The sequence below is a fragment of the Lingula anatina genome, chromosome 1 (assembly GCF_051362555.1).
Source record: "Lingula anatina isolate TDL-2025a chromosome 1, LinAna3.0, whole genome shotgun sequence".
NCBI lineage: Eukaryota > Metazoa > Brachiopoda > Lingulata > Lingulida > Lingulidae > Lingula > Lingula anatina.
Window position 1 is genome coordinate 983,847 of NC_141767.1, and position 121,896 is coordinate 1,105,742.

At 37.2% G+C, this 121,896-nt stretch overlaps 10 protein-coding genes and 1 long non-coding RNA gene across 18 annotated transcripts; 3 read left to right on the top strand and 8 right to left on the bottom strand.

Moving 5' to 3' along the window:
• Nucleotides 1-16,621: 16,621 nt before the first annotated feature.
• Nucleotides 16,622-21,882, top strand: LOC106157971 (cytosolic sulfotransferase 3-like). The gene is made up of 5 exons (XM_087000825.1): nt 16,622-17,018; nt 18,109-18,423; nt 19,147-19,244; nt 20,363-20,507; nt 21,111-21,882. The coding sequence occupies exons 1-5, from the start codon at nt 16,850-16,852 to the stop codon at nt 21,221-21,223; spliced, it is 840 nt and encodes a 279-aa protein (XP_086856951.1). The 5' UTR covers nt 16,622-16,849; the 3' UTR covers nt 21,224-21,882.
• A 1,432-nt stretch (nt 21,883-23,314) lies between these two features.
• On the bottom strand, nt 23,315-27,097 carry LOC106152937 (uncharacterized). The gene is made up of 2 exons (XM_013526683.2): nt 25,345-27,097; nt 23,315-24,633 (listed from the first exon to the last, which is right to left on the bottom strand). The coding sequence occupies exons 1-2, from the start codon at nt 25,412-25,414 to the stop codon at nt 23,846-23,848; spliced, it is 858 nt and encodes a 285-aa protein (XP_013382137.2). The 5' UTR covers nt 25,415-27,097; the 3' UTR covers nt 23,315-23,845.
• Nucleotides 27,098-29,995: 2,898 nt separating this feature from the next.
• LOC106152946 (uncharacterized) lies at nt 29,996-43,296 on the bottom strand. The gene is made up of 16 exons (XM_087004805.1): nt 41,237-43,296; nt 40,499-40,636; nt 39,871-40,041; nt 38,810-38,947; nt 38,250-38,401; nt 37,777-37,916; nt 36,900-37,093; nt 36,536-36,641; nt 36,027-36,269; nt 35,661-35,754; nt 35,170-35,304; nt 34,904-34,947; nt 34,551-34,653; nt 32,327-34,295; nt 31,383-31,568; nt 29,996-30,846 (listed from the first exon to the last, which is right to left on the bottom strand). Exons 1-16 carry the CDS (start codon nt 43,197-43,199, stop codon nt 30,716-30,718), a joined length of 5,907 nt encoding a protein of 1,968 aa, XP_086860931.1. The 5' UTR covers nt 43,200-43,296; the 3' UTR covers nt 29,996-30,715.
• A 600-nt stretch (nt 43,297-43,896) lies between these two features.
• On the bottom strand, nt 43,897-46,730 carry LOC106168159 (uncharacterized). The gene is made up of 6 exons (XM_087004857.1): nt 46,370-46,730; nt 46,109-46,235; nt 45,665-45,770; nt 45,024-45,172; nt 44,388-44,541; nt 43,897-44,028 (listed from the first exon to the last, which is right to left on the bottom strand). Exons 1-6 carry the CDS (start codon nt 46,403-46,405, stop codon nt 43,920-43,922), a joined length of 681 nt encoding a protein of 226 aa, XP_086860983.1. The 5' UTR covers nt 46,406-46,730; the 3' UTR covers nt 43,897-43,919.
• Nucleotides 46,731-46,904: 174 nt separating this feature from the next.
• Nucleotides 46,905-64,719, top strand: LOC106168157 (protein phosphatase 1 regulatory subunit 42). Of its 6 annotated transcripts, XM_087004845.1 has the most exons (11): nt 46,905-47,021; nt 49,835-50,148; nt 50,392-50,561; nt 50,886-51,024; nt 55,172-55,406; nt 59,335-59,457; nt 59,861-59,935; nt 60,269-60,398; nt 60,837-60,881; nt 62,044-62,149; nt 64,029-64,719. In XM_087004845.1, exons 2-10 carry the CDS (start codon nt 50,014-50,016, stop codon nt 62,117-62,119), a joined length of 1,128 nt encoding a protein of 375 aa, XP_086860971.1. In that variant the 5' UTR covers nt 46,905-47,021; nt 49,835-50,013; the 3' UTR covers nt 62,120-62,149; nt 64,029-64,719. The 6 variants fall into 6 exon arrangements, with proteins under 6 accessions (XP_086860971.1, XP_086860957.1, XP_086860977.1 ...); XM_087004831.1 differs by lacking the exon at nt 62,044-62,149; XM_087004851.1 differs by lacking the exon at nt 60,837-60,881.
• Nucleotides 64,720-66,776: 2,057 nt separating this feature from the next.
• Nucleotides 66,777-83,419, bottom strand: LOC106164070 (uncharacterized). The gene is made up of 12 exons (XM_087004814.1): nt 83,288-83,419; nt 82,894-83,136; nt 76,441-76,626; nt 75,223-75,528; nt 74,593-74,736; nt 74,103-74,267; nt 71,809-73,731; nt 71,433-71,558; nt 70,682-70,858; nt 69,711-69,764; nt 69,075-69,165; nt 66,777-68,788 (listed from the first exon to the last, which is right to left on the bottom strand). Exons 1-12 carry the CDS (start codon nt 83,361-83,363, stop codon nt 68,248-68,250), a joined length of 4,032 nt encoding a protein of 1,343 aa, XP_086860940.1. The 5' UTR covers nt 83,364-83,419; the 3' UTR covers nt 66,777-68,247.
• LOC147763817 (uncharacterized) lies at nt 77,079-79,931 on the top strand. The gene is made up of 3 exons (XR_015332898.1): nt 77,079-77,350; nt 78,766-78,864; nt 79,268-79,931. It is a non-coding gene; the product is annotated as an uncharacterized LOC147763817 (long non-coding RNA).
• Nucleotides 83,420-85,705: 2,286 nt separating the features above from the next.
• LOC147763818 (uncharacterized) lies at nt 85,706-94,702 on the bottom strand. The gene is made up of 12 exons (XM_087001053.1): nt 94,642-94,702; nt 94,234-94,476; nt 93,222-93,407; nt 92,744-93,049; nt 91,991-92,125; nt 90,983-91,147; nt 89,607-90,449; nt 88,905-89,081; nt 88,318-88,371; nt 87,764-87,854; nt 87,323-87,450; nt 85,706-87,195 (listed from the first exon to the last, which is right to left on the bottom strand). Exons 1-12 carry the CDS (start codon nt 94,700-94,702, stop codon nt 87,038-87,040), a joined length of 2,547 nt encoding a protein of 848 aa, XP_086857179.1. The 3' UTR covers nt 85,706-87,037.
• A 576-nt stretch (nt 94,703-95,278) lies between these two features.
• LOC106155180 (uncharacterized) lies at nt 95,279-103,540 on the bottom strand. Its single transcript, XM_087004827.1, has 10 exons — nt 103,179-103,540; nt 102,585-102,818; nt 101,888-102,073; nt 101,288-101,596; nt 100,450-100,593; nt 99,628-100,140; nt 97,685-97,753; nt 96,923-97,010; nt 96,440-96,567; nt 95,279-96,089 (listed from the first exon to the last, which is right to left on the bottom strand). The coding sequence occupies exons 1-10, from the start codon at nt 103,231-103,233 to the stop codon at nt 95,980-95,982; spliced, it is 1,836 nt and encodes a 611-aa protein (XP_086860953.1). The 5' UTR covers nt 103,234-103,540; the 3' UTR covers nt 95,279-95,979.
• Nucleotides 103,541-104,463: 923 nt separating this feature from the next.
• Nucleotides 104,464-116,080, bottom strand: LOC106155079 (uncharacterized). Of its 2 annotated transcripts, XM_087004824.1 has the most exons (10): nt 109,321-109,815; nt 108,788-109,024; nt 108,110-108,307; nt 107,437-107,736; nt 107,097-107,240; nt 106,461-106,874; nt 106,237-106,308; nt 105,913-106,000; nt 105,487-105,614; nt 104,464-105,107 (listed from the first exon to the last, which is right to left on the bottom strand). In XM_087004824.1, exons 1-10 carry the CDS (start codon nt 109,376-109,378, stop codon nt 104,950-104,952), a joined length of 1,797 nt encoding a protein of 598 aa, XP_086860950.1. In that variant the 5' UTR covers nt 109,379-109,815; the 3' UTR covers nt 104,464-104,949. The 2 variants fall into 2 exon arrangements, 1 of the variants encoding a protein (XP_086860950.1); XR_015332889.1 differs by lacking the exons at nt 104,464-105,107; nt 105,487-105,614; nt 105,913-106,000; ... (4 more) ...; nt 108,110-108,307; nt 109,321-109,815 and adding exons at nt 109,871-111,522; nt 111,918-112,082; nt 112,293-112,436; ... (2 more) ...; nt 115,335-115,577; nt 115,883-116,080 and having other exon boundaries at nt 108,875-109,024.
• Nucleotides 116,081-116,395: 315 nt separating this feature from the next.
• On the bottom strand, nt 116,396-121,528 carry LOC106170370 (uncharacterized). 2 transcript variants are annotated; one of them, XM_087001144.1, is made up of 10 exons: nt 121,398-121,528; nt 120,891-121,127; nt 120,344-120,511; nt 119,813-120,139; nt 118,986-119,129; nt 118,495-118,725; nt 118,087-118,164; nt 117,878-117,965; nt 117,382-117,503; nt 116,396-116,957 (listed from the first exon to the last, which is right to left on the bottom strand). In XM_087001144.1, the coding sequence occupies exons 1-10, from the start codon at nt 121,453-121,455 to the stop codon at nt 116,686-116,688; spliced, it is 1,725 nt and encodes a 574-aa protein (XP_086857270.1). In that variant the 5' UTR covers nt 121,456-121,528; the 3' UTR covers nt 116,396-116,685. The 2 variants fall into 2 exon arrangements, with proteins under 2 accessions (XP_086857270.1, XP_086857269.1); XM_087001143.1 differs by having other exon boundaries at nt 120,876-121,127.
• Between the last annotated feature and the right edge of the window lie 368 nt (nt 121,529-121,896).

Here is a 121,896-nt window from a genome sequence, read left to right on the forward strand (position 1 = left end):
ACTATAGGAAACGGTTCTTTAACTGTGATATGCCAAAGTGCAACAACCGCAACCCATTCATAAAGAATCACTGACAGCCAAAGACCGCCGCATAACCTATTGACCCCGAGGCATTTGTAAACAAGTGTAAGGTATCTGACGATTGTCATGATGAAGGCAGCAGGACCGAATTTCCATTAAGTGATGTGAAAAATGAAGCCACATGCCTAGGTCCGCTCTTGCTTCACTATTGAGTCGAATATAATGACGGGGGCGCCTAACACCAACAGTTAAATGAATTTAGCGGCGTAAGAAAGCCCTGCCCGGCACTACGCCTAAGCATGCAAAGTTTAAAACCCATAAGAGATGTAACTCTTTCAATTGTACCTATTCTCCTTTTAGAAAGCTAGGAAACTAAAACATAACACTTTTCCAATTTGTCCTGTGGCACACGACCTACTAGCGAATCTATTTAAACGCCGCAATTAGTTGAACAAGTGGTCGGAATAAAGTTTTTTTTTTTTCTTAAGCCATTAATGGGAACCTTACTCCGTTTGCATAATGCAAGAAAATTTTGTAAATTAAGTTTTGTAAGTTATTAGAAATGGGGGTCCAATGAAAGAAAAATCATCCAATATATAGGATATGGCCGAGGCATGAAATTTTTTTTTTTTTTTTTTTTTTTAACATCCATTTTAGAGCTGTACTCAGTGATTAAATATTTGGCACGAACGACTTGCACCCATTGGCAGACATGTTTCAAAATAAACAATTCATTCCAAGAAAAACAAAGAAGATGATAAACCAAAAGGCTAAGAGCTGAAATGCGGAAAACATCTAGAATGTCAGACCTAGCTAAAACAGCACCAGGGCCGAAATGTTGGACATGGGCGATAATCGTATAATATATTGAGTTGTACAGAAAATACTCTGGGTATATTAGAATTAACCGAGTCCAGGTGGGGATAAGAAAGGTCGCGAATAACACGGAATTTATAAGGTTCAGATTTAGTAATAATGTGTAATGGTGAACATTTAAAATATGGAAGAGGGAGATAAAATTGGGCCAGCAATCCGCCCAGAGGATAAACCTGATTAATATAATCCAAAATCGCTTCAGGATGAGTACGGGCTGATAAATGATTATTAAATGCGTGAATGCTAGGAGTGGTGGTGCAAGAAGGCAGGAACCCTTGGAAATATATTGATAAGAAAATCACCTGATGAGGATCCTAACCTTAAATACCAATTGTAACAGGGAATGGGTAATCGGAGTTGTTAGACAATGTTGTAGGCGGGGTCTGTAACTGGGCGTGGGATGTGGGGCAATCGATTTTAGGATGGGATCCCAGTACTGGCAACAGTGCTAAATTAGCATAGACTAAAGGTGCATTACTCCCTTTTATAAAAAGCAAAAAAAAGATGCCTAGACGAAAGGGACGTAGAAAAGGGGGGGGGGGGGTATTCATGGTTGCCACTTTTAACGGTAACACAGGGATAACTTATCCCACGGGACCAGTAGTGTTGGTCGTAAGTTGCAAAAGGCGTCATATAAAGACGCAAATCATTAGCATAAGGAGCTTCTTAATGTTCTAATAGATAAGCCGTACGTAAGTAAGTTTACAGAATCATATAAATTTTTTGTTAGAAAATCGCTGAAAACAAAAAAAAAAAAAAAAAAAAACTTCAGTCCAAAGGTAAAGGGAAATCAGCGATTTTTACGAGGGCATGTGGATCACTTCCAATTTCATCGGCTGGACCCGTGTGTTTACAGTGTCGAGAGTCTGCTGATACTGGGTACAGGGTATCTGCTGCTGAGCGTTAGTCTCTTGCAGGGAGGAGTGGGGAGAAGGAGAAGCGCACGGCATTACTGTGCCGGTGTGACTCGGCTTCTTTCCACCAGGAGCAGTGGATGCAGGAGCCAATCGTCGTTTGCTGGATAATGAGCGCGCATTGGAGACAACCGACATCCTGGACCGCTTACGGTACTCCACCCGGGAGGGGTCTTGGAAGGCATGGTAACATAAAAACAAAGGAAACTAAGAAGACCGAAGGCAGTTGCATTTATATATAAGACAATTCAGTAATAAAAATTTCCCGGGCCAGGTAATTCAAGTAAGTAAGCGGAATAAGTAATATGAATAAAATATACACTTGTACAGAGAACATATAAACCCGGCATAAACCCAACGAATAGCCTGGGTAGATATGGCATGAGCCATAATGATATAAGAAGTGCAAAAAATTAAACATCTCCTAGTCCGCCGCCAGAGAAAATCCATGCAGGCAACAGCCTCAGCTTAGCCGTGCACGTAAAAACAGGGATATCTGGAAAACCGACTAGGCAACGAACATATAGCTGGGTGACTCCCCAGAATAGGGGCATAACAGCTCCCAAAAAATTAAAACCTAGTATACCAGATACCACAAAGGGCTCTCACTACTAGGCAAACAGTTAAAAACCTGGGAATACACCCAGAACCTAGTATACCAGATACCACCAAAGGGCTCTCACTACTAGGCAAACAGTTAAATACCTGGGAAATACACCCAGAACCTAGTATACCAGATACCACCAAAGGGCTCTCACTACTAGGCAAACAGTTAAAAACCTGGGAATACACCCAGAACCTAGTATACCAGATACCACAAAGGGCTCTCACTACTAGGCAAACAGTTAAAAAACCTGGGAAATACACCCAGAACCTAGTATACCAGATACCACTACAGGGTTCTCACTACTAGGCAAACAGTTAACAACCTGGGAAGTACACCCAGAAAAAAGAGCATAAAAACTCCAAAAATGCATATCGCCTAGTCGACCAGAAACCCCTAATAATACTCCATCTGGTAATGCGGACACGGAGACAATCGGAAAAAGGATATGAATAGATTACGGCATGTCAATGACAGCCAGGAAATAGGAAATATGAAAACTGCAAAAACACCTGGCCCGATAGGAATATAAACATAAATAAAATAGATGCACACAAAAGAAAAAAAAATCAAAAATAACATGATGAGTGACACCTAAACAAAATAGGTAACAACTGTAGTTGCATAACACAACAATTATAAATGTATTGATAAGAACACGTGAAAAAAGGGGGGGAAATGAAAACAAATACTAGCCTGTGTGTGATCCAAAACTTGAAGTCATCCCGTAAAAGTAAACAGCCGTCGCCGAAACTTGAATATCAAATACTGGTGACTGGAGAAAAGTGAATATTGTCCAAATAAAATAAAGTCACCAAGTAACAAATAACCGTCAACAGCCGTCGCTGAATCTTGAATACCAAAACTGGTGGCTGGGGAAAACAGAATAATCCGAAGAAAATGGACACCAAGTAACAAATAGTCGTCCCCAAATCTTGAAACCACAAAAGCGATGACTGGTAACCAGTGTACAAATAACAATAAAGAAACGTAAGTAATAATACAGTGTAGCTGCTAAAACTGCGGGTAAATATATTCGCAGCTACAAAGCTGAATGACTTCTAACTGAATGCAGCTCGATGGAATTAATCTCCAAAACATCTTTCATAGAATATACTTGTGTGTGCCTTGATACACAGCAGCTAAGACATTCCTTAACCCTGGACATCTGTTAACACCTTGTCTTGGTCAATTACTTAAGGTCAAAATGTGCAGACACAAGACCCAAACAAAACGTTGATGTATTACCAAAAAGTTAATAGCACCACTAAAACAAACCATTTGCTACATAAATACAATTAATTCTCTTAATTGTAGTTTTTGATAGCCTTGGGTACGCTTCCCTTGAAGTAAATGGTATTCTCATCACATTTATTCCATGTAGAGTCCCTTACGTCCCCCAACTTATTACTACGCCTCCGGGCGTGGCAATTTATTTCATAGTTTTATTCATTAATTCACTCATTTGATCAAATTATATAATGACAATCTTTTACAAAATTCTCTCTCTCCAAGTTCAAAAATTCACCCCAATGCTTTCAAGTGATTTCCACTATGTTAACGCATATAGAGAGTTCAGATTATGCAGCAGAATCTCGTCCCCGTTTCTTTATAAATATTGAATACTTCTACGTTGATAAACTGAATAAGGTAGTAACTAAATCATTCTAGAAAAGAAGCAATTCTAATGTGTAAGTGGCAAGTACTACAGGTCACATTATACATGCAAAATGTTTGTTTATTCTTAAGGTCGTTATATTAAAGGTAATTAACGATCGATTTGAAAAAAAAAACATTGTTTACTTTCAATCTGTTCAAATTCATGTTTTGAATGAATTTAACCAAAATGATAAAATAAGAACAAAAGAACATAATCTAATCTCACCTGGACTCATTTGAATAATTTAAAAGCATCACAGAATTCACCATCGATCAACAAAGTGCGGTTCTTTCAAGCAACAGGCAGTTACGGTTGTCTGATCGTCATCAACAATTTCTTGGTTTAGCAACTCCTCAAACATATTCTTATGAAGGTTAACATACGTCTCCACCGCTCTCCGCGTCCCTCCAAAGAAACCACCAGCAAATATCGGGTCTTTGTTCACTTTATATTCCTTTTGAATGGATTTTGTAGCTGACCTCTTCGTCGTAAAATAAAAGATTACCCGATGATCGTCTGGATCCATGATGTTTTGGGGGAACCAAAGAGGTGACGGAGGCACGCGCCCAGGTTTTCCCTCTCCGTATCCAAAATCAATCCAGTAAAAGAACTTAGTATTAAAGCGACCAGATTGACTGGCTTTTAAAAGTAACGGTGCCTTGGAATTGGTTAGGATGTTGTACCACGGGCAAAATCTATTTGGGTGTTCTAGAAGTTTGTGGCCTTTTTTAAATTTGCCTGAGGACATGACATTATTGACTTGGTCCAAATATTGGGCGCAGTGTAATTCCTCTTTGAAGAGAGAAATTATTTCCGTTTTGTCCATCGTGTTCGCTCTCATTGCTTCCCCGTGATCTGATTTCTTCAGGAACAAACACGATAAAGTTCGACTGCAGCGACAATATGCTTTCGGCGTAAGTGAAATATTTGTCATTATCTCTTTTAAATCTTGGCCAAGAGCCCCGCCCAATGTCAAAAAATCCAGTAACGAAGGTAACATCGGCATCTGAAATATATATATATATATATGTCCATATTTGAACGCGTTAGGGTACTTTGTAATATCAATCATTCATTGTCATAAGTTATAATGGCGTTTATGATAATCTGCAAAAAAAAAAAAATGGATGACAGTTTGAAAGGTCCAGTCTGCAGTGTATAAGGTGTGATATAAGGACGTGTTTTGCATTACCTGGTGATCATCAGTTTTAATTATTTCTTTTAATCTTAAACCATTCTTAAAATGTAACACGTGCGACACAAACTACTGGCACATTCCCGTGTACCAATAGCGTCCATTTAGTCTCGCTAGCATTAGAAAACTAATCAGTATACTTACCGACCACGGTTTGGATTTCTATACACTTAAAGAATCAAATATTGATACTTCATGCATACCATAGTCTTGTCTAACCATAAAATGTTATCTTAAGTTATTATAGGATTATATATATATTTGAAGTTTTAATTTGAACGGGTATTTGTGTCGGCTATATTGGATTTGGGGGCCATATATTGAAATTTTTAGACATGCTCATACATCCAAAAGTGCTTGGAATCCTGTTTTACAACTGTACCAAATGCCATGCTTATAGTTTTTGATGAATTAACCACTCTGCTGGATATCTTGGATAAGTAGAGTGCTTTTTACTATTGGCGGCCATTTTGGATTTAATACACCTAAAAAAGCAAATATTGATTCTGAATTCATACCGTGGTGTTTTTTAACCTTTGTATGATATTTACGCCCTTAAAAGACTATATACTTGAAGTTTTAATTAGAAGCCGTATTTTTAGAGGCCATCTTGGATTTGAAGGCCATTTTTAAATTTTCGGATATGCCCATTCATCCAAACTTGCTCAGAATTTCATTTTCCACAAACCTGCCAAATTTTATGCTTGTAGTTTAAAGTGCTTGGTGAATTCCCCATTCAAATGGATATCTTGAATAAATGGTCTGCTTTTTTACTTTTGGCGGCCATTTTGGATTTAATACACCGGAAGGATTCATACCATGGTGTTTTCTAACCTTTATATGATATTTTAAGTCATTAGAAGACTATGTACTTGAAGTTTTAATTTGAAAAGGTATTTTGGTGGCCATATTGGATTTGACGGCCATTTTGGAATTTTCAGACATGCCCATATATCCAAATTTGCTTAGAATTTTATTGTCCATAAGGGTGCCAAATTTCATGCTTGTAGGTAAAAAATGCACAATTTTTCACCAATTTCCTGGACTATCGGCTGACAGCTATTTAGCGTGAACCCCCAGGGAGTTAGGTCGATCTAAAATAGATCGATCAAATCTCTGGAAATGGGGTCTTAGAGAGGGGGTATTGCAATCAAGGACGCTGCCTCCTGAAATTATTAATCAATATCAAGATCTTTGAGGAGGATGATACACGATAAGCATGCAACAAATGTAATTTATTGGTCACAATACAAGGATTTATGTGGGATGAGTTTATTAATGTTAGATAAGCTTCCCAAAGAGCTTCGCTCTTATAAATTAAGCTCCAGATGTTTCTTCCCTAATTTCAGTCAGGGTGTCTTCTCTTTTTTTCACACTTATACTTAATTACTTCCAAGCGGCACTAGTAAGACACAATGATGGGGCGGAACATGATTGGACTGAGCCACTTGGCCTCTGTAAGATCAGCCAATCAGTGGCATATGAGTTCAGTTACAGAGAGTGAGAGTTACTAAGAGGGGAGATAGGGCTCTCTATCACATCTTCAAAAAAAAAAGAAAAAAAAAAAAAAAAAAAGCACAACGTTGAGTAGATAATTGTTTAGGAAAAACATTTTAAGGTGAATTTTGGAAAAGTTATTCAAGACCAAGGAAAACCGAGCGGCAGTGCACCATACAAATTTGCAAATCGGCACCATACTCACTTTGGCGAATTAGTAAGATACGTGACTTACTGGACAAAACTTCAACTGAAAAACTAGTCCATGCTTTCATTACTTCTAAGCTTGATTATTGCAACAGTCTCTTATATGGTTTAGGCAAAAATCATCTGAACAAACTTCAATTAATTCAAAATTCTGCAGCTAGGCTGGTAACTAAAATGGGATGGAACAGCCGAGAGCATATAACACCTGTTTTGATGGAACTTCACTGGCTTCCAGTAAGAGAGAGAATTTTATTAAAAATTTTATGTGTCATTTTTAAAGCAGTCACTGAGAATAAACCACTTTATATCTCAGAACTTATGAAGCAACATCAGCATGGAAGAGTTACCAGGTCTTCAACTTTTAGTCATTTACTTTTAGAACACAGTGTCTTAGAGAAAAAAGCTGGTAAATTTTACGGTGAAAGGGCATTTATGATATATTTTCGGATATGCCCATTCATCCAAACTTGCTCAGAATTTCATTTTCCACAAACCTGCCAAATTTTATGCTTGTAGTTTAAAGTGCTTGGTGAATTCCCCATTCAAATGGATATCTTGAATAAATGGTCTGCTTTTTTACTTTTGGCGGCCATTTTGGATTTAATACACCGGAAGGATTCATACCATGGTGTTTTCTAACCTTTATATGATATTTTAAGTCATTAGAAGACTATGTACTTGAAGTTTTAATTTGAAAAGGTATTTTGGTGGCCATATTGGATTTGACGGCCATTTTGGAATTTTCAGACATGCCCATATATCCAAATTTGCTTAGAATTTTATTGTCCATAAGGGTGCCAAATTTCATGCTTGTAGGTAAAAAATGCACAATTTTTCACCAATTTCCTGGACTATCGGCTGACAGCTATTTAGCGTGAACCCCCAGGGAGTTAGGTCGATCTAAAATAGATCGATCAAATCTCTGGAAATGGGGTCTTAGAGAGGGGGTATTGCAATCAAGGACGCTGCCTCCTGAAATTATTAATCAATATCAAGATCTTTGAGGAGGATGATACACGATAAGCATGCAACAAATGTAATTTATTGGTCACAATACAAGGATTTATGTGGGATGAGTTTATTAATGTTAGATAAGCTTCCCAAAGAGCTTCGCTCTTATAAATTAAGCTCCAGATGTTTCTTCCCTAATTTCAGTCAGGGTGTCTTCTCTTTTTTTCACACTTATACTTAATTACTTCCAAGCGGCACTAGTAAGACACAATGATGGGGCGGAACATGATTGGACTGAGCCACTTGGCCTCTGTAAGATCAGCCAATCAGTGGCATATGAGTTCAGTTACAGAGAGTGAGAGTTACTAAGAGGGGAGATAGGGCTCTCTATCACATCTTCAAAAAAAAAAGAAAAAAAAAAAAAAAAAAAGCACAACGTTGAGTAGATAATTGTTTAGGAAAAACATTTTAAGGTGAATTTTGGAAAAGTTATTCAAGACCAAGGAAAACCGAGCGGCAGTGCACCATACAAATTTGCAAATCGGCACCATACTCACTTTGGCGAATTAGTAAGATACGTGACTTACTGGACAAAACTTCAACTGAAAAACTAGTCCATGCTTTCATTACTTCTAAGCTTGATTATTGCAACAGTCTCTTATATGGTTTAGGCAAAAATCATCTGAACAAACTTCAATTAATTCAAAATTCTGCAGCTAGGCTGGTAACTAAAATGGGATGGAACAGCCGAGAGCATATAACACCTGTTTTGATGGAACTTCACTGGCTTCCAGTAAGAGAGAGAATTTTATTAAAAATTTTATGTGTCATTTTTAAAGCAGTCACTGAGAATAAACCACTTTATATCTCAGAACTTATGAAGCAACATCAGCATGGAAGAGTTACCAGGTCTTCAACTTTTAGTCATTTACTTTTAGAACACAGTGTCTTAGAGAAAAAAGCTGGTAAATTTTACGGTGAAAGGGCATTTATGATATATGCACCCAAAGTTTGGAACACCTTACCCTCTGAAATACGAGCAGCAGGTGACATAGATACTTTTAAAAAGCTTTTGAAAACTCATATTTTTAGAATAGCCTATCAGTAAATATCATATAGTTCATTTTAGTTTTTAATAAGGTGTACTGTAATTTTATGATTAATTTTAAATGTTGTCACTTTAGGTTCTTATCATTTTAGAATATGAATAATTGGTTCTTTAAATTAGTTCTTAGTCCTTTAAAATTGTAATGTGTTCTTATATTAGTATTGTGCTATTTAGCTCTTTTAAGTGAATGTTGTAAGGCGCATTGAGATTTTTAATGGAATGCGCCATAGAAAAATAAATTATTATTATTATTATTATTATACTTGCTTCAGTGGTGAGTATCTATTTATTTTACTAGTTTTTTCTTGAGTAATAAATTCAAAGTTGGAACAGTATTTTTCGCACCTAATTATACTGCATCTTGGTTTAAGTTTACATTTAGTTTTACCTGCAGGGAAAGCTTTGCTTGTCTCTTGCTACGGTAAGTTATTCATGGAGAATGGTGAATAAAGTTTTAGCACTGGGCTACTCATACATCCGTAGGCTGGGGCAAATAGTAGATAATCCACATTAAAGAAAATATTTTAACCATATTGGTTTTGGTACTGCCCTGAGTGTCAGGGCACTATACAGCTAGCTTTCTTAATATACCTTTCATGCGTTAGCTTTACAGTGTCGGTATTGCTGTTGTGCGTTATATGAAATCAAGATCGAGCTGGCAATAGCGAAATCTAGAACATAGGGTAGGTGGTATCAGCCAACAAGTAGTCTGTCACGGTATAGGTGGAGGTATAGTTAATCGGGGCCCTAAGTGTCTGAAAAATGAAATGCATGTGGTAGCTAGCTATCACCCAAATGTAGTCTACCTTCAAGTAGGAGGCAAATATCAGTCGAAGGAAAATTCAGACTCCTTAAAAATATCGCAGGATATTGTTCAATTTGTATGCGATAATGGACGTTTTAGTCGGAAGGCACTTAACAATGACGTTATCTAGAGCATGTGGGCTTAGATTAGAGTGCTGTTGACTACAGTGTTGAAAAAGTTCGTGGTGTTCTTGAAAATCGAGTTAATCAGCAGAAGAAAAAATATATAAAGAATTAGATTTTCAGAAGTGCGTTTCTTAAAGAGGTACATATTATTTTGAAAGAGAACCTCTTAATTCCATTTTTCACGTCCTTTACCTTTATCAATTAGCAAGTAGTTTCCAAGAACTTTTTGAATACCCCATATGCATTACACGAAGATGAAAGTCAAATGTTTCAATCATACTTATCACGAGGCATCCTGAATTTGCTTGAGAGAAGGATTGGAAAATGGCTGCTCAAAATCAGCCTGTGTAAAAATCGATTTCGAAAGACATTTGAAAAATATCCTTATCCTCGTTCTTTTATTATGTAAAAATATGGATTTCGCACAAGAGTGAAAACGTGACGCGATATCAAACTAAGGGAGAAAGAGAAGAAAATGCTGCAATATCCGTCTCGATTTCATCCAAAAAAGTCAGAGTCGACAACTTCTGACCATGAGTAACCACAGCACAGCTGCTCTATCGATTGGGAACATTTCGAACAAACAATATCTGACTAAAGTATCCAGTGAGAAAATTACTAATGAATCATTCTACTACATCAAAAGATTAGTCTTTCGTGTCCTCTAGATATAAATAAGGAAATGTTATTTAATTTGCAGACTAGAAATTCAGTGATTCCTAAAATCATTTATCAATCCTGGAAAACCAAAGATTTACCAAAACGCTTCGCAAAATGGCAAAAGTCTTGGACCCCATTCCCACAGATTTTAGATCGATCTATCCTTGTGGGGAGTCCCACTGAATTACTGTCCGCTTAGCCGCCTACTAAAAGCTGTAAGGGGGTAATAAACTATGGTGCGCGCTCAGCTGACTGCAATCTAAGATCTAAGATCTTAGCTGCAATTTAGCGTGAACCCCCAGGGAGTTATGTCGATCTAAATCTAAATCCCTGGATCGATCTAAATCTCTGGGAATGCACCCTCGGAGAGCTTGTTTTCCTTACTGGGAATATAAATTATGGACAGACAAAGACGACACAATGTACATAAAAAAAGCGCTACCCATGGTCTCTTAAGACATACGACGCATACGACACAAATATCAAAAGAGCAGATGTCGTCAGATATTTTTACCTTTACCATTACGGGGGAATATGTGGGTCTGAATTAAATGTACGAATGTATCAAGCCTTTTGAGCATCTTCTTGTTAAAGATTTGATATCTGAATCAATGGACCTACTCCGAGACGGACACAAGTATCCAGATTACCCATACATACAGAATTCCTTCATGATTTCTCGAGCTGGGCACCCCTTCTGAAAACAGGTGAGTTCTTTATTAACACGTTTCATTAGACAGGCCTTTTTTCCTAGAAAATGTGTGTATTTCTGCAGAAATGCTCACACACACTTTTGCTCGAAATGAAAGAATATTTTGGAAATAAGATATGTAGTTTTCACACACGACACGTCTGCGATGAAAATCGCAGCAGTCACAATTCCGTCATACTCATCCTGCATGTGGCAATGGAAACAATATACCCATCCATATACCTAACAATTTGACGTGTTATATAAAACGAGGGGGAGGTGCAATATATGGCTTACGGATCTATTGTCCTCCAAAGTAGTAGGGCCTACCTGTATCAGTCAGGTCGAAGGTTCTGGTAAACGTTATTGTATTGCTGTAGATATTTCTCCGGCGGCTTTGTAGACGTCGGTTTTGCTTCTCTCATAATGTGAATATTGATCAGAAATAATCTTTGAAATAATTAATATTTTGAATTTTAAGCTGGGTGTGTGGATGTTCTGAAAACGAAATAATCCGACATAACCCAGTAAGCTTGTTCAGGTAGAATATTATTTTACTGTTGTACGAGAAAACGGTTCGTGGAAGAAATTTGCTGATTGCACGACGCTGCAGTTCATTTTGGCTGATGCCCAGTCGTGTTTAGTTTAATGGTTTTGACTTGTCGCTTCTTAATGTTAATGATGGCACGTAGATACCAATTTGCATTTTACGGCTACACATTTAAATGCAATGTGAGCGATTTATTAGCGCAAAACTCCTCATGAAAAAGAATTATTCTCACTTCGTTATTTTCTCTAAATGCCAAATGTCGACACCATTTTATTCATCAATGAATTGAAATATTGTAACCAGCAAACGCGTGTACTGGTCCATCATTACATCGTTTGTAGTTCTGGTGACAATTAACGTCCATATATGTCAATTATTTGCTTCTGTACAAGATCTTAATTTCCACGTTAAATTGCGGTAAAAAATTATTTTAATTTGATACAGTCCTAGCGTTTGCTTCATCATGACGATTTCGTTATTTCATTGCAATGACAATAATTAAATCAAGCTATAGTAGCAAAATGATGACTACATAAATAAAACCATCTTGACATCTTGATCAGTTGAATTTTATTTTGAATATTATTTGGATCTATGACACTTCTATAAAATTTTCCAACAGATTGCCAAATAACGGTATACCGTCACTGCAGTAAGTCCACAAAGTATAAGCCTAGCGTGCTGAACATGTCTTCTTTTTGGGAGAGATTACCAACATGCTTTCGTCCATGTTTTAACTCTGGTTGGTCGTAGTTTGGATCCAGTAAACAAGGCTTTTGGATTGTTTTATATCGTGGGTCTATCGTTTTGGTTCTTCTGGTTTCACAGGTGTACTTGTACAATAACACATTTTGTATGGTCTGCCATTGGAGTAAAATGTGGTCCCTCTGCAAGCACCCGAACACCACGCACTTCTACACAATCTGCTCCGCGAGTCATAATAACACGGTGGCTGATCTGCATCTGTGACAGCGGACATAAGACAGATCGTTACCAGAACCGTCAGCAAGACAAGTTGAGCCACGCGTTTCTTCATTATCATTCCTGTAATATGAACAAGAAACGCCTGTTTAAACGTTCAATACTTTCGTCTAAATGCATTAGCATAGACGTTTCTCTTTTTCTTGAACAGCTCATCGTTAATCTATTCTAAATTAAATGTTATTTTAAATTAAAATTCGCGAAAGGCGTCTCTAAGTTCTAGCTAATATATTTGATAAAGCTTACCCGTTATGAGTAACTCAAATTAAAGTGACTGCTTAAGCTCTTCTTTTGGTAACGCCTTGTTACAGCTACTTCAGTCTCTCTGAAGAACGAGATCACATCTACCCCATTTATGTCCAAAAACTGGAAACTGGTTTATTCGCCCCTAAATTATACACATTTCCAAAAGATTGATAGTACTTACCTGGTCTAGGGCAGTAAATTAGTACTTTTTAGATATTTTTAGGTGTACGTAACAATTTCTCAACTTGACAAGAAAGTTGCTAGGTGTACATAACAACTTCCAAACTTGACAAGAAAGATGTTAGGTGTACATAACAACTTTCCAACTTGACAAGAAAGTTGTTAGGTGTACATAACAACTTTCCAACTTGACAAGAAAGTTGATACCCCCTCTGGAGCATTCGTGTATTAGTAAGTACAATACTTTTGACCTGGTTGGATAAATATTGTGTCATAATGGCACAATCACCAAAAATTACTGAATGATACGAATAAGATTGATGGATATTGGAAACCAAGATAAAATTCAGATATAATTTCAAATAAGTTGAACGACTTAAAAAAATTTAAAAAGTTTACGTGGCAGCTAGTTTTGAAGCTTGTTTAATGCTCTTGTGATAAAATGACCCATTGAACGTTTGGTCTTGGATCAATTATAAATATATAGTGTGAATATATAAAATATTGCAGTAGGTGGGGTGTTTGTAATCAGTGATCGTGAAAATTAGGGTGCGTGTCATTAAGTGCGTATTTGAGCATATCGAGACAATTGGATATACACTTAAAATTCTGCTGTACGCGTGCATGCTAACATTAACGTTTGAAATCTTTCACCTCTACTTTTCTACAGATAAATCTCATTGTTAATGTTTATTTGATTTGTATTGAAATTTCAGGTAGATAATTATGGCCACTCCTGTTTGGTTAAGGTATTTTATTTACCACCACATGGGCCTAGCCTGCTTATCACTTGTTCTCGTGTTTCTCAGATAGAATGTTAACGAATATCAAGCTTATTTTCATAACGTTAAAAAAAGGATTTTTTTTTTTTGTGGATAAAGCTGACTAAACCAGGAAGTCCAAAAAGCTTTTAATATCTCTTCTAACCAAAACTTAATTCTGCATTTGAGAAAAGTACCGACTGTCTCAACTGTCGCATTTATACCTGCATTTTTCCAAGTCCCTGCCCACTACACATTAATAGAGTTCAGTATTTGCGTCATCAGCCCAGACAAAGGCTGGGTACTGTCTCTTTGAGGAACACGTGTCTCTTAAGTTTGTAGTCTTGTTGACATAGTGGCATAGTGACTACAGATTGGCCGCCAATACTGCTACAAAGGTTCGAATAGAACTATACCCCTAGCAAAAAAAGTGTCCGCCCCAATGTAACGTTAGTAAGTGACAGCATGCAGCGAATAAGAGCGGGGAGTGTTTTGTAGTGTTACTTTAGTTGATTGACACGACCTTATTGTACTTAAGCGAAGAATGTAATGTAGACGGAGAGAAAGATGTAAGAGGTTGAACGTAGAGGAATAAACTGTAGATAGCGTAGTTAGAAAGCGATAATAAAGAATATGGGAAAACACGGAAATTGTCTAGTTATTACCTCGCGCCACCAATAAGACATGCAAAGTCAGCAACGTCGTCACACCAACGAAATGCGTACAGAAAATCAAGTCATGAACCAATGTTCTTTATTCAGCCTCTAAAAGAAATTTTTTCACAAAAGTTTACTGATTGTACTACCAATAGATAAATAACCACCGTAAAAAACCAAAGCCACATTTAGTCTTTTGTACAGTATCTTCTGGATTAGAGGACGCACCTGTCGCGTCTGTGCGCGGAGTCAAAAAGTTCTGTAACCTTTGCGCAGTGATGGTGTTTCACATACGGTGCAAAGATAGTATGGGTATTTTTGTTTGCAGAGTTATCCCTCAATTATCCATTTAAGAAGATTCTTAATGAAGTTCTGATTTGGATCAGGTTAATGTGATGTATAAAGCATCCAACATTCCAGCTTTTTGCGACATTTGAAAATAGTCTGTCATAAAAAGACGCGCATTGCATTTCAACGAAAATTGAATTAATTTTAATTTAACTCGCCAGTTTCACATTTTTAGTTTTTATACTGTTAACTGAAACGTTGAAAACTACCATAACCGTCAATCAAGACAGTGTATTCATTACATAAGTCGACAGGTGAAAGCAGAAATGCACAGTCGTCTTTTTGTTTCACTGAAAATCCCAGCGTTTGGAAGCACCCAGGCCATGGAGAGAGAGGGTTTGAATCCGGTCCAAGCTTACAATTCAGAATATCCAAGTGAAAAGTAAGATCCATTATTAGATTTTATTTCCTCATTATTTTACCTTAATGATTATCGAACGTTGTAACAATTTAATAATCTGGGTAATGCTCAGGTGCAGTGCAGTGTACCACACATGCCCGCTATGCTGGCTACGTACGTATACCATATAACTATAGACTACCAATTGATCCCCGGTCAAAGTAGACAAGAATTTGGGTCTTAAATCTTTGTAAAGATCTAGAAGACTTACGTTCGGTTTAATGCTACTTTACAAAGCTTTACCATGGAAGTATGTGCAGGGCAAAAACTCTTATAGACCATTCCCAGAGACTATCTTACTAACTTTGGATCGAACTGTCTCCGGGGGATTCTTGGGCGGTTTAGATGTTAGATGTGTGTCAGGCCTGCTGAGGCTGATATGGGTAATTAACTATCGTTTAGCAGCTTTAACTTAGTGAGCGTCCCAGACGTCTAAGCCGATTTGGCTGAAAGCAATTTAGCGAGGGACCCCGTGGAGATGGATCGATCCTGTTAGATCGATCTAGGGATGGGAACTCAGTCTTAGTCGTGCTATATGACCTGAGAAGTGCAAACTGTTGCCTGAATGAGGTCACACATGAATGGTGATAGCTGGCGGCACGTAGTCGTCAAACCCCGTCATCTGGAATGCACGACCTGATATCAAGGCACGGGGTTACATGGTTTTACCAAGCTTACGGGGTTGACACTTATCCTGTGGAATGTTTCTATTCCCTTTGCAAGATAGCTGACATGCACGCTTAAGAACAATTTTAATAACGCGTGACATATATTTTTGTATGTCCCAGTGCATTTTAAGTTAATTTAACCTGCAAGGAATACATGTCGCGAACTTGGTTTAAAGTGATAATAACTCTTCATTTCGGCCAAAAAATTAATTTTTCTGGAGTAAACAACAATTTTCCTATACTAACCAATGGTTAATGAATCCATTTTTACATTCAAAGTTAGTCCCTGGTTTTTTTCTAAAAAGTTTGTTTTTTGGTTAAAATCTCTTAAGAGATTTTAACAGAGTATAGCCATCAATGGAGGTCACGTGGTCTGAAGACAAGTTCAGATATCAGAAAAAATAGCTATAACTGCCATTTTTGTGGTAAAACAGAATATATTATATTTCTATGAGTTATTCACAATGTTTTTATCGTGAAATATAGATCTCATACGAAGAGTTATTATCCCTTTAAATTGTGGTTCAAAAGTTAAAGTTGGTGCCTAAGGGTTTGAAACACGATAGCGTGATGTTTGATAGCACTATGTGTACGAGGTGCCGTTGGTGCCTTTATGATATCTTTTTTAAGGTGACGTAAATCAGGTCAACTCACTGTGGGGAAATAACACAGTCGATGCACGCATGGCCTCATATTCGCAGCATGTCGTAATCCAAAGAGGACTTGCAAAGACAGCGACTACAGAATGGGGCCTGTCAAAATAGTTGACGCCAAAGGTGCCGGCTTAACAGTTTACGAGTGGGATAATGTCTACTTTCCCAACTGGCCCTGGTTAAAGGATGCCCACTTGAAGGCCCTTCGCACCATGCCGCTACGCGAGGACGACGTCTTCTTGTGTACCTATCCCAAGTCAGGTAAGAAAACCTGGCTCCATATACCTGGCCCAGTTTCACTCTTGGTACAAGACTTTAACTATAAATCAATAGTGCACCAAACGGGATTCGATATGTTAGAAATTTTTCTTTCGTTTTATCCGTTTAAAAAAATGCGGATATATGCAATGCCATGTTGTGAGATAATGCCAGATATATATTGGGGGAGGGGGGATATGCTAATATGACCTGGTGACATAATAGTGGAGTTTTTTTAGGGGGGGGGGGTGAAAACTGTAGTATCGATCTCGAACAGATCTCCCTCACCTGAGCAGCTATCAACACCGTTTTAACGCATATTCAACCAAAACAACAACAAGAACTACAATCTGGTACCTGGATATTTTTTTAAATGCTCATTTCTGCTTTAATAAGTAAGCAGCGAAATAAGGCCTTTGTTTATTGGGATATCGTAATAGGGGGCTCATATCTCCTAAACAAAATCATCCAAACCCATCTGCTGGTACAGGATTATAATTCACACGAGTCGTGAACCATGCTAATTTTTTTTTTTTTTGATAATGTCGTACCTAAGCCTAGATAACATTTGCCAAGCGATGTCTGTACTGTGCTCGTCTGCTGCTCGTAAATCCCATTCCCTACGGCGGCTTAACTACATATACACATTGGCCGTGCATTTTTTTTTTTTTTTTTTTTTTTGCTCTACAAGTGTTTATTGTTATTGGCGTAATATTAAGATAAACATAAAAGAAAAATGGTGAAGCCATTTTACCAAACGTATTGCTTTATTAAGCCTCGAGGCCCTTTACACGAAGCTAATATTCTAGAGCAATAGTTGGTGTTGTAGTCGACTACCAAGAAAATGCCTAATATTGAAATAGATGCAGAATGGCAGTGTGATTTTTTTAAATATCAGTTTTAATATTTGCTCCTTTGTGAAATCTGGCTCATGGCGACGGTCAAAGGATCCATGCTTGGTTTGACTGTTAATAATTTCTAGAACAGCCCGTCTTTTGTATTTTATCATAGTTGAGATTGGCGAGAAATTAGCTTTGTTTCACGAAAGAAGCAATACTGTCATATTATCATAGATTTGTACTATATTTTACAGGCACGCACTGGGCCCATGAAATCTTAGACATGCTTCTCACAGGGAAAACAGATAAGCACCAACTGCCCACCGCCCCTCTGGCTGGAATGACCATGGACTATATAGAGCACGAGCTAGCCTCTCCCAGAATCTTCAACAACCACCTGTATCCCAAACACATGCCAGAGGGCGCCACAGACAAGGTGAAGGTCGTCTGTGTTTCTAGAAACCCCAAAGACATCGCAGTATCCATGTACCACTTCAACAAGGTATCTCCTGAAATGGGCTACGATGGCGAATGGAGCGATTTCCTTCCGCTTTTTCTTGAGGGAAAAGGTATGTGATCTTTACTAAATGACAGAAGACGGGATTTGGACAAAAGTTAGGCAAATTTACAAAATTTACATGACCATTGTTTTGACCTTATAGACCATAGCATTCAAACTATTAAAAAATTAAAAAATATTTTTACTCATTAATTTTTGTTAGCCATTCAAATTCAAACCCTTTAAAAATGACTTCAGTAAGCATCTTGGAAGAAAAGGTATGAGTTAACAAAAGAAAAGGTTCAGAGGAAAAATGAGGGCTTTTACGGAGCCCCGCAGGGGTCATTCAAATTTTTTTATCTCGTGCGCTCGACTTACTATCTCGAGCGGCCGACTTACTATCTCGAGCGCTCGACTTACTATCTCGAGCGCCCGACTTAATAACTCGGGAAAGTTAGTAAGTCGAGCGCTCGAGATAAAAAAAATTTTTTTGAGTGATCTCTGCGGGGCTCTGAAGGATTTGGAACCAAATGATGCAAAAAAAGTTGGCTCCATCGGCAAATTTTAAAACCTTTTTGACCATTTTTTACCACTTTCTATTAATTATTTATTGTTAATTTAACAATGTCGCGGATTTTTGCAACTTTAATGTTATTCTGCAGGACAGTGACATCCAGGTTTAGAATTACAAGTATAAAATAGCTAAAATAAGTATTGACTTTCTCTTTCGGCCAGTATGTTGTTTCACACCTAAACCAAAGTGGATAATTGCATGATATTTGTTGTGGTCCAGGCATCTATAACTCCTGGTGGGAGTACACCCTGCAGTGGTGGAACGCGGAGAAGAAGAATCCAAATATCTTGTGGCTCACCTATGAGGACATGCAGGAGGTAAAGCAGACCATTAATAAATAAATGAAGAGAGAAAGAAGAGTGGAGAGAAAGAAATGAATGCACGTATGAATTAATATCTGAATACATGACTAATTGAACGAGTGAAATAAAAAATTAATAAGTGGAATAATAAACAAATGAAAAATATAAAATTGAATGACATTGTTGTTAAATGGTAACTATTAAAGGGATCATTCAGATTGAGAAGAGCTGAGTGCTAGTAAGGCCGCGACCAAAATATGGCGGGCACAGTAATTAAATATCGGCTCAATTTAGCCGGTTGAGGGACAACGCGTGGGATGGCGTGGGATGGCGTGTGAGGGGCGGAGAAACCATTACAGGATTAGCGGTCTTCCTTTCATGTAGGGCCGCCATATTTAGCTCGCGGCCTTACTACATTGTATTACTCGGCTCTTCTCGATCTGAATGGTCCTGAAGATTTGTCCTCAGCGAGTTTAAGTATATGCACTTAAAATTAAAAACCATCGTACTACCAAAGTGTAAGTTAAAAATACCATAGAAATTATAGATAATAATTGAAATATTTGCTACCTATGACTGGACTTGAGTGAATAATATCCACATATCCAATGCCACTTTTACATCTAGTAAAGTAAAGAATCTCGGTGCCGATGACAACAACGTAATAAAACATGCCATTATCTATAGTATTTATCTACTGCATGTATACTTATACAATACCTAGCCGTTGAATTTCTGAAACAGCCATTTTAAAGAGACAGGCGCTTTGTCAAAATCAGTAGTGTTATTTTCAGTATAAAGCAGTAATTATGTACATCAACTTCTAAAATCGTTTTTGTTTTTCTCCAATATCTCAATGTCTGTATGTTTTTAATGCCCTCATCATTAGAGAACAATTCATTAAGTATTTATATATATTTATAAGTTGGTTAACAAGCGCGACCGACCCTAAGAAATCAGATATATTGGCATCTATATATTTTTCTTCAAATGGAAAAATTGCATTGGTTAGGTATTTAAGTTGGAGAACCCTCAGGTAAACCTTAATGTTGCTGCTTTTATGCTCTTGAATTGTCCAAACTAGTAGGGTTTAAAAAATATAGAATTTTAAGGACTTGTTTCTTTAACTTCAGGATTGTCTCCAGCAAATCAAACGCGTGGACCAGTTTCTGGGCACAGGGAGAACCTTGGAATTCATGGAAACTGTCAACAAACGCTGTTCATTCCAGTCCATGAAGAAATCTCTCCAAGCAAAACACACACGTTTCTTCAGAAAGGGTTCGTATTTAACACATTTTAGAAACTGATCAAATTTTCTTCAGAAAGGGTTCGTATTTGACACATTTCAGAAACTGATCAAATTTTCTTCAGAAAGGGTTCGTATTTGACACATTTCAGTAACTGATCAAATTTTCTTCAGAAAGGGTTCGTATTTGACATATTTCAGAAACTGACCAAAGAAAGGGTTCGTATTTGACACATTTCAGTAACTGATCAAATTTTCTTCAGAAAGGGTTCGTATTTGACACATTTCAGTAACTGATCAAATTTTCTTCAGAAAGGGTTCGTATTTGACACATTTCAGAAACTGGCCAAAGTTTCTTTTGAAAGTGTCTCTGACAAAGACATGATGAGAGCCATGCATGTTATAGAACAGGGTGACAAAAACTTGAAAATGATATCTTGTATTACCGGTTGGACAAACTTGTACCCAATTAGTTATCTAATTTCTTTCCTATACAGTTTCTGTAACGTATTACGATAATTCATAGGTTTGAACCACGGTCAAGTAATGTTTGAAAGCAGCCTTCGTAAGCTGTAAATTCTGAATTTTCCTGTCGTAAACAATTTTAGCTACAATCAAATTTCATTGCTTTCTAGGTGAAGTTGGAGATTGGAAAAACTGGTTCACTGTTGCCCAAAACGAGGAGTTTGACACCTTTCACCAGCAGAAAATGAAGAATTCCGACTTCACTGTCAGATTTGAACTTTGATTTTCACCTTTCTTAAGTTTTACCAATGCTTTGTATCCATTTACACGTTTCTTTATTAACATAATGTATTTAATCGTTGCTTTAAGGCAAACTATGCATATTGCATTTTTTCACAATTGCTATAGCCTTTAACATCAACATTCCTGCGGGGAATTCCATATATTTATCCTTTATAGTCTGGAGAAAAGATTTATGTAAGAAATATGCACATCTACTGATATGAGTAGAATGAACAATCGACATCTTCTAACGTCGGTGACGGAGGTTTTATAATTGTATGCACAATCTTACCCTTCCAGCACAAGCTGCCCCACATAAGACATTCCTTATGCGCTTTTTATTTGATGCGAATTTCTTCGTATCGACTGTTATTTGTTATTATAGGCCTATTATGCAAGTTTACTGATATTTGTGTATGATCATTCATCGTGAAGGCTGTGCTAGTTTTAGATAAAGCTTTGTGTAATTGAGAAAGCAACAGAACTAGAATCTTTTTTTATTGTGTTTTGTTGTAAAGCATGTGACATGCAGGTGGAAAAGGACAAGTCAGACACAATGGGACCGTTCACCATGACTTTTGTCGACGTAGCTAATGCGCACAACAGTAAATCTACGGGACTCTTGCTGAATACAATCAGATTAAAAGATCACTACACCTCCTCCTGGCGTTGAGTTGATTATAGAAATACTGGCTATTATACAAGTACAAGGTACAGATACGTTTCATACGTTTTAAGCCACCTCAGGCCAAGCAACGAAGTACTTCACGTATGCTAGAGAGCATGAATGTCATTGAGAGACCATTACTGGATTCCTTTCATGTTGGTCCGCCATATTTAGGTCTCGGCCTTGCTAGACCTCGGCTCTTCTTTATATGAATGTTTTCTTACAGTACATGATGTTTTATCATCATTTTTACATGTCAGGAAGCCCCGCGGGCCTTGTGATTGTCATTACAGAATTTGTTTCCATTGCTGAGATGAATCCTTATCAAATTATCACATTTTGTAACTGATTCACATCATATGGCGTCACCCCGTGGTAATTTCAGAGTACGATTTGTGTAGAACCAACAGAACATGAAAAGTTTTTTTGGGTGATTCACACGCTGACAGAATTACTGCAGTTCCAACGAAAACCAGTTTTAGTTAGATTCGAGAACAGTACGAGGTCACAGATTACCGGTCGTTGACCTTAAAGAGTTAATAAATCTCCCTGTCATGTTACAACATATTATGCCTCCAGGGGTATGAGCAGACGATTTGTTAACAAAAGAGATTATACTGAGTATAAAGCCGGGTACATCTGTAGCCTACAACGTAACGGGAATAGGAGACTGACAGTCTGTACTTAACCTCCGACATCAGGGGCTTCTAAACTACATGTAGGTTACAAAATTAAAGTATATCAGGCCTACCCAACTACCAGACTTGGCACCGAATGATCCTGAATTCGCCGGTAGATCAGACCACACTACCCGTTTTCAAGGTGTGTGTCAGATCGCATTACATAGTATCATACCCTGAACAAATTTTGAGTGGTGATGCAATGCTTTTCAACCCCGCTGAGAATCGTCACTATCACATCGCGTACTAGGCAAGAGAGGTGTCGCGTCTGATACTGTGTAATGCGATCTGACACACACCTTGAAAACGGGTAGTGTGGTCCGATCTAACGGTGAATTCAGGATCATTCGGTGCCGAGTCTGGTAGTTGGGTAGGCCTGTATATGCCATACATAATTTTGTAATGGACTGCTAGCGCATCCTGAGGTCAGCGTGTAATACTTTTTGATCAGACGCCGTATCTCAGGAATAAACTCTGTTCCTTACCAGCAAAGGTGTTAAGAGGGAGATGGACGTGTCTGGCATGAACAAAGATATACAGCTGCACTGGGTTATGTACATTTATCTATTTTATAAGTTAAGACACCTGGATTGGAATTAATATAAAGAGAGACATTTCATAGTCTTTGCATATTTTCAGTCAATTATCTTTACTTTTACAAACCATTGACTTAATAAAAAAGCACATTCTGAAAGACGCGGAAGGTATTTTGATAGCCTTGGGTACGCTTCCCTTGAAGAAAATGGTATTCTCATCACATTTATTCCATATAGATACCCTTATGTTCCCTAACTTATTACTAAGCCTCCGGGCGTGGCAATTTATTTCATAGTTTTATTCATTAATTCACTCATTTGATCAAATTATATAATGGCAATCTTTTACAAAACTAACTCTTTCCAAGTACAAAAAATCACCCCCAATGTCTTCAAGTGGTTTTCACGATGTTAACGCTTAAAGAATACTGACTGAGTTCGGATTATGCAGCGGAGACTCACGTCCCCGTTTCTTTAGAAATACTGAATACTTATTCGTTGATAAACTGAATAAGGTAGTAACTAAATTATTCTAGACAAGAAACAATTAAAATGTCTCAGTGGGAAGTACTAAGTCACGTGATAAAATGTTTATTCTTTAGGTCGTTATATTAAAGGTAATTAACGATCGATTTGAAACACATTGTTTACTTTTAATTTGTTCATATACATGTTTTCCATGAATTCAACCAAAATGACAAGATAAGAACGAAAGAACAAAAATCTAATCTCACTTGGACTCATTTGAATAACTTAAATGCATCACAAAATTTACCATCAATCAATCTAAATAAGTCCGGCTCTTTTAAGTAACAGGCAGTTATGGTTGTTTGATCGTCATCAACAATATTTTGGTTTAGCAACTCCTCAAATATATTCTTATGAAGATCAACATACGTCTCCACCGCCCTCCGAGTCCCTCCAAAGAAGCCACCAGCAAAGATTGGGTCTTTATTCACTTTATATTCTTTTTGAATGCATTTCAGTCTTTGTAGCTGACTTCGTCGTCGTAAAATAAAGACTACCCGATGATCGTCTGAATCCATGATTTTTTGGGGGAACCAAAGAGGTGACGGAGGCAGGCGCCCAGGTTTACCTGCACCGTATCCAAAATCGATCCAGTAAAAGAACTTAGTATTAAAGCGACCGAATTGACTGGCTTTTAAAAGTAACGGTGCCTTGGAATTGGTTACGATGTTGTACCACGGGCAAAATCCTTCGGGGTGTTTCAGAAGTTTGTGACCCTTTTTAAATTCGTCTGAGGCCATGATAGTGCTGATTTGGTCCAAATATTGGGCGCAGTGTAATTCCTCTTTGGAGAGCGAAATAATTTCCGTTTTGTCCATCATGTTCGCTCTCATGACTTCCACTCGTGATCTGATTGCCTCAGGAACAAACACGATAAAGTTCGACTGCAGCGACAATATGCTTTCGGCGTAAGTGAAATATTTGTCATTATCTCTTTTATATCTTGTCCAAGAGCCCCGCCCAATGTCAAAAAATCCAGTAACAAAGGTAACATCGGCATCTGAAATATATATGTCCATATTTGAACGCATCAAATGATTAATAATGTTAATTAATGTTAATTAATTAAGTAATATCAATCATTTATTGTTAATAAGTCAGATGATTGTGTTATAAAGATAATCCTCATTCAAAATTGAGTGGCATCCGTATCGTTAAGTCTACAGTGTGTTAGTTGTGACGCGTGTGTTCTTTTCATTTCTTGATGAACATTAGTTTTATATTTTCTTTAAAGTTCAACCAATCTTTTAAAGTAGCACCTGTGCCATAATGGTAGTAATATTTTTACCAACTTTTCGGCCCTTGATTACATAGGAAATGTGCTGATAATGTGGATACCTACTTGTAGCCATTATAACACTGCAGTCGGATCATGGTGAAATAGAGGTACATGCAATTTCTCTCATGATTGTGTTTGCTGTGCTTTGTGATGTGGTTTGATTTGGTTGACGGTTTGATAATGTACTAGTATTGAATAACAAGAACTAAGGCTACCACACTGCAATACACGTGCTAGCAAAATAATGCATGTGCAAACCACATGTATGAAAACAAAGTGAGACATTCACTACAGCATATATGCACTAGACCTAAGGCCTCTTACACGGTTGGCACAAACTACCGGTGGTAGACTTAAAGCGTCCATAATAGCTTTTGGTCTTTCTAGCGTCAGAAAATCGGTCTACAGTTGTTTTCAGTATACTGTACTAACCGACAACGGTGGCTTCATCTTGGTCCGAAAGTTCTAGGACATCTGCAGGTACAGACGAACGGCCACCCATGTCTGCCAACGGCGTGGGCCTCTTCGTTAACAACGTCACCCCAACCCGTACTGCACTATAAGGCTGCTAAGCTATCATTCTAGCCTCTAGGTGTCCAACCACAAGCTATGAAATCCCTATCAAATTGACTTCAGTTTCGAGTTTGAAGCTTTGGAAGATGTCTTGTGTCTTACCCGAAGCTGTTCGTATAATATGTTTGTAGAAATGATGCACCGAGGAATGCTAAGTACGCTGACCTATATAGACGGCTCTCAATAAAAATAAACATATAACCCCGAATAATGTGGTAGCTGGGGGTACCACTGTACTCATCACACCAAACGCATTCAGGCGTTTAAGATGAACTGCGCCAAATGTGATTCCTTCAGCATCGCGTATAAGGCGAAACAAAATGTGCTACTTCTCTAGCACAATCGAAATGCTGAATTTTTGAATACCTACTATCCAAAGCTCTCCTGTGACAAATTAACAACCGGATACAGCTATAACCTATTTAATTGGTAGTTTTACCAATCATATATTCCACCTGTTTACGAACTTTTGTCACGACTGTGGCTGAATATTGAGACAAAACCCGTCAGGCATTTCCCCTAATACTTTTGCTGATAATGCTATTCCAAAGGAAATGGTTTAAATCTTACTAAACGGTGAGGAGAGAGGTGTACCAGTATCACTGTTCAACATTTTGCTACAGGTTTATTTTTCAGGTATAACCTTATACAACTAGGTGACCAAGACTGTGTGTCCATTATTCTCAATTTCTTTCGACCTGTTATTGGTTTGAAAAATATTTTTTTAAAAGATCGGTTGGGCTAAGACCATGGAATATACATAAACAGACACGCTCTTCAAGGTATTTTCAAACGCATTTAAAACTGTTTTCTATTTTGTCACGAATAACAACATCAATTTGCAATGAGAATTTCTTTATCAACATTTGTTTGGTCCATGAGCCATTCGTGTTAAAATCGGGGGTTCGCCCTTTTTGTCAGGAAAAGGTCCTTTCTGGGTAAAATTTGAGCTAGGTACACAAAGGTTTTTTCGGAAAAAGAATCCCTCTTTTGAAATTGCTGGCTACGGGCCTGCGTTGTGGAATAACGTAGGGCGATGGTCGTAGGCCTATTGCTTGGCGTTCAAATACTGATCAGTGCATCTGAAGGTACATTTTGTATAGTTAATTGTTAGTACATTTCCAAATGAAGCCAGGGTCCTTAAATGAACCACCAGCTGATCACACACCCGCTTCTTCTTGACACAACACCTACAATAGCACTGTTATTGTATCGTTATTACATTCTTCAGTATTTACTACAAAATCTCGGTGCTGGACCAATATTATTCCCGTGCATTCGCCCATCAAATAAAAATGTTTTTTCAATTTTTGTTTATCAGTTCAACGTGGATTGTCTGTGCGGGTAAACACGCTGTTAGGGCCCGGGTGGCTGCCAGTATGAAGGACCGAACGTTGACCCAAAAGTCACATAGGGGAATCTCTGAATTGTGCATGTTAGTCGTTTATTTCTTTCTTTACACAACTGCGCAATTGTCCCCTCACTTCTCCTTTTCGAAAGATAAACATTTTCTCCACATAAAGGGCCAAGGGGCAGCGCTAATCTTACGCTGAGTTAACTCTCAATGCTCGTTACGAACGCCGTTTTGATGACATAAAACACGCGCTGAGAATACGACGTGACGCAGACAAAAGCTGGTATTGTCCTTGATAGAAAAACAGATGCAGTGTTGATTGAAAACTATATAAACCCTCGTATTTACAATCTTGGGGCAGAGTAACCTATGTTAATCTTGGGATTATTATAGATCAAAATGCTGTCTAAACGCGGTTTTACTGATTTTGTGATACTAGTAGGTATATCAAGATGAACGAAAAGCAGCAACAAACCAGCGCAACCGAGGCAATATGTAAAAGAACTTCGAAATTCAGCGAGTCATCTACATTTTACAGTCTTGAGTTTTAGATGGTAAAGATTTTTTATTTTACTTTTTACAAGTAGGCCTTTTTATGCTCATCAGGCTACGATGTCTATTAAAACAGAAGAAAACCACGATCTGCTCACGGTAGACTTCACGTACCCAGGATCTATGGGACGATCGCCGATAACGAAGCAGAAACGCAAACTTTTGGTCAAGCGCGTGCTAGCAGAGGAGAGAAACTTTCTGGCTTACGAACAAAAGTTGTCCTTGATCGAGAAAAACACGGTGAATGACCTTGAGAAGGAAAAGCAAAAACTGCACACAACTTTGGAAAAACTGACGGAACACAAGCCGATATTGCCGCGCAGGAGAACGCGCAGCGCTTCCAGCTCGGACGCAAACGCCTTGCCTGCTGCGGGAGTCGAGCGCCACCGCAAGCCGCAGCCGGAGCAACAACCAACGCTCTCACCGACGCCGTCGTTTGCTAGACTTCAAATAGCGATGGTCGCCGCGGCGTCGATGAGGAACAGCGAGCAGTTTTTACCGCCTTCTGCGCCACCGCAGGCCCCAAACACAGCCTGGGCAGAACACGAGGGTACAGAAGGGTTACGATCAGACGCTATTTCCACAGGGACGCAATCATTTTCTAGGGGACAATTCTCCTCACAAAAGTCCTCACGAGAAAACGTATTTGAAACGAAAACAAACGGTTTTAATTCTGCCTCAAATAATGCCAAAACCAAGCGCCCCGTTCGTAGCCTATCTGACTCAGACTTCCCCGGCATGGCGCAATATCTAATTCAGAAAACTTGTGACAATCTTTGTCTGTCGCCAAGAATCGCACACAGGCGTTTCGCCGCCAGAGCGAACGCGGTGAAGACACCGTCTCCACTGACCAAGTCCCACGACCAGGTTGACGGCGGGAGCAGGGCATGTCAACCGACAAAATCGCCTCAGCAGCAGCAACAGTCACTGCAACAGCAGGTGAGGCGAGAGGAGAGAAAATCTCCCTTATCTGAAAGTCCTTCAAGTCCTAAGCCATCAGCAGCGTCGCTACGGAAAACGTTCGTCCGCTCTCGGAGCTGCTCCGACATCAAACAGCTTCGCAGCGGTGTGCCGGCAGGTGGTCAGGCGGCGGGTGGGGGTCCCTCTCACGCCCACATCTCCCCCAAGACCTCACCGTCACTGCCCAAGAGGTTGACGGTAGCTATCAACATTCCCATTGACAATACTACCAAGGAATCTGCTCCGAACAGTCCCACAAGTCCGCCAAGTCCTCTCACCCACACTGGGGAAACCATTAGACAACAACTTGACAACGAGAGGGAGAGAATGGAGAAACTCAAGGTGAAAATTGCTCAGTTTTTCGGAGAGGAACAAAATGAACATTTCCCTGCGCTTCGCGAGAGGTCGAACACGATTATTGGATTGGCACGTCCCTTAAAAAATAAAACGAACGGAATTTATTGACATTTTAAACACTCCGATTTTGTCTAGAAGCGTTGCTATTTTTTTTAATGTCATAAGTTATTCATTTGACTTACTGATAAATACATGTAAGCTTTTTTAATTGAAGCCCTTTATCTTAAACGGGGCCACAAGTAGTATATAGCAGCCAGCTCATTACTGTTATCATTTCATCGATTAAGTCGAAAATATCTTTTAACCCGACATTCTCTATCGTAACAAATTGGCGCATAGACATACATAGCTGTTTTAAACATTCAAACTTCATTTTTATGTTAATGCCACAGACGTGAAATGTGGACATTATTTTCAAATATACCAAACAGCAGACATGCTATGACGCAGTTTCAACTGAAAACTGTAATAATAAACCTGAACCACAATACCGTCTGGAATGCTGGCGTTTTAACTGAGTCTGTAAGGAATGGAAATATTGAAATGCCCCCTGTTACGCGAGCTTGACCGGTGCCCAGTGACTTACTGACCAATTTTTACACCCATTGTTACGCGTCTCTTTCACTGTCACGCTCCAGTGGAGGAGATGCATGGCTGGAAAATAAGGAAATCCCAATAATAAAAGTGAAGTTGTTAACGAGGTGTGGATACTTGAGATGAGGTGGTCAAAATATAAACATGTGCAACGTACATACAGCGTGAACCCAGTTTTCAGTAAGGCCTAGCAGTAATTTACTAGTTGGGAAAGGAAATCTACATATGATTTAAAAAACGCTATAATTTCCATTAGTCGCGCCTCTGGTACTACCCTTAGTATCAGGGCACTATACAGCTGCACCTTTTCACGTGAGCTGGTCATACCGGTCTACAACCCAGATTACTGGTACTAGCATCATTAAAAGAAATGTGCACTGGTTTGACGTCATACCTAGTCACTAGGCGCCGTAGACTGGCAGACGTCACGAGGCTGAGTGCCACGTGCTTTGAACATCAGTTTTCTTGATCGTATATCAGTATGACTTCATGCTCATCCACTCGTTATATAATACTACAGAAATTGTAGGTTCTAGCATATATTTTCATGATTTATATAATTAAATTTTGTTTTATCATCTCTTCCCTTCCTTTAACATGGTGAATCTATTTAACTTACAAGAATTTCATACTCTATTAAATAATTATTATAATTATTATTATTATTATTATACAATAAAAGACTTCAACTGCTCTGTCAAAATTTAATTTATTGTTTCTCATTAACAAAATCACCGTCAACAATAACATACTTGCACACATGGAAACTGGAATCCAGCTGTCCTATCGTCATTGTTGCCTAGTCAACTCTTCATTATATATAACATGAGGCAAGATCACATGAAGAAGAATATGTTCTCATCCACAGAAAGTACATTTAAATAAACATAATCTTATCCATCCAAACATATCATCAGTATTTATCAGTATGGCTGTCACCGTGTTAGTTGGAATAACAGCAGTTTTTCCTGACGCCAGTTAGACGTATCCTGAAGACTGTACAGCTATCCATTTTCATCTGCACTTGCTTGTGTATGATGTGGGTTAGACAGTCTGATCATCAGGAAGATGGAGTGGCCATCACCATTAGGTCAAACTGACCATAAGATTATTAGGTCATCCACTTTATTACATGTAGGTCAGGCTCACCAGGGTTAAACTGACCATCAAAACAAGGTTAAACTGACCTAAGGTATGGGTCAAACTGACCACCATGAAAAGGTCAAACTGACCATAAGATTATTAGGTCACACTGACCATTTTAGCAAGGTCAAACTGATCGCAGAACCAGGTCAAGATGACCATTGCAACCAGGTCAAACTGACCATTACAACCAGGTCAAACTGACCATTACTGGCAAGTCATCCAGACAACATGGTCAGACAGACCATTTTAGTGGTGTCCACTGGATCATCAGAAGTAGGTCAGTCTGGTCTGTCCATCTTTGGCCCCAGGGTTCCTCTCGTAGGTCAGCTTGACCCTCTTAGGGGTGTGAGGGGTCATCACCACACGGTGTGGAGGGGGGCAGATGGACTCCTCACTCTCTACAAACAAGGAGGCATTTGTTAAAAGAAAATCAATATTTACAATAGCATATTATGAGTGTCCTTCTGTATAAATACAACTGAGAAGTGGTCACCTATAGCAAGATGCATATAGAATACGAAGTCTGATGACCAAGCGCAGGATGTTGAGATGGCTCTTAGAAGAAACAGCCAGCCACGTGTGTGGAGTGAGTGTGTCAGAGCACCTGTCTGGTTAAGAACACACCAACTGCCACTGGTTTGGTGTTTACTGTACATAATCTGTGTCTTGCACTCTCATCAGATTTTATCTACCCCTAAGTTGGCTATACAGTTTTATATATTATGAAAGTAAGAATGATGATATTTTCCCTTCAAATCTGTATTTTCTGAAGCCAACAAGCAGTTTTAATTATATCTGACAGAACATTTTATGACATTTTTATTTCAAAAAGAGAATGGTAATAAAAAGGTTATTGAGTCAAAATACTGCAGTATTGCAGGAAAGTAAGCACTGATGAAGGTGAGGGGGGGGGGGGGGGCGGGGTGTCAAGTACCTTGGGACTCCTCAGCACTACTAGAGGGTACCTGGTGGTCATCCAATCTTCTAGGACCACATGTGCTGTACTGGCCAGTAGAGAGGACATCAAGTCTTCTAGGACATCTGGGAGAGTCTGTGTCAGAGTCCAGGTCCATGGGAGGAGATTCATTCTGTAGATGTGGTACAGCACCTGGTGTGGGAGCTGTAAAGACAAATATATATATATAAATGACAAATATATATATATAAATGATAAAAAAAAGATAATGTTTAATAAAAGTGCAAAACCTACATCTAATACTTCTCTTAAAATTAGTCTTAAATTCTCTGAGCCATCACTGATAACAAATATGACTAAAACCCTATCTCCACTCCTGGCAGTTTTTATTTTGATCTGTTCTTAAAAAATCCTGCAACTTTCTACACTATAAAGGGCATCTAAAATATGTAATGTTCCTATCTTTGTTACTAGAAACAATTAGTCACATTTAGTCTGGCATATAATGTAGTACTCAACTGCTTACTAATTAACTGGTTGACTAATTTATCAACTCATTTATTAACTACTCTAACACCACCCAAAGACATGGGTGAAAGTTGTATATTAAACTGAAAATCCTGAAAACTTCTAATTGAGTTTAAACCATATGAAAAAATTATCAAAATTAAGTTTGAAAACCCTGAAATTGGGCAAATTCTTTAAAACAGCACTCATGCAAATATAGTCATTTTTTTACTTATCCCAGAAAATTCCTCAAAAACTCTCCAAAACATTTTGCATAATGTTGCAAACAGACAAAGAATTTATTAAAACAGCTTAAAATTTATTAATGGATCGCCACAGAAATCTACTCACTTTTAATTTAGCCCACCTATCCTGAAAATTTCATCAAAATCTATCTACAACATTTGACAGGAGGTTGGTTATGAAAAGGCAAATGAATCAATAATCATACATACACACAGTCCTTCCTGGCTTCCAAATCACATTGCTAACTACATCAGACTGGGCCAGACTACAGGTCTGTCCTGGCCTCGGTGCTTCAGGCACCCCTCCTAGACTATAGGCCTGTCCCAGTCTCTGTGTCTCAGGCACCCCTCCTAGACTATACGCCTGTCCCAGTCTCTTTGTCTCAGGCACCCCTCCTAGACTGCTGCGCTGTCCTGGGCTTTGTGTCTCAGGCACCCCTCCTAGACTATAGGCCTGTCCCATTCTTTGTGTCTCAGGCACCCCTCCTAGACTATAGGCCTGTCCCAGTCTCTGTGTCTCAGGCACCCCTCCTAGACTATAGGCCTGTCCCGGTCTTTGTTTCTCAGGCACCCCTCCTAGCCTATAGGCCTGTCCCGTTGTTTGTCTCTCAGGCACCCCTCCTCGCCTACAGGCCTGTCCCAGTCTCTGTGTCTCAGGCACTCCTCCTAGCCTATAGGCCTGTCCCAGTTTCTGTGCTTCAGGCACCCCTCCTAGCCTATAGGCCTGTCCCAGTCTCTGTGTCTCAGGCACCCCTCCTAGACTGCTGTGCTGTCCCGGTCTCTGTGGTTCAGGCACCCCTCCTAGACTATAGGCCTGTCCCATTCTTTGTGTCTCAGGCACCCCTCCTAGACTATAGGCCTGTCCCGGTCTCTGTGCCTTAGGTACCCCTCTTTCACTACCATTCCACCCTGGTCCCTGTGCTTCAGACACCCCTCCTAGACTACAGGTCTGTTCTGGTCCCTGTGCTTCAGACATCCCTCCTAGACTACAGGCTTGTTCTGGTCTCTGTGTCTCAGACACCCTTTCTAGACTACAGGCTTGTTCTGGTCCCTGTGCTTCAGACACCCCTCCTAGACTATAGGCCTGTTCTGGTTTCTGTGCCTTTCCCACACTGGACCCCAGGTGTAGGACTTGGGCAGGTCTTCTCCCCAGGGTCCTCCCCGGGGTTGGTCCCATGGTCACCATATTAACCCCTGGGGTAGTCTCTAGGCTTCCTGTGGGGTGTTTCCCTGGGGGGCAGGTGCCAGTCTTCTCCAAAGTTTCCTTTGGAACCGTCCTAGGATTAAATGGGAACTCAATATGGCTGCCTAGTGGAACTGCTGGTGCCGAGGTCATGACACCTGGGGTTACAACACCTGGAATCTCAAATCTGCCTTTAATTTCAGAGCCTGCCACAGCACCAATGGAGGTGTGATGTAAGACTTGCTTGTTCATCTCTATATCATAGCCAGTATGAAGCAAGGTCCCTGGTACAGGCATGCTATGGCCAAGGCTAGTGGTTTTCACCCTGGAGCCACTGTGAGAAGGCTGGGCACTGGCCGGAGCAGGGTGAATTTCTTGGAGTGAACTCCCTGAAGGCTGTATACTGGGATGACTGTACTTATCTTGTTTGATAGATGAGGAGCTGCGGACACTGGAGCCATGGACTAATTCCTGGTCATGTGTTTGAGAAACAGAGAATGCCTCTAACTGTGCCTCTCTATTAACAAAATACCCTGCCTGTCCAGAAGAGGTGCCTCTCTTCTCCAGCAGGAAGATGTTTTGTTCAGCCCTTTCTTCCCTCCTTTTTCTCTTCAATTCATTTTCTATGTTCAAGGCAGGCACAAAATTGGATACTTGACTAAGAGAACCAGGTGGTTTGTTACAGCCAAATGAATGACTAGTTTCAGGATCACCCATATAGTGTTGCATGTATTGGTTCCCTCCCTGTCTGGTACTAAAGGGGACTATATGTTCAGCATCCTTCTCAAATGAAGGGTCTGGTCTGTCTTGCAATGCACTGACACCTATAGGCAGATTCATCTCCCTTGCCTTGGCAACTTGCTCAGGCACCATGGAAACTGCATCCTCAAGGTAGATGGTTCCATCATTAGGGATATTATTTGGATTGCCAACGCCATCTGGTGTCTGGATATAATGTTGGCAGCCTGCCTGGCCATGCAGCAAGCAGAAAAATTGCTGTAAGGAATGAAAAGAATGCAAATTATGCCTAGTGTATAAAACTTGCCAAACAAAAGTCATTTGCATTACACTCTTCATAAATATTAAAAAGAAGAAACCATTTCCTATAGATTCAGTGAATTGCCATCATGTGAGAGGTGACCATTAAGGCAGTAATTCAATCCAAAACACTTCCACCTACTTAATTTTAAAAGATAACTAAAATACATATAAATGTTCCTAAAACCCAAGACATCAGTCTGATACCCATACCTTGAGTACTTTATGTGGCAGCCATGGACACACAGTGACCAGTTGTGGCCAGGGAATCAACACCAGCTGGGACAGGGAGGTGACCGTCAGCAGGATCTGGGCACTGGGGAGGAGAGAGGGGTCAATATGGCTACAATTATGATCAATTGATATTGCCCTCACACAGGATGAAACTTTACATATCTCATGTGGAGGTTTACACACAAAACTAATTACATTCATCAAAAATAAATAGATACATAAATATAAATAGATATATTATTTTAGAAATGAGTTAATGAACCTAAATGTCAAAACTAGAGTCTCGTAATTAACTTTTCAAAATTAATTTAATCATACCAAGGTGTAGTTACCTAAATGAGTTGATGCAAGGAAAACGCAACAGGAATTTTTCATGCTAAAAATAAAGAATCATTATATTTTGTTCATAATTTAGTTGTATTAAGTTGTATTTATTTGAATTTTACATTAATTTCATCCCCCCCCCCTTTTGAAATTGATGACTGAAGAGGGAATACTATGAAGAGGGAATACTATGAAGTAGTATTGATTAATCATGGTTAATATTTGTGTAATTGAAGTGAAAAGTTTGGGATAATTAAATCCAGCAGATACATACTGTACTCATATCATGGGTTAGCCAGCTCCTGCCCAGCCAGTCTTGTTGGGATAACACCTTGGTGGCTTTAAGTGTGACCTCCCCCACCTGACGTATCAACTTAGCTGTCTCTACTGTACTACTAGAGTATAACACCTGCAAAGTTTAATAACTATATATATGTACAGGGGCAGATTGGAAGACCCAGAAGATGGTCAGATTTTCAAGTTGAAGTTACATTGAACTGTGTCTAAATTCTTTTGTAAGAAGACAGTCAAAACTAGAGGATGGATCAGCAAAGACAACTTGGAAGACTGTCAGAAAATAGCTCGGAATTTGCCCTGGTATAAATAAATAATTAAAGATAATAGCCTGTTGCCTCTACGCGTGCTCTTTCCCACCTGGTGTATTAATTAAGTTGTCTCTGTTTTACTACTGGTATAAAACACCACAAAAGTAAAATCTCAATGTTAAGTGCCCAGTGACAGACCTGGTTTAACCACCAGACTTACCTGTACATCAAACTTGTCTTGTGTTCTACACAGGTGGTGTACTGTACCCAGTAACTTGGAGATACAGCTGCTGACATTGCCAGAGTATGCATATCTACAAAGACAATATATGATACATAGAAAGTAGCCAACTTCTAATAATAAAACTATTCTATTATATAACTTAATTAGCTCTCATTTGTATCAAGGTGATACATATATATAAAGAATTTATACTTGATCCAATATACAAGTAATACATTCGAAATCAAAGTCTGACACTATTAATATAGTGTATATATGGTATGACTAACTCAATGAAAAGATTAGCAATACTTACTGGGTATGTTTACCCTGCGTGTACAGTGAATACAGTGTTATACTTACTGGGTATGTTTACCCTGCGTGTATAGTGAATACAGGATCATCCAGCATGTCTCGTACTTCGAACTCAGTCCAATCAGTTTCTTCAACAGTGGCTCCACCTGGTGATCTTCCATCAAATCACTCAGCCTGTGTAACACCACGCACGTCCTCTCGTCTATGATCAGGTCAGCGTAATAAGCTTCTCTGATGGCTTCTCTACGCTGCATACATCTGTAGTCTCTCTCCAGGAGCAGGACATCATATCTTATACACATGTAAAAAATTATATTCAAAATAATATAGATGAAATAAAATAAGTGCAAAAGTAATTAAACTAAGGTGCTATGAGTATCTATGGAGATTACCTATTAATCCAATAAGGCCAATCAAAAATTCACCGTAACAGTTGCTGATAATTAAATCATTACAAAAAGATAAGTAATCATAAAAAGATTAATTAAAAATAAAAGATAAAAGCATCATGGACATTCAGTATGAACAATGACAAAGCTTGAAGATTTAGGTGATACCTTGACTCCAGTGAATGAAGGAGTTCAGCATTGTTTATGACATCATGTGAAGCAATGAAGGTAAACTGCGGACGTTTGTCAGCAGTGGGGGTCCTGAGAGTTGAAGCTGGAATTTTATGAGATTTCAATTCAAAATTCAGATTTGGATGGAAATAGTGATGACAATGATTTTTAAATCATAATATGGCCTGCTGTTTATTACGTATGTTATCGATTTTAATGTTAAATACAACATAATAACCACAATGCAAAGATGATCAAATAAAATTTTGTTGACATATGTAACACATGCTACAATGCTAAACACAAACATAAACATATAAATAAATAAATAAATAAATAAATAAGTAAATAAATAAATCACCATTCAGACTAGCTGCTTCCCATGCCTTCTTGACAATCCTCAAGGCGACATGTCTGATATTCTGTCTCTGACATAACTGTGCCCAGGCAGAGGTTTCCAGGTATTCATACTCTACGACCAGAGAGAACTGCGCCCAGGGAAAGTCAGCGCAGATCTGACCACCAGACACCACCAGGCAGTTGGACTTGTCCAGGCTGAGGACGAAAAAATGAAAATAGAGATGGTGCTGAGAACAGGGTAGGTTGAGAATATGCAACATAGTGTAGGAGTGAAGAACTCACAGAGATTTGAAGTTAAAAAGATTATCAATTTCTTTTTCTTAAGCAATGCAAACTTCTGCACTAAATGTACAGCTCCTGTGCAGTGAATTCAGATAATACACAAACATTAAAATAATCATGTATAAAATCAAGAAACAGGAACAAATTTTGTAAATAGAATAGAGTAAATTAAAAAAAAAAAGAATAGAACAGATTAAAAACTAACCAAAATGAAAATTACTCTGTATATCATCAACAAGAACTGATAAACCTAAATAAACTACAATAATATGGTAGAAAAGCATACAAGTTATGGATAACAACACAAATTAAAACACTGTCTTCAGCAGACTTCATACTGTATCATTCTCACATTTTAAGCTGTAAAATTAGTCAGCAGTCGGACAGAGCACCTGTTTATGGCTGCAGGATAATGAACAGTGGTTAGCTGCTGAGAGAAATTTAAAAAGTAACAAAATGAAAATAAAAATTAAAACAAAGTATCAGCCATGGACTATGCTGGATAATGAACAGGGGGTTAGCTGCTGAATAAAATTTAAAAAGTAACAAAATAAAAACAAAATTAAAACAAAGTATCAGCTGTGCCCCATGTGTACCTATCAGTAATAGTGTGATAGCTGAGACTGGGAGTGTCTTGTTCAGGTAAAGTGGTGGCTTGAATACCAGCAAGAAGTGACACTGTAGTCTGGATATGAATCATCAGGCTGGGCAAACTACGACTACAGATGATCAGAATCTGAGAGGGGAAAAAGAAGGTAGAATAGAGTTTGAGAGAAAATGATTTTTTAGATGACTTGTTACTGACCAAGTAAAAGCTTATGAAAGCCTAACCAAAATGTTTCCGTTTCCAGAATATCCCCAAATATTTGTAGGTACAATAAAGATAACTAGAAGAGACAAAGATAAGTAGAAGAGACAAAAATTAATGTTAGTCTTATCAGAATTATTTCTTTTTCCAAACATTTTCCAAATACTATAAATCATGCCATCCTTGAGAAAAAGTAAAAAGAAAGGCTTTAATGAAAAGAAGGAATGGCTTTAATAAAAAAGTATTCCTCCGTGCTGTCACCTTAGGTTCTTGGTCCTTGCCGCGAGCCGCCATCTTGTGTAGCCACTCACTGAGGTACTTGCAGAGGGTGTTCAACTTTGGGTGCAGCTCTCTCCTCTGGTCTAGTGTGTACTGGCTCTCAAACAGGTGGCGACGAACACTGTCCAAACAGCCTGAATAGGGACATCATGTCTGCATTATATAAACAGTAAGTATAATAATAATAACTGGTATAAATATTTAACTGTTTCAATCTAATTTCTATTTATCAAGACTTCAGCACTCCCTTTCCTTTTCTATTCTAAAATCCAGATTACTGTTCCTATCTAAACAACATAAAAAAGAGCAAGACTTAGCATATCAATTCTTAATAAATTAAACTATATATAATTCATAAACAATGAAATATCAAGATTATAAATTCCACCTAAAACAAATGTCACTTGAGGGCAATACTGCATAATAAAACACATGGAAGAACACAGCACAAGCTCACAGTCGTGCATGCTTGAGCATGCTTGAGCATGCACCTGCAACCGCACATGCTTACACACAAAAACACACACACACACATACTTTACCTCCAAGTACAGCCTGGTATTTCTCCTGCATGGCAGTCAGATGAGCTATGGCAGAGGGTATACAGCAGCTGAACAAGATGTCTGCTGCTCCCACCAGAGCATGGACAGTTAACACAGCCTGGGACAACCTAGAGTTCTCTGGAATATGATAATATCACTACAGCATGGACAGTTTACACAGCCTGGGACAACCTAGAGTTCTCTGGAATATGATAATATCACTACAGCATGGACAGTTTACACAGCCTGGGACAACCGAGAGTTCTCTGGAATATGATAATATCACTACAGCATGGACAGATTACACAGCCTGGGACAACCTAGAGTTCTCTGGAATATGATAATATCACTACAGCATGGACAGTTTACACAGCTTGAGACAACCTAGAGTTCTCTGGAATATGATTATATCACTAGAGCATGGACAGTTAACACAGCTTGAGACAACCTAGAGTTCTCTGGAATATGATTATATCACTAGAGCATGGACAGTTAACACAGCTTGAGACAACCTAGAGTTCTCTGGAATATGATAATATCACTACAGCATGGACAGTGAACACAGCCTAAGCAAAGCTTTGTTATGAGACCATACCCCGAAGTAAACCAGTTATAAATGAATGATGATACATATCATAGACCTCATTCCCACAGATTTTAGATCAATCTATCCCTGTGGGGAGTCTCACTAGGTTACTGTCAGCTTAGCCGGCTAAAGCGTCTGTCCTGCCTACTAAAAGCTGTAAGGGGGTAATTAACTACCGTGCACACTCAGCTGACATCAATTTAGCGTGAACCCCCAGGGAGTTAGGTCAATCTAGATGGGTCAATCTAAATCTATGAGAATGCACTCATAGTCCCCATTCAGAATAGAGGACTAACTAGTCCAAGGGTCAAATATGGCCAAAACACTTGAATACTTCCCCACAGGATATCTATTCAGTGTCTATTAGTGGATTAGACGGCAAGCTTTGTCACCATATTTGACCCTTGGACTATAGCTAGTAAGTCCCCTATTCTGAATGGGGCCATCCTGACAAGCTAACAGTATCAGTGCCCACCTTTAGTCCCAGCTTGGAGAGACTTCTCATACTGTTTTAGTATAAACCTGGAGACGTCTGGAGAGAGAGAGGAGAAGGGATGTGTGGCTGGCAGCACACCATGGTCACTCAGACAGCTCAGGGCAGACTGGCTGTTACTCTCAATATAGGACAGGAGACCTTGATATGTGTCTGAAATATGACATCAAAGGGGAATGTTTCTGATCTAGAAAACATTACTCATATTAACACTAAATTGAAATTTCATTGCCAAATGTTAATGATAATCTATACTTGTGATTAGGAAAACTAACTAAAGCTTAATATTTGATCATTCCCTTCTTTTCTTATATGGATATACGGCAGCTGTGTACTTCTAGATGCCTGTAGTTACTAAAGGTAATATGCTGATAATATGCCTGTGTAACCAGCAGAATTTTAGGAAAGATTTTTTTTGCCTTCCTTACCATGTATAAATTAATCTATAGAGATATTTTTTGTATGTAAGCAATGTATGACATAATCAAAGATTTAAATGAGTAAATGTTGCTTTTTCAAAAATTTGAATTTTGAAATGAATAAATTAGCAAAATTGCAATTAATCCAATACAATTCAGTACAGTGGTGAGAGAATACATGTGCATCATACCAGTCATTTTAATATCAAGGACTGTGCTCCTTGACTTGGAGCTGCCATTTTTATTGGGAGTTCTGGGTGTTTCTGTCTTCTTCTCCACACAGAGGTTCTGCCTGGCCCTGGGGGTTCTGGGAGTGGCGCCAGTGGGCACTGAATGTTAACATACTCAATATTTAAAATGTATTCATATCTGAATAAATAATTTCATTTAAAGACATGAAGAGGATAACTTGCTAAAAATTAAGAACCTAAACATCACTTTTATCACATTCCAACTAGTTTGGTTAATCACTACCAGAAAATGAAAATCTAAAATAATTAAAAATATGAAATAAATTTAGAAAATAAAAATAAAAGACTTCAAAATCCTTTAAATGCATCTGTAATCTGTTCACAAACCTTCAAAATCGCAATCATTTGTTTAGCTAGGTGAACACAAGTTCAAGACACACACATGTTGGTACAATTAGCCAGCATTACCTCAGTCTACTACAAGTCTGCTGATGATGTTCCCATATAATCTTTCCCTGATAACCTTGGTCATAGCATACAAACTTATATCACTCAAACTCTAACATCTTGTTACTTAAATGATCAAAATGTTCGTTAGCTTGGTAGTTGGATCATATATGAAAACAATCAACAGAAGCTGAAAAACTTCCATACTGTTACCAGGTTGGCCATAAAATAACAATATGAAAGTTTTTCAGCTTGTGTTTGATAACTTTTATTTATGAACTTGTTCCTTACTTTTATCTGACTCACTGACTGCAGACAGCTCTGGTTGTGTTTTCCCAGTCTCCATTTTGTCTCTTGCTGGAGCTGGTAGAGCCCTCGCACTTGCAGAAGAGGACTTGGTCTTTTGGGGCTGTGTTTTCCCAGTCTCTAGTCTGTCACCTGCTGGCACTGTCCTGGTTCTAGCACCTGCTGGGGTGGACTGCTTCCAGAGAGGTGGGGACACACACCTCAGGAATAGGAAATTCTCCAGTGGATCAAATCTAGACTGAGGTGATTCAGTCTTTGGTTGAACTCCTGGTGTTTTCTTCTGCTTGAATGGTGGCTTTATAGCATTCTCACCCGTGACTGTCGCTGTAGCTACTTGCTTGGGGGAAGAATGGGAGCGTGTAGGCAGTTTGGTTTCTGTCGCAGTGGCTGTTGTTTTATGTATTTGGTTGATGGAAGAATGGGAACCTGTAGACAATTTTTCTGTGGCTGTTGTTGTAGGTATTTGTTTGGGGGAAGAATGAGAACTTGCAGCCAATTTGTTTTCTTTGTCAAGTATTGCAGGTGCTTGGTTGGGGTTAGAATAGAAACCTGTAAGCAGTTTGTTTTCTGGCTGTGACACAACACTTCTGTCCTGGGTTGGCTTAGACATAGCACTACTGGATAGGGCTGACTTAGATATAACAATGCTGTCCCGGGCAGGCTCAGGCATAACACTGTTGTCCTGGGCAGGTTCAGACATAACACTGTTGTCCTGGGCTGGCTCTGACATAACACTGTTGTCATGGGCAGGCTTAAACATAACACAGCTGTCCTTAGCAGGCTCAGATATAACACTGTCATCCTGGGCTAGCTCAGATGGAAAAATGCTGTCCTGGGCTGGCTCAGATATAACACTGACGTAATGGGCTGGGTCTGACATAACAGTGCTGTCCCGGGCAGACTGAGATATAACAATTTTGTCCTGGGCTGGCTCTGACATAACACTGCTGTCCTGGGCATGATCAGATATAACACTGTTGTCCTGGGTTGGCTCAGACATAATAGTGCTGTCCCGGGCAGACTGAGATATAACACTCTTGTCCCGGGCTGGCTCTGACATAACACTGCTGTCCTGGGCAGGCTCAGATATAACACTGTTGTCCTGGGTTGGCTCAGATATAACACTATTGTCCTGGACAGGCTCAGATATAACACTGTTGTCCTGGGTTGGTTCAGATATAACACTGTTGTCCTGGGCTGGCTCTGACATAACACTGATGTCCTGGGCAGGCTCCGATATACCACTGTTGTCCTCGGCTAGCTCAGACATAACACTGTTGTCCTGGGATGGCTCATTTTCCCAGGCCGGTTCTGATATAACACTGTTGTCCTGGGCTGGCTCAGACATAACACTGTTGTCCTGGGCTAGCTCAGTCATAACACTGTTGTCCTGGGCTGGCTCTGACATAACACTGTTGTCCTGGGCAGGCTCTGACATAACACTGTTGTCCTGGGCTAGCTCAGACATAACACTGTTGTCCTGGGCAGGCTCTGACATAACACTGCTGGCCTGGGCTGGCTCTGACATAACACTGCTGTCCTGGGCAGGCTCAGATATAACACTGCTGTCCTGGGCCGGTTCAGATATAACACTGTTGTCCTTGGCTCGCTCAGACATAACACTGCTGGATAGGGCAGGCTCAGATATATCACTGTTGTTCTGGGCAGACTCAGATATAACACTGTTGTCCTTGGCTCGCTCAGACATAACACTGCTGGATAGGGCAGGCTCAGATATATCACTGTTGTTCTGGGCAGACTCAGATATAACACTGTTGTTCTGGGCTGCCTCAGACATAACAGTGTTGTCCTTGGCTGGGTCAGATATAGCACTGTTGTCCCGGGCTGGCTCAGATATAACACTGTTGTCCTGGACTGGCTCAGATATAACACTGTCATCCTGGGCAGGCTCAGACATAACACTGTTGTCCTGGGCAGGCTCAGACATAACACTGTTGTCCTGGGCTGGCTCAGATATAACACTGGTGGCTTGGGCAGGCTCAGATACAACACTGTTGACCTGGGCCAGTTCAGATATAACACTGTTCTTCCAGGTTTGCTCAGGCATAACACTATTGTCCTGGGCTGGCTCACCCACATTCATAACACTGCTGCCCCTGGCTGGTCCTAAGTCTTCTTCAGCAGTTGGACACTGAAATGATAATATGAGTGCACACAGAAGTTTGACTGCATAATATTCCTTAAGAGCAGATGGAGCATTGTTTTCTATTGTGTAAATTTTCAGGTTATTTCCTTAATTAATTTATTTAATTACCCTGATTTTCACCAAATATTGAACTACGTATCAAGTTGGACCTGCTGTCAAACTGCCATGTGTCAAACTGGGGTTATTTCTTTCTTACATACTGCATGTTTATTAAGCAATATATCTTAATTCCAAAGTAAGCCCAAGTACAAGTAGCTGCCATTCTGCCCAAGGTATCCTCTGGAGAATCCAGGCACTTCCAAGGTGGTTCGTTCTTTAAGACGCTACTTATTTTCTAAGTTATCAACTATGCCATGCTGATTGCATTTACGCTAAGAGCTATTCTGTAACTCCAAAATTTTTTTATATGTTACCCATTACCAAAATAATAATAAGGATAATGAGAGATGATGAAATATATGTTATAATATGTTCTTGGACAGCTTGCGCCTAGCCACCCTGTTAGATTGTACTTACAAAATCTGGCAAAACTACTGCAGCTTTGAATTTCTCTTTTCTAACTTTAGGTTTTGGAGGCATTTCTACAGACGGTTTATAATGACGATCACTCCTGAAATGTAATATTTTACTTTTTTGTCAAACAGCAATTTATAGCAAGTAATTGTACAATGTCATAAACTTCCTTTTATTGAAATACAAAGATATAAATATCTTTGCCTAAATGTCATTCCCTGCATGCAGAGTACACTGTAATTTTCAAAAGAAACATCAGACAGGGATTGCATAAATAAAAGGCATAATTTTGGGTAGTAAACAAAAGTAAGGAAGAAATGGCTTGATGGTCTTAAAGCCAGGATCAGGAAGCCACTTTACATCAGAAAATCCCCAAGAAAAATTGTTTACTGCTTTAAATTGGAAAATAATTGTCTGCAATACTGTTACATTATACTACAATATCTAAACACTGACTCCTCTGTATATAACACTCCGTCTTCATCCGTGCAGGGATCTTTGACCTTAGGTGGCTGTAATCGTCCCAGCAGGTCTGGAACCCTGGGTGCCTGGCCCCTGGTCTCTACAATGGTGTCTTCTACAAATACCTCCTCTAAACTGAACTCACTGTCTGCAGTGAAGAGAGAGAGAGATCAGGGAGGTACAGGCACTACTACTACTACTCAAGAATGGGTATTACAAGTATTACATTTTTTCTTAGTTGGGCAAATTGATTTCAATAATAATGGACCAAGACTAACTGCTTTCCTTGTCCCTATCATTTGAGATATTACTGCAGCTACATAGATAAGGAATTGATGGGTTTTTGCAAGTTGTCAGACATAAAACTGTTCATGCCACGACCAATAAAACTTATAAAATTTTCAATAAAAGAAAATTGTGCTCAGTTGACAACAATCTTAAGAAAGGAAAATTTGAATTTGCAGTAAAACCAGCATTAACACAGACCAGCTCAACTATCACCACACCTATCCTGGGGCTCCATTTTCCTTTCTCTCTGCTTTAATTCAGAAAGATTCTAACTGTAACAGTTACAGTAAATACCATATGATATATTCCTGCTTGTCTTAGGTAGCACTCCACATGACTTACCAGACTCCAGGTCAGGCACAAATGTCTCCTCTCCGTTTCCTAGCCTCTTACTGAGCTCCTTGTACTCCTGTGTCCAGGACGGAGACTGAGGGTTAGAGCTGGGCACTATTTCAATACAGTCCAGGTCCTTCTTAACAACCACTACCGGGCTACAAACAGAGCCAGTTTATAATTTAAATTATATACATATAACAATCCATTTATTAATTAATTTTTGAATTTTTTGGATCTCGAGTGAAAGTTCTGATTCAATCATCAGTGTGATACCTCAAAAGAGAACAACAGATTTTATCTGTGCTTCATCTGGGACCAGGCTTTTGAACAGATATCTAGCTGTCTGACACTTTACATGAAAAAGCCCATCAGGTCACTGGTATACATTATTGAAGATCTGTGTTTACATTCACAACATTGGGTTGCTACTTTGCTATTTCACAAGTCCAGTAATACTTTTAGATATTTTCCCTCTCTGAGTCTCAAGTGATATGGAACTATATATTTAAAAAATGTTATCACAGTTGCACTGACGTTTGCCGTTTGTCTTAATTTTTTACTTATTTATAAAAACAACATTGAATATGCTACTGCGCCTTGTACAGTTAAATCATGGTAAGCAAACTAGCCCCTTATGTTAAGTTTACCTGTAATATTTAACTGGTTTCACTGCCTCACTGACTTTCAGGTTGTTTATATCTGTGACAAGTCCACCATGATCTGTGACAGCAGACATAGCTGATTCACAAGATACTGCAACATGAATAAGTCATTAATTATGCATCTTACAATAGAGTCACATGCAAAGGTGTAACATACTGATGAACAAATACACCTTTCATTTCTTTTTACTTAACTTTACAAAAAAGGAAATATACAATTCTTAATGTAAAATATGCAAGCAATAACAAGAATAATCAGAAAACTGTTCACTGATTTCAAATTCTCTCTTAGATTAACATGCCCAGCATTATATAAGTACATATTATTAAAACCTTGAAATTTAACAGAGACAAGACTTTTTAACTGCATCTAAGATTCCCTGTCCTTTCCTTTGACTGTTGCTCTATGATATACTTGATCTATGCTACCTCTCCTCCATGGTTTCCTGTGTGCATCTTCTTCCAGCACTTCTCCGTGTAAACAGCCACCTATCTTCTCCAGAGGCAGTGTGGCTGGAAGTTGGGCATTCAAGACAGCTTTCTTCTTCTGAACAGCCTAAGTTAAAGGGTTGTTTTATGAAAAGTAAATTAAATTGCTAACAGAGATAATAATTATAATATTCGTGCTAAGAGTGTGGGTGGGTGGGATCAAATACACAATTTATGAAAAATTTTAAACTTTTGACATACCTCTGTCAAATAGTCTATAGCCAAGAACCTAGGCATCTTGTAAAGCTATTCAGTCCCTCACTATTATGTAGGAGTCGCTTGTTGTACCTCAAATATAAGTATAATGGCCGATTTGTCTGGTTTGCACTAGCAGTAGCAGGTCTGGAAATTTGTATTCTCTGCAGATTTTATGACACATTCATGACCAATCCACCTATACTGTTCCCATTTCATGTTACCTTATCCATCAATAGGGTTAAACCTTAAATTACAATTAAATTCGATCAATTTTCCGTGTGATAGAGGATCTATGTGCAGTGAGTCAAACTTTAGCATTTCGCATTTTCCGCCTGTTTCAATTTGCTGCGGTCCTACTCTCGATAATTTTATATATTTTATTTCACTATATAATCACAAAACAATGTTCAATAGTAAAATTAGATTCACCATTTCAAACAAACATCGATTCACATGAGTAAATTTGACTTCTCTTTACTTGATCTTGTCTAAAGAAAACTAACAACCAATCACGCGATTGAATTAATTTACTTCGATACTGTAATTAAGAAATGCTAAATGTAGCAGGTTGCTGAAAATAGTTTTACGAATTACTGTTAGGTTAAACGTGTTACATGGAAAAACATTCTTATCTATGGTAAATCTACAACCCAAGGTGAGTATCTGATGTTTTACTAGAGTTCAGTTTTGCTCAGATGGCTCAAAAAGACCTAGGTAACCAACCTAACTACAGGTCACGTGATTATGCTGTTTTAGATGACACATATTTGTATGTATTTCCACCTGGAAGACAAACAATATTTTTTATTCAATCCCCACGTTGGATCCAACGGTAATGTATGTTAGGTAATTTTAGGCTAGAATTTGTGTTCTGCTATTTCCCCCTGAACTCATTCGTATGAATTTTGGAAATACTTCGTACGGAACATGCATGTACATGTAATAGCGTTAATTTTCTTAGCTGGTCAACATTTACCTAGATAGTTATTGCAGTGCACCAGGAATAAAACATATGTAGTAGTTGTGGTTTATATCAATAGCAAAAACGGTGTAATTTAAAAGAACATATATATGTTGGAAGATAAAATTTAACTATTGTAAGATTGAAATATTTCTATTCAGGGGAGTTAGTTGAATTTGGTAGCATTTTTGCTACAATGCAGCTTAACACTTCACACCCTAAATCTTTAAATACTGTAACTATTAATGTAATGTAACTAGACCAAATACTAGGTATAAAGTGACCCAATTTTCAGTTTACACTTAAAATATGTGGAAAGATTATTTTCATGTGTGTTCTTTGAGCAGTCTGTGGCCTGAGGAGGTTCAGGTAAATGTAGTTTGCACTTGGTAAGGTCAGTTAAACTCTCTCTTGGTGACTGTGTGTCATGAAAAAAAAATCGAAAATCAATTGCTTTTCAGTATTTTTCAGCAAGTACACACATATGTAAGCTGCCAAATAAATATACTGGGTGGCTGTCTTGGGAAAATTTATAATATAAAAATTGCATTGGTGCACGAGGGATAACAACTGTCCGTATGAAATCCACATTTCACAATAAATACAGTGTAAACAACTCATTGAAATATAATAAATTCCATTTTACCACTAAAACGGTGGTTAATGCAATTAATTCTTGAATTTGTGCATGCCATCAAATCACATGACCTCCATAGATTACTACACTATAATAATCTCTTAAGAGAATATTACAAAAAAACCAAACTTTTTAGAAAAAAAAGGGACTAAATTTGAATGTTGGAATGGATTCATTAACTGTTAATAAGTATGGGAAAATTGCCATTTTTCCCAGGAAAATTCATTTTTGCTCCAAAATGGGAGTTGTTATCCCTTTATGGGAGTTGTTATCCCTTTAAATTCAAATATAACCATCGGGATCATCTGGTGTGTCAAATATATCACTTGGCGACATCATACAGATTTTATCCCATACGTCCACGTGCCTACAGTGTGGGCACTTAATCGTATTACACTTTTCTTTACATGTTCTGTGTATTTTTAGTTTACATTGCTCACAACACCATAGTGGTGTAGGAGGTGTCATTATTAAGTTGTCTAAGCATATAATGCAGTGGGTAGTGGTACTTTCCATTCTACCATTGTTTTTAGGTATTTTGGGTCATCTATATATAGGATCCAATACGAAATTCATTACCATTAATTGTGATATGAGGATTATGAATCTAAATGGTCGTCAGCAGATTTAGAAATTGCTTGGTGATACTATAGTCTTGCAAGCATGTATTAAAGCAAGGTTCTCTAGTATTACCAAAATTACGTTTATTTAAAATATACCTGGAATTATCACTTTCATACACATATTTGTATTTTTTGGAATATTTAGAAAAGAACACTTATTTGGTAATGTGACTTCAGTTGAACATTATCTTGTGCGTTATCTTCAGTACCTCTTAGAAGTGATTTTTATTAGCCACAGGGATTTTGGTAAGATAAGAATTGAAATCATTTTTAAAATTTTTTGCAGGGTCTCTATTTTTTAATGTTAACCCATTATTGCAGACAGAACTGGGTCAGTAGATGATCCGTCTAATTTGTGTGGAATCTAGGGGCGTATTCCCATAGATTTTAGATTGATCTATCCCTGTAGGGAGTCTCACTAGATTACTGTCAGATAATCCAGCTTAAATGTCCGTCCTGCCTACTACAAGCTGTAAAGGGGTAATTAACTTTCGTGCCCGCTCTGCTGACAGCTATTTAGCGTGAACCCCCGGGAGTTAAGTCGATCTAGTTGGATCGATCTAATCTCTGGGAATGGGGTCTAGAAGTTCATGTACAGTGTATGTGCAAAATAATTAGCTTATCAATATGTCACTAAGTAATAAGAGTCAAGACAGACTGCATTGGTGAGTTAAATGTGAAAAAAATCTTAGAAATGTGGGTCTTAAATCATTGTATTCATGTCTGGATTTATTGTCTGAATTTTATTAGCAGTTATGATAATAGTGTGTGTGTGTGTGCGCGCGCGCGTACATACCGTATGCTGTTTACGGTGATGACTATCAATGGGGAAAAGTCATAATTTCCTAAAATAAGAGCATTCCTATTGAGTGGTTGCAACAAGATTGAAAAGCAGACTGCCTTATAGTTCTATTCTAGAAAAGCACCACAAATGATATACATATATATAATTTTTATGATTTTAAAATGATGACTGAAAGTTTAATAATTTTTGCCCATTGAAAAGATCCAGTCATTACCATATATAAAAGTTATCTTCACATGGTCTGTTATAAGTTGTACAGAACTTTTTTGCGGCATATACAGTAACTGTTGTGTACTTCTATTTATTTTCTCTGGAGAAGATAAGAAGAACGGTTATTGAAATATCCATGTGATCAAGTTGATTCTAGATCTACATCTAATTAAAGTTAATAAATCATTTACACTGAGTATACTTACATGCATTTGTTTTCTTAATTTTTCAGGAAGAAGAATGCGGGAATCAACTTTAAAAAAACTAAACCAGGATTAACTTGGGAGCTTAGAAAATGACGTGAAATTTATTAACATCGACGTTTACCCCATTCACACATACACTGTATATTACCCAGAGGAGTATATTAAGAACTGGTACATAAAGCAGTAACCCAGTATCCCAGCAATCATGGTTAAGTTGACAATGGACATGATAGCGCGGTGTACCTCCGGCTACACCAAGAAGAAGAGAGACGAGAGTATGCAGCACTACCTGAAAAGACTGACACACTTATATCTGGAGGACAGGAACATTGATGATATTGTAAGTCAATATATATACAGGGAGGAGATTTCTTTTGACTCCTGACTTTTTGGGTGGTGTTGGTGCTTACAACAGTAATATATATAGTATATATATATACTGACAGGCTAACTGTGAAAACAGTTTGTTAACTGACATGTTGGTTTTGTTTTCAGGGAGATTATCTTACTATGTGCCAAAATCTGATCGTTTTATATCTCTATGACAACAGTTTGATAACTGATATGCTGGTTTTGTTTTCAGGGAGATGATCTCGCTATGTGCCGAAATCTGACCGTTTTATATCTCTATGACAACAAGTTACCCAAGGTCCCAGTGCTGCTTCAGAACCAGAACTTAACACACCTGTACCTGCAGAACAATCACATCACCAGAATGGAAAACCTGGCACCGCTACGGAGGCTGACAAAACTGTAAGTGGCAACGTATAACAGTGACAGTACTTAGTAGTTCTCTTTCACTGTTCAATATATCATATTATTTTTTACCAGAAGTTACTAGTAGATAGATAGAATTGTTATCCAGAATTTGATTCTTAATTATTTATATTATGGTCAGTTATAACTTAGTAGTTACTCATCTTTTGTAACTCTTTAAATTTACAAGTGTTATGGTCAACTGAAGTATAGTTATGATTGTTTAACAAATTTCTTATGAGAAATGCAAATATGATTTTTTCATTTAAACAAAGAGAGTGAATTTTTCAATTGAAAAAACTGTAAACATTTTTCTTCCAGTTACTTGGGTGGCAATTCAATCACAGTTGTAGAAGGTTTAGAGAAAATGGACATGCTGCAAGAGTTTCACATAGAAAATCAGAATTTACCACCAGGAGAAAAACTGCTATTTGATCCAAGATCACTAAAAACACTATCAGTAAGTAGATCAAGAAACAGGACCACAAAACATTTAAGAGATGAATTTTTTTAGAAAAAGTGTAAAACATGCAATTGGGGCTCTAGTTATTTAAATAAAACAATAGAAAACCATCTGTTGATGTGTAGGGAATCAATAATCAAAACACTATAGAATATGCATAGAAAACCTTTGATCATATTGATTTTACTTCTTTTACCTCACAACCCTGTGGAGGGTTTGGCATTTAGGACCACTTTGAAACCTGTGTTATGTTAAGCTTCTCCTACACCTTTATCCCCTTTATTCCTAATTATATAATGTCAGGTGAGTGCCCAGCTTATAATAAACCTCCCATTGTTACAAGGCATGCTCCAGTTCATGTTGATGAATAACTTGTTATAAGGTGGAGCAAAGGTTTATTAATACAAATTACACATTTGGGTGGGGGAGATCCCTGCTGTAGCGTAGGGAGAGCTTAATTAACATTGATACCAGTATCAGTATGCTTCTGAAGAACACCTGGTATTGTGTATGCAAGGCCTGTGGTACAGTGAAGAAAAATTCAATATCACATTGATATCAAACTAAGGGGCAGATTGAGGCGGTCTTCTGGGTCTTTCTTTTGGAAAAGGTCAAAAGTGGAGGATGGATCTACTTAGATAATTTGGAAGACTGTTAAAAAATATCTCTGGATTTGCCCCTGAAACTGATAAAGAATATTGTGTAAAATTGTAATAAAAAATGAAAAATTAAAGATAAATGTTTGCTTACTTTCCTTATGAGTTGTACCTGTACTGTACATTAATAGATATGATGATACATGAACAAATGATCTTTTCACTTGTGCTGAAGTTTTCTGTTTGCTGATATTTTTTATGTACAGACACAGATGTGTCTGTACATATAGCCATCATCTGCGTCTGTCGTCGCCGTCGCCGTCGTCGCTGTCGTCGCCGTCGTCGCCGTCGCCGTGCACTTTTACCGATAACACGATAAGTGGAAAACCATTTTACCTTTTGACTTGAAACTTGCAGAACTGATGAATATTCATAATACGCAGGTCAAGTTCGAAAATCAGCATGATCGGGTCACTTTTAGGGAATTTATGCTGTTTTTTCACTTTTTTCAGCATATATGCAGCACCGATAACACGATAAGTGGAAAACCATTTTACCTTTTGACTTGAAACTTACAGAATTGATGAATATTCATAATACGCAGGTTAAGTTCGAAAATCAGCATGATCGGGTCACTTTTAGGGAATTTATGCTGTTTTTTCACTTTTTTCAGCATGTATGCAGCACCGATAACACGATAAGTGGAAAACCATTTTACCTTTTGACTTGAAACTTACAGAACTGATGAATATTCATAATACGCAGGTCAAGTTCGAAAATCAGCATGATCGGGTCACTTTTATGGAATTTATGCTGTTTTTTCACTTTTTTCAGCATATATGCAGCACTGATAACACGATAAGTGGAAAACCATTTTACCTTTTGACTTGAAACTTACAGAACTGATGAATATTCATAATACGCAGGTCAAGTTCGAAAATCAGCATGATCGGGTCACTTTTAGGTAATTTATGCTGTTTTTTTCACTATTTTCAATATAAATGCAACACTGATAACACAATATAAGAAAAACGGATTGGCCAATTGTAATTATACTCACAGGAGTGGTCAATCTTACTAAAACGCAGGTTGAGTTCGAAAATAAGCATAATCGGGCCATTACTTAAGAAGTTATACTGTTTTTTCACATTTCCTCAGATTCAATTATTAGGCATGTTAACAGTCTCATTATTTAACTAATAAGATGCCTAAAAGTGTTTGTTTGATATTTCCTGCATCTTTACAACATTGTTAGTTGATTATGTAAAAAACATGGTAAACTTGTTATCATGTATTGTGTAATAAAGTGTCAAAAATGGAAATAAACTCATATCATTGCAGTTTGTCAGATTCAATCATCCACTATGTTCAGAATCTCAGAATGGAGGAAATTGGACATTTAACACTGTTCTATTGATACTTTTCCCATCTCATCAATTTTTTTAGTTGGACATATAAAAATGGCAGTAAAATGTTTATTTTGTTTTATGTTAAAAAAGTGTTAAAAATGGAAATAAACCCATTTCAGAACAGTGCTGTCTTGTTTACATTTTGGCATTATCAAGGCTTGACTTTGAAGTTCCATGGGCCTGAAGACCTTTGCTAGTCACATTTTCTGAATATCTGTGATACAAATATTTTATAATTAAAAATTGATGGTCATTAAGCTGTTAAACTTATGTAATATTGCATCAAAATTTGAAGAAACCCCTATTTTGGGCACTGCTTCCATGATGACCATTTAAGGAAAATCATGTCACTTACTGTTCTCAAACTTACAGGATAGAAACATGGGACTAAAATACAGCTTCAGTAGGCAATGCAGTCTGTTTGGTTAATTTTTCTGGCAATTTAACAGTTTTTTGTGGAAATTTAATTTTTCACTTATTTGCATCTTTATTTTCTGTTCTTTGTCTGTACATTTGACAGCTTTGCTGCCTTGTTATTTATTTAAGGTACAATTACAACAGCCTTTATTTCATTTATTTGTCATCTTTTATTGTACAATGTCTGAATTTTATAACGACAAAGGCCCCAATTTTATTTTATGCCCAGCAAGGCTTTATTTCAAATATTAGTTATAGGATATAAGTATGGAGTGGAGTGAGGAGGAGGGGAGGGGATTTTGTGATTTAAAGTTTATAATGTTTGGTGGAAGATTTGCATTTGTCTTTGATGTGGAAGCGAAGCTGAATATTTTATGTTATTGATCTTCCATGAAAAGTCAGTGTAGACTGCATATGTACACATTGCTGATTTCTATCCTGTGTCTTAAAAAGCACTAAGAATTTATACTGTTGGCATGTTATGACAGTATTATTGATTCATGTGCAATTTTTTTCATTAACTTAAGGTATCTCTTTATCTGTTGCAGTAATTACACACTCCTGTCTCCTAAATATTTAACCTCAGTTGATGAGAAAATATTGTCAAGAGACCAAGAATTGTAAAGAAAGTGTCTGTGTCTAGAGTCTAGACAAATTAAAATCAATGAGTGGTGTGCAACTGGCTTGGATGGAAAACTTGTGTCTTTACTTCACATATTATTGCTCTGTACTTGGTCTTACATCCCTTCATTTAAAAATTACAAAGAATGTCATTATAAGATATAGGAGAAAATTTACAGCAAGCACATATGCCATTACATACATAATATTATATTACTAGTGCATATACTGTAGTCAACTCACAGGCAGGGAAGCCAGCATACGTAGTATTGTGAAAGCAAAGTATTTTTTGTTGTCATTTCAAGAAAACAGTCCACGCTCTAGGAGGCACTACCTTTCATCAGCACAACTGAAATGAATAGAAAAGTTTGTAAAATAAACATGCCTGGTGTTTGTCATGGGTAACCCTAAAACCACCTTGTGTTATTTTCAGTTTTTTCATGTGTGTGCACCAATATTTGCTGTGTTGGAAAAAGCAACAAGGTGAAGATAAGATATTTACTTTTATTGCAGCACAGCAGTCAGAAGAATTTAGACTTGATGTGAAACAAGTTCTAAAGTGTTGGTAGAGGGATTGGGTTTTGTTGACTTTTACTTTATTGGTTAAGTGGATTTTCTTGCCTGCAACAATCGAGAAAGATTTTGAAAATACCTGCTGCAAGAAAAAATATTTGACAGTTGTAAACAACAACAATGTGACAGGTTATGTACACTTATACCCTGGGTATTTTATAGCACAGGTGAATTTTTCAATCATGGGCTATATGGTATTGTACATGTATGATATACTGTACATACTATTACTATATACTAGTATACCAGGTACTACATTTAGTACTGGTGCCTGTAATAGTATGGATCAGGCAACTGCATATAAGCATCATGGTTTATGTAATTGATTCTGTATTTCTCAACCTTTTATTTGAAATACTTTATTTACAAATATAGCAAATAATTTTTTCCCAATTGTCTTGCACATATTGGATTTTAGGATAGTACTCTTAATTGTCTTTGATTCAGATTGCAATACTGACCTACAGTTGAGACTAGAGGACAACATTTTAATCATTAAAAATATATCTCATTCTTTTTTTTTTCCAGATGTGTTTACAGGTGCTAAATGTGTCAGGCAATAATTTGGACAGCATCCGTGAGCTGGAGTGTCTGAGAGAGTTGACACAAATCATGGCAAATGACAACAATTTGAATGACATGCGTGAGCTGGGGCACCTGTTGACAGCCTGGCGCAGTCTGTGGAGGCTAGAGCTGATAGGAAACCCCATGTGCCACAAGTCGAAATACAGGGACAGGGTCATTGTCATGGCTCATAGGTTAGGTAAGAAACAAAGAAACACTAGGTTAGTATATCAAGCCTGTAGCCAGAGGGGGGTTTGAACAAACCGGCCTTTTTCCCATGAAAAGGTCCATTCTGGGTAAACTTTGATCTAGGCATAGGTCCACTTTTTCGGAAAAAGAACCCCACCCTCTTTTGAAATTGCTGGCAACAGGCCTGATGATGATGATGATGATTTACCTGAAGTGAAGGCTTCAAAGTATGAGATAAAATGATACATGCATTTTTCACCAGATTTCTTTTCTTTATGCCTATAAAATTATTTACAAATTATGATTGACCTGTCTCAAAAATAAAGAAAATAATATTCTACTTTTCTCTGTGGATAATTTATTACTTTTTATGTACAGACACAGATGTGTCTGTACATATAGCCATCATCTGCGTCTGTCGTCGCCGTCGTCGCCGTCGTCGCCGTCGTGCACTTTTACCGATAACACGATAAGTGGAACACCGTTTTTGCTTTTGGCTTGAAACTTACAGAACTGGTGAATATTCATAATACGCAGGTCAAGTTCGAAAATCAGCATGATCGGGTCACTTTTAGGGGATTTATGCTGTTTTTTCACTTTTTTCAGCATATATGCAGCACCGATAACACTATAAGTGGAAAACCATTTTACCTTTTGACTTGAAACTTACAGAACTGATGAATATTCATAATACGCAGGTCAAGTTCGAAAATCAGCATGATCGGGTCACTTATAGGTAATTTATGCTGTTTTTTCACTTTTTTCAGCATATATGCAGCACCGATAACACGATAAGTGGAAAACCGTTTTACTTTTTGACTTGAAACTTACAGAACTGATGAATATTCATAATACGCAGGTCAAGTTCGAAAATCAGCATGATTGGGCTATTTTGAGGGAATTTATGCTGTTTTTTCACTATTTTCAATATAAATGCAACACTGATAACACAATATAAGAAAAACGGATTGGCCAATTGTAATTATACTCACAGGAGTGGTCAATCTTACTAAAACGCAGGTTGAGTTCGAAAATCAGCATAATCGGGCCATTATTTTAGAAGTTATACTGTTTTTTTCACATTTCCTCAGATTCAATTCTTAAGCATGTTAACAGTCTCATTATTGAACTAATAAGATACGTAAAAGTGTTTGTTTGACATTTCCTGCATCTTTACAACATTGTTAGTTGATTTTGTAAAAATGATGGTAAACTTGTTATCATGTATTGTGTAATAAAGTGTCAAAAATGGAAATAAACTCATATCATTGCAGTTTTTCAGATGCATTCATCCACTATGTTCAGAATCTCAGAATGGAGGAAGTTGGACATTTAACACTGTTCTATTGATACTTTTCCCATCTCATCAATTTTCTTCATTGGTCATATAAAAATGGCAGTAAACTGTTTATTTTGTTTTATGTTAAAAAAGTGTTAAAAATGGAAATAAACCCATTTCAGAACAGTGCTGTCTTGTTTACATTTTGGCATTTTCAATATGTGACTTTGAAGTTCCATGGGCCTGAAGACTTTTGCTAGTTACATTTTCTGAATAACCATGATACTAATATTTTATAATTAAAAATTGATGGTCATTATGCTGTAAAACATTATGTAATATTGCATCAAAATTTGAAGAAACCCCTATTTTGGGCAGTGCTCCCATGATGACCATTTAAGGAAAATCATGTCACTTACTGTTCTCAAACTTACAGGAAAGAAACATGGGACTAAAATACAGCTTCAGTAGGCAATGCAGTCTGTTTGGTAAATTTTTCTGGCAATTAAACAGTTTTTTGTGAAAATTTAATTTTTCACATATTGGCATTTCCAAGGTGTGACTTAGAACCTCCACGGGCTTGAAGACCCATGCTAGTCACATTTTGTGAAAATCCATGACACTTATATTTTATTATTAAAAATCGATGGTCAGTATGCTGTTAAGCATTATGTAATGTTGCATCAAAATAGAAGAAAACACAATTTTTGGTGCTGCTGCCTTGATGACCATTATGGGAAAACCGTGTTACTTATGACTGTCAAACTTTCAAAAAAGAAACACAGGACTAAAATGCAGCCTGAGTTAGAAAAGCAGTCTAATTGGCTTCTTTTTCTGGAAGTTATACATTTTAGTGTAATATTCATTATCTTTTTGGCATATTCATTGTGGGACTCGGAGCTCCCATGGACATGAAGCCAAATGGTAATCATATTTTCTACATGTCCATCCTATTTATAGTCAATAAACAAAAATTGGTGATAATAATTCTCTAATTTATTATGTAATGTTACATCAAAATTGACAACAATCTTTTTGCACTGCTACTGCAAACATTATGAAAAGAAAACTGTGCTACTTATTATAATTTTAAACTTACAAGTACGATTTTTAGGATTGGCCTTCAGCTCATGAGAAAACCAGCTCTATTGGATTATCATGTTTATTGTATTTATACATTTTTTGTGAAATTTTCATTTTTCTCATTCTGGCACTTTCTAAGTATAAACTTGAACTCTGATGGGCCTGGAGCCTTATGCTTTTACTTTCGTCTGTGTTACCTGTTGTGCATAAGTTGATGTTGACTGTGCAGTTAAACATAATGTATTATTGCATCAGGATTGGTAGTCTCCTATTTTGGGCATTATGGTTTTGTGCTTTTCTTAAGGTGTGACTTATGGGCCTGAAGACCTTTGAGTGGGTCAGTCTGTAAATTACCCTTGGGTATCACTAGATTAATTTCAGAGTTATAAAGTCATTTGCTTTAATAGGCCATTAAATGAGATTACGTAAAGCACACTTGTTGATATTTCCCTGTAAACTCCCAAAGGTAAAGCTCTCTGCTAGATTAATAATAAGGAAGCAGTGATAATTATGCAGGTAAATTTTGTTTAATATTGCAAATAAGTTAGTTATATATATATATATATATATATATATATATATATATATATATATATATATATATCAAACTGGAAGATTAAATGTTTGAATAGCATCTTCATTGGAATTATATTTACCTCAAGCTCTGCCAAGGGGGTTATATTTTCACCCCTGTTTGTCTGTCATCCACATAACACAAAAAGTTATGGACCAATTTTGCAGAAATTTTCAGGAACTGTCGGAAGTGGGCCAAAGAGGACAATGATTAATTTTTGGTGGTGGTCCGGATCAATAATCAATCAATTATCAATAATAATCAACAATTGCTGCCTTGGCAGAGGTCTGCACTCTCAAAGTGCTTTTCTAGTTTTGTTGTTTTCCTTTATAATTTTTTCTCAAACACTTGCATTTGTGACTTTTAACTCTCATCTGCCTGGGGCTCTGCACATTTTCTGTATTTCTACATAAGCAGTTGTATTGTTTTTTATGTCTTTAAACATTATGTAATATTATTTTATGCACTGTCATCATTTTTCAAATATTGAGACTTTCATAATGTGAATTTGAACTCTCATGGTCCTGAAACTGTAATCTTATTGAAGGGGTGGATTGAGACCATCTTCTGGGTCTTCCGGAAGACAGTCAGGTTATTAACTTTATATTGACTGGTATCTATTTTTTTCTGTTGGAAGACCATCAAAATGGAGGATGGATCAACATAGATACTTTGTAATACTGTCAGAAAATACCTCTGGGTCTGCTCCTGTTATTGACCATGTTACCCGTTGTGCAAGATTAAAATTCAGTGTTGACTGACAGTGCTATTATAAGCATTATTTATTATTGCATCAAAATTGACAAAATGACCTTTTTTGCATCTTTATTTTCTGTTTTTTGTCTGTACATTTGACAGCTTTGCTGCCTTGTTTATAATTGCTTCTGACTTGCAGAGTGGTTGAGGTGATTATGAAAACAGTCCTCATTTTAGAAATTAAAATGCCTATTTGTCTGCATCTTTACTGGGATTCACTTGTGACACCAGCATCTTGTTTTACAGAGATTTTAGATGGTAAGGAAATCAGTGACAATGCAAGACAGTTCCTGGAGAATTGGCAAGCTTCAAAAGAAAAGAGGAGAGATATCCTCAGTAGGAAAAATACAGAAGATACATTAAATTTAGGTGAGAATTTGTTTTTATGACTTATGAGTCGGGAATTTCAGTATTGTGGTCAATTTGACTGATATGTAGATTGATATGTGCAAAATGTAGAAAAATATATATTTATTTCTTTTAGACTTAAAGATCTGACCAAACAATGATGGATTCTCTAATTTTTACAATATCCCAAGTAAAATAAAGATCAAACTTCTGGATGTTGTTACAATATTTAAAATAATTTTAAAATCTGTTTGGGAGAGAGAGAGAGAGAGAGAGAGTGTGTGTGTGTGTGTGTGTGTGTGTGTGTGTGTGTGTGTGTGTGTGATTGTCTGAGTGAGAGTGTGTGTGTGTGTGTGTGTGTGTGTATGTGTCTGTGTTATAGAAGTCAGTCCAGACCACTATAATCATTATCCTCTACCCCCAGGTCACCTGAAGGACAAGGACCTGCCCCCTGTGGCCTTCCCCAAACATGGAGGTATCCCAGGCTACATCATGCCAGGTAAGAGACACCCCCTCCCCCCCTCCCCAGTCCTGGGTCAAATACCATAGAGTACACCTGTAATATGTACTGTTTGTATAGCTAGTATAAGGAAGGAGAGTAATACAGCAGTACATATGAATTATTTTATAATTGTGTAATATGAGCATATTTGTTGTATGGCACACATGGGCTGCTATACAATATACATGTATGTAAATGACATAAGAATGCTCTAATGGGGGGGGGGGGGGTCAGTAAATTTGATCTAATCAGCCAACTAGTAACTGACAAATGAACAATTTTCAAGGGGCAGTGTATATTTATTTTTTTCCTTCCTATTCCCAATGGTAGGTTTACCCAGGAAGCAGTTTGATGATATCCTGGCCCGTTCTGCTAGTCTACCCAACTCTGCCGTCCAACCCCACAGGACCCCCAAGGCCCCCCTGGGCCCTAAGTCTCACAGTGACCTGGTGGGACCAAGGTAAGATAGCAGCCAAATTTATTTTCTTTAATGAGCTTGAGATGACCAGAATAGTGTGTTCCTTTGGTGAAATGGCTTATTAATGTAATTTACCAAGAAGATGATGTGATGATGTGACTACTCAATTTAAAAATGAATTAATTCACCTTGATTACTTTTCTATTCTGTAAGTTAATTGTGTTTATCATTTGGCTTACTGTGCTCATGTAGTAGTTTTACATGTAATAGCCAATGTGTTGCTGGTAGCACTAAATGTACACCTTAGACATTTTTGTGCTTAGAGCATAGATTGTTTTTCATAGTTATGAGCACAATATAGTGCATCATTAAGACAGTGCAATACAGTGTAGATCATTGCTAACAGCATTAACTTATGTACTTTGGCTTTGTTTGATAAATATGTTAAGTACTAATAATGTAATCAATATAATTTGATAGAGTTAGATTTGGACCGTTTGTGGAGAAAAGTGCTCCTCCAGCCAGGTACAGTAATACAACCTGCCTGTCTTGGCTATACTTTACATCTTCTGTTTGTGGAGTCTCTAAGCATGTGCTGTGCTTTTGTTAACTTGGCATGGCACTTAATTTGCATGTGAAGGGCTGCAGGTTTATCATATTGAGCATTATATTCAAACCTCATAAACGATGATTGCCGTTTGTGACTTGGGGCTACAAATTAGTAATTTTGATCACCAAATTAATGACTTATACCCCAACTTCATGGTCTGATTGTGTAAATACTGTACCACATTATTGGCTGCAATAAAACAATTTGTGAGGTTTTGGCTGGCTTTCACTGAAGTCTCTTACTGGTCATATGTGGTATCTTTTTGTTGATCACAACCATTTTAAATATAGCAGAAGGTAAACATTGTCAGAGGTTCATTAGGCTCATTCAATTAGTCATCAATTAAGTGATCAAAATCACTACTCTAGATCTGCAATTAAAAGTCACAAACGGCTATTTTCTTAAAATTATAATCACTGATATTTACAGTCAGCTGGCATTCTTTGCTTCCAAATGTTGTGTTATTGTTAAATGAAGTGGCATAAATGTTTGGGCCCACTCTGGAAGAGAAGATTTCACTGAAGACAGATAAAATATATTGAAATTTGACTGAGGGAAATGAAAATCTTCTCCAGTATTGTTTTGATGAATATGTTAATGTTAGAAGAAAGAAAAAAGAAGCAAAAAGAGGGGCAAATATTGAGAATACCATTGACACTTATGTGTAGTGTACGGTGCATGCTCAGCATGTGCTCTGTTGATAATATGTATTGTAATTAACTCTATTGCATTGTATACTTGTTCTGTGTAGTTTTCAATATTTCACTAATAAATGTAAGTACAGAAGGTATGATTTTCAGATCAGAGTAGACTGTGATCCATTATATATAATTTTTTTTTCGTATTTTAAGATTATATATTAGATCATAGACATTTATTATTAACTCCATGATAACAGCATGCCTTTAAGAGAGTGGCTTGTCTCTGTTTTTAGCATAGCTTCTGCCATGCATTTGGAGTGAAGTTGACAGAAAATATTAAGTTGTCTTTCATCATTTTGCATAACTTTCACTTGTGTTTATTTTTTAAATATTTTCCCCCTTTTTTCTGAGTGCCTGTGTTAATTATCTTTTGCAGATTATTTCCAGATATTTATTCTGGCCATTTCTTTAAAACTCATCAACCAGACATGGACTATGATCCCCAATCTTAATTCTTGGACCCCGCAGAGTGATTCCCCAGTGTAAGCAGTCAAATCTTGGGCACTGTTTTTTTTAAATTCAATATTCTAACACAACCATTGTCATTTTCATTTCTCCATCACCATGCATGTAATGCCTACTAAGTACAGTGTATGGTCCACAGTTTTGGTGCAGTTTAACATTTGGAAACATCTAACATAATTGTTGTCATGTAATGTCACCCGCCTTCACCTCCCCATGTATATGTCCATACTCTGTCTGTATTTTGCTGTGTTTTTTAGAATTTTATTTATTTATTTATTTAATTATTTTTTCTTATTTTGTTTGTTATGCTGCTGATGCCTTGGTTTATTTTTGCTTTCTTAAGATTCTGAAGTGAAGCTCTCTCATAATTTCGAGTGAATCCAAGTGCAAATGAATGTTTTTTATTCTATAGATGTGAAAGTGGTTTGCTTTTTCAGTCAAATGATTTAAACAGCTCTTGAATATTGAATTTTAAACAAGAAAAACATTGTCATTGATAGTAGTTAAAAGTGTTAATAGATTTATATACATGTAGCATTCAACAAATTCCTGTTATGTGGAACTTAAATTGTTTGGATTTTCTCACATAACTTAAAATAAATATACTAGTACATGTACACATGTATCTCCTGTCTATTTTTTCTACAGAATATATTTTATCTGACAGTTTTATCTTCTGTTGAGCATTCTTAATCCTTGCTCACCTTAACAAGAGATAACTAAGACATATACTCTTCAAAATAATCACCTTCTAGTTGCATTTGAAAAGTAATGCACATAAAGGAGATATATATTGCATTTTAATGTAGTCAGCACACACTAACTTGATAATTATGTACATTAAGTAACTAACCTGTGGATGTAGTTTAGGGTCATACTAATGGCAATTGTGTGTTACAGCATTTTATGTAGCATTGCGACATCAATCTTTTATCTTGACATAAGTAATTTACTGCTGTGGAATAATGAGAAATGGAATCTTTGAGGTCATTGCAAAAAACAATAAAAATAAAAATAAGAAAGAAAAAACAAAAAGAATGGAAGAGAGGACAACTTATAGCAGGATGCCAAATATATGATTTAGTGTTAGGCCCCATTCCAATAGACACCATCAGTCCATGTGGATCAATTCAGTTTAGCTGATTACACTTAGCAAGAATCTCCACAGAGTGGAGTCGATTTACAGAATTGACGGTGTCAATGGGAATGAGATCTAACTCAACGAACTAGTCTGGTAGTAACAGTGGCAATTTAGTGCATGTTGTGTTTTAATTTAATGACAACTGCATGTAATTGTTCATAGTTTTAAAATTTAAAAACAGTTCTTGCTCTTTTTGAAGTTTTACGTGCATAGCATCGTAGCTTAAAGAGTGTGAATTCATACTGCTGGTGTAATTTCATTTTATAGTTTGATTTAATTGCAATTGGTAGACATAGCGAATATAAAACAGTAAGTCCCCTTTGCAAAATTGACCAGTCATTCACTTTTATCCCACCTATAGAGTTTGACTGTCAAATCTTAATATCACTTAATTTCTAAAACCAGTCATGACATACTACTGGTAGTGACCACTACTACTCATGGACTTCATAACATAACATGCATTTTAACTCTGAAAACTTTGAACAAGTTGGCAATATTATCTCAAGATTATGATAAGAATAAAGCATTTATTTTTTGTTTAATCAACAGATCTAATTGGAATTGTTGTCTTTCTATTTTTTATATATCCATCTGAAGAGTAGCTTTGTTATCACGATATTGGAGGTTAACAAGAATTTCAGTACTATAGCTGTTGATTGAAAAAAAATACTGTTTTATTCTTTGTTCCTAACTCTTCTGTTGGAAGTAATTTCTAAGGATTATGATAGCTTTTTTCTGCTCTTCTCTTCCAGGTACAAAAACACTTTTGGCACAACAAGCCCTATGCAAAGGCGGAGTCTGACCCTGAGTTCAGAGAGCCACCCCCGGGGCCTGATCACAATAGGAGGGGAGGATCTGGGCTCTGGAGACATGAGCGTCCAAGATTAGGGATTTAAACACAAACAAACAAACAGCTCTGATGTCAAAATGTTAAGGGGGAGTGTTGTTTGTTATATCTGCAATCTGGGAGGTCACTTTCCATTCATGGTTGATATATTTTAAAATCAAAATGTATTATGAAAATATACTAGTACCTGGTATGGTTTTAGAGTGGAGATATGGCTTTTCAAGAATGAAAGAAAGGCGAAAAAACCTTTTGATATCAAAATATCTGATGAAAATGAAGTATACCCCAGTAAATAAGCTGCATATTTTTATTGAATTTTATTATTGTGTAATGCTATTGTGTATGCAGTGTTATATGTAGTATGATAAGTGTCACAGCTGCTTAAGGCTTCATGCACAGTATGCAGTTTGATGCCATTTGCTCGAGATTTTGCAGTTTTACAGATATTTCTGATACCATGCCCATGACTGCACAGCATCAACTCAGGAGTATTTAGGGAACTTTGCTCAACTACCTGATAGATTTCTGTGCCACAAAAGCCATGTTACTTCCCTACAGTTGTGAGGTATTTATACATGGACATGTATATCAGCAATACTGTCACATTCTAGTTGTATGGTAGACAAGCTTGGTCCTGGCATTGTTACTGCTGATATTGTATTGTAACAATAACTGTGATTAATTGCTCAAAACAATTAGCAGATATTACAATGATTACAATTGATGCTGCAATATTTTATGTTGTAACTATGAAAATTATTATTATTATTATTATTAATATTATTATTATTATTATTATTGTTTTAAGCATGAAATAAGTAATAACAAATATTTGTACTACAGATATTTTCCAGAGCTTCATTTGTAGTCCTTACTTTAAGTATTTTATATTTAGATAGTGTGAAGAAGTTGTAAGTAGTGGGTCTGTAGTTGAAAATAACTTATTTTGCTGCATGTTGAAAATCTGGCTCCTGAAGCAATAACTGACATCCATCCTTCTAGACAAACCTATTGCATTGACATTAAATGTTCAGAGACATGTCACAAAATCTGCCATTTATTTATTTATATTGATGATTATTATTATGATTATAATAATTATTTTTTGCAAAAAAAAGTAACAAATGTTGTTGAAGCCAACCCTTTAATGCCATTATAGAAAAAGATAACCCAGTAATAACTGAATGTTCTGTTCAATATCCAAGCTAATCTGGAATCTCATATCACCACCATAGTATGTGGGAATGTAGGGGTTGCTAGGTAACATGGATAACTTATCCATTTCTCGTCGGAAATTATCAGTGAAGATAGGCCCCAGGTCAACTGGAGCATCAGTATTTGTCTTCTAAAAGTAAATAGTGGTGATAATGTTGGCAGTGGGGCTCTTGATGACAATTTTATTGGTTGACATTGTTTGGCCCCATTCAGAACAGTGGACTAACTAGTATGAGGGTCAAAGCATTTGTAGTGGCAAGCTTTGTAGTGGGTCCCCATATTTGACCCTCAGACTAGTTAGTCCACTAGATGTGGCCTGTTTTATTTATCACTGGAAGACTTAAACCTAGGTCCCAACTACGTTTTGGACGCACGGTTTATAGTTTCCTTGCATCTAGCTAGGACGTAGCTAGATCGCAGGGAAGGAATCAAGTAATTGGTGAAAAGTTTCTTCGTGGTGTTTGCATCCTCCAAAAGTCGCACGATAGACGTGCTTCTCATGCACAAACTCCCATGTTTTCCCCATTTTTTTGGCAGTAGACCACACGTAGCTGCCCGTACATTCGGTTGGGACCTAGGCTTTAGTAGGTTGTATTAAAGGAGAGTCTCATGAAAGCACATACATGGTATGATAGTCCTGCTTTACACTTTTGTCTCTGGAATACAAATCTGTCCTCGCTTGTAATTTGAGAGAGATCTAACATTGGCATTTTATATAGAAAGTTATACACACACCAGCCTTAATAGTGTTGTTCAAAGTTGAACTCTGCAATTTATTGACAATCAGTCTTTTTAATGATGCAAAACATTTTTTTTTTTTTTTGCTTTAACTTTTTAATCTTAACACATTTAAATTGAGAAAATTGTAAGCAATAATATCTGCTATGGAATCTTATTTAGAGCATAATTGAAAGTTTGTCAAAGTTTTTAATGATTATTTACTTTTTGAAGGCTTTTACTTTGTTGTTGTACCTTCTGAAAAAGTCTTTGAATCACCTATGGAGTGGTAATACTACATTTGTTTTTATTTGCTCTAAGCTTATTTTTACCCAACAGTTCCTGCAAATTAAGACACACCTTTTAGCTACTAATAGACATTTTATGTAAGGTTTTAAAGAAAATCACTTGCTCAAGAAAGTAAAAGACGGACAATGAAGACATGCATCACCGCTGTGATTTTTCCTCTCAGCACGCCCAGTATTGTACACTTATTGCTCAACTGCTGTTAGGATTCTTGTAATTAAAAAGAAAAAAAAAAACAACACTTTGAAGTGCAGAGCAGTAAGAGTGGAGATATTGTAATATGTTGGAGACAGGAGTCTGTCACTGTGGACTGTACCAAAGCTACTTTTGTATTAATTGAAGGTGGTCATTCCACGGTATTCTGCCCTAGTTATATACCCCCCCCCCCCCCCCATATCAATATCTTGTAGCCCATATTTATATATCCCACCCCACTGAGAATTGGGGGTCAGGGGGAGGCAGCAAACCTTTTTGAACTTTTTGATTGCCAGAAACAGAATTGGCAGCGTGATCTGGAGAGAATAAGTTGTAATGAAAGGGAAAATACTGTGGAATATGTCCAGTGAATAGAGTTTGTATCCTGTCACTGTTCTAGAAATGAGTACATTGTTCTATTTTTTTGCATTAAATGCAGTGTTTAATTATCATTTCAGAGTGTTAAATAAAAATACTATTCAATCCCTTGTGTTTGTTAACTATTTAAAAGAATCCTTATATTGATTAATAAGACACACCTACCTACCTTCACATGTTCAATATTGAATGTATACAAAAAGTAAAAACTATGTTATATTAGGTATAAAAATCAATTGCAGATACAGTATAATGGATGTACGTAGTACATGTAGGTTAAAAAAAGAATCAATGCCATTTTTTCTAGGTTCAAAGCCTCCTGTTATATAATCAAATATCTTGTATTTTCTTATGTCTCACAAATCCCTGTTACGTCGTTCTGAAATTGTATATATACAAAAATTAAAAGATTGATATAAAATGTTTTTTTCAATTTGCTCTATATTTACTTTAAATATTAATATTATATATAAAAATGGAAACAACTCGCTATTGCACTGAAAGGCAGGCAAACTAAAGCAACTCAAGTGCCCCAAAGTTAATGTCTAGAATCAGTTGCCATGAGCGTTTTTAGAAGAACTACACTAACTTCTGGTTGCCAGGTTTGTTTTTGAAGACCTACACTATAAGTTCTGGTTGCCAGGTTTGTTTTTGAAGAACTACACTAACTTCTGGTTGCCAGGTTTGTTTTTGAAGAACTACACTAACTTCAGATTGCCAGGATCGTTTTTGAAGACCTACACTATAAGTCCTGGTTGGCAGGTTCGTTTTTGAAGAACTACACTAACTTCTGGTTGCAAAGGATCGGTTTTGAAGAACTACACTTACTTCTCGTTGCCAGGGTCGTTTTTCAATAAACAAACCTGGAAATGAAACCCTAGACACTATCTTCAGCGCAATTCGGGATTCAAATTATCCATTTATTAAGATTACTTTACAGTAATTTTCCCTTCAAGTTAGTGATATTTAAAGTAAAAATTACAGATGAAGATGTATGCACCTTACTGTAGAAAAGACGTGTCCCCATATCGCAGCATCTAACAATTGTGACTACTTTCTCACGTATTATGACTCAGTGCATGATCTAATTTAACGATTAATGGAGTACATATATTTCAAACGCGCTACTGTTTATTATGCTTAACGATTACAAGACACCTTCGCTTTATCCTAGCTTAAAAATTAGCCATTTTCTAAACAACTGACATTTACAAAACAATTTCAAAACCTTGTCGCCCTTCATTTGAAGAAATAATACCTACTATTCAAATGTCAAAAAATCTTTTTGACGGTGGCCTAGTGCGAGCCTTATTTTACCAATTATATTGATCCATTATTTGTCTCCCGTGATATGAGGGCGGGTCCACGTGGCGCGAGTACCTTGGATTCCCCTTCTGAACTGGGTGACGGTCTCCCTGTGCCTCAACCTCTGGCGGGTACCTGCTGGGCCCTGAGGGTTGAGTACGGCCATAACGGTTAGGACGTGACGAGGAAGAGGTGTCATGATTTCCTCCATAACGGTGGCGATTGTAGCGTATTTTCCCAGGCACATAGGTTTTCTCCTGGCGGCCCTGTTCAGTACAACCTGGTTTTCTTGGGTCACGTGCTGCTGAGTTTCCATAGTCCCCACTGTCGTAGTGCTCTAATTCTTCCATCTGTATTGCCTCTCGGGACTTTCCCGCCAAGGTCGTATACCTATCCGATGTTTCGCTGTCAATGCTGGTTTGAGAGGAGAATGCACTGTCAACGCTGTCTTGTCTGGAACTGGAGCGTTCTTCAGACATATTGCTCCTGATGGACTTACTGCTCATGTGAAACAGTTTGTGTTCGTCCTCGGTCTGGTTGTTCTTCTTCCTGATTTTGTTCAATAAAGAATTACATTGTTTAATTAATTTCCAAATGAATCATATCTTATTTGTAAAAAATGCTTTGAATTGTAAATGGATTTCCAAAAGACGCGACAAAATATCTTTCGTAGTTTGCAGTGTATGGTGTTGTGAGTGTATTTCTACTCAAAAGACGACAAAAGCGCTTGCTTTTCCTCTCTATTTTACGTTTTGCAATGTATCCAACTCACAGGTCTAAAGAAAACTTGAAAATGACAAATCAGAAATAAGTGATTTTCAAAGACTACAGGTACCTTTTCCCTCTGCACACTATCGCCAACATGATACAACCAACGACTACCAGAACCAATACAACAACGGCGGCAATGATAATCCACAATATATCTATATAAAAAAAGATAAAAAAAGAAATATGAACAACTGCCTCACTCTTTTGAAGATACCCTTCATATTCAAGATTACAGCTAATAGATGAATTCATACGAAAATAAAAAGCACACTGACTGATGAGTGTTACAAAACTATGTCATGACAGTAAAAAAAAAGAGATATGAACAACTGCCTAACTTTTTTGAAGCTTTGTGAACTAAATTAAATCATATTAAAAATAAAACGCTTAGTTACTGATCAGCATTTCAAGACTAGCAAAGTTTAAAACACATTAAATGTATTGAAATTCCCCGGGAATGCAAAATCACATTTTACTTCTAATAGTGATGAATGGAATTTTTATTTTTAATCGAGGAATTTGGAACATTAATCTGTCGGATTTTTCGTTCTTTTTAAGTAAAAAAGCTTTGACAAAAAGCATACAGATTTCTATAGAAAAAGCAGTGCTTCGTTCATCTAATGACTGTGATTTTTACAAGCACAACCCAAGTTGTTGATATGGTTATATTAAAATTGGTTACTTATACAGAATTACTTACCCTGTGAATTCAGTATTTCTGTCGGATTGTTTTTACCTTCTTGAGACGTGAATCCTAGGAAACAGAAAGGACGAAATGAAATGTCTGAAATATATATTATAACACTTAAGAAGTTGTTTTATCTTCTGACGGTACAAGTAGATCATGAATAATGAAATACAAAAACAAAAAAAATGGACAAAAATTACTTCGAAAAGAGAGGGGGAGAAAATTTGATTAATGACTTTTCTGTCGCTTCACATGAATATTCACTATAGGTATATATGGCTGGGTTAGTCGTACATGTAATAAGGTTATGAGTCAATACATAAAGTTGGCTATCAAATGGAACTTTCTGATTGAGCATTCCTGATAAACCAGATATTTGCTGCTAGATAGTCCAAACACTAGTGCCCCAAAGAAGATATCGCCATTTTCACAATCAGAAATTGATACCAAATCTGCGGTCAAGGAGTAGCAGGGGGAGCAAAGGGGGAGGGGAGGATGATCATGTTCACCAAAAACAGACACGTGCCTCGCCAACCCCGAACATCAGAGCACCTTCGCCTCACCCACCCCCCCGCCTTAGTTTACTTTTGGTGATCCCTTGCAATTAGCCTGCGTCTTGCCAGCTTTGGCTTCTTACTCAGATCAGAATGATTTATGATATAAATAATGGATAGGTGATTAATAATTCTTTTATAATTTCATTACCAATTATGAACAATAATAATTCTTTTTTACAATTTTCCACACACGCATGTTGTTTGAAACTCGACTACAATAGTCAGATTGTAATATTTAGAAAAAACGTAAAATAAATACACAAGTCTTAAACAAGTTTATTTGTCAGTTGTTTGGCTTATCAAGATCTTATTTTGAGAACAGTTAATAATTCTGTTTCCAAATTATACAAATTATAAACCTTGTATTTAGTATAAACAGCTATGCAGGGTTTGCAAATGCAAGGTTTTAATTCTTAACATATTTACCCGTGCAAGATGGAGGTTCGGAACTCCAACTCCCGTTATTCATACAAACTGCTGTTGAACTCCCTGCCAATACCAAGTCTCCATCACTACAAGTGTATGTTAACGTGCTGCCAAACACCAAAGAATCATACGTCACAACCACTGTGTCTGGTAACTTTGGTAACTGACAGGTAACAACTAAAGAGAATAAACAAAAAATAAAACATATTTAGCTCTGAAAAAGTTACCCCCCCCCCCAAAAAAAAAAAAAAAAAAATTATTAGATCCTACAAAGGTCCATAAAATTTCAAGAAATTTGCTGGATTTAAACTTCAGTATGGGTATGATCATTCACTTCTCTTGGTCACTTTTGCCTAAAAGTTGCTCTTTTTAATAATATGCTCCAAATGGCTACTGCGGCATTGGAGTCACAATTGCAAACGTTTCAAAAATTTGTCAATTACTCGACCACATTCCTCCTTCGGCATCTACCCGAGCCACCTTCAGTTTACCAATTGTTTGAGGGTTATTCTTGAACAAATTATCCTTGACATACCCCCTATATACATTATTATAATCGAGTGCTGTTTTTTTAATGTCCTATTTTCCACGTGAAGGCGGGCGAAATATCTGTAGGCAGATCAGGAGCGTTCACAATGATGTTAAGCTTATTTAACTACAATATTGATGTTGTTTTATAATTTTACATAAATGTGCAGTACATAATCTTAACCCATTTTGAATAAAAAAATTAAAGACTAATATAACTTACTGGAACACGTATTTCCATTTCCAAAATAACCAATTTCACACTGGCACTTGTAGCTTCCAAAGGTGTTACTACAAACCACATGTTTGCCAGAACAGTTGTGTTGGCCATTGCTACATTCATCCACATCTACAAAAAATATCAAAAACCATCACACGCTTGATTTTATTAGTTTTATCGAGGAATTTTCATTTTCCCCTTTCTTCTTTTACCATGACGCTATATTCCACCTTGACCATTATTTTGTAATGGGTATGTTCCTCAAACTATGCATTTACCACTCAGTAAACACGATACTTGCTGCAACGAACAATAATCTTTGAAATTTAATGGAGCGAACTTCATTGCATAAATAAATCTTGGCACATAAAATACGTACCTTCACAAATATAGCCGTCTCCATTATACCCAAAATCACATGTGCAGGTATATCCACCATTGGTATTGGTACAACTAGCTGAGGAGCTGCAGTTGTTGGTTGTTTGGCATTCATCAATATCATTACAGTTGTAGCCATCACCAGTGTAGCCAGAATTACAAAAGCAGGTAAAACCACCATTGGTATTGGTACAGCTAGCTAAGGCGCTGCAGTTGTTGGTTGTTTTGCATTCATCAATGTCACTACATGTGTAACCATCACCGGTGTAGCCAGAATTACAAGAGCAGGTATAGCCACCATTGGTATTGGTACAGCTAGCTAAGGAGCTGCATTTCTTGGTTGTTTTGCACTCATCAATATCATAACAGTTGTAACCATCACCAGTGTAGCCAGAATTACAAAAGCAGGTAAAACCACCATTGGTATTGGTACAGCTAGCTAAGGCGCTGCAGTTGTTGGTTGTTTTGCATTCATCAATATCATTACAGCCGTAGCCATCACCAGTGAAGCCAGAATTACAAGAGCAGGTATAGCCACTATTGGTATTGGTACAGCTAGCTACGGAGCTGCAGTTGTTGGTTGTTTTGCATTCATCAATGTCATTACAGTCGTAGCCATCACCGGTGTAGCCAGAATTACAAGAGCAGGTATAGCCACCAATGGTATTGGTGCAGTTGGCCAAGGAGCTGCAGTTGTTGGTTGTTTTGCATTCATCAATATCATTACAGTCGTAGCCATCACCAGTGTAGCCAGAATAACAAGAGCAGGTATAGCCACCAATGGTATTGGTGCAGTTGGCCAAGGAGCTGCAGTTGTTGGTTGTTTTGCATTCATCAATATCATTACAGTCGTAGCCATCACCGGTGTAGCCAGAATTACAAGAGCAGGTATAGCCACTATTGGTATTGGTACAGCTAGCTACGGAGCTGCAGTTGTTGGTTGTTTTGCACTCATCAATATCATTACAGTCGTAGCCATCACCGGTGTAGCCAGAATTACAAAAACAGGTATAGCCACCAATGGTATTGGTGCAGTTGGCCAAGTAGCTGCAGTTGTTGGTTGTTTTGCATTCATCCATGTCATTACAGTTGTAGCCATCACCAGTGTAGCCAGAATTACAAGAGCAGGTATAGCCACCATTGGTATTGGTACAGCTAGCTGAGGAGCTGCAGTTGTTGGTTGTTTGGCATTCATCAATATCGCTACAGTTGTAGCCATCACCGGTGAAGCCAGAATTACAAGAGCAGGTATAGCCACCATTGGTATTGGTACAGCTAGCTGAGGAGCTGCAGTTGTTGGTTGTTTTACATTCGTCAATATCATTACAGTTATAGCCATCACCGGTGAAGCCAGAATTACAAGAGCAGGTATAGCCACTATTGGTATTGGTACAGCTAGCTGAGATGCTGCATTTGTTGGTTGTTTTGCATTCGTCAATATCATTACAGTCGTAGCCATCACCAGTGTAGCCAGAATTACAAGAGCAGGTATAGCCACCAATGGTATTGATACAGATAGCTGAGGAGCTGCAGTTGTTGGTTGTTTTGCATTCATCAATGTCATTACAGTTGTAGCCATCACCGGTGTAGCCAGGATTACAAGAGCAGGTATAGCCACCAATGGTATTGGTGCAGTTGGCTAAGGAGCTGCAGTTGTTGGTTGTTTTGCATTCATTAATATCATTGCAGACGTAACCATCACCGGTATAGCCAGAATTGCAAGAGCAGGTAAAGCCACCATTGGTATTGGTACAGATAGCTGAGGAGCTGCAGTTGTTGGTTGTTTTGCATTCATCAATATCATTACAGTTGTAGCCATCACCGGTGTAGCCAGAATTACAAGAGCAGCTAAAACTGCCTGGTAAATCTGTGCATTTTGCGTGTAAAGTGCAGTTGTGGGTGCCCAGGATGCATTCGTTCATGTCTGTAAAGATTATGGTTATTATTTGCGTGAACTCTTTAATTATTTTAAAATATACAAATTTAATATCAAAAGATGTGATGAAATAGACATGAAAATATTTTACGTGTTTGCATATTTTAAATGTATTTGTAGTATTTTAAAAAATCACTGTATCAAACTTTTTGCCTCCAGCACTGAACTCCTCCAGCACTGCTGAAATTGTTGTGCCAGAAACGAACAAACCATTCAATTAAGAATTCGAAGATAATTTTGTATGAATGGCTATACATGTGACCGTGTCTAATTAGGGCCCAGTAAGTGGCCCATAACGGCCCCAAAGCCCCCCCCCCTCCCCCCGAAAAGCTGGGTGTGCTCGAGGGTGGTCGACTTACCCGAGCAACCTGCTGTAATATTCCACTTTCCATTTGAAAGACAAACTATGGAAAAACTACTGTCTCCGTTCATGTGGTACCCGTCTTCACAGACATAGTTAGAACTCATCATGTCTGAACTCATTAGTTTACTGTGTTCTGGGTGAACCTCCGGGCATCTGGGACCTAGTGAATATAAAACCATTATTTTGACTGGGACAGCTTTGAGACGTGTTTTTTCTTAGGTTGTACTATTTTTACTTTCTGTCTAAGCAATGAACTTACAGGGCCTTTGCTCTGGAATTTAAGTTTCGTTTACATTTACAAAAATACAATGTATCTTTGTATCTATAGAGCATGATAACTGACCAAGCAGTAGCACACAATTCACCTACATGTGTATATTTTTTTCTGATCGCTCTCGCGCGTACATATGCAAGGTAGTGAGATCAAAAGGAAACAAATAATCTCATGTCCGTGCAATTGTTAAAATAAAAGATTTGCTTCCTACCAGACTGGCACATGTAATAGTTGATGTCCGCGGCAACACCGGTGACCCATCTGAAGTCTCTTGCCCTGTCAAGCCTGATGGCTTCGCGAGCATTTGCTCGTTGGGTTCCATGTGAGTCCCAGTTAAAATAGTCCAACTGCTTTCCTAAGAACACCAAAAAGAACCATTATTGGCAAACGGCACCTGGAGATCTAAGGACAGATATAAGGTACATTGTATAAGAACACTACGTGATATTCCCTAATACAAATACGTGGAGTGAATTATTATCTCATCTAGATTATTTTGACTGTACTGCATTTTTAAGATTTTCACAAGAATGCCCAAAATTGACATTAAGACAAAAACATCCTAAATAATGTTCTAGTTTTCTATATGCAATTTGTATCATTGCCATTTTAATATGGAAAGAAAAGCTTGCTTCTTTTATTGATGGTCCATTTTTGACACTTGTCAATGATGAAGGAAGTTTTTGCTTCTTGAAATTGCAGTTGGACGTGAGACTATTCAAAATGTATGAAAAATTATAAATAATCTGATTCTTAAATATTTTAAGACTTTGATTTATGTGTTTTATGCTGACGTTACCAAACCCATTCCAATGCCTCTTCATAGTTAACATAAACATACCATTTTCCCAAACCCACGTATATGGTTCTGCTGTGTTCCAAACTGCGCCGATCCAGTAGTTTCCAGCATAACGCCGCTTGTCCCTCACGCTTTCTGCTTTAATATGGCTGACTATAACATTCTGTGTGGACTGGTTTTCGATATGGGCAAGCCTTGCTCCTTTGTTGTCACATAAGCTTTTTGCCTCTATCCAAGTGTATCCGTCTTCGCTTCTTGATCCAGGGTGAACCTCCAGACAAAAACATGACCCATTGTGAAAGACGCCGGATCCGCAGTCACTTACTCCAGAACAGCTTTGAACGTTGGCTGAAATATAGCACAGGTGTATTTGTTTGTAGAAACAATGTACACGTATTATGATGGAATGTCTACGACGCATTGTCACGTCCATTTCCGATATGACACAAGAGCCTAAAACCTTCAAACTTTTCAAATACATCTGCGAATAAAAATGCTTCGAGACATAACTTTTACATCAAACTGCACAATAAATCTAACAAATATAAAAACTTATCGTACAAACAATAAAATGAATAAGATAATGTATAGGAAACATGAGACCTCAACACGCTGTTTTGGTGTAACAATCAATTGACAGTGGCAATAATTTAACTGTCTTTGAGGTTCTTATGTTACACTTCAAACATTCATGCATTCTCTTTCCCAGACGACTATCTACAAACACAGTTTAAAACTCTTAAATATTGCCGATCGTAATTTGGTAGGCTGACAAAAGTAACGGCATATCACTTCCGACAATTTAATGTGATTACACCATAAATTGAAAATACATTTAAAAATGGTCAATAGGCTTTGGTTAATTTCAAAACTTTGAATGCTAATAATAATAATCTTTATTAGTTCTAGCACAATTTACAAAGGCTATGACCAAACAATTTCATAGGTAGGCCTACCATATATCAATACTTGGTGTGTATACTTAAGTGTACTAGTAAGTGCTGTTATAGGGCCTACATCCATTATCAGAGGTGCAAATTATACAACTTGGTACATTCTGTATTATGTTAATGTATAGACAATAAACATCGTCGTGTTAAATCTACAGAAATTTTTTGAAACTAAAATCTCTAAAATTGTTGCCTCTATTGCAAAACAGATGTCTGATCACAAACAAACGAACAAAAAAAAGCAGACCAATGTACTTACTGAAATATTTTCGCAAGCAAAAAGATATAATAAATTCATTGCAGTACTTACTAAATTCGCAAATAGCGTTGGACTTTTCCTCGTGCGTTTCGTTAGTTCTGTAGATGTGGGTTGTTGTTTTTGCTTCGTCGTTCCACTTATAATCAAAGTCTCTCCACAGCATGACGCGATCTTCATTTCCGCCGTTGAAATTAGGCTCTCCAGGTCCCCACGATGCCCAGGAGAGGGGTTGTCCGTCTGAAGTAAAAATATCCCAGCAGGCATAGTTGCGTTGGATCAACGCTGAAAACAGGTTGACACGTTGAATTGCCGTTGATCAACCTAAATTCAACGTAAAATCAACGTTGATCCAGCCACTTCAAAACACCGTCATAATGTGACGTTGACTCAACGTTGTATTTTGGTCAATGACACAACCTTGCAGTTATGGATTGTAATTTAAAATATTAATTATTGAAAACGTGATACTTTGTTTATCAATACTGTAACTAAATTTATCAAAATAATAACAAAAGGGTTCTAAAGTAAAAGTGACAGTTGTTTTGTGTCTTTAGTTTACTAGTGAGTTTTCTTAACTTGTTATTCAGAAATACATTCCAATAAACTGAATTCCTTGCAAGGTCAGCTAACACTAGGATGAATAAGTTGCTATAAATGTGATGGAGTTAACAGTTCTTGGTAACCTGTTATCAAGGAGTTATAACAGAAGGAGATTACACGCGTGGGGGCGGAGCCCGTATTACGGTCTCTCATTAGTCGGAATGAATAGAACCCAGAGAACAATGGGTTCCTATCTCTGTTAGGCTTTCTGTTACTCTCGTTTAAATCTCGTTTGTCAGAATAGGTGCCTTCGTCTGTCGTTTGGAGAGGACACAAACAGAAACTCAGTCAAAAGTTTCTTAAAATGAGAGAATTACAGAGTGCAGAGGATATAACGTTGGATAAGGTTATCAAAAAACAGGTAAGTGCTTTTAAATGCATAACTACTCGAAATATGAAGATAAATTGCAACTTTTATGCCGTGGGGTCTCACTACATGTAAGTGTCCAGCTCCACGTCGATCTCGCGAGGTGGTGTGTGGAGAATAAATATTGCACGAAAAATATTTCCCACTCATAACAAGTGCTTACAAATAGTATCAGATGAAGAAATGTTTGGTCTTTATACAGTTGCAATTGTTTAGTTATTTGTGGCAAAAGCATAGAATAAAACTTAGGTGCACTTTCAGTAGCCGAATAACAAGCAGATGCATAAGCCGCCATCTTGTTTATGTTTCGAAAAAAATAACTCCAAAAGACATTTTCCTCCTACTTTTTGATACTTGTGTCACATGACAGTCATAAAATTTAACTAATTGATGTGTGTGCAATACATTTTCTTGAGCAGTATTGTTGGTTTTTTCGATTTTAAATGTGGTCTAGCTTGAATACGACAAGGGACAATTTTCACGAGTCCAGATCAAAAAGTGTTACGCTTGTTACGGCCAAAAGCCTGAACGTTTTTTGCACTTTTCAAATGCGTGATTATAAAAGATTTTGGTGTATTTAGATTCTTGAACATCTTGGTCGTGGCTTGGTATATATTGCATGGGTATTGCTCCAATATTTCTTGAAAAAAATAACCTGTTTTGTCCAGAATACCAATTTTTTACTTTAGTGTTATGGGTAAATGTACCATTTTTGCCTTTACCTTTTTCGTGTTTAAAACTAAGAAGACTTATCATGACAGTTGGTCATCATTTTTCTTCTCACCATGGAGGGTGGCTTTGGAGTGGTAACTTTGTTGTTAAAGTAAGGTGCTCAGTTATTTTGACTGGAAAGTTTTGCCTCCACTCAGCATTTTCCATCATGGCGGTCTAACGGGAAGTTTGACTTCACAGTGTCTTTGGTATAGTTATTTTAAACTTATTTAGTCTTCTTTTTACATATATATGTTTTAATTCATATTAAACCTTTGAAAAAAGAACACACATGAATCCTGGTGCTTCTGAATTTAAAGTCTTAAGGTTTTAAGTTCACCTAGGCTCCACCAATTACTTTACCTGTTATCTCACTACACATCTCCCTTTGAGTCAAGGTGTGTAAGACACACCTTATTGTGTAAGACACCTCTATAATTAAGGGGTACTTGCTTCTCTACTTTAATTATACTTCACTACTTTGGCATGTTAGGTGGCAAGCTTGGATGTTTCAGTTCATTTTAAGAAAGAAGCTTTGCCTTGGTGGTTACAAAAGAATAGAACTTTTTTAAGGTTTATTCATTACTTGAAAGTAAATATTTCATCTTGCTGTGTTGAAACAGAAATTCTCTCAAAATTGATAATGAATTTTACATGCATATCTTAACACTACTCAAGTTTTTTTTCTTCTATTATAGATATGGGAGAAGGCTGCATTGAATATACTAGTATGAATTATGGTCAGGCTGGAAAAAATTTAAAAATGTCAATGAAAAAAGGAGGTCAGCGTGTCAGGGGTAAGTTACTTTTGTAATAATGCCTAAGATGCATTAAACATTCACTAATAACAGTACCCTTTTAAATTTTTTTTCAAAATACGACAACCTTGGGCATTTTCCTTTTAGCAACCAGCCTCTCTGAAATCCCCTTTTTGTCCTGTCAGAAGAGTAGGAACCAGGGCGGATTTAAATAATTTCTTGTAATAAGTACAATTTCTTTCAATTTCTTGGGGTTATTAGCTTGTGATCATGAATCTTGATATTTTACATAAATTTAGTTGTAAATTGTTCATTTATGTGGTGAACATTATTTCAGTCAAGTCATAACAAGACACATTAAACTTCACTGCGTAATTCCATAATGTCTACATGGATACTAGTAGTTCATAATGCTATTATTATGTTTTTTTCTAACCTACAGGTTTCTCTCTTTTCTGAGTGGCATGGCATTGGCAGGCAGAAGAAAAGGCCCTGAAGAAATTCTCACTTGAGTTGTCCTTTTTGGAGAAGAAACTGGATAAGACTGGCCAACAGAGATTGCATTAAATTAATAGTGCTCCTTCATGACATTTTAAAATATTTTCAGTCACCTAACTGACTCTATACATTTCAAAAGTTGACATAAATTTTATGTTACTGTCACATGGAAAAAAATTCAAAACCTATATATAATTTGTTGAGTGCCATGGTATAAAAGTCTACTTGATTGCCAGTAAAATTTGGACTGTTTCAGTGAAATTTCTTTAAAGCAGTCACTTACTGGCCCAGTTAATTTTTTCAGCTGTAACATGTACTCCAGTTCATTTTATAAATGTTCTTACTAAGTGTTGTCTTGATTTATAATAACCTTTTGAAAATCCCATGTTTTTTATCCTATTTGTAAGAAATAGCCACTTTATCTTCTAGGTTTTTTTTTTCATTCAGCCCATTAGATTCTCAGACCTTGCTGGCCTGTGAGTGGAATAGTATCTGGCACAGACTGGTATCAGCAAGTCAGATAAAAAAGAATATAATTATTTCTATTTGCACGGTTGAAAAAAATTCCAACACAGACTGCATAAAACTGGAAAACTATAGCAACTTAATCATTCTTATGACTTCATTAATTACTGCTTATGTTTAAAATTTTGTTTTTGTTCTTCTATTGATGTAATAAAATGGTTTTACTCACAGATGCTACTATCATGATGCTTGAGTATAGAGTTGACTTAAAAGATATTTAAGTTAATATAGTAAATAATATTTTGAAATTCAAAATTCTCATCTTTATTTGTTTCACTTTAAAGAGCTCAGTTGATACTAAAATTTCTGATATATTTTGTACATAAATATATTTATGAATGAATAAAAATTATTCTTAATGTTTAGCACTGTGCACTTGTTTACTGACAAATAAGAAGTGTTAGTACCGGGGTATGTGTCAAAATAATCCTGAAAATAAAAAGGGAGATTTCCAAGATAAAGAAACTTATAACGAGTATTTAGTAAACTGACATGTCGTGGCATTGCCTCAACCTTTGATTAAAATTTCACTTTAATGCATTATGATATTAAAATTATACCGAGTGAGAGAAAAAATACTTAAAGAAATTAAAAACCAGTCACAAAGCTTAGGCACTGTCTCAATGTATATGTTTATGGGACCAAAGGGCAGGGGGGTCCAAACGTTTATGTATTAATATTATGCCCTTTGGCAGTGAGGACAGACGTTCACTCGAATGTCATTTTCACAAACCACAGTTGGGACGTTTTCTTTTGACTTATCCTTGGTGATTTTTCACTGTGTTGTGCAAAAGAAAAGCCATCTATCACCGACTCAAAAAAACTCATGGCGACCATCCTCAGTCACCACCTTATAATCGCTTTCTATGATATCGTTCCCTCCCAGCACATCGTCCAAATAACTACCTGTGAAAAAAATCGTCAGCATACAGCGCCGCTTTGACACTACTGATCTCGAATTCTAACGCGAAATAACGCATATAAAATCAATCTCCAAGCGGAGGAGAGCGACCCAGACGAAACCTTGAGACAGGAGGCCCCCCGTAGCTAGCTCCGCCCACCGTAACAGACATCGGAGAGGCTTGCGTGTAATTTCCTTCTGTTATAACTCCTTGCTGTTATAGATAGACAGGTTGAGGTGACTGTGACTTTGTTATATATATATATATATATATATATATATATATATATATATATATATATATATATATATATATATATATATAACAAAGTATATATTAATCTGAACCTTGGAAATTTTAACTTAAACGCCATACATTAATACCCTACATATATTTAGCCATCAAACATGTCCTACTGATAAACACATCCAGGCTAATTTCCCGCTGGGTGGGGTTGATATAACATTGTTTTCTGACGTTGATACAACGTTGTTATCTGAGGTTGACACAACTTTCAAATCCAGCCTTTATCCAATGTCTTCTCAACGTTATGGTTCAACGTTGGTTCAACGTTAAAACAACATAATTTGCCCGCTGGGATGCTACTGATGAATGGATGGATTCCTTTTGTATATGAACGTTTGATAATTTCTTAAATGTTTCATATTCTTCCCCGTTAAGTAGTGAAAAATGTCAAATTTAGAAATATGTAATCTTACCTACAGGTACTATGCAGCAGACACGACTTAACAGGCATTGAGACATTATCACTATGAGTAAAATCAGCAAATGATTTTTAATGTTCATTTATTTATAAATACCGGTAAGGTCACTTGATATTATTTTTCCTTACATATATTTATTTATTTATTAAAGTGTCACATATTCTTAAAACATAAAATACAAAAAACAGTATAAAATAAACTACTAATTAAAAGAATACCCAGCCATATTTGGCTTATGAGACACAGTTTTAAACATTTTAAAAACTGTCTTAGCTAATAAAAACTGGTATTCGCAATTCATAATAAAAACAAATTTTTCTGTATCACTATAATTGCTAAAACATGGATTAAGATAGTGACATTGATCTAAAAGTTCTTGTCGTAAATCTGAATAAAAAGGACATATTAAAAGAAAGTGAATCTCATCTTCTGTATTTTTTCTATCGCAATAAAAACAAAGTCTTTCATTTAAAGGGGTTCGTATTAAACGGCCAGATTCTACATGTATTTAACTGGGCCACAGCGCAACTTAGCTAAAACGCTACGGTAAAGTCTCGGCATTGCACAGTGAAGATATGTCTCCGTTTTCAAATCTTTTTTGAAGAATCTATAATGCCTCAGTTTATTTCCATTGGGGTTTCCTTTGTCATTCCACAATTTACAAAACCATTTCTGTTCGTAAAATTGAAAAAGAGACCTTCTAATCTCTTTTTTAGCGTTTTTTAAATACATAAGACTCATTGCTTAACATGCTGTTCAGTTTATACTGAGTGAGAAGTTTAATGGTTTTCACACCCCAAGAGCGTTTCTCCTTTACTAACCAATTAAAAACTTTACTTAAAATGCGGCCGTTGTTTGCATTTTTAAGTCTACAATAGTATCTGAACACTTCTATGTGTTGAACTGCTAGGCTAGGCATCCACCCCATATAATATGACGATGCTCTGCTAATGCAAACTAAGCATTGGGCTATTCAAATCTTCCTTTCGGAAAATTAAGAATGACAATGATAATCTTAACTTTTTATCTCCAAATCATTTCAATTCCGCAATACTTTTATTTGCTTTCTTTAACAACATGTACATGTACTTTTTAAAAGCATGGACTTATTTAACCTTTATTAATCTTTTAACTATGTTATGATTTCAATAATTATCACAATTAATTATTTCTTGGTCCTGGCCAATGCGACCACAAATTTCTTACCGAGGTTAAAACGTAGTTCTAAAATTTTATGCATTATGGAAACATGAAATAAAAATAAATTTTCCTTATAGTTACAGCCGATGATATCTTACAAATGACACATTTTCTTGTTTATAACAAGGATAAAACAACACGCAGCTTAAACTGACATATTTCTTATAAAATCGTTTGATGCTGTTACAAATATCCATTAAAAGAATGAAAACACCTACCGTCGTCCCACCGCCATCTTTTTGTAGCCGAAGCGCCAATCCAAACGTCGAAATTAAGTCCCTTTCCTTTTAAATAGCGTTCCCTGACGAAATCATCTGAATTCTTGTTATCTATGACTACCAAGGTTCCATTTCTAGACTTACAATCATTTCCAGCGTCCGTCCAAGACTTCCGTTCTTTAAAAAGCCGGAGACACTTGGAGTTAAAATAGACTGCATCCGGTCCCTGACAAAGCTGACCGCCTTGTAAAAACAAGGATAATGGGTTTACATGTACATCTGCTGTCTTCAACACATCTAAGGTACAGGTGTATAAAAAATAAAAAGAGAAAATTACGAAACGCTTCATGACATCGCTTCATTTTTAAGAATTTTGAACAAAACATGTTCTTACCTACAGGAACATTGCAAAGTATCACCAAAACAACGGCCAACAATACCATATGGTTCTGTATATTAGAGACAGCCATTTAGGCCGATTATGACTGTATGTGTGTATGAAGCACATCTGATTATAATACCTATATATCACAGGTCCAACCATGGTCTGAAGACTTATCACGGACACATTCAGATATTACGTATTGACATAGGGGTCTCTATGCGCATATCTAGAAATGAATTTCATTTACAGCCGGAAACGAAAAATATTCACTTTTCGTTCGTTCCACCATACGCAGAGTAACAGGTAGAGGTATGGATAAAGACAAGAATCTTATTTCGAAATTTTATTTAGTTAATGTGACAAACGCAGCAAAAATATGGTAGAGGTCAGATTAACCACTGATTAGCCTTTGCAACTGTTGCTGACTTGTTTTTTGAGTGTATTTGTTTTCAAAGGCACAAAGAAAGCACTTCTGGGCTCTACATGTATCTATATATTTTAATTTGAAAATGAAAATAGGAACTGGGTAGGGCAGTTAACTTTTGCTCTGTACTTAATGAGTAAATGCATTTGTTTAAATCAAACTCTCGCTCCACTAACAAGAGCTTCTTATAGATTCTAAATTTGCGACATAAATCAATAAAGACATATGCATGTATGTAAAACATGATTTAAAATATAAATATCGCAAAAGAAAAAAATATTCTAATAAGGGTTATTTGGCACCAGTCCAGCAGCCGTCAATCTGGGTAGATGGAGTACAGCCGAGGAGGGCTGGATTTCTGTTCAGTTGTCAATTATCTGATTACTATGACTTCCAAATGAATACTCTCTCTCTCTCTCTTTCTCTCTCTCTCTCTCTCTCTGTGTGTGTGTGTCTCGGGGGGGGGGGGGGGGCGTTGTGTGTCTGTGTCGGTGGCGAAAATGTGTGCACGTGCCGGTTCGCTCTACACATTCGGCCGACAGAGGCACACCATCCCTTTTCATGACACACACTAACACATGCCAGAGTTTGTTCGTTTACCCTCGTGCAAAGATAAAACATGGCGCTTCCTATGTGTCTACAAGGTTTAAGTGGCGTTGATAAAGCCCCAAGGAGGTAGTTAATGGAGATATAATGTGTGGACATGGTGAAGTGGAGAGATAGTTTCAATGATACCCTGACGATAACCTTCATAATGTAAACTATGTTTAGATTGATCTTGTTGCTACCTCTACGTCTGTCAAGGAGGACCCCTGCCAGCTAGAGCTTCGGTAGGAGAAAATAAACAAAAAACAGCATTTGCTTTATTTGCATAAACAGAAAGCACTTTTCGTCCGTGTGGTGTGCATATTACTTGGTTTATTTTAACTAACGTTAACATAAATCCTATAACGATTGCATTGGACAGCAAGTAATAATGAAAAATTATAGTACATTAAACAATCACAGTACAAACGATGTTAAAAAGTTTTTAACCAAAAAGGGGACATATGGAGACAAGTGGCGTATTTAGTTCACTGCCTTGTATACAATCTGAAACTGGCAGCGAGGTCATATCTTTCCACGCGTCACACCTCGGATTTCCTCTTCCTTGTATCGTTATATGCCTACTGTATGTATCCTCCTCGCCGAAATTTGAATTGACGGCATTTATTTATTCATTCATAGTCTTCAAACGGAACCTTTATTAAGTTTATTGACCTCAGTTTATTGGCCGTGTACTAGAATATTATCTTGGGTGCATTCATGTATGTAGAATAGAGACACCTGGTGCCCATCTTAAAGTAGCACACTTTGGGGTTTAAAGATACATGTACCTCTCCCAAGAATAGCAAAGTCAGACTTGAACATCACATCAGTCAGTAGCTTACCCGGTACCTTACCATGTCATACTACCCGTAAACCACGTTCAGTGGATTAATACATTTTTCAAAATACATAAATTCCATTTTGCCAGAAATCACGTTGACGCTCTTTCTTTCTTTTAAAAACGAAAACGACCCAATGCATTGCTGATTCTTAATAACAGGTCTGCTTTTCAAACGCTGGGATATTAAGAAATTTTGGGTTATGACGTTACTCGCCATATTTGTTATTATCTATGTATTATCTAAGTTGACATATATCCGTTCGTCTTGTCATCGCGTTTAACCAATCTTATTATCACACTTAACAATTGACACCGTTGAACACAATGGTTTTCTCCCTTTGTCCCAATTGTTTAATTTCTTGCTACACAAAAGCTTAACATCTTTTAAAGAAATGCCCAGTGACCGTTTTTTATGGAGAGGATTGTGTCTTGAACATGTTTCATTCACCATTGGAACTCCAACGAAAAGAATGGCCAATTATTGAAAATGTCAGTCAATAAATTTATATATATTTTCCTCGTGTCAACTGCCTTCGACAGTCAGGCAGCTAAAACGAAAAAGGCGATATGAATGTCATATGTCAATGAGTTTATTACAAAAACCACATTCTTAAAAAACAATATACTAACTTCGAATGTCATTCACCAATTATAAGTATGGGAAAATTGTCGTTCACCCTAAAAAAATTCGTTTTGTGACCATTTTCCCGCGTAAATGAAGAATCAGCGCCCCTGCAAGAAAATATTTGACAGGATGTCTTCAACGTAAACTAATATTTTGTACATTTGTCACTGAAGGGAATGTAATACTGGTTAGTTAAGTTAGATAACGGTCAGATAGGCGTATCTCTATATCTCGGGGGTCATAATAGGTTATCGTGCATTGTGACAAAGGTGTGAATCAATTTCATAATAATTTTCATGTGTGCATTACATGTAGATTGTTGCCCTTATAAACATTGTGTCTAATCGGGCTGGGTAGGTCTATTGTCCGGCGTATCAATCGAGCAACAAATGCCAATTGTTGTGACCACCTCATCAGTTGTAAATGTTGCCTTGCTGCGTTTGCATAGAGTTTCTTTCCGGTATTTGGATGCATTGCTCTGTGTTACGGTCCACGTTGACCAATACCACTTCGCCTACACCATAGTAGCCAACGCCTATACCATGAGATACTTCTTACCATCTTACGCGTCCATCACTTCTGACAACGGTCAACCTGCCTCAATCTAAAAGCAGTATCACTCCCCTTTTGTTGGCGAGTGTCTAGGCAAGAGCTCTGGTATACCATCTGGCATGTAGACGGCAAGCTTTCCCATGTGGCTGTTTGTGTTTGGTAATGATGTTTTCTAACCCTCTGAATGGTTGTCGTGGACCAACCCAACCTTCTGGCAAATCGGCTGATCAAACTCCCTCCTACATGTACATGTACGTCAGCCAATCGGTTAAAATATGTTCTTCACTCATAGAGGAAATACATATTAAATATATAATTGGTGTTCGTATATCTCAAAGGTTACGCTATAGGTCACTGTTTTATGGTCGGCTGCCTAGTTGCTCCATGTATGCAATAATAAGATTATAGACAGAGCACTAAATACCATAGTTTTGTAACTTAATAATTGTAACAGTAACAAAAAATTATGGTAAAATAGCTGTCTACCGATCACATTATTCTACACTGTGATGAAAACGTAATAGTTCTTTGTTAATATCATTTATCCAGATGTTATTTTTAAAAAATTAAATAACTTGAGAACCATTGAATCTTGTTACAATATGACTCTTACGAGAACAATCAAGAACAATATTCTCAAAGCAGAAAATGAGGCTATACGTTCAGGTTACGGGGGCACGACATTGACGGTAGTGCCCATCATCACTTTCTTGTCTACAGAATACACATTTAACTCCTGATTTGTGTAAAATCTACGGTGTCATATATTTCAACAATTCCTTCTTCAATGGAATGACAGCGGGTGACATTTACGGATGTTTCTTCAGATATTAGATCTAGTCGAGGGAGAACGCTTTCATCAAGATGATTGCAGAAATGGCGATTGCCTGAAATGAGTAGTGTTTAAATGAATTTATCATCCTACACGTTTTTAGTATATGCAGTATATCATACAGGTCCGTAGTTTGAGATTAACAAAGAAAATAAAACTTTAGGCATCTTAATCACTTTTACCTGTGACTGACGTCATTCCACCATGTTCTCTTGTAGCCGTATCTGCCAATACTTTGATATACATTGGGTTCAGCACTGTGCTGGAAATGCTTTCTCTCATTCTACGGTGCTTATTGTATCCGGTTTTACTGAAATTTATGAAAATGTTTAGTTTTATTATCACATTCACAGGCAAAGTGCACGCAATACGCGCTTACGTAATTAAAATGTATATTAAAGCATTATATGGGGACGATATTTACGCCAAACATTATAACCGGATCTCTAAAACGTACATGTTGTTATCATCAAATCCTATTTTTAAAAAATTGATGTCTATCAGATATGGTTTTTAAAAGGTATTTATCAATTATAGCACTTTATATCATATTTTCAATTTTGATTTCAATACAAAATCTATGATGCAATCTAACGCAAAGAAAGGAAATAATTAGAGATTACCCTTTCCCTCCTCGGACTATCGCCAGCATCACACAGCAAACGATACCCAGAGCCAATGCAACTATTCCAGCTATGATGATCCACAGGATATCTTAATGAACAGTTTAAGAGACAAAATTGAACACGTGAATGGCCCTTAAACCGTACCGTGTACATTTCGTATAGCCTTCATATCCTTGGATTGTTTTTTGTTTTGTGAATAACAGATCACGAAATACATTGATTAGTATTACGTGAATATGTCACATTTAAACATGTGGTACAAAACCGCTTTAAAAAGAACTAAAACCTTACAAATATCATTTTAAGTTTACCATTATTAAAAGCTTGCTTCATTGTTTGGGTGGTATTGTAATGAGTAAAATTCATCAGAAAAAGGTTTGCTAAAATATAGATTATTTGTCAATAACCAAATATTTTCCTTTGCGTGTTCCGGTCTCAAAATATTGCGGTTCCAAAAAAGGTGTTCTATGTTGATGTGACGAAAACATCTGAGACGAGTGTAGCTGAAGATCTATTTATACTACTGCAACCCTTGTTGTTCAGTGACTTACTCTTGAAATCCCGTCTTTCTGTCCGGTCATTTTTGCCTTCTTGTGAAGTAAAACCTAAAAAAAATCATTTCATAGCATTCAGTGTCGCAAGGAAGACTATTCAATAATACACTGCAGAAAAGCTCAAGTATTTCGTTCTAGCATGTTTCATGTATAGGAAACTGTGAAACTGGTTAACAAAAGATGCAAAGAAAAAACAGTTTACGGAAAGTGTATCGTTTACCCATTAGGAACCATCTATAGCACCCCCTTTTTCTTTCACAAAGTGTAAAAAATATTCACCCCTTTCTAATACAATTATACTCCTTATTGGTGCAAATAATAACACTGGTCAGTTTTCGTTTTCTACTCTGTATCGTTACTTACCTATTTATTAACTTTCCATTAGTATTTAATAGTGACTACTTTTACATCGTGTATCTTCATTAAAATTGTTGAAACAAGATCCGTTTCGTTAACTAGACATTTTCCTCGTTTTCTTGCCCACTCAAATCTACGTAATTACATGAAATTTAAAGTGAATTAGAGACATCGGTTTAGACATAAACATTTTCATCCTTTCTATTTACATATCTTAGCATATTTACCCGTGCAAGATGGAGGTTCGGAACTCCAACTCCCGTTATTCATGCAAACTGCTGTTGAACTCCCTGCCAGCACCAAGTCTCCATCGCTACAGCTGTATGTTAAAGTGCTGCCAAATACCAAGGTATCGTACTTAACTGCGACCTTGTCTGGTAACTCTGGCAGCTGACATTTTACGACTGGAAAAGTAAAAATGAAAAGTGAACTACGTTTTTCTTCCTAAATTTCTGAAAAAAAAGTCATCTTATTTTTTTTATCTCATTAACGCTTCTTATCTTTTACTACATATTTTACTACTTAACAAAGGCTAAATACGATAAAAATGATAATTTGCTGACGATCGAATAACGTGAACAGATTTAAAAACCGTATGCGAATAATGATGGTCTCTTACAAAAATATACATTTATACTGGTGTTTTAATGTTTTATTGATAATTCATTTGAATTTATCCAGGAAATAAAATTTAAATCCACATTTTATACAAACTTAGTGATACTTAATGCCATCTACAGAATATTTTGTATACGTATTTTTTAAAATTCAGTGTAAACTATTTCTGTAAAGTCTTAAACAAGTAAAAATCTAATAAACCATTTTACTATTAATTGTTTGAGTTCTGACCATGACGATATCATAGTGCAACAATAACTATCCATTAAATTTTGTAATCTTTTCCAAGATAAAAAACACGTGACACATACTTAAACAAACATGGCCCTCTCCATTATATCCAGTATTGCATGTGCATTTGAAGCCGCCATTGGTATTGGTACAGCTAGCTGAGGAGCTGCAGTTGTTGGTAGTTTTGCATTCATCAATATCATTACATTTGTAGCCATCACCAGTGTAACCAGAATTACAAGAGCAGGTATAGCCACCATTCGTATTGGTACAGCTAGATGAGGAGCTGCAGTTGTTGGTAGTTTTGCATTCATCAATATCATTACATTTGTAGCCATCACCAGTGTAACCAGAATTACAAGAGCAGGTATAGCCACCATTCGTATTGGTACAGCTAGCTGAGGAGCTGCAGTTGCTGGTTGTTTTGCATTCATCAATATCATTACAAGTGTAGCCATCACCGGTGTAGCCAGGATTACAAGTGCAGGTATAGCCACCATAGGTATTGGTACAGATAGCCGAGGAGCTGCAGTTGTTGGTTGTTTGGCATTCATCAATATCATTACAGTTGTAGCCATCGCCGGTGTAGCCAGAATTACAAGAGCAGGTATAGCCACCATCGGTATTGGTACAGCTAGCTGAGGAGCTGCAGTTGTTGGTTGTTTGGCATTCATCAATGTCATTACAGTTATAGCCATCAACAGTGTAGCCAGAATTACAAGAGCAGGTATAGCCACCATCGGTATTGGTACAGCTAGCTGAGGAGCTGCAGTTGTTGGTTGTTTGGCATTCATCAATGTCATTACAGTTATAGCCATCACCAGTGTAGCCAGAATTACAAGAGCAGGTAAAACTACCGGGTAAATCTGTGCAGTTTGCGTGTTGACTACAGTTGTGGGATCCCATGGTACACTCGTTGACGTCTGAAATAAAAAATAGTTAAAACTGTTTTATTCCCAATCACGTTTATTAAAATAGATTCTGATAAAACAATATTTTAAATTATTTGTTTCTTAATAATTGTACTACAACTCTACCATTTTGCCGACTTTGCCACTTTCTTTACGATATATGCTCCCAATGAAAAATTGAAAAGGGGATAAATAAAGACAATGTTAACTAATATAGTTTTATGTTTAGAGTGTTTCAAAAATATCGCTGAAGGCCTTCAACATTATCATTGTGTCACTGGGCCGAGCTGTACTATCCAAAGCTAAATGGCAAGTATCTTTACTTAAGGGCTCAAGAATCAGGGAGACAATAGGACAACACCTGCAGCACAACAAAAACCGACAAAGAAAAAATATGTCAACAATTCACCAACAGAAGGCACTATAGTGACACGGGTTACGTAACAACCAAATTCGTTTGGTAAAGATCTGTTGGCAACCCTTACTGATACTTAAGTGGAACCCAAGACCATCCTTAACTGTTGGCTGGAGGGTACTCGACTTACTTGAGCAACCTGCTGTCATATTCCACTTTCCACTTGGAAGACAAACTATGGAAAAACTACTGTCTCCGTTCATGTGGTAGCCATCTTCACAGACATAACTAGAACTGATTATGTCTGACTTCACCAGTTTACTGTGCTCTAGGTGGATCTCAGGGCATCTGGGACCTATGGAGTATACTTGTGCATGTAAAAGCGATGGCAGAGCTTACTCCTACTCTTGTAATTTTAGTTTTATTATTATTTGAGATAAGCATACTTTAATGCTAATTTTAAATAATGATTATAATAGGGACCTTTTGGCGAACAATTTTATTTCAATCAATATGTCGTAATGAAAATAAAATACTAATACAAGTATTGTTTTTTTTTTTAATTTAGGGAAATGAATTTTACATTTAATGATTGATGAAACTTACATGCCAATAAGTCAAAGAGTGAGAAAGAGTAAAATCATAGAACTTATGAAAAGTAAGAGACAGCAACAAGAAAGAAAAGTTATCACTCTCTCATGACTAGGTAATGGAAAATATGTATTAATACAAATTACCAACTAATTGATTGTCACAACATTATCTAATTTAGCATTAACAATTCTTTGATTGAAAGCTAACAATGGGAGTTGTAAAAATGCATAATGACAGATATTATGAAAGAGCGCAAAACATCACATTATAACCAAAAAGGGGAATGTTAATAGATTGACTGATAGCATAGAAAGGAAAGATGTGAAAAAATACAGATGATATTTTATAATTTGAATGTGGAATGATAAGTTAAAAAGTAGATTTAAAATCAGAATACAAAAAAATTTGGGTACCCAAATAGTGTATGTTCTCCTTACTATTACAGAGTGGTAAAAAGTACTTTACCACATTACTAATGAAGTGATAAATTAATTTTTATGAGATTTGATCTATTCTTTTATTATTTTGAGAGAGAGAGAGAGAGAGAGAGAGAGAGAGAATCTCAAATGCGGATATTTGTTGAAATAAAAGAACCACTCCTGACACATGTAATAGTTTATTTCTGAGGCAACCCCAGTGACCCATCTGAAGTCTCTTGTCCAAGCAAGCTTCACTGTGTTGCCAGCATTTGCTTGTTGGGTTCCATGTGAGTCCCAGTTGAAATAATCTAACTGCTTACCTAAAAAATATACATGTATATTGAGGAGAATTATGCAATACTGCAATAAAGTTCATATACGGGCATAATCGTATTTATAATCTAAAAAGGAAAATAAAATACATTTTTACTATGTTCAATAATTGGAAGAGTGACGAGGGGGAGTCACCTGAAAATGATGTGATTTGGATCGCGCAAAAGTGTAAGATTTGTATGACCATGACAAACACACATTTAGCTAAATGACATTTATTGAAGGTGGGGCTGGATTTGCGCTGCTTCCCATCAAATGGAGTTTTTTTAAGAGGATACTAGAAGAAAGAGAGGAAATGAGGAACGACAGGAGAGAAAGAAAGACAGAATACTCTAACCTACAAAACTGCAATAAAACCGGAAAACTTGGGAAACGAAAAGTGTAACTTTCAGCTGGACTTGGGAATGAATTATGTCTTTACTCCAGCTGTATTCAGGCAGAACCTTTTTGGTGGCACGTGACCTGAGTACTTACCAGTAATTGGATGCATACTATTTACTGAACAGGATAATGCTTATCAGACGACTGCCTCACGCAGGGTTCTTTGTCTTATAAACCCAATTATCACTTGGGCTATAATTGGTAATTTCTATGGATAAACATACCATTTTCCCAAACCCATGTGTAAGGTTCTGCTGTGTTCCATACGGCGTCCAGCCAGTAGTTTCCAGCGTAATGCCACTTGTCCCTCACGCTTTCTGCTTTAATATGGCTGACTAGAGCATTTTGTGTGGACTGGTTTTCGATATGTGCGAGCCTTGCTCCTCTGTTGAGACATAGGCTGTTTGCCTGTTCCCAAGTGTATCCATCTTCGTCTCCTGAGCCCGGGTAAACTTCCAGACAAAAACATGACCCATTGTGAAATACGCCCGATCCACAGTTAGTTACTTCAGAACAGCTCTGAACGTTGGCTGAAATATAGCACAATTTTTCTTTGTTAGGAGTGAAAACATAAACCTATCGCTCTGAAAATCAGTCTAGCTATCTAAAACACTACTGTAAACTTTGCATAATAGGATACTTTCCACATTAAGGCAACGCTAGTTTTAAGTACAGGGGCAAAAATCAAACGGCAACACTTACTAAATTCACAAAGGGCGTTGGATTTTTCAAAATGGGAATCCTTAAGATTAAACATAAATCTTGTGGTTCCACGTTCGTCGTTCCACTTGTAATCAAAGTCTCTCCACAGCATGACGCGGTCCTCCACTCCCCCGCTGAAATTGGGCTCTCCGGGCCCCCACGCCGCCCAGGGGAGGGGCTGATCGTCTGAAGTAAAAATTGTTTTTACATGTACACACTCTTGGTCAAAAATGTTATTAGACACGTAATCTTTAGCACGCGCATTCCGGTGCTATTTGTGTGTAGATATGGTAACATTTGGTGGCTCTTTTCAATCTAATCGAAATTTCTTAGCCTCTGTAGAAATTACGATGGAACATCGGCTTTGAAGGGATACATGATATAAATTTGAATAAAGTGTATAAAATTCAATTTAATATATTATTAATATCCCCACGGTATTTTGCATTTTCTGTACACCATGAGTCAGATTGAAAATGGATTTTGGAATAAAAAGCACTGTTCCTAAAATTTACACCTGTGAGGCTCGGACATAATAACGTTATTATATCCAAGTGTGAGGTTATGATTTGTAAACAAAAGAGCGTATGCAAGGCATGGACATATGATTCTCTCTCACACATATACATGTAGGTACACACTTACATGTATATACGTATTGTAATTTGAAGATTTTCTAAATGTTTTCCACAGTTGTGCTTCACTTAAAGTGGCACTTTTAATCTGAATATGCTTATTAAAGTTTTCAAAAGACATGAAGTGTCTTCATCAAAATAGTATTTCTTATATCTTCCTTTTAATACAAGGCATGACATTCGAATATTTTTCTTTGGTTATTCTTACTCGTCGAGGAATTAATAACCAAGAGTTATTTTTGGTGACTCGTTTCAGGTTCCTTCCCAGCGCTTATCAAACAAACTGTTCACTGACCGTCTGGGCAAGAAGTTATTTTTTCTCTCTTTTTCTTCTTTCTGGGGCTATAACAAAAATCCATTAAAATGATAAAACCTACCGTCGTACCAGCGCCATTTCTTTGTGGACGAGGCACCGATCCATACGTCGAATTTTAATCCCTCTCCCTTTAAAAAGCGTTCCCTCACGAAGTCATCTGATTTCTTGTTGTCTATAACCACCAAGGTTCCATTTCTAGATTTGCAATCATTCCCAGCGTCCGCCCAAGACTTCAGTTCTTTAAACAGCTGAAAACACTTGGAGTTGAAATAAACTGCATCAGGTCCCTGACAAAGCTGGCCGCCTGGTAGAAACAAAGAAATGTGCTTAATGTACTGTACTTTCGACACAACAAACTTATTTTCTGCTGGTAAGTGTTCACTCAATTAAAACTGAAAAACGTACTATTATTGGATTAAAGCGCTTCAAGACACAACATTTAAGAAATTATATCCAAAGATGTTCTTACCTACACGGACAGTGCAAAGTATCAGCAAAGCAGCAGTCAACAGTAACATATGGTTCTGCATGTTGGAAACAATCATCTATTCGGCCGATTGTGTATGTGTGTATAAAGCACATCTGATTATAATTCATATATATCACAGGTCCAACCATGGCCTGAAGACTTATCACGGACATATTCAGATATCAAGTATTGGTGCACGTTTTACTACATGTATAAGTAATTTCCAGGGGAATATGCTATCCAGAAATGAATTTCATCTACAGCTAGTCGATATCAGTGAACCAGTGAACTTAAAAGAGTCGATTTTCCATCATTAATTTATTTTTCTTTGTGCTGCATCAAATGTTATATAGCAGACGCGTTTCGTTGACAAACAGTGACAAACGCGCATAGATATTCATCTAAAATTAGCTAGGTTTGTTAAACACAAATACCTAACCGATTTATATATATATTATAGTTCTTGGTGCCCAAGCTCTGCATTTGTTTTGTTTGATACAACTGACCATCCATGAGAGGTGAAGAAATGTCGTTCATTTCATTTATTAATTTATTTTCAATCGGTAAGTTTAATACTTAAAATTTCCGTTTGAACCAGCAATTTGAACAGATGTTTTAAAGCATCGTTAAACGCCTTTAAGACCTCTTGCCGCTTTTTTTCTTTGATGTTAAAACTAAACCTACCCATGTAACCTTTTGTTTAAGTTTTTGATAACGATGAAACAAAGGATAATTATCGAAATCACAAAAGTTGTGATAGTTATTGTAACTCTGGTATTCTACCAATATCAGATACAGTATGTCAATATCAAAAGGTACAACGTCAAAATGGCGATATTTTCTTTGATGAAAAACGTAAGCACGCCAAGAGCTCCGATAATAGAAATATTTGCTTTCGAGATTGCTGTATATTATAAATGCAAAATTTTTATTAACATTATTTGAAATTGTTTGAAGAAGCGTAACAAATGAAGAAAGCATTTTAAATGTGCATTATACAATGTTATTAATTTCACAGTATATCATCTTTAATATCTTTAAAAGCAGCCCAAATGTGTACCTCAGTACGCACAAAGGTATGCGAGATGCACAAGTTATTTGGTTTAACCGCATCTGGCATGCGAACAACAGTAAAAATACTTGCTTCACGCTACTTTCTATCAGCCATATCATTGCCATACATCCAACACAAAATACCTAGAAACTCCAAGTTAAAGCATTGATGGTCCATCCTCACAAAAAATCATCACAGGCAAGAAATTAATGTTTTGTACTGAGAACAGCCAAGTTAATTACAACACAATTTAAAGTAATTCTCATAAGCCAGTCTGTGCCGCATCAATGGTCATCCGAATGAACGCTAATCTTGCAGTAATCGTACACTTGAGAATCTTGGTCTTGGAGCGGGGGTGGAGACGTTCGAGGCTCATCTTGGAATGGGCTTCCCCCTGGTGAGGAAAAATGTTAAGATCACATAAAACACCTCGGTAATAACAAGCACTGCCCCATCCAGAGGCAATATTTTGAGGGTTTTTTTCCTCCATATTGGATCAACTACTTGATAACTGACACAGGCCTACACCGAAACATGACAGATAACCAAACAGATGGATATTACAAGAACGAATGCCCTACATTATTAATTAATAAGACACAGCTCCCATTTTTCTCATACAATGTATATTACTAACCTCAAAGCACTGACTCTTCATAAAACATAATTTTCATCACTGCATATCATGCCATGCTATTTTATCTAGAAATTTATCAATTGTATTTTTCCATAATCTTACTGTACCTGTAGAAGCCGGTAAAGTGTAGTCCATATAGTCTGGGCTGTCTGAGAGACCCCTATTATAAAGAGGGTTGTCTCTTATAGTGTATACGTTTTCTTTCAACAGAGATTGTTTAGGTGGATTGGCAATCCTGGAAAGCGTTATATAATTAAACTGATTAAATATACTATTTCAGGGAAATATTTTCAAATGTTATTCGATATAATTATTTCGTTTTAGATACATGCATTTGAATGGATGAATCATTTTACTAACTCAGCCACCTGGTAAATTTGTTTAAATGTATAGATTATATGTGTTTAATCTTTTGGGACGATTCATAATCTGTGCTTAATATCATGGACCGCCAAAAACATGTAGATGCAGTAACTTGTAGATAGGAAAACCATAAAAATGTATCTTAATCCCCTTGAACAATATGAATCACTATTTAGATTAAATGTATAGATAACATTTATAACCTTGTTTTCATTTCAATCTCTCACCTGTATCTTTTGTATATTAGCCAGGCCAGGGTAAAAACCGCCACAACCCCAACAACGGGAACGCCAAAGGTTGCAAACAGCTCCCAGGCTGAGAAAGGAGCAAATGTTCAATATAACGATGACGTAATTACATCAAGAGTCGGCAAACCGATGTAAAAAATGTTTAGAAAAAATCATTTTATTATTTAAGTGTTCTCTGAATATTTTAATATTTTTTAAAAATTACGGTACAATTATCACAGTTAATGACAAGCATACCTTGACAGTTACAAAGACACTCTATCGTCGTTTTTTAAAAGCTACTATGGTTAATCCCTATTATCTGTTTAGTGTTTCAAAATTGTTTTTTTAACATCATCTTAAAATTACGGAAGCCGACTGGTGTCATGTTCAAAAACATTTACTCTCGAAATTTCGAGGAAGTATTTTGAAATTTGGACAAAAAAATTATCTCGAAATTTCGAGGTTGTATTTTGAAATTTAGGCAAAACTATTTTATCTCGAAATTTCGACATAGCTATCTCGAGATAATTGTGTCGAAATTTCGTGATACTAACCCAAATTTTGAGACAATATTTTCTTGTCTACATTTCAAAATACTACCTCGAAAGTTCGAGATAATAATTTTTTAACATGACACCAGTCGACTTCCGTTTAAAATTAAGCTCAGTGACCGTTGATATGTTTCATTAAGATATCGATATATAAATATTACAATGATTTTTTAATAGCAGAGCGTTAATGTAAATAAAAAAAACTTACCGAGAAAATGTAGACTTCCACTGTAAACAAAGGCATTTTCAGACCCCTGCGTTGTGCGGGATAATTTGCCTGGCAAAAATAATAAAGCATTAAAAAAATCTTGTGCTTAAATCATTGTTCATTGTTGTGGTGTTCAATACATTGATGTTGTTAAGTAACGCTTAATGAGAAATTGAGAACTTCTTCTAGCAATACTGTGTAAGGAGAATTTGGGGATTTCTGAATGGAATTAACCCTGCGCAAAACTGTTCAGTTGATCCCCTGATGAAGACTGAGGAAGTTGACCGTAAAAAAGGCTCCCCTCAGTTGTAATAATAATAATAATAATAATAAGATTCTTATATGGCGCCTTACATTCTATCTCAAGGCGCCTTACAATAATGGCTAATATACTAAAATCATTAAAATGACTACAATATTTTAATCATAAACTCTCATTGGAAACCATTTAAAATTTACACTACTAAAAATCAATCCTATTAAAAAAAAAAAAAAAAAAAAAAAAAAAAAAAAAACATATATATATTAAAACAAAATCTAAGAGATATAGACAGAATTAAAAAAGTGGGTCTTTAAAAGAGATTTAAAATTGTCAAAGTCTTCTGTTTTCCTAATAAAATTTGGTAGACCATTCCACACTCTTGGGGCGTAGATTATAAAAGCACGATCTCCATAACTTTTTAGGCACCCCTTCTCTAAAACAGAATGTTCTAAAATAAAATCATTCTCAGTATTAAAACGTGTGGACCGCCGTGGTAAGTTAAAACAGATAAGATCAGATAAATATAATGGTCCTTGTGAATGGATCGCCTTAAAAATAATACAGAGTACTTTAAAATCAATCCTCTGCTTCACAGGCAGCCAGTGTAATTCTTTCAGAATGGGAGTGATATGGTGTGTACTATTGTACTTAATTTGACAAACCAGTCTTGCAGCTGAGTTTTGAATAACTTGTAACTTTTTAATCTGATAGTCACAAATACCAAAGAGGAGACTATTGCAGTAATCTAATCTTGATGATATAAATGCATGTACTAATTTTTCAGTGGTTTTGTTATCTAACACTTTCCTTATTTTTCCAATGCGCCATAGTGCATAAGATGCTGATTTACACACTTCAGATACACGCTTGCCCATAGTGCCATTTTCATCGAGGGTAACTCCCAGATCTTTTACAGAACTAGATGGTTTTATAAGAACATCTCCTATGCAAATGTTGGCATTTGCTACATTTTTTCTATTTGCCTTGAACCTTGATGTAAACCATATCAACTCAGTCTTACTATCATTTAAAGCCAACATGTTCACTTTCATCCATTCTCGAATCTCTGCAAGACAAGTCTCCATAGAAGTGATTGTTGCAGACTGGCTGCTCTTGCATGTAATATATACTTGTGTGTCATCTGCAAAAATAACAGTGTTCAGACCATGCTTTAGTATGATATCTTCTACAGGTAACATGTATAATGAGAATAGGATCGGACCTAAAACAGACCCTTGTGGGACACCGTACTCAAGGTATATTGTATGCTGAAATAATATACTACAAAAGAAACTGGAGACATGCCTGAACAAGAAACTCCCATGAGGAGTGGAGATGAACATATTGCAATGGATTTAAGATTTACACATGTAGGAAGACAGCGCCGAGGTGCATGTACATGAAAACTTTGAGATCCGTTTTTAGTGAATAAGTCAAAGGTAAAAAACAAATAAAATTTAATTTTCATTTTAGCCAAAAAACTCCGAGACAGGTACACATCAAAAATGCCCTTATTAGCTGGAAACTAAAGCCTCGCAGGACTTTCACAATTTCAACAAGCCATAAGAAATCAAAAAGTAATATTTTAAATTGATGAGCATTATTAAAGACAGGGTGCAGTCGTAATATTGTATTATCGGTATCTGCTTTTGCTGCAAGAATTGCTTAGATTTCTCATTACCTGTTGTAGCACTATCACGTTGGTGCAGACGTGAGGAAAAACTTGATTCGACAGAAGTTGTTCCACCGTTGACCGTTGTCATCTCCCAAGTGTCGGTGGTGCCGATAAATGAAGGATAGTTCTTGGGTTTTGGAGTCGTTTGCACATTCACGGTTATTTTCTCTGTGGTTGTGGTTTGTATTTTACTGGTTGTGATTTTTGTTTTATCACTCGTACCCTTAATGTCACACCCAACCGATGTAGTTGTCAGCAACTTATTTTCATGTGTAGTGGCACGCGTTCTCGTGGACATGGTCGTTGTTGCAACCGTTGTCGTGGCAACGGTTGTCTCGGTTACCATTGTCGTGGCAGCTGTTGTCGCGGCAACCGTTGTCGTGGCATCCGTTGTCTCGGCAATCATTGTCGTCGAAGCCGTTGCCTCGGTAACTGTTGTTACGACTTCAGCTGTGGATTTCTCTTGTGGTAACGTTGTTGTGATGGGTACAGGGGTGGTGGTAGGTGGTGGTATTGGAGCTGTGGCGATAAACAATATATTATTTTGGATTGTAAAAGCGCTGGATGCTCATACTGTCGTTTTTCTTCCCAAATATGGCTGGTTGTTTGCAAAGATAAATTTTAAGAAAATAATGTTTTAAGATTTGAACTAAATTAATGAATACTATTCAGATGTTTTCCGCGCTCAGATAAATGTCACGAAAATGCATTGTGTTATTATTATTATAGGCTGATGTTGAATTGCAGAAATGGTAGTGTATCATTTCACTGCCCGTACAGACATAACGACCTTAACAAAATATGGAGTGTGTGATGAGTTCTCCTTACCAAACTGACAAATATACGCAAGTTTTAGTTCAGCGTTCTCAGCTACCCATCGAAAGTCGTGGTTCCAGGACAGTTTGCAGGCTTTGAAAGCGTCCGCTTTATTAAAAGACGCTGGGTCCCAGTTTGTGTATGCAACCCGGTTTCCTGAAAGTAAAAATTCATATTTAAGCTAAACCATATATGATTTTAAGTAAAAATCAACTGTAGTTATTTGCAATTAAGTGTACATGTTTATTTTTTTTCTTTAGTGAACAATATAATGGTAAGAGACAGTAATTGCTTAAAATGTCACATGTATAATCGTGATTTTGAGGCTTCACTAACCCCCCCCCCCCCCCCCCCCTTTACACTGAACTGCGTCCTTGCTGCGTCCTTTGTGCGATCGTGAAACTAGCATCGCTGTGGTCGTACAAAGGAGGCACAAGCATCGCTTTGGCTGCAGAATGAATGCTCAATGATTGGCCAGTTGTCGGCACGTAAAGATTATTTTTTACTCTTAAACTGGGCAGTACTACGGACGCAGAAAGGACGCCGTCCAGTGTAAAAGAGCCTTATTTCATTTATCCTGAAGTAACACTATCTGACAACACAATCACCTTATGAAATTTTCTTCTCATTGGTCGTCAGGAACGGGAAGATTATGCCCTTAAGCTTTAACATTCAAAAATATTTGTACGTAATGTTCTGTTCAAGTGACAAAATAAAGCCAGAAAGGTATAAAAAAAAGCTTCTAATATGCAGTTAGTACATGTACACTGTGCAATAGTCCAGAATAATACACAACAAGCTCTTCAGCATCAATAAACCCAAGGCAAATCCATTAACCCCAGTCACTCACCATTATCCCAGGACCAGCTGTATGGCTCTGTCCTGTTCCACATGGCTCCTATCCAGTAGTTGTTGCCATATTCCTTCCTTTTATGCACATTCTCCACATTCAGCAGAACAGACCTCAGGGATTCCATCGTAGCTTTGTTTTCAACGTGGGCAAGACGAGCCCCCCTCGAAGTACAGAACGTCCTGGCCATGGCCCAGGTAAAGCCGTGCTTTCTTGCTGAATTGGGTCGAAGTTCCAAACAGTAGCAGGAACCATTGAAATGGTGGCCGTAGCTACACTTTGGTGTATCCGGGCATTTGTCAACATTGGCTTAAAAGAACAAAAAAAAGCAAAAATTTTTACTAGGTCATTAATCTAAAAGACAAATTTCATAACTTAGACTTGAGACCCGAAATTCAGCGTCATTACATATCAGGCAGGTCCACAAATATACGATTGATCCTCTTTTAAATCTTAATCTTGTATGATTTTGCAAGCAAAAGTGTCGCCACAGATTCTATAATTCTTAGGTCCTGGCCCTGCTTTTTTTTTTTTTTACATCATGCTTATTAAGATTGTCGTCTGAAATACCATATTAACTCGAAAAATGTTCATTCTTACTAAATTCACAAACAGCAGACGACTTTTCCCAGTGTCCTTCTCGTACTCTGTGAACGCCGAGCTTGTTTGCTTCTTCGTCATTCCAATCGTATCGAAATTGCCGCCAGAGCATCACGCGGTCCTCCACGTGACCGTTGTTGTTCGGTTCGTTTGGTCCCCAGGACGTCCACTGCAGCTCCTGGCCGCCTTGAATGAAATATTTTCACAGACAAGATATACACTCTATTTTCCAGTGTGACAGGAATGGGTCCGGGTCCCCATATGAATAGTACAGGTTAGGGTTAGTTGGAGTATTGGGGTTAGTATACTGGACGAATGTCACTTGTACAAAGTAATAGGAAGCAAACTACGGTTCCTAGCGGACTACCATTCATGTCTCGTTAATTTATAATACATTTTTGTAGATATTACGGCTATTATAGAGTAAACAGTTATTGTTATATACATGAAGGTGTGTGTCATATTTATAATTTGAACCTCATTCGTGCAATTTTGATTTCAGCCTTGCTCTACACGCACCGCTATGCAGTACTTACAATTCTGGAAACCATTTAAATTATTTGAAATAAAATAAAAGGGACTGTTATAAGCTGTACGAGTATTTTACTGAAAACCAAGATTTTCTATAAAACACGTGATGGTACCTGTAGGGGCGCATTCAATTCGTAGGAAGGTTCTTATACAATAATCTACTTACTGTCTGCCCAAAACCATCTCTTCTTTGAATATGCACCAATCCAGAAGTCATGTTTATAGTTCTTAAGAACATTTCTGAGACTTTGATCCGTTTCTCTGTTTTCTATGGTAACCAAGTCACCTCCCTGATTCTTGCAGTAATGGCTAGCCTCTTGCCAGGTTTGCCGGCGATTCATAAGTAGAAGACATTTCTGTCCGACAGCCAATGAGTCTGGATGACTACAGCGTGGATCACCTGGCAACAGAAAAGCAACAGAACGAAATCTATATACAGTCGTCATAATTTAGAATATAAATGATAAATGCAATAAAAGTTATTAAAATAACTCATCAATATGAATTTACTCAGATATTGATTGATTTCAAAATGCGTATCTTTGTTAAGAAAAGTAATAAAAATGCCTTATGGTCTCTTATTTATTTCCCCTAATACTGTGTTTATTTTCCTCACCGTGTAGGTCAAAGTCCCTCACAGAAAAATCCTTCGTTCAATGTTTTAACAATAGTAACACTGTTCTAATACAGTTCTACACATGCCTTAAACCATCCACAGCATCACATGAACCAAGGTCTGTCATATAAACAATATACTCACCTTCAACGCCTAGTACGAGCAGTACAAACAGGAAGATAATAAAACAGATATGCATTTCTTCCAAAAGACCAATTAGTTTAATCCCAGCACATCATCTGAAAAACACTCAAATGAAAGAAACGGTTTTACTACAGTTTCAATTTTTGCAAACAATATTTGGTCAAAAAGCCAGTCAGTTATTCCAAAGCTTTCTGTGCAAATAAATGCCGTGACCTTTAAATTGACACATGATTTTCAAGATCTGGGACACCAATAGACCCCCAGTAGTTCACTGTTCCGGAAATCTGCCAACGATAATTGTTATCCTCTTCGCTGACAACAGCTGCATTGTTTGTTTCAGAGTGAATTTTCCCTTTAAAGAATGCAAGACTCCATCTCTGCACTCCCACTGTTTTAATTTTTAAAAACATTGTAGCGTTCTAAAATAATAACATGATTAAAAACATGACATATTAAAGATTTAATTTGACACTATTTTGTACCTTTCAATACACCTCATACTGAGCTAAAACTGGTTAGACCCCATTTCCATAGATTTTAGATCGATCTATCCCTGTGGGGAGTCTCACTAGATTACTGTCAGCTTAGCCGGCTTAAGCGTCTGTCCCGCCAATAAAAGCTGTAAGGGGGTAATTAACTATGGTGCCCGCTCGGCTGACTGCAATTTAGCGTGAAACCCCAGGGAGTTAGGTCGACCTAAATCTAAATCTCTGGATTGATCTAAATCTCTGGGAATGCACCCTTATTAGTTTAGTTATATAACGGTCATACGGGTGAATATTATCTCGGGGATGTTACAAGGTTATCATCCATTGTGACGAAGGCGTGAATCACTTTATTATACTTTACACGTAATAAACTAGATTACTGCCCTTATATACATTGTATCTAATCGTGTGGTGGTATCGTCCAACAATGTCAATAATGCCAATTATTATGATGACGTCATCAGGCTATTTAGGTCGTAATTTTGTGCGGTTTACTTTCGACCAGCTTCACAAATGTGAGCTTCACAAATGTGAGAGTACTTACAAAATCAAATAGATATAGATTTGTTTCACATGTGTGGACCAAATGAGTAAATTATGCCAATAAACGGACAAAGAAATAGATATTTGAAAAATTACAGTAGAATGAAAGCAAATTTTAAGCGTCCATTGTCTTGGAATGTGCAGAGTTGTCCAAGGCTTACACGTTTTTGTTGAAACTGCATGCATTTTCTCGTTTTAGTTTTAGAAAAAAACAGGTATATTAATGATAACAATAAAAGTGGGTTTATTGATCACTAATTTTTTACGACTTTTACAGATTTTCTCATTTCTTCATTACATACTATCTATGTTAACAATGTTTTAACACAGCTCAGTCACTTAAACAACGTGAAATTTTCTCTTACAAAATTTACTTACATTATATATTATTATTTATGAAATTGTCACGAAAGCAAGACACACTGACGAACATCGGTTCGTTTATAACAATAAGTACATAGATTTTTCATCTCATCTCATCTCAGTGAAATACAATGTATTAGCTCATTGACTATTTCATTTTACAAAGTACGGTAATTTATCGAACAATTTGCACATGTGCATCAATTACTGTACAGATGTACAATCCCCTTCACTATCCTTTCTTTCTCAGATGCATTTTTGTAGACGCAAACAACTGAGAAACCAATTTTCATTCATTATGACTGGTGCACTGTTTTGTAAACTGATAATGTATTTAGTTACGTAATCTTCATTGTCACTCTTTACACAACGAACATTTATATTCTGATTTGTGTAAAATCTACGATATCGTAGATCTCAACAGTTCTTTCTTCGATGGAATGACAGCGGTTGACATCAAAGGATGTTTCTTCAGCTATTCTATCCAGTCTGCTGTGTACGTCATCACCAAGCTGATTGCAGAAAGGACGCTTTCCTAAAATGTGTATTGTAAATAACTCAGACAGGTTAAGTATATAATGTATGTACACAAAAAAGTGGCACAAGCCCAGTAGAAATGAAGAACTAAGAACTGGAGGTGGTAATTAAAATGGCCCACTGTTAGAGGGAGGACAGCTCTAACAGGGGCAGGAGCATTCCCATAAGAAAATCTATCAAGGGAAATTTCAAATGAGGAAACAATTACCCATTTACGATACATGTCGATGACAATTTCATATTGTCATTTCCCTGTTTGAAATCACCTAGGCCCCCCTCACCCCTGCAACACTGCGATTTCTGTGACAAGAATTATATTGCAATAAAAAAACGGCATTTCACGTCGGCTTATTGGTTATGGCGTTTATAGTATTTACCTTTAAACGACGCCATGGCTTTGTTTCCCGAAGTGGGAGTATCCGCCAACCCTGTGTTATACATTGGGTTCTGAACGGTGGTGTAGATGCTTTCTTTCATTAGGAGGTGCATTCTGTGCCCAGCATTGCTGAGAAATGGGAACATGTACAATTCAATCAGTCTCAACAGAAGGCAGTACAGTTTTAAAATTATGTGATTGTATAGTCACCTTATTTATATACAGTGTTTACACAAAATACTAGTTTCATTGCAGTATTTATCATTTAGCACTATTCTTCAATATTAAATCAAATCAATATTTAGAATATGATATAATTGCACAACTTCACGTCCATTTGCATGTATGTGCGATTCTATAAGATTGCCAATTCAACATGCAACAAGAAAGAAGTGACAATAAGTCCATTTCCCCACGAGTAACTTACTTGTATTTCTTGTATATGAACCAGGCCAGAGTGAAAGCGATGGAAACCAGCAGTACTGGGATAAATATGGCTAGAAATAGACCCCACACTGAAACCAACGACAAAAGACGAACTTATTACACAAAAAGCTAATGAAGTGGAGTCCTCACTTTCATATACCCTTACAACTGCTAGATACATTGTTATATATCTTTTTTGTCCTGCTTCTTTTGAAGTGTTTGCGTATCAAGAATATAAAGGAAAATACAAAAAAAATCTTCCAAGTTGACTATTAATGAAATAAGCCTGCGCCTACATCACTTCTGGTATTTATTGAAAACTTACTAGGTCGGTTTTGCTTTCTTTCACGTGCGGATGGATTGTCGGATATGGTCACCGTCCTAGGTGTCAGTCCATCTTTAAAAAAGAAAGATTTTTACGAAATCAAAACATTGAAGAATCACGTTATTCCACCCAAGGACATTTTATCAACTGCCTTGCCTAATATTAACACAGTATCTTTCAGAATGAAAAAGGCTGCTATGGTTATTGCGTTTTGAATGCCTTACTTTTAGTTGGAGTTGCAAAGCCATTGGTTTTGTTTGGTTCCACGACGTTCCGAGTGCTTAAATAATCACTCATTGACGTGCTTCTCGTATGTTCCGTTATGGCATTTTCTATGGTAGTGTCTGGCTCAGTGACTATGTCACTTGGCATAGTAGTCGCTGGTTTAGTGACTATGTCACTCGTCAAAGCGGTGACTGGCTCAGTCACAATGTCACTCGTCAAAGTGGTGTCTGGATTAGTTACTATGCCACTGGTCAAAGTAGTATGGTCCAATTTAATGGCCTCCGTGGAAGTCGCTGTTGAGACATCCTGTTCTGTCGTTGACAAGGATCCTCCGGTGGTGGGGTCGTGGTTTATGGGGACTGTTGTGGGTTTCAGTGTCGGGGCACCGCTACTTGGCTCCAGTACCACTGCCGCTGGAGAGAAATAAGCAACAGGTAGCCCTACTTCCGTCACAATAATGAGGCGTTTTGGATTATTCCAGTACTAGGGGTGATATTTAAAGCGAGTGTAAAATATGTTTTTACCTCAACAGTTAATCATTAAAAAATAAAATTTGTTTAACTAAGACGTGCTGTGAAAAAAAAAACAAGCGAAGAGAATGTTTGTATCTTAAGTACCACTGTCTTAAACCATACCGAACTGGCAAATGAAGTGGTGCAGAGAAGTTATGCTTTCGGACATCCACATGAAGTCCTGTTTAAACGCTAATTTCGCAGCCTGAATAATTGAAGGGTTCATTTGCGGCGAAATAAGCCAGTTGCTGTAGTTAACTTTTCCTCCTGAGATAAAATAAATACAAGATTAATTAAACCATTTTATCAAAAAATACCAATTGCAATGGAATATGGCTCTTTCAGTTCTGCACATATGAAAGTATGTTTCAGGCGTCTACATACATTTCAACCTATTGGTGGAGTGAGATGATAACAATAATTCTAACTCCATTTATCTGCTAAACCATAACTTTCAACTTACCAGTTTCCCAAATCCATTTAAAGGGGGCTGTTCTGTTCCACACGGCGCCAATCCAGTAGTTTCCACCGAACTGCCACTGTTCGTGGGACACGTTTTGGATCTGTCGGATCAAAGCGTCCATAGTTGCACGGTTGTCAACATGTGCGAGCCGCGCCCCTGTACTGGTGCACATGGTATTAGCCTGGCCCCACGTGTACCCCTTACGGTCATCTGAGAGATCTGCATTCAGACAATAACACGAACCAACGTCTGCAATGTACACACACGTCTTTGGACTGGTAGGCGAGCACGTTTGCCCTTCTAAAATATAAATAAGTGTAAGTGTTATAACATCTGGTTATTGAATGATGTGTATATCTTTCACGCTTACAACATAAACATAATGAAGCCGAACTATCATTCAATATTTTAAAAGTGTCTCTCTGAGAGGAAAGTCTCAATGCTTCAAATCCACTGTATCATTATCAATGGTCAAACTACTTCCGTCATTAGTTTCTCTGTTCTCCCTCTTCTTGCCATATCCTTGATAACTGTTCAGTTCCATAAAGGTCTTGAGTATACTTCAAATATCAATTTACTGAATTTTCCATTGCAAACGAAATATGCTTTCGAATTCGATAAATGAAAAATACTTTCAATGCAAAATTGATTTCATTAAATAATCCTTCTTTACCGTATTCGCAAACAGCGTTAGATTTAATTCCATGGACTTCTCTTCCGTCAGCGTCCCATCTGTGGAGGTACGTGGTATCTGCTCTCTCGTCGTTCCACTCGTAGTTAAAGTCCTTCCACAAGGCCACCCTATCCTCCTGCCCGCCGGCGTCATTCGGCTCGTGGACGGCCCAGGACGTCCACCCAATTTCTCTATTAGCTGTGCAAGTATCAACCAAATTATATGTCAGTGAGCAGCTTAGGCTTTTTATACAGCTCATCACTAGGGTTGATAGACATGAAAAAACTTTGTTGCGAATCAATATTTACTAACCGGTAGTCCAAAAATGAAAACAATGGGCAACAGACTATTAACCTAAATAAAAACTACATTTCCCTCTTGAAAACGCATTTTACCTGCCCGACGCTTAATATATACGTCCCATCCCATTACTTCGGGCAGATGGATAACATCGAATTCATAAATAACCACTTTTGGCATACACAATAATGCTTTATGGAGGGAAAAGCAAGCGGACAAAATGACAAAAATCTTCAGCATTTGACTTTAGAAAAGATGGGAGTGTCATGTTGAAAAACAAACAAACAAAAAAAACATTAAACGGAAAGACATGCCCTAGAGGCTTTCCCTAAGCCAAATGACGAAAATAACAGATCTTAATGATAAAACAGAACTTACTGTCCGCCCAGAACCAGCGCTTTCTTGATAAGGCGCCGATCCAGACGTCACAATGCGCCCCCTTTAACAGCATCTGTTTCATAAAGTCGTCTGTGTCCTTGTCGTCAATGGCGGCCAAGTGCCCTCCTTGGTTTTCACAGTAGAACCTCGCTTTTGACCAAGATTGATCTTCGTGAATTACCTCGAAACATCTGTGATTGTAGTACACGGAATTTTTCCTCTCACAGGTTTCTTGTCCTAAACAAAGTATTTATGTTGACATTTACTTACATTTTTCCTTGCCTTTTTTTTCATTCTTTTCCTCGGAATATATTTGGTCAAAACATTATTTTATAAAGCATGAATTTTCACCACTCGTGTGCTCTGTACCTGTATTCATAAAGCAGACTTTTGGTAAATCGTTAAATGTCATGATTCATATATTATACGTCTTCACTATCCAAATTCAAATATTACTAAACAGTTTACAAGAAAAATAAAGAAATTTGAGAAATTTCTCTTGAAAGAACCAAAAAGAAATTATAAATGTATACCTGTAGTCCATAGGACAAACAATACATGGAAAGCGATACACCGAACGTGACAGTGCATGGCAGATTTATCATTAGAGAATAGAGAATCTAGTTTGGCGTAAAGTTATTTCACCGTTTCCTCTTCATGTCAGCCCACACATACATACACACATACGCAAAACCAGTCACATTTATCCGGAAAAGATACAATCAAGATAAAGCCTATTGTTTTATATCTTTTGGCCATCTTATCTGTTTGTTTTTAGCACGATGTCGTCTTGTAAAAATTTGACATGATTTTATAACTGGGGTAAAAAGTCAATTAGTAAATGCTTTTCGGATCCCAAAATGGGTGCAGGATGATAACGCTATGCTCCATATTCTTACTTCATATATACGTGAGTTTAATTACGTCTCTAAACATCGAAAAATAAGGGAAAGAAAAGATGACAATTTAATAGTGTATACCTTTAGCTTAAATAGTTTTTAGACAAAAGTTAGTATTGTGAACATGTTCTAAATATATTCCAACGTATATAGTAAGATACACAAATCACGAGTAATAACTTACGTAGCTACCTTTTCCTTTACCAGGTAAACGTGTGTTTCCACTTTCCCTGAAATCCCTCTCGTAGGATTAAATCTGACATGGTGTTAAGGTTTACCTGGTGCTCTGATGTGCAAGTAGCAACGCAGGTTTGTAACATATCCGAGTGGCTTTTTTTAAATTTATGAACATTATTATATGCATTACAAATGAGAAATATGATGAAGCATGAAAATATAATTATAAAAGTAACGAATAAACAAAAAAACAGTAACATATCTACAAACTATAAAAGCATTATCTCTGTTTTTGAGACAACATACAACATATCTGCTGAGATTAACTTTGCTGGTTAGGCCTGTTGAAACAATATATGATTAAATATATAATAATGCTCCTGTTGTGGGATTAAGTCGGCTTTCTTCTATCTGACATGGTATTAAGGTTTGCCTGGTGCTCTGATGTGCCAGTAGCACCGCAGGTTTGTAACATATCCGAGTGGCTTTTTTTTAATTTATGAACATAATAATATGGCCTTGCAAAAAAGAAATATGATTACGCATTACGATTGGGAATTTATGAAAATATTAAATTATAAAGGTAATTAACAGACAAAACAATAACAGTGACAAATACGGCGTGTTGTCTACAAACTATTAAAGCATCATCTCTGTTTTTGACATAAATTCAACATATTTGCTGAGATGAAATTTGCTGGTTAGGCCTGTTGAAACAATAAATGAATAAATAAATCTGACTGTTCAGAAAGTAAAGATGCCAGTTAATATAATAATCAATCACTTTAAGTTGCTATAGCTTACCTTTTGTAGGACTAGAACAGGTGTACCCGTCACCAGTGTAGCCAGAAATACAAGAGCAGGTAAAGCCACCATTGGTATTGGTACAGCTAGCTGAGGAGCTGCAGTTGTTGGTTGTTTTGCATTCATCAATATCATTACAGTTGTAGCCGTCACCGGTGTAGCCAGCATTACAAGAGCAGGTATAGCCACCATTGGTATTGGTACAGCTAGCTGAGGAGCTGCAGTTGTTGGTTGTTTTGCATTCATCAATATCATTACAGTTGTAGCCATCACCGGTGTAGCCAGAATTACAAGAGCAGGTATAGCCACCATTGGTATTGGTACAGCTAGCTGAGGAGCTGCAGTTGTTGGTTGTTTTGCATTCATCAATATCATAACAGTTGTAGCCATCACCAGTGTAGCCAGAATTACAAGAGCAGGTATAGCCACCATTGGTATTGGTACAGCTGGCTGAGGAGCTGCAGTTGTTGGTTGTTTTGCATTCATCAATATCATAACAGCTGTAGCCATCACCGGTGTAGCCAGAATTACAAGAGCAGGTATAGCCACCATTGGTATTGGTACAGCTAGCCGAAGTGCTGCAGTTGTTGGTTGTTTTGCATTCATCAATGTCATTACAGTTGTAGCCATCACCAGTGAAGCCAGAATTACATGAGCAGGTATAGCCACCATTGATATTGGTACAGCTAGCTGCAGAGCTGCAGTTGTTGGTTGTTTGGCATTCATCAATATCATTACAGTTATAGCCGTCACCGATGTAGCCTGAATTACAAGAGCAGCTAAAACTACCGGGTAAATCTGTACACTTTGCGTGTTGACTGCAGTTGTGGGTGCCCAGGGTACACTCGTCTATATCTGTGAATATGAAAGCATTTCATAATTCATTATTTTTGTGGATGTTTTAATTAATACCACATTTAAAAAATAATCAAAACAATACCATATACATAGTGTAATTTGTACTTTTTAAAGAACTAAACATTTTTGACATCTGCATTTGCCTTCAAGACGAAGATGACAGAATCTTAGTGACACGATACGTGTATTGGTGATGTGAGGGGTTGTCAACCCAGGAGATGTGAGTCATTTTAAAATCGATTTCTGTAAATATAGAAACAATCCTCGTGTACAAAGATACATGTACCTTGTGGCCCAGTGGGTCACGTATTGGAAACGTACGTTATGTAAAAGACCATGTCAAATTAAGGCCCAATCGGTTGCTCACAATGGCTTCATATGGACCGACTTACTTGAGCACCCGCCTGTGATATTCCACTTTCCACTTGGAAGACAAACTGTGGAAAAGCTACCATCTCCGTTCATGTGGTACCCGTCTTCACAGACATAACTAGAACTCATCATGTCTGATCTCAGCAGTTTACTGTACTCTGGGTGGATCTCTGGGCATCTGGGACCTAGTGAATATAAACCAGTGCTTTGATTGGGACATGTATCTCAATTTTTTCTGTACAAATGCACTAGTACATGTACTGCATGACATTAAGTTCAATATCCTTATAAGTAATATTGAACTATTATTATATCTTTCAGCTATACAGCTGTACGAAGAGACTCAAAATTATAGCAAAACGGGTATTTCTGGCAATTACATATCCGCTCCCTACCAGACTGACACATGTAAAAGTTCGTTTCTGTGGCAACCCCGGTGGCCCATCTAAATTCTCTTGACCAGCCAAGCTTGATGGCTTCGCGGGCATTTGCTCGTTGGGTTCCATGTGAATCCCAGTGGAAATAATCCAACTGCTTTCCTGCAGGGAAAAGAGACACAGAGGAAAATAAAATCACATAAATGATACATCAGATGCGTAACGAAGCAATATTACCATTAGGTTTGGGGGAAATGTTCTTGTATGGAATTTTTTTCTTTCAACATGGGATCACAAAGTAATACGACACCAAGTAATCGAGATACGCATGACGCCACAGTGTTTCATACCGACTGGCTGAGGACAAGTACCCAGATGCCTAAAAATAACAAGCAAAGGACAGCTGTTTATGTACTTACCCTCAAAAATACTGTAACACTTATTTGGAATCTACTGTTCCGCTAAAGTGCATGAACTGCGTGCCTCGTCGTCAGCATCGGACTCCTACCACTACCAATCTAAGATTCTTATGACTCTCACTCAGCCCCTTTATAGGTACTGTAATCAAATAATTTAGATTTACCATTTTCCCAAACCCATGTGTAAGGTTCTGCTATGTCCCAAACTGCGCCAATCCAGTAGTTTCCAGCGTAACGCCACTTGTACCTCACGCTTTCTGCTTTAATATGGCTGACTATAACATTCTGTGTGGACCTGTTTTCGATATGTGCCATCCTTGCTCCTTTGTTTAGACATAGGCTGTTTGCCTCTATCCATGTATATCCATCTATGCCTCTTGAGCCAGGGTGAACCTCCAGACAAAAACATGACTCATTGTGAAAGATGCCGGATCCACAGTTAATTACTCCAGAACAGCTATGAACATTTGCTGTAATATAACGCAATCTTTTTGTAAGAGTAAATGCATGCTTTAACGTGTAGCAGAAATATAATTTTAAGTATCGCAAAAACATATCACGAATACACCCAAATATCAAAACATTATAATCGAATATGTGTCACGCTATATCTTTGGTGGTTTGCAAAATATAGATTCTTTTTCAGATCTTTCATTTCAACGCCACGAAAAACAAAAATTTTAGTAAAATGAATAAATAAAAGCCACTAGCATCGTGCATGGTCCAGCTCCAGGGACATTAACCATGACAGGTGCTTCAGTTGACACATTCAGTAAAGGTTTAAGTCATCGAAATGGATATTGGAAAATGCTCTTAACAATTCACTAAATAATAAATAATGGTGGCTGTGTGTAGATAAAGCCGGTAGCATTCTCTGCTGAATTGTTTTAACAATAAATTAAAACTTATTGGAAGAGTGTAGAGCGCATTCTGCAACCAAGCGCATTTTACAACCAGTTTTTCTAAGTCACTCACGCTGTTTGAAGTAGTATAGAGGTAGATTTGGAATAAAGAGAGGACTGTCTCGCCAGCGGGCCCCGAACCCCAGGCCAAGGGAGGGGGTCGGCTTGGCATCACCGGACCCCCGTTCAAATAATCCTGGATCCGCCCCTGGAATCGACCACCCCCAAGACCAAATCACTAAAAATACCAAAGACCCATGCACATCCCTAATGATAGATGTATCAATTCCCGACGTTACACGTTCCTAACTATGATCGTTTAAGGAATTAACAATGAGAAAATTACTATATATTTCCGTCCGCCAAAGTTCTCAACAGATAGCAGAAATTATGATATAATAATAAGAATCAGCCACCCCAGGTACAGCCACGCCCAAGTCACACTAAAATTCTGATGTGTCCATGCACATCACTTATGACAGTTTCATCAATCCTTATCGTCTCATGCTTCAAACTACAGTAAAATGGTCTAAGGGTATGAAGCAGAAATAACGAAGTTGAAATATACAGAACCAACCACCCCAGGGTGGCCACATCCCCAATTACAATTAATGTCCAAAGTGCCCTTCCACATCCCTAATGTCAGGGCTATAAATCACCAACGTTACATGTTCTTTACGGTAATGTTCAAGGAGGGGATGAAAGAAATCACGATGAAAAAAAAAATAGAATCGACCACCCCCGCGACCAAAAGTTGTAAAAGTGGCCCTACTAATAGCGCAGCGTTTTCCACTGACCGCAACCGGTTTCATAGTGTAAATTGCGGCTCTGCAGCAGGCTTTAAAAATATAGTACGGTTGCCGAATAATAGAAAATTGTCGGACGTTTATCACTGTTACGTCAACTAAAATCTATAATCAAATGCAACAACAACAACATCAATCAAATGCTCAATAAAATTAATAAATACTGACTAATCTTATGAGTGCCGTTATGAGTGCACAGTGTACGTACTAAATTCGCAAATAGCGTTTGATTTTTTCTCGTGACTTTCGTCAGGTCTGTAAAGATGAGTTGTTGTTTTGGCCTCGTCGTTCCACTTATAATCAAAGTCTCTCCACAGCATGACACGATCTTCATTTCCGCCGTTGAAATTGGGCTCTCCGGGCCCCCACGCCGCCCAGCGGAGGGGCTGCCCGTCTGAAATAGACATTGAAGCATCTATATATGGATGGCGGTTTCTAGTGATCCTCATAAAATACATGTATAATACTATCATTTGATGCAAAATGTATTGTATGATAATCTCTGTAGTGTTTCCATTTTAACAATGTCTTGTGAAATATGAATTACAGAACAGCGGGATCCTAGCTTAGTGATCTAAATAAAATTCAGCATAACCAGCTTGTGGTCCAAGAGAAGGCGGGAGTGTATTGTGAAATTGGTCGAAGTGATAACAGAAAGTCAAATGTTTATAAATGCACACGATGAGGTTTAGATCTGAAATTGATTTTTATATACCGGTAGTGCATTGGAACTTTATTCTGTAAATGCATACATTTTTGTATGAATATACACATGTACCTGGACTTAACCATGTCTTATTGGTAGCCAGTAAATGCATGTACATAACATGCTTCTTTTAAAGTTCAGAATTTAAGTACAGGTTGGTAAATTGTTTTTCGCGATGGCAACTGTTGCTGTTACAAAAACCTTTTTCAAACAATAGTAAAACTAACCATCGTCCCAGCGCCATCTTTTTGTGGCCGATGCGCCGATCCATACGTCGACATTCAGTCCCTTTCCCTTTAAATAGCGTTCCCTGACGAAGTCATCTGATTTCTTGCTGTCTATTACAGCCAACGTTCCATTTCTAGTCTTGCAATTATTCCCAGCGTCCGTCCAAGACTTACGTTCTTTAAACAGTTGAAGACACTTGGAGTTGAAATAGACTGCATCTGGTCCCTGACAAAGCTGACCGCCTGGTAGAAAAACATTCAACATTTATTTCAACATAGTTGTTGCATCCATGATAATGATAGAAAGGTGGTAATATGTTTATTCTGTTTTGGATCCCTGATGTCAAATTTGATGGACTTAAAGCTATTGACCTGACCATTTCAATCTGTTTTCATGACATTGTTGTTAACACCTTATAAGTAACTAAGTGATCAAAAGTAAAAAATAAACAACAAACTAAGAACGTCCAGGGGAAAACTCACGACAGATAGAATAAATGAAAACATTTGCAGCTATCTGAAATCATGAAACAAATGACTTAACATACCCACTGTAACCAGGAGTGGTAACGCAAACAGAAGCGTCTGAGTCCGGAATATCATTTTCAGCGCTCACCAACCTCACCGCACGGGATAAGAAATGGTGTCTTAGATTATCTTCAGTGTATAAGTCAAACATATAAATTACAATTAGTCGAGAAGAGCTCTGCCTCACTGTCTGACAAGATGGCCACGTAACCAAGCGTTTGTTGTTTTCAGTAGGTTTATTGACTGAGGGCTAAAAATAGAATATATCTCCACCTAATTTTGAGGGAAGCTTTATTTTGGAGATTATAATGACAGCTATATTGGACTTTCATACAGCTTATCCAGTAGAACCCAAACGTTCTGATTAACAGAGTAGATTGCAGATGACGAACACAAGAGACATGTTGACACGATGTGATATGTTCGAGACGAACGAATCTTTGCATTCAGATATATCGATATAAAGATCATGAGATTATTTTTGTCTTTGGTTTATTAACAGGTTTATTTTTTTAATAAACAGCTACAAAGGAAAGAACGACATGGACAATTGTTTTAAGAGGCGTATCACGATGAAATATTTAATGAATTTTCTTATTGAATAAAAACTTAAATAAAAGCAAACAATAAGTTAATCGCCTTGATTTTGGACGGACGTACAGGTACATACATTTAAATCTGGTTTTATCATTATGTTCAAATTATCGTCATTTCAATAACGTGTTTCGTGACAATGAACTGTTAGTTTTTATGTTCAACTATCAGTTTCTGCAAAAGACGGTAGCCAGTTCCGATCTGAAGAAGGCGTCAGGCTAGAATACGCTCAGTGAACATCGCCGCCACCTCCACTAGTTTCAACACTTCCCAATAGATGGCGCTGATTGTCAATCGGCTGGTTTTGACCAGTGCAAGTGGTCTCAGAGAAAATCGGCGACATAGTGTCTTGTGTACAGCTCTCAATGGTGTCATAGATACTGTCTATCTCGTTGCTTAGCGGAACGGGGCTCGGATCTGTGCAAGATTCCGATACGGTATCTATTCTGTAGTCTTGGTACACATTGCTGTGATCATAATCTCGGGCAAAAGGTCTCCGTCCTGCAATGATGATGTAAGGTTGTTATTACTGTCACCATGCCGAGGTGTTTTATTTAGAGACATGAATATATCAAAATAGCACTATGTCGATGTGAACCAGGTACATGTATTGCAATGAAGGGGGTTTGATGCATACATACCAGTACGAGTAGTACCATGTGAGTGCTGAGAGAAATGTGAATGTATATATATATGTAACAGTTCTAAAGACTGTATTTGAAACATTTATTTGTGGCTTTTTTACATTCTATTTGGTAAAGACACATTCTTATATTTGTCTTAGCACAAAAATTATACTTAAAGTTTTAATACGGCAGTCTTATAAAAGGCAAAATGAAATGACAGAAATGATCTCCATTACATTTTTCAATTCTAACATTTACATTAACATTTTAAATCAGTATAGGTCATTGGTCCTTCTTACCTTTGTAAGACTTCAGTTTGTCTATGGTCGGGTTGGGGTTGTCCTCCAGCCCCGCCTTGTACAGCGGGTTCTCTACCGTAGTGAAAAGGTCCCCAAGAAGACGCGCACGTAGTGGGTGCATCCTGAAACACACGTCAGCATTTCGATACATTTACCGATGTCATTTTACTGTGTGCAACGTAGTCCAACTGGCCGAGTATTAACGTTCTCCTTCTACTTACAGAGTTTTCAACTTGGCTATCTTTTTTCAATTAAACAAACTATAATTCAAGTCAAGAAATCTACAACATTATATTATATTATATTATATTATATTATATTATATTATATTATATTATATTATATTAGGGTTTTCGCATGAAAATCAAAACACGGTGTTTCGTTGATCAGCGGTTTATCAAACCTGATGCAAATCAGCAAAATGCGTCACAGATATATATTAAATTAATTCATAAATTCATGCCATTTTAATATAATAATAAAATACTATACCTACTTGCGTTTTGTATAAATGATTGAAAACACTGCGAGCACAATTGCTGCAAATAGGACGGGGATTCCAATAGCCGCGGCTAGCCCCCAATCTGAAATAAATCAATATGAAAAATTAATGACAAGATATATGGAGACCACGTTCCATAATTCTGCTAATTTTTTGTTCAGATGTTTTCTTATTATTCATTCATTAAAAAATACTATACCCACCATGGTCACTTTGATATTGATTTTCTTCCAAAGCAGAGAAATCTTCGAGCACCGCGATCTCATTGCTGATGGGTTCCGCTAGAGGAAAGTAGATATAAAATGTGCGCATTTTCAGTAAAGTAACGGTAAAACACGTTAAAAGGGGGATGACATCTGAGTCGATGTATGATTGAATAACACATAAAATATCAAAACATTGAAAAGTCCTTTTGTTTTGGGTGGTTTTACGACTACAATGTCTGCAAAAGTACATGCGTTATTGAAAAGCAGTATTTTAGTTTTTAAATTTTTTGCAAAGTAATCAATCTTTTAATTAACTTTTAAAGTCAACATTTGATTATCTTTTCATGAAGCAACATGATTTTTTTTTTACAAAGTGCTGCACATGACTCCAAACATTACACTTACGAGTTTCCGTGGATGACAGTAAATCTTTCAGTAAGGCAGTTGTCAAATCAAGCTCCACGTTAGTTGTTCGTATTGCCTCGACCTGAGTTGACTCAGTTTGAGGCTCTTCTGTGGAAGACACTCCGCTGGACAGAACGGTGGTTGGATTTCTCTTGGTTGTTGTCGTATATAAACTCGATAAACCGTTGGTTGTTTGGGAATCCGGTGTTGTAGTGACCACAATGCTTGGTTCTGTAACATAACTGACACGTAAATTTGTATTGACGCTATTTAACATGAGACAGTAAGGGCATGGCATTGACAACGAGCAAGGTATATGCACATATAAAACATCTGCTAAAAAACAAGAGCAGCTCTCTCTCAATAACAACTCATGTCGAATACTTTCGCCTGCTGCAGAATTTTATTGAAACATTTAAAAAACACATCAAATCAAGTAAATTGTTTTCTGTATACACTTATGATGAATGGAATTCATTTTGGTTACCTACCGTACTGACACAGGTAATAGTTTTCAGCGTTTGTGTTTTCGGCGTCCCATTTGTATCCAAACCCTGCGCTAAGTTTGGCAGCTTTAACGACATCGGGTTGCTCGTCAGGCTTCATGTTCCAGTTACTATACTTAACTTCATCCCCTTAAAATAAAAATTAAAACACTATATATGTGGTTAAAAAGGTTGAAACCATATATATGAACTCGATGCTGTAAACTAAGCACGTTTGCATTTTGATGGAAAATTATTTGAAAAGCTCATGGGTTAATCATGTAGTTTCCATTAAGTGTCTTCTGAGGTTTTTTCGAATAATCGTATTTATGCACTATACGATATACTTTATGCGTGTCTCAGGCAAGATAAATTTGATAATTAGGTTAACGAGTGCCACTGACCACAGTTGTGAGAAAATCAGTATTTCCGCACTTGTTTTTAATGCCAATGCGCTAGCTATTGGTTTGATAAGTGGAGCATTGCAACTGATCCCAGGAAAAGCCTTAATATCGTCTTTGTTTTATTTATATATTTATTTTTCATTTTTTGCTCTGAAACATCCCAGCCCTGACATACAAAAACAAAAACAAAAATAATTTTCGTCCACCTCGACCCTGTTTCCATACATGATATAGCCACTCGTTAATCAACTTACCAATATTGTCTCGCCTTACCGCAAAATGCCATGCAAGACTTTGGAAGAGTTCTCAATTTTCATACTCAACAAGAAGAGTAACCCAAGTCAAAGGAAAGAAAGAGCGAGTTGAGGGGGGAGTTGAGGGGGGAGTTGAGGTAATAAATGTAAACTATCATAGAAAGTAAAAAGATACCATTTTCCCAGGTCCACTTGGCGCCTTGCTCTCTATCCCATGCTGCACCAATCCAGTAATTACCCGCTAAATTGGTATCCTCCCTAATGCGTTGTCGCAAAGCATTCAGCGTCGACCAGTTTTCTATGTGTGCCAGTCTTTGGTTTTTACGCTTACAGTCTTCCTCAGCATCCGCCCGTGTTGTACCTGCTCGTTTTGCGTCTTTGTAGCTGTTCGCAGTGCCGTAGTGGCCCCTCAGGTAAAAGCAGGTTGCGTTGTGGTAGACACACCTTGAAACACCATGTCCTTTAACTGCGCATTCGCCATTTTGGGAGCAGGACCTGTTTGCTTGAATGTGATAAAAGTATTCACAAGTACACACTTATTTAGATTTGATTTTTGCAGCATATTTAGACATCACATAAAAACTTTAAAAAATAAAGCCCAGTGTTATTTGATCTAAAATTCGGGTTTAATTAATTATAGTAGTAAACAAGCGGCTAATTTCAGATCATCTATATAACTGATGATTATAATTTGAAAAATTCTTACTGTCTTCGCATATAAATTTGGAAATGACTAAGTGATTTTCTTTAGTGTCGCCGTGTTGATCATTCCATAAATAGTCGGCTCTCTGCCACAGCATCACAAAGTCTTCTGCACTGTTATCATCGTTTGGCTCTCCCGCCCCCCAGGCAAACCACGTTAATTCTGAACCGTCTGAAAATGAGGGAAAATATTTTAAAACAAGTCAATCTAAAGCGGGGGAGAAGGGTGGTCGTATAGAGGCCCATAAAAATTCTAGATATGTTTTGGCTTCGTTTTGGGAAGAGAGACCCCAGGTTTTAGATGTAGTTTGTTCGCAATTCTTGATCAAATATTTCAATAAAATATCTCCAACCGTCAGTTGTTATTTGCTATCTCTTGTTTTCTTTCGGTTAAATGAATTTAGGGAATAATCAATTATTTTTCCTTCACAACACGAGTTAGAAAAATAATGAAATATTAGAAAAGTACATAGTCAGATACACATGCACACTATTCATATATTGAATAAATAAATAAATAAATAAATATATCCAACCTCTGAACTTATCACCGTCTTTCCAAAACCATCTCTTCCGAGTTTTTGCCCCTAACCATACATCTGCCGTTACTTTACTTCCATTGAGATATTTCCGTATGAAAGATTCCACCGTGTTATTGGAGATTGCCACCAAGGAACCATTTTGTTTCTGACACTCCACCTTTGCTTTTGTCCACGTTGTGTTGACTTTGTGGAGTTGTAAACAGAAACCGTTGGGAAGTGTCACCATAAAGTCATCACAGATTAGTTCTGGTAGAATAAAAAAACATGCCGCAATAAAAATCTAAGCAAGTTGAAAGGGAAAAACAGCATATTTAGAACTGAGATTATTAGAAGCTAATAAAGTGAGAAATTAGTATGCAATGTAACGTACATAATGTATATATACAGTTCAAAATTAATTAAGGTAAATTAATTAAAATTAAATAAGTTAATGCACGTAAAACACTAAACATAACTCATCAAAATTATGTCCCTTTTGTACATACTTATTTAAAAAGATAAATAGCATCAAACTACCTGTCTTTCCGAGATGCAGAAATATGAAAAACATTATAAATGCGGCATAAGAATCCATGTTGTCTGCAATTTGTGAAAAGCACCTGTGTCGACAGTCCCTTTATCTTACTGGAATCTCTAAGACCTTCACCTGTGGTATCTTTGTGTAAACTGGGCCTGTTGCATGGACGCTGTTTGAGGTGACTTACACTTACTAGTGGTTAACAGCAGTTGGGGGGGGGGGGGGGGGGGTGTGCGTCTGTTGTGGGAAGGGGGAGCCAATCAAGAAAGGTGAATGGGACTTTCAATAGGGACCAAGCGCATGCCCCTGCTTACTCTAACATATAAATTTTCTAACTTCATATTCAGAGAAAATTACCTCTGAAAACATGACTGATTGTGGTAATTGCGGTTAACGGTGATAAACTTAATCAGCGAATGAAAAAGAAAGAATGCCCTAATCCGTAATACTATCTTTTGTTCCAAAGATACAATACGTGGTACGTATGATTAGCCAGAA

Coding starts and splice junctions, on each gene's coding strand:
- LOC106157971 (XM_087000825.1), top strand. CDS start 16,850: ATGGGGCCTGTCAAAATAGTTGACGCCAAAGGTGCCGGCTTAACAGTT. Junction 17,019..18,108: donor GTGTACCTATCCCAAGTCAG/GTAAGAAAACCT, acceptor TATATTTTACAG/GCACGCACTGGGCCCATGAA. Junction 18,424..19,146: donor GCTTTTTCTTGAGGGAAAAG/GTATGTGATCTT, acceptor GTTGTGGTCCAG/GCATCTATAACTCCTGGTGG.
- LOC106152937 (XM_013526683.2), bottom strand. CDS start 25,414: ATGGGTGGCCGTTCGTCTGTACCTGCAGATGTCCTAGAACTTTCGGAC. Junction 24,634..25,344: donor AGATGAAGCCACCGTTGTCG/GTTAGTACAGTA, acceptor TATATATTTCAG/ATGCCGATGTTACCTTTGTT.
- LOC106152946 (XM_087004805.1), bottom strand. CDS start 43,199: ATGTCTGAGCCTGCCCAGGACAACAGTGTTATGTCTGAGCCTGCCCAG. Junction 38,948..39,870: donor TCTCCAAGCTGGGACTAAAG/GTGGGCACTGAT, acceptor ATCATATTCCAG/AGAACTCTAGGTTGTCCCAG. Junction 37,094..37,776: donor TATCACACTATTACTGATAG/GTACACATGGGG, acceptor TTTCGTCCTCAG/CCTGGACAAGTCCAACTGCC.
- LOC106168159 (XM_087004857.1), bottom strand. CDS start 46,405: ATGCCTAGGTTCTTGGCTATAGACTATTTGACAGAG. Junction 46,236..46,369: donor CTATAGACTATTTGACAGAG/GTATGTCAAAAG, acceptor CCTTTAACTTAG/GCTGTTCAGAAGAAGAAAGC. Junction 45,771..46,108: donor CAGGAAACCATGGAGGAGAG/GTAGCATAGATC, acceptor TTCATGTTGCAG/TATCTTGTGAATCAGCTATG.
- LOC106168157 (XM_087004831.1), top strand. CDS start 50,014: ATGGTTAAGTTGACAATGGACATGATAGCGCGGTGTACCTCCGGCTAC. Junction 50,562..50,885: donor CTACGGAGGCTGACAAAACT/GTAAGTGGCAAC, acceptor TTTTTCTTCCAG/TTACTTGGGTGGCAATTCAA. Junction 59,936..60,268: donor CCCAGGCTACATCATGCCAG/GTAAGAGACACC, acceptor TCCCAATGGTAG/GTTTACCCAGGAAGCAGTTT.
- LOC106164070 (XM_087004814.1), bottom strand. CDS start 83,363: ATGGCTGTCTCTAATATACAGAACCATATGGTATTGTTGGCCGTTGTT. Junction 76,627..82,893: donor AAGATGGCGGTGGGACGACG/GTAGGTGTTTTC, acceptor TTTTTACTTCAG/ACGGACAACCCCTCTCCTGG. Junction 74,268..74,592: donor CTATTACATGTGCCAGTCTG/GTAGGAAGCAAA, acceptor TATATTCACTAG/GTCCCAGATGCCCGGAGGTT.
- LOC147763818 (XM_087001053.1), bottom strand. CDS start 94,702: ATGCAGAACCATATGTTACTGTTGACTGCTGCTTTGCTGATACTTTGC. Junction 91,148..91,990: donor AGAAATAAACTATTACATGT/GTCAGGAGTGGT, acceptor TATACTCCATAG/GTCCCAGATGCCCTGAGATC. Junction 90,450..90,982: donor TATGACAGCAGGTTGCTCAA/GTAAGTCGAGTA, acceptor TTTTTATTTCAG/ACGTCAACGAGTGTACCATG.
- LOC106155180 (XM_087004827.1), bottom strand. CDS start 103,233: ATGCATATCTGTTTTATTATCTTCCTGTTTGTACTGCTCGTACTAGGC. Junction 101,597..101,887: donor GTCTGCTGTTTGTGAATTTA/GTAAGAATGAAC, acceptor TGTTCTTTTAAG/CCAATGTTGACAAATGCCCG. Junction 96,568..96,922: donor CTAATATACAAAAGATACAG/GTGAGAGATTGA, acceptor AACGCTTTCCAG/GATTGCCAATCCACCTAAAC.
- LOC106155079 (XM_087004824.1), bottom strand. CDS start 109,378: ATGCACTGTCACGTTCGGTGTATCGCTTTCCATGTATTGTTTGTCCTA. Junction 109,025..109,320: donor GTTTGTCCTATGGACTACAG/GTATACATTTAT, acceptor TACTTTGTTTAG/GACAAGAAACCTGTGAGAGG. Junction 106,001..106,236: donor AAGAAAGCAAAACCGACCTA/GTAAGTTTTCAA, acceptor CGTTGGTTTCAG/TGTGGGGTCTATTTCTAGCC.
- LOC106170370 (XM_087001143.1), bottom strand. CDS start 121,455: ATGGATTCTTATGCCGCATTTATAATGTTTTTCATATTTCTGCATCTC. Junction 117,966..118,086: donor TCAATATCAAAGTGACCATG/GTGGGTATAGTA, acceptor GATTTATTTCAG/ATTGGGGGCTAGCCGCGGCT. Junction 116,958..117,381: donor CAAACTGAAGTCTTACAAAG/GTAAGAAGGACC, acceptor TCATCATTGCAG/GACGGAGACCTTTTGCCCGA.